Source organism: Ursus americanus, chromosome 33 (assembly GCF_024610735.1).
Source record: "Ursus americanus isolate L20-20 chromosome 33, mUrsAme1.1.p, whole genome shotgun sequence".
In the NCBI taxonomy this organism is placed as follows: Eukaryota; Metazoa; Chordata; class Mammalia; order Carnivora; family Ursidae; genus Ursus; species Ursus americanus.
Genome location: NC_142159.1, coordinates 13,221,108 through 13,362,871, shown reverse-complemented (window position 1 = coordinate 13,362,871; position 141,764 = coordinate 13,221,108). Strand labels below are relative to the sequence as shown.

General features: G+C 44.5%; 4 protein-coding genes and 4 long non-coding RNA genes across 21 annotated transcripts; 3 read left to right on the top strand and 5 right to left on the bottom strand.

The window, feature by feature from the left end:
• Positions 1-3,184: 3,184 nt before the first annotated feature.
• FUCA1 (alpha-L-fucosidase 1) lies at positions 3,185-15,620 on the bottom strand. Of its 2 annotated transcripts, XM_045782399.2 has the most exons (8): positions 15,176-15,619; positions 13,249-13,383; positions 11,245-11,382; positions 8,522-8,627; positions 6,901-7,101; positions 5,397-5,587; positions 4,168-4,267; positions 3,185-3,941 (listed from the first exon to the last, which is right to left on the bottom strand). In XM_045782399.2, exons 1-8 carry the CDS (start codon positions 15,559-15,561, stop codon positions 3,801-3,803), a joined length of 1,398 nt encoding a protein of 465 aa, XP_045638355.1. In that variant the 5' UTR covers positions 15,562-15,619; the 3' UTR covers positions 3,185-3,800. The 2 variants fall into 2 exon arrangements, with proteins under 2 accessions (XP_045638355.1, XP_045638356.1); XM_045782400.2 differs by lacking the exon at positions 11,245-11,382 and having other exon boundaries at positions 15,176-15,620.
• A 2,210-nt stretch (positions 15,621-17,830) lies between these two features.
• On the bottom strand, positions 17,831-41,667 carry CNR2 (cannabinoid receptor 2). Of its 2 annotated transcripts, XM_087858381.1 has the most exons (3): positions 41,584-41,667; positions 27,431-27,635; positions 17,831-21,588 (listed from the first exon to the last, which is right to left on the bottom strand). In XM_087858381.1, the coding sequence occupies exon 3, from the start codon at positions 21,541-21,543 to the stop codon at positions 20,458-20,460; it is 1,086 nt and encodes a 361-aa protein (XP_087714507.1). In that variant the 5' UTR covers positions 21,544-21,588; positions 27,431-27,635; positions 41,584-41,667; the 3' UTR covers positions 17,831-20,457. The 2 variants fall into 2 exon arrangements, with proteins under 2 accessions (XP_087714507.1, XP_045638294.1); XM_045782338.2 differs by lacking the exon at positions 41,584-41,667 and having other exon boundaries at positions 27,431-27,694.
• Positions 41,668-43,434: 1,767 nt separating this feature from the next.
• LOC148107224 (uncharacterized) lies at positions 43,435-46,762 on the top strand. Its single transcript, XR_015722689.1, has 3 exons — positions 43,435-43,588; positions 44,237-44,393; positions 45,041-46,762. It is a non-coding gene; the product is annotated as an uncharacterized LOC148107224 (long non-coding RNA).
• A 2,073-nt stretch (positions 46,763-48,835) lies between these two features.
• Positions 48,836-51,263, bottom strand: LOC123782405 (uncharacterized). 2 transcript variants are annotated; one of them, XR_015722757.1, is made up of 4 exons: positions 50,894-51,263; positions 50,470-50,594; positions 49,386-49,673; positions 48,836-49,290 (listed from the first exon to the last, which is right to left on the bottom strand). It is a non-coding gene; the product is annotated as an uncharacterized LOC123782405 (long non-coding RNA). The 2 variants fall into 2 exon arrangements; XR_006776971.2 differs by lacking the exon at positions 50,470-50,594 and having other exon boundaries at positions 48,842-49,290; positions 50,894-51,253.
• An 11,939-nt stretch (positions 51,264-63,202) lies between these two features.
• LOC148107223 (uncharacterized) lies at positions 63,203-69,954 on the bottom strand. The gene is made up of 3 exons (XR_015722759.1): positions 69,671-69,954; positions 67,865-68,001; positions 63,203-63,994 (listed from the first exon to the last, which is right to left on the bottom strand). It is a non-coding gene; the product is annotated as an uncharacterized LOC148107223 (long non-coding RNA).
• On the top strand, positions 69,464-73,725 carry PNRC2 (proline rich nuclear receptor coactivator 2). 3 transcript variants are annotated; one of them, XM_045782157.2, is made up of 3 exons: positions 69,464-69,692; positions 71,173-71,378; positions 71,656-73,725. In XM_045782157.2, exon 3 carries the CDS (start codon positions 71,674-71,676, stop codon positions 72,091-72,093), a length of 420 nt encoding a protein of 139 aa, XP_045638113.1. In that variant the 5' UTR covers positions 69,464-69,692; positions 71,173-71,378; positions 71,656-71,673; the 3' UTR covers positions 72,094-73,725. The 3 variants fall into 3 exon arrangements, with proteins under 3 accessions (XP_045638113.1, XP_045638112.1, XP_087714633.1); XM_045782156.2 differs by lacking the exon at positions 69,464-69,692 and adding an exon at positions 70,092-70,282; XM_087858507.1 differs by lacking the exon at positions 69,464-69,692 and adding an exon at positions 70,338-70,420.
• A 1,254-nt stretch (positions 73,726-74,979) lies between these two features.
• Positions 74,980-87,954, bottom strand: SRSF10 (serine and arginine rich splicing factor 10). 6 transcript variants are annotated; one of them, XM_045782155.2, is made up of 7 exons: positions 87,767-87,953; positions 86,198-86,302; positions 82,572-82,675; positions 81,215-81,377; positions 80,927-80,980; positions 80,692-80,793; positions 74,980-77,376 (listed from the first exon to the last, which is right to left on the bottom strand). In XM_045782155.2, the coding sequence occupies exons 1-7, from the start codon at positions 87,829-87,831 to the stop codon at positions 77,316-77,318; spliced, it is 654 nt and encodes a 217-aa protein (XP_045638111.1). In that variant the 5' UTR covers positions 87,832-87,953; the 3' UTR covers positions 74,980-77,315. The 6 variants fall into 6 exon arrangements, with proteins under 6 accessions (XP_045638111.1, XP_045638109.1, XP_045638108.1 ...); XM_045782153.2 differs by lacking the exon at positions 80,692-80,793 and having other exon boundaries at positions 80,927-80,977; positions 87,767-87,952; XM_045782152.2 differs by lacking the exon at positions 80,692-80,793 and having other exon boundaries at positions 87,767-87,950.
• A 3,564-nt stretch (positions 87,955-91,518) lies between these two features.
• Positions 91,519-139,835, top strand: LOC123782218 (uncharacterized). 4 transcript variants are annotated; one of them, XR_015722770.1, is made up of 5 exons: positions 91,519-91,893; positions 97,286-97,382; positions 106,453-111,819; positions 121,543-121,742; positions 135,618-139,835. It is a non-coding gene; the product is annotated as an uncharacterized LOC123782218 (long non-coding RNA). The 4 variants fall into 4 exon arrangements; XR_015722768.1 differs by lacking the exon at positions 135,618-139,835 and having other exon boundaries at positions 121,543-122,291; XR_015722769.1 differs by lacking the exons at positions 121,543-121,742; positions 135,618-139,835 and having other exon boundaries at positions 91,532-91,893; positions 106,453-107,294; positions 111,745-115,427.
• Positions 139,836-141,764: the final 1,929 nt, after the last annotated feature.

Below are 141,764 nucleotides of genomic sequence, written 5' to 3'. Positions count from 1 at the left end.
AGCTGAAGGCAGACGCTCAACCGAGCCACCCAGCTACCCAGGCACCCTTTTCAAAAATAATTTGACCACATGTGTGTGTATTTATTTTGGGTCTCTGTATTCTGTTCCATTGGTCTACTTTATGTCTGCTTTCTGCCAGTACCATGATGGTTGGTTACTTAGTCACTACCAGTTTTGTGTGTGGAATTCTTAGGGTTTTCTACATGTCAGATCATATCATCTGCAATCAGGTTATTTTATTTCTTGTTAATTTGGATGCCTTTTCTTTCTTTTTCGTGACTAGTTGCTCTGGCCAGGACTTCCAAACAGAAGAGCAGGAATCCCTGTCTTGCTGCTGAGCCTCAGAAGAAAAGCTTTCAGTCTTTCACTACTGAGTATGATAATTTGCTGTAGGATTTTCATACAGATTTTATTATTTTGAGGTAGTTTTCTTCTATTTCTAGTTTATTTTTTAATTTTTTAAAAAAACATTAAAAAAGATTTTGCCAGAGAGAGACAGGGAGACAGAGAGACAGAGAGCACAAGCTGGGGGAGCAGCAGGCTCCCCACTGAGCAAGGAGCCCAATGTGGGACTCAATCCCAGAACCCTGGGATCACGACCCAAGCTGAAGGCAGATATTTAACCGACTGAGCCACCCAGGCCTCCCTAAAAAAGATTAAGTAATCTCTACACCCAATGTGGGGCTGGAACTTATGGCCCTGAGATCAAGAGTCTCATGCTCCTCTGACTGAGCCAGCCAGGTGCCTCTCTATTCTCAGTTTCTTGAGTGTATTTATCACAAAAAGGTGTTGAATTTTGTCAAATGCTTTTCCCCCTCAATTGAGATGATCTTGTTTTTCCCCCTTTGTTTTGTTAATGTGGTTTATTACAGTGATTGATTTCTGTATCTCAAACCATCCTTGCATCCCTTCAATAAATCCCACTTAGTGATGGCATGTAATACTTTGAGTATGTTGCTGATTTGGGTTTGCTAGTATTTTGTTGAAGAGTTTTGCATCAATGATTATAAGGGATGTTGGTCGGTAGTCTTCTGGTAGTGTCTTTGTCTGGATTTGATATCAGTTTAATGCTGGCCTCATAGAGTAAGTTAGGAAGTTTTCTCTCCTCTTTACTTTTCTGGAAAAGTTAGTTCTTTAAATGTCACTAAAGAAGCTATTGGGTGCAGGGCTTTTGTCAGATCTTAAAATTACTGATTGAGTCTCCTTACTAGTTATATATCTATTCAGGTTTTCTATTTCTTCGTGATTTAGTCTTGGTAGGTTTCATGCTTTTAGGAAATTTCCCACTTCACCGAGTACAATTGCTCATTAGTTCTCTCTTATAATCCTTTTTATTTCTGTAGAATTAGTAATAATGTCCCCATTTTCATTTTCATTTTAGTAATTTGAATCTTTTCTTTTTCCTTAGTCCATCCTAGCTACAGGTTTGTCATTTTGCTGATATTTCGAAAAACCAACTTTGTTTCATTTATCTTCTCTGTTGTGTTTCTCTATTTTGTTTATCTCTGCTCTAACCTATGGTCTTTTCTTTCTTCAATCTTTCTTTTTTCAATTGCTCAGACTCAGGAATTTACATTGTCCTATCTTCAAGTGCAGTATTCTTTCTTCTGCCTACTCAAATCTGCCTTTGAATCCTTTGGTGGATTTCTCATTTCGGTTGTACTTTTCAGCTCCAGAATTGTGTATGTGTGCGGTTTCTTCTTAGGTTATCTAGCTATCTATTGACATATCCTTTTCATTCATACATCATTTTCTTGACTTCCCCCATAGCTTCCTTTAGTTTTTTGAGCATCTTGAAGGCAGTTGTTTAAAGGTCTGTCTAGTTTACCAGCCACCAGGTCTTTTTCAGGGGCTTGTTTCAGTTTCTGTTGATTTACTTTTTTTTTTGTTGAAATCTGGACATTGGAATCTAATAATGTGGTAACTCTGGAAATCAGATTCCCCCTCTGCCCCACTCCCAGGGCTTGTTTTTTTGTTTTTTTTTTGGTTGTTGTTATTTTTGCATTTTGATTGTTGTAGGCTGTCTCTGTGCTGCTGATGAGCCAGAGGTGGGCATGCGTGGTCACTTTCGAATTTTCCTCATACATGCAGTTGTTTTTGAATGTCCTAGTTTTTAATGTCCGGCTCCCAAAAGGGGGAATATTTGAAGGGGGGGGTCATCAATCCTTTAAATCCACTGGAAGTCACTTCAGCCAGAGGAGGGCCTTGTAGCAGGGGGGAGGTGCAACAATGGCTGCCCACCTCTTTCCCTCTACCTCTGTGATCAGAAGCAGCAATCAGAGATCAGAACTCAAATCCCAGATATTTGGAGGACAGGGTCCTTTTTGCCCACATTGGCACCCACGAGCCGTGTAAAAGTTGCTCCAGGAGCACGTTCATAGCTGCCCGCTACATGGCTGTGGCTGGGGGATAGGTAGGTGAATTGACCAAGACCACAATTTACCATTTGAATCTTCCTCTGGAAGCTGGAGCCTTGGTAGACTCCAGACTTCTACAATAGTTCCACCAAACTCTGCCAGTGTAATTGTTGTCTAGGGCAGGAGACAGATTCCTGGTGCCTCCTCTCTGTCATCTTCCCAGAATCCTCTCTAAAGACTTCATTCCATCTCACAAAGTTCAGTGCATAGTGGTCTCATTATTATTCTAAGTATTTTCTAATTCCTTGTGGTGTCTTCTTTGATCACTGAATTATTTTGAAGTGTGTTTTAAAATTTCCAAATATATAGGTTTTTTTCCAAATATATGTTTTAAAATTTCCAAATATATAGGTTTTTTTTCCGCCAAGTTTTTATTTTCTTATGTTCCTTTAATTATGCTGTAGACATACAAGTCTGTATGATAGTGCTCCTTTGATATTTACATTTGTAAATATTCCACGTGCTTGAGAAAACTAATATTCCTCAAATGTTGGGTAAAGATTTATAAATGTATCTATTAAATAAAAAACAAACAGAAAATCTGATTAGATCTATAATAATTGAAGGGGCTGAACTGGTTGCCAACTCAAAAGAATGGTACTAGAAGTGAGAAGCAGAAAAACCAAGGGAATTATGTTCTTTGTTTGGCATTAAGGAGACTCGGCAAGTCCTTTTTTTTTTTTTTTTTAACAGAAACAAAGCTTTTCATAAGCAGTCCATAAGAAACTGGGAGAAGAAAACTACAACATGCTTTTCGGTAGAAACGATTTCACATAAAAATTTATTTATTTGATCATATTTTAAAAAGCAGGGCAGAATCACATTCGTTTTCTTCATATACTACTGTGAACAGACTGAATTTCTGAGCCCCTAGTTTGCTTTGGAAACTTCCACAGGGCGGACCACTAGCAGCCCTAGCAAGCCTTTTCCTTCTCTTCCAGTCTCTCCTCCTCCCCGAGGGGTGCTGTGACAACGGATGTTAAATACACAGCCTATGGCTGAGCTTGCCAAATCCTTTTCACCTCCTCGCATAGGCAGTAGGGTGACTTGGTTCCTTCTTTACCTGAAGTCATTGATTAAGGAGACAGGTTTCAAACATAGAGAATGGAGGGAAGTTTCCAGAGCCACTTCCCAGGTTAGGAATAGAAGGATGAATTCAGAGCTTAACCGGTTAGTGCCTCCTGCTGATCAGAGAGAGGTATGCTAGCAATGGATCTCAGGTCTCTGATCCACTGAGACATCAGTATAACGCACTCAGTTCCTTTGATTAAAATGTGTTGGAAAAGCCATCTCTGAGTAGAGAAGTAGTTTATTACAACGATGGTGCTTTAAGAGGAAAACCAAAGCAGCATATAGGAGGCGGTTCTGCCTGAACTCCAAGGATCAGTGCACTCCTGTCAGCTTTATAGTCCAACCAAACTCAACTGGCAGAGTGAAGAGTGGTAACTGGGGCAGATAAACAAGTAGACCCTCTTCTGGATCTGTGGACCACTTCAGATCTTTCTGGATCCCCAGCATTGTTATCTGCAGAAAGCAAAAGGGAATGGAGAAAAAAAACATCAGCGTGCTGAGTACAGAATATGGCTTGAACGTGATGGGAGACGGCCGTGCTGGGCCAGGGCAGGGCAGATAGTCTAGAAGGAGGGTGGTCAATATGGGGGAGACCTGGGGCAGAAAGGAAGAAGTAGAGAAGACCTCCAATTCCTTGAGGAAAGGTACCTCCCAGAGCAGACTCACTGAGGCTCCTCACCTGTGTGGTCGAGGTAGTGACGGGGGATGCAAGGTATAAGACTCCATTATCTGGCCAGCGTAGGAAAATGGCATAAACAGCTGTTCCTCTTGAGGTATACCTGAGAGAAGGAGAGAAGAAACGTCCGTGTCAGAAATATCCAGCTTGGGACCCTGACACATAGCCTCCTATAACCCCTTTCAATTATCTACCGACCCCAACACCTTGAGTCTGTCAGTGCTGCCAGGAAGGGCTACGAACTCAAACCTATTAAGGTCTGTGGGAAGAAGGCAGCCCTGTGAGACTCTTCCTGGGGCTCGCTTCCATTTTTCCCTCTCTACTGGGGTGTAAGTTTTCTTTAAACATGTTTAACTCTAACACCAGTTATTTCACACTGTAGCCATTTGCCTTTTTATTCAAATCTTTTTTCAACTCCAAATCCGTGGGAAACCGCAGCGGATCCATAAGACATGCAGTGAGGCTGGGTTGGTTCTGAGAGTTCACCGTGCTTAGAGAAGAGGGTGAAAATCACTACCCAGGCCTTCACCCCAGGCAGAAGGATGAACGTGCTTCCGCCGATGCAGAGGGCTATGTCCGATGGCATCACACGCACAGGGGCCTCTCACCGAACACCTGGCACATGCGCCCGGTGCCCTGCTGGGCGCTTTCCACGAATTCACACACTTTACCTCCACAACCACCACGGCAAGCTAAGTATCATCACCCCATCTCACACTTGAAAAACACAGGCCCAAGGTCAAATAACAGATTCACAAATCCCAGTTTGAATCACGACTTCTCCAGGAGTTAGCTTTGTGATCCTAGGCAAGGTAGAGAGCTGCCCTGGGTCCCCTGGTCACTTGTAACGTGGGGATAATAACAGTAACCACTCGGTGGGATTGTTGAGGGGATTCCGCGAGTGGAAAGAATCTGGATTGGAGCCCTAAACATGGGTGGTGCTGTGCCAGCATGGGCTATTACTATTTTTAGGAGGCAGGGTAACAAGGTCAAGTATAGTCACAGACGCTTCGTAGCTCCTCCTTTCACCGAGCCCACCATACCTCTCGCTACTCAAAGATACCCTGCTGGCTTAAGATATAAATTGGGGTAAATATTTAATAGCAAAAGCGCAGCTTCGGGGTTTCCTCAAGACAGCTCTGACCCTGGCTTGTAACACTGAGGACCTAAGGCGACGCCAGCCGGGCAGGGGCTGCCGTCCTGTTCCCGCAAGCGACAGAGGACAAGCTCACCACACAGACGTCGTGTTCTTTTCCAGTTGCACCCTCCATGGTTTCGAGGCATAGATGGCCTCCCCGTTGGTGCTCAGCCACTTCCCAACAGCAAGGAGCCTTTCTTGGAAGATGGGAACGATCAGCCCATCTTTAGTTGGTCCGATGTTGAGAAGGTAGTTGCCCCCCAGGCTCACGGTCTGCACCAGTTCCTGGCGAGAGCAGAGACAGCGACGTCCTAGCGACGGGTGCCCAGACCGGCATAGCGCTCAGAGCGCACAGGTATCAGGAGAAGAAAAAGAATCCAGGGCACATTCTCTCCTTGGTGAATATCCTTTACCCTTTTGAAAAGGCTCTCTATTTTTTGCCATCATAAAAGCAGGACGGGCTTATATGAGAAAACTGACAAATCCTGCTACAAGCTGGAGAAGTATATTCACTCGAATTCCACGGAGTGATCACGGGCCTGCGCTTCCCCCCGGTGCGGCGGGCGGCGGGGAGGGCCGTGTGTCAGCAGCACAGAGTATGGTGGGGAGCCGAGAACAAAGCACTTGGCTGTGATCCCAGGGAGCCGTGCGGACAGAGTACGGGGATCAGAGGAGAGGGGTTCTGAGTGGGTGCCAGGAGACTTGGGGGACACGGAAGAGGGATGCAGAATGTGGGACACTGTATGAAATGGGCGACATACATGTATATACTCTCCCTTCGGGAAAACATGCTGTAAAGGGACATACTCTTCAAGGCTCCTGGAGTGGTGTGGAGTGCATGGTGCGTGCGTGTGTGCACGTGTGTGCGTGTGTGTTTACTGTGACTTCAAACAGGTACGCTCCAAGTGGACCCAGAAAAAGGACATTCAGAAAATTTAAAGAAGAATGTGTTATAGTACCCCAAAGACACCACACCATTGACTTCCGATATTCCCTTCTGATCTTTGCCCTGCGCAGTGGAAATATGTTTTATATAGTTGTGATAATCTGTAACTTATTTGTCACTCAAACCCTAGGCATTGACCAATATTACATTTATAAACATTTTAATGGTTAAGGAAAATCCCCAAATCTACTTAAATATCCCGTTATGGCCGCAAGAAATTAAAACAACCCACATATCCAACTGCAAATAATTCTGGGAAGAACATCTCCATATGAAGACTTTCTTCCGTAATTACAATTATTTCCTTAAGACAGGTTTTGTTTTTTGTTTTTTTTTAAGATTTATTTATTTATTTGAGGGGTGTGGAGGGGCAGAAGGAGAGGGAGAGAGAATCCCAAGCAGACTCCATGCTGAGCACGGAGCCTGATGTGGGGCTCAATCTTACAACTCCAAGATCACGATCTGAGTTGAAACCAAAAGCTGGAACCAACTAAGCCACCCACATGCCCCAGGACAGGTTTCAATGGGTCTGTTCAATGACCCAGGGGGTTCCAGCGACCTGCACTTCCATCCAGAGTGCTCCCACCACGCTTAGTTAGAAGGCTACCTTGAGACCGTAGTTAACAAATAACCAACTCACAGGTGCTCTTACCGAAATGATTTCACATTCACTTGCGACGTCCCCCATCACCATGTTACGACGAAAGCCCCAGGAGACCCTGTCTATGGAGGTACACATTTCCCACTTGTGCTCTGGCAAGCTCTCTGGCTTGAATTTATCTTGACAGTTGTAGTATCCTCCATGGTGACAGGAAGTGTTCTGACCCCACCGGTCATTCACCACTACTTGATCCTACAAGAGGAGAGTACTGGGTCATCTGGTGTAAAACCACTTCGTTTCCTTACATAATGCAGTTTGGCAACTTGTGTATTTGGACATAAGGAACAGACTTGGTCTAGAACGGTTCTCAACTGGGGGCTATTTTGTTCAAGAGACATTTTTGGTTGCCACCGTTGGGGGGGGTGCTACTGCCATCTAGTGTGTAGAGGCCAGGCATGCTGTTAAATGTCTTAGGACAAACAAGACAGCCCCCTCAAAACAAAATATCCAGCCCCAGAGGTCAATAGTGCTAAGGCTGAGAAACCCTGGTCAAGCCACATGTAATGTCAGAGCTGGGAGAACCTGTTTTAAAGATCATCTGGTAAACTACTACTTCTCTTAAAGGAGAAATGGGGAGAAGACGTGCCTGAGGTCACACCCCTGGGCAGAGTCGCAGGACGCTGGGACTGTGAATCAGGCATGTGAACCCAGGCCAGGATGCTTTCCACTACATGGCCCTGACTTTCTTTTCCTAGGTAAAGAAAAGTCAGCAAATATTTTCTTTCCTTCAAATCTTTGCTTAACTATGAGAAATCATTACCCAGGATATCTTTTTTTAAAAAAGATTTTTAAAAATTAATTTGAGAGAGAGAGAGCACAAGCAGGGGGAGTGGCAGGCAGAGGGAGAGGGAGAAGCCAGCTCCTCGTGGAGCAGGGAGCTGGATGTGGGACTCAATCGCAGGACCCTGGGATCATGACCTGAGCCGAAGGCAGACACTTAACAACTGAGCCACCCAGGCGCCCCGCGGAATATCTCAATATTAATGATTAACCCTACTATGATTCTTGTACTGGGGTATCCAAGGTGAATACAACAGTTCTTGCCCTTAGAGATCCAGCAGAGACTGGCTGAGTAGACAGATATGTGGACAATATGATATCACATCAGAGTTATTTCTCTCACTTAAATGGGGCACACAGATCTGGGTGGGTAGGATCCAGATGTGACCTCACCTAATCCATGTGGATATAAGAGAAATGAAATTCCCTCTTGAGATTTAAACTGCATAACCAGCACAGATGAGATGAGGTCATAAATATTTGCATCTTATTCCCATAATTTCGTATATTAATTTGTATATTAATTTTTGGGTGTTTTTCTCATTTATAATGTTCGCATGCTTAACAGTTTATTTTACTTTCTCTAAGTCTCTGGGACTTCTATGATACTCCTACTACTTAAACTTAACAAGCTTTAAACCTCTGTTGTCGAAATCAAGAATTAAAGGAGAAACCGTTAACATCCATGAAGTCCCCTGGTCCCTACCACCTCCATGTCACTACTAGTATTTAGTATTGTTGCTGCTGTCACTCTTATTACTCCAGATCTTGGCTCCTTACTCTTTCTTTTCTCATAACAGATAAATAAGAGAGAAGTCATACAATCACATGCCTTGACTGGGCTATCATTGTAGAGCCAAGAAAGAAACTCTGTAGAGTTCCAGTAAGTATCAGGACATTCCCACTCTCCATCAGACCAAATCAAGTCAGGTTCATACCTGGAAGACACGCGATGAGGACAAAGTTTGTTATCTGAATCTATTCACAGTAAAGTCTTACGGATCTATTTTGTAACAAATATTTTAAGATTTGCTCCCGTTTTGAAAGTACCATATAATTCCCATGGTGCAGACAACGTGGAAAACTAAAGAGACAAAACAACAACCATAACTCTGTTGAGGTCCCTCACATAACCGCTGTTTGATACACAGTACTTTGGTACATTTCCTCCTAATCTTTTTTCAATGTCTTCTGAAGAAATAGGGTTGTAAACAGTATATAAACAATTTGGTTTCCTTGCAGCAACTAACTCCAACGAAAAGAGTGGTGTTCCAAAACTACAGAGCTAAGGTTTCTGCTTTTACGATGTATGAACAACTCGGGAAACAACCGCTGTTGGCGAGGATGTGGAGAAAGGGACCCCTCTTACACTGTTGGTGGGAATGCAGGCTGGTGCAGCCACTCTGGACAACAGTATGGAGGTTCCTCAAAAAGTTAAAAACAGAGCTACCCTACAACGCAGCAATTGTACTACTAGGTATTTATCCGAAGGATACAAACAGAGTGATTTGAAGGGGCATGTGCACCCCAATGTTTATAGCAGCAATGTCCACAACTGCCAAAATATGGGAAATGAAGATGTGGCATACACACACACACACACACACACACACACACACACACAGAGGAATATTACTCAGCCATCAAAAAGAACGAAATCTTGCCATTTGCCAAGATGTGGATGGAACTAGAGGGTATTATGCTAAGTGAAATAAGTCACTCAGAAAAAGACAAATACCATATGATTTCACTCATAGGTAGAATTTAAGAAACAAAACACATGAACAACGGGGAAAGGAAGCAAAAATAAAATGAGATAAAAACAGAGAGAGAGGCAAACCATAAGAAACAACTCTAGGGAACATACAGGGTCGCTGGAGGGGAGGTGGGTGGGGGATGGGGTAACTGGGGGATGGGCACGAGGCAGGGCACATGATGTGATGAGCACTGGATGTTCTGTGCAACCAATGAATCACTAAACTCTACCCTGAACCTAATAATACACTATGTATTATCTAACGTGAATTTAAATTTAAAAATTATCTGTGTTTTTAATTAAAAAAAATGTACCAAGAGCTTGAACTAGTCCAAGAAATGCATTGTTTTGGACAACTACCCAAAGCTTCAACTATAAAGGATCTATAGAGTCCACCCGAGCCGCAGCCGCACCCTTCACACACGCCACTTTGAGCTCTGTGTGGCATGAGTGTGTGTGTGTGCGTGTGTGTGCGCGAGCACGTGTGTGCATGCATATATACCTATAAGGTAAGCACGATTATTTCCATTTAGAGAGCAAGAATCAGATGCTCAGCAGGGCGATTTGTTTTAGGTGATAAAACGTACAGGTAAGAGGAGTTGGAACTCAAATGCACGTCTGCTGATGCCTGATCCTACGCGGTCCTCCGTAATCAGGACAGCAAGCAGACTCCAGGGAAAAGACTGCCTAAGAGGCAAGCATAATGCTGGTGGTCTGTGTTTACTGTGAACGAGAAACCGTACGAGGCACTTCGTACTCATTGCCTCATTAGTTTTCACAACAACCCTGTGGCGTATAGTATCCCCATTTCACAGATAAAGAAGCCGAGATCTAGAAAGACTCAGGAGTTTATTCGAGGCCACACAGCCAGCAAGAAAAAACTGGATTTCAGATCCCGTTCTGTCTGACTCCAAGCCTCTGCTGGTCTCTTACAACCTACTGTTTCCTTAGGGGGGTCATCTGGATGCAAGGGATTTGGTTTTGGTTTTGGTCTAAAATGAGAGTCCAGGCGGAGATGGCCGCCCCTGGAGCTTCAAAGGTCCACCATCCTCTATGAGCCAGCCCCCAGGTGCCAGAAGGGCAAACTAGAAATAAAGCATGGTGAACTAATGAAGCATCGAGCCTTACATCGGAAACCGGGGATGTACTGTATGGTGACTAACATAATATAATAAAAAATCATTAAAAAAAAAAAAGAAATAAAGCATGGTGAAGACTAGTGCTGAATCCCAATGTGAAAGTGATCATTTTAAGAAAAAGAATGATAACATCACCCTTATTCTGCACCAGGCAAGGTGACAGATACTTTTCACACGTTATTCTCAGCCCTGTATCGAAGGCATTATTTCCCTACTTTACAGAGTGAGAATCTGAGGCTCAGAAGGGTGGTCCTTTAAGGCTTGTGAGTAACAAGAGCCAGGACTTAAATGCAATCTGCCAGATGCCAAATCCTGTGCAGGGTCCTTGGGGGCCATGTTGCCCCTCTCCAAGGTCCTGACAAAGAAACCAGCACGCAAGGAGGGACTGAAGTCTTGACTTTAAAACTTAATAACCCCCATCCTCGGTTTGTTTGTTTCAATCTATAAAAGCAATACAACCACGTTATGGGAGTTTTGAACAGTAGGAGGAAAAAATATATTCTGTATTAATGCAAACCACTATTTTCATTTTGATTTTCTTATAGGTTTTTTCCACATTCCTTCCTTTCCCCTTTTCCCCCAACTTAACAGTATCCTATAAGAAACTCTGATTTCACTGATAAAAGTCATAAGGACAAAAAACTTTTTTTTTTTTTTTACCTGTTAACAAGGTCATATAGTTCTGGCATTGTTTTTGCACGGACAAAATACTGTGTTTTGAAGCCATTTTTCTTATCAAGTATGTAGAGTGGGTGGAACCATTCTAAAAGTGAGTGATAGAGTCCATAACGTATGTTCCTTAAACAGAAAAACAGAACAGCAAATGTCCATTAAACAAAGAAAAAAAATGTAGTTTAAGAAAAATCTGTGGCAGCATTTTTACGTCTCAGTGAAACTCACCAGTAAGGGCATGCAGGGGCAAGTGGGATCGCAAACCATTTCCTTAAATTATCTCGTATCGTTAACTTAAACAAAATAACTGGGTTTTTGAACACACACAGGACTACTTTTTATACATAAATACCTTAACATCAAACGTCATTTTTTAAAAGATTTTGTTTATTTGACCGAGAGAGAGAGGGAGAGAGCACAGCAGGTGGGGAGGGACAAAGGGGGAAGCAGACTCCCCGCTGAGCAAGAAGCCCAATGTGGCACTCGATCCCAGGACCCCGGGATCATAACCTGAGCCAAAGGCAGACGCCTACCTGACTGAGCCACCCAGGTGCCCCTCAGATGGCATTTAAACCATCTTTTCTTTATGTCAGTTATCTCAGTAATGACACACAGTCCTTTTTAAAAACGGTTTTCTCTGTCAGTCGTAAGAATATATATTGTAGAGATAATGGAAAACAGAAAAAAGTGTAAAGAATAAAACATCCCAAATCTTGTCACTAGGAAATAATCATTAGTAACATTTTCTACATAGTTGAAATTAACGAACATGGGTTTACGGTTTCATTTATTTAAGATTTACCAATAGTTCTTAACATAAAAATGTTAAGAATTCTCAATCAAAATGAAAGAGAGTCAAAGTGACCTATTTTCATACACAATAAAACTTGTTTTGAGTTATGAATGGTGAGTGTCACAGAAACGCTGTCCTGCAGTGAGAAGTAAGGATAATATTGCAACAGCACAGATAAGACAGAAAGAATTAGAGTTAGATACTTCATCATATGACTTGGGGACTAAACAGATACAAAGAAGGTAAAAATCAAGGATCACAAAGTCTAGTCTAATCAACATCTGACTTTTATAGCAGGACTGTTTTGCTTTGCAGGACTTTGCGTGCAGCACTGGGAAACTGAATATTGACCAGGTCCCCAGAGTCAGCAAACGCTTTCTTTATGGGCTACATAGCATTTTAGGCTTTGCAGGCCTTGCAGTCTCTATTCCAACTCTGAAATTGTAACTTGAAAGCAGCCACAGATACAACACATAGATGAGTGGGTGTAACTGTGTACCAACCAAACTTTATACAAACAGGTGGCTGGCCTACTCCTTCAACAGGGCATCAAATTTACCAAATCACAATAGAGCTGAGATGGGGTATGGTACAAATACCACATTTCCTCTCTATAGGCAATCAGACCCAGAATTGTAGGGTCCAAAATCAGATAACTGGGTTCAAATCCCACCTTTGCCACTTCCAAGATATTTGATCTTGGGAAGTTACTTCTTATTAAGTGGCAAATATTAGGGAGCATTAATTAGAATCAACCAAGCGGCTCCTTACCTCATTTTCTGGTTCCTTTAACTGCCACCCTTGTCAGTTCCCTCTTGACCTAGCATTCTTCCAAACTTTCTCTGAATGCCCACAAAGCTGCATGCTGACAGCTAAGGGGGACACAAAGATGAGAGCCAGTCCTTCATTAGACACTGGAAAAGGCCCTGGGTTGGAAGGCCTTCCAGAAAGAATCCTTTGCAGAATGGAAATGAGGCACTGTGGTCTACATGGGGTATCCCTCACCTAAACAGGGCCGTGAACTTCTCTGATGATATCACCTTTGGTCACATGAAAAATGCCAAGAACCAAACACCGCTAATTCACAGGCCAGAGCCCGTCAGGTTTACTCACTACACGCAAACTTAGAAAACACACAAGAGCAGAGAGGAATGACAGATCAGAAGAGAGGACAACAGTAACCATCTGTAGATACTTACCTCTTCCGGAGGGCTTTTCCCAACTCACCAACCAAATCACGATGGGGACCCACATCCTTAGAGTTCCAATTCCAAGACACAGGGCTCGGCCAGTTTGTGAAGCCTTCGTGGTGCTTTGTGGTCAGGACTACATACCTGTGGACAGCAAGACTACATGAGCAAAGGAAGCAGGTGGTGGGCCACAAGCATGAGCTTACCCAGGATGCCTGAGGCTTTTTAAAAAGGTTGGGAGAACTTGACCACAGGAAATGTACTTGCATGAGTGACTGTGTGCTGCAGTCACATCTCCCCGTGGATACTGCTCCAGGAATGGAAGCAAACTTACGGAAGCCAGAGTCCTTCGTCCCCAGCCAAGGAGAAGGCCCAGCGGGAAGAAAGGAGTAGGTGAGGGAAAAGAAGCGCACCTTAGCTCTCTCGTTCTGGAGATAACAGGAAAGTAAAAGAAAAGGCTATAGGAACTGCCTCTCATTTATAGAGGTGACAAAAGACCAAAAGAGCTGGGGAGAAAAGTGTAATGTTGAAATAACACTCAACATTTCATTTGCTTGTACGGCAGAAAAACCGACGATGCCTGCACGTGATAATTTAATCACTGGCTGGTGTGAGGAGCTCCAAGACTTGAAGGGCCACATAGTATTTCAGGCTTTGCGGGCTCCTTTCCTTTTTCTTCTTTAACCCTTTTAAAATGTAAAAATCATTCTCATCTCATGCAATTTACAGAAACAGGCAGAGGACCTATCTCTCGGGCCACAGTTTGCAGACCCCTGGTATGGTGAAAAGAACCTTTGCTTTGGAGTCATGAGATCTGGACGTAGGACATTAGTTCCCTTCCTCTTTCTGGGCTTGTCACCTGGGCCACAAAATAAGGGGTCTGGACAAAGGTCTCCCAGATTTCAATTTTTTTATTTGTAAATTAGGGATCTCTAAGGCTCCTATTAGACAGTGACCACCACCTGTGTTTATTAGAGCCTTACATTTCCATACATTTACCGGCAAATACTAAATGTCAGCTATAAATTTTCTTTAGTACAAGAAAACTTGTCGGAGGGAAACTAAAACCCCGGAGGTGACTGAGGAGATAAGGTAAGGGTGGAAGACGGCTCTAAGCCAGGAGCTGGACAACCTCCCTGCCTCCGTTCTTACCCTCCTCCAACCCGTTCCCTCCTGGCCGCCAAGCTAACTCTTCTAGAAGCTGAGGGCAACCATTCTCTGATTTCACACCTGGCAACACAACTGCCCTCGAGGATTAGTCCTTCCGGATTGGCCCCAGCCTTCAACAGCCTCTCCCTTTCTCCACTTCACGCCACACTTTCACTTCCCTGAACCTTCCGCACAGAAGCTCCGACAGCTCTCAAAATAGTTCAAACATCTCTTGAGCACCCTCTGTGTGCAGACGAGTGAGAATCGGTCTTGTTGTCCAAATATACTGCGCACCAGTACTCTCTTTCCCTCCCGTTTCCTCTGGGAGATGTTAAAGCTAAAAAGAACTAATACGACCCCTTCTATCACCACGGAAGGAGGCTGCAGGGAGGGGACAAAACGCCAGACCACTGGATGAAAATTCTGGAATCCTGATTGTCTTGTTGACCTGTAAGGGACACTAAGTATCACATGGCTCGATCGTCTCGATATACAGAAGTAGACACCGAGGGCTTTCCAGCCCACCACCTCCCTGAAAACCTTTACTTTCTTCTAACCCCCAAGCAGACGCGCCTCCTCCGCGTGATCGGGCGTGCCACATTCAGTTCTGCATCCTTCAGGAGGCAAATCACGGGACCCGGGGGCACCCGAAGTCAGATCGGCAGCTGAGCGACCCCGGGCGAGCCGGCTCGACTCCCCCCCCCCCACCCCCCGCTCGGTTCCCACCTGCCTAACGTCAGCCCGAGCCGGGCAGGGGGGCTCCGCCGGTCCCCACGGCGACACTCACTTGGCCCCGGCCGCCTGGAAGAGGTCGGTCCAGGTTTCCGGGTGGAAGAAGCGCGCCGTGAACTGCGGCCCGAAGTCGGCGTAGCTGAAGCCGGGCGGGTAGTTGTCGCTCATGAACTGCTCGTACTGCGGCAGCCCCTCGCCCTTCCAGTGCCACCAGAACCACTCGCTGCCCCAGGCCGGCACCGAGAACACGCCCCAGTGCACGAACACCCCGAACTTGGCCTTGTCGAACCAGTCCGGCAGCGGCCGGGAGTCCAGACTCTGCCAGTCCGGGGTGTAGCGGCGCGGACGCTCGACCCCGCGCACGTACGCCGCCCACAGCACGAGCAGCAGCAGCGGCAGGAGCAGCAGCCGCGGCCCCGGGCCCACCGCCCTCGACTTCATGTCGGAAGTCCGCGTCGCGGCCTCCAAGCCTCCGCCGCCGCCTCTTAACGCGCAGGTACTGGCCGCGCGGTTCCGCCCACTCTCACTAATGATTGGCTCGGAAGGGAAAAGGGGCGTGTCAACCCGGCTGCTTGGCGACTGTCTTCCCCTCCCGGTCGGCCGTTCCTGCAGCGCCCTCTGGCGTTCAAAGGGAGAAAAACGCAAAGCGTCGTTTGACCGCGCTCCGCGGATGGACGAATGAACACTGGGGAAGGGACTTGACAGCGGGGTGAAATCGTGGGGGCATGGAAGGCCCAGTGCATGCCGAGAGCTGGGAGTAGTCCATTTTGCCATTGGCAGCCATAGGGGGCTTCTTGAACTGTAGTATAGAAGAGCAAGCCTGGAGGGAGAAAGGCATTATGACAACCCTGGCAGAAACGCGGGATGGAGGGATGGGGGGAAGAAGTATTACCAGAGGAGAGGAGGGAGAAAGCTGGACATTGAATGAGGAAGAGCCTCTGTGATCACTTTGCCTGTCTAATATTTATTGAGCTTGCTTTCGGAATTTTTTTTTTTAAGATTTTATTTATTTGAGAGAGAATGAGAGTGACAGCATGAGCAGGGAAGAGGGGCGGAGGGAGAGGGAGAAGCAGACTTCCCGCCGAGCAGGGGGCCCGATGTGGGGCTTGATCGGAGGACCCCGGGATCATGACCCAAACCAAAGGCAGGCACTCAACCTACTGAACCACCTGGGCGCCCCTGAGGCAATACAAAGGGCTTAATGTCTAACTGGAAAAATAAGACCCATGCACAGACTGCGACGAAGGAACATTTTTAGAGTAGCACGGTGAGAAAATTAAGAGCCCCAGGCCAAAAGAGTGCCCGTGTCAACCTTCTCTGGCAGGGAGGTCACGGGTTCTTCTACAATTTGTACAAGATGTGTGCTCAAACGGGGTGAGGTCATCAGGTGGGGAGGGTCTAACGACCCCATGTGGCACAGCCATTCCCCACCTATCAGTGAGAGGAACTGCAGCCTATCAGAGTTTGAAGGGTCTTTGGAGATCCTTGAAACTATCCCCTTCCCTACTCTTCCCAGGAGGAAACTGAGACCCAGAGAGGGGATTGGAGTGGCCCAAGATCACAGTGCTAGTGTGAGCAGGGGTGGGGCCAGAATCCAAGTCTCCCAGTGTGGAATCTGTGCGCCCCTCTCCCCCCCTTCTCTCTTACACCCTGAGAGGGGTTGGGGCCTGTGTTGACAGAACCAAGCACTTCCTCATTCTAAGAGTGATAAGGAAACAGAGTAGCTGTTGCTGATTGAACAGCTATCTTATCTTGGGTGTTTCTCTGCGAGGTTGTGTTGAAATGGTGCCCAGAACAGTGAGCACAGACACCTCAAACCAAACCAATACAAAACCCATTTTGTTTGCACGCATCTTCTAGTGATCAGAGTGACTAATGGTCTTTGATGTTAGAGAATTCATCATGGGGAAGATAAAATGGGACACCGTGACCTTCACTTCTCCTTATCCTTGTAACCAACAAGTAAATCTGCAGGGACAGGTGAGAGACAGGACCACAGAGAGGGCAAAGCTGGAAGTTGGGAAACCCGCATTTCTAGCACTGGATACCACCTTGTTGGGGCTTCTTGGGCAAGTCTTGTCCACTGTCTGGGCCCATTCCCTCATCTAAACTATGAGGGCGGAGCTCTGTCACATCCAGGGTCCCCTTGCTCTGCTTGCTCTCCTCCTCCATATACTAGTTCTTTACATAGGGCAGAAATTGAGCGTGAATGTGAAAAGAGAGAGGTAGAAAGTGTGGAAGTGCATTTAATTCAATGATTTTTAAACTCTAGTTTTATTCATTAAACATAAAATATTTACTGAGTATCGATTTATGCCAGGCACTTGTGCATTTTCTTTGCTAAAAGAAAAGACCCCACCAATAAATAAAGAAAGGTATGTCCAGACTTCAAGGAATCACAAATTTACCTCAAAAACTAATGCCATGTCTTTGCCTTACAAAAAGATAGGTATCAGGATTAAAATAAAATTTGATGTTCCAGAATGCTTTTCAGGAGCAGTTTGGTTCCACAGATATTGACCAGCCCTCTTAAGACTCTATGCTGTTGGACACCTGGGTGACTCAGTCAGTTAAGCATCTGCCTTGGGCTCAGGTCATGATCCTGGAGTCCTCGGATTGAGTCCTCCATCTGGCTCCCTGCACAGTGGGGAGTCTGCTTCTCCCTCTGCCCCTCCCCACCCCTTTTGCCCCCCACCCCCACCTCGCTCGTTCTCTCTCTCTCACAAAAATAAATAGATAATATCTTTTTAAAAAAAGACTCTATGCTGTTATCAACAATAGCCAAATTATGGAAAGAGCCCAAGTGTCCATTGACTGAGGAATGGATAAAGATGTGGTATATATATGAAATACAGTATGATTTCACTCATATGTGGAATTAGGAAACAAAACAGATGAACACAGGGGAAGGGAAAAAAAAGTGAGAGGGAAGCAAACTGTAAGAGACTCTTAACAAAAGAGAACAAAATGAGGGTTGATGGAGGGAAGGGGGTGGGGGATGGGCTAAATGGGTGATGGGTATTAAGGAGGGCAATCGTCATGTTGAATACTGGGTGTTATATGTAAATGATGAATCACTAAATTCTACTCCCAAAAAACGATATTACACTATATGCTAACTAACTAGAATTTAAATAAAAATTTGGGAGAAAAAAAAGTCTCTATGCTGGATTGTCAGGGACCCCTGGGGACCAAGAGGTGAACGTGGAGCTCATCTCATGGGAGAAGACTAGCCAGTGCCTGCCACTTAACACAGTCCATGATATGGGCTGTAATTGAGGGGTTGACTTTGTCCTTCAGGAGCTGTACTGGGTTCAATAATGTCCCTCCAAATTTCATGTACACTCAGAACCAGTCAATGTTTCCTTATTTGGAAATAGTCTTTGTAGATGTAATTTGTTAAATTAGGATGGGGTCATATTGGATTAGAATGTGCCTTAATCCAATGTTTGACATCCTTAAAAGAAGACGCCAAGAGATAAAGTGGGGGAGAGGAGGGCCATATGAAGATGGAGGCAGAGATTGGTGTTATGTTGCCACAAGCCAAAGAACTTTAGGAGCGGCCAAAAGTTGGAAGAAGCAAGGAAGGATACTCTCCTTGAAACTTTGGAGGGAGCATGGCCTTGGCGATGCCTTGATTTTGGACTTCTAGCTTCCAGAAGCTTCCATGAAAGAATAAGTTTCTGTTCTTTTAAGCCACTTGGTGGAAAAAAATTTTTTGTAAAGATTTTTATTTTGAAGTAATCTCTCCACCCAACATGGGGCTCGAACTCACAACCCCAAGATCAAGAGTGGCATGTTCCACTAACTGAGCCAGCCAGGCACCCCAGTTTGTGGAAAATTAGTATAGGAAATTAATACAGGACAGAAAATGAAGTATATTGGCATAAAATGAAGAAATAATGTTGAGTTAAGATCGCAGCAATCTGATGTTATAGGAATCAAGTATTATTCCTAATCAAGCAGAATTTGACTGAACTAGGCCAAGAGGTTAGTGGTAAAGGGGGCAGGCTTTGGAAACTCCAGCTTTGGGTACATATCAGCAGTGTGATCACAGGCAAGTGATTTTGCTCTTAAATGTTTCCTTATCAAAAAAATGAGGGTACCAAGACCGTCTTGAGGTCAGGTTATTGTGAAGACTAAGCAAAATACTTCATTTGAAAGCACTTATCCCAGTGTGTGGCACATAGTAAAGACTATAAAAGCCAGCTGGCATTTATGACCAGAGCACATAGTAGGTCTAGCTTACCTAAAGTTGCCTCAATTAATCCCTATCACATGACCTTAATGATTTCCTTCATTGTATCACCAGTAATTATCTTCTTTAGTGGCTGTCTTCCCACCAAAATGTAGCATGTAAGCCACATTAGACAGGGCCAGTCTCATTTATGGCTGCACAACCAGGACCTAGCATAAGGCCTGGCACGCATTTGTGAGATGGGTGCATGAGCAAATGAAGAGTGGACACCTTGTCTTGTAAATAGACAAAGGAGCTGAACTGAGGGGCAACGGGGAACAATTTGGGGGTTTAGGAAATCTTAGTGAATGTCTTCCTTTTTCTTGGAGTTAGGCTGGGCCATTGCCTGCTCCCAGTGGAAGGACTTCAGAGGGATCACAAAATTCTCTGAAAATTCTGTGTCAACCAGTCCCAGCCTCCCCTGTATTCCCCGGGGACCTAGGAGGTCACAGTGGCTGTGAGTGGAGATTATCAGGGTGTCAACTGGGGCCACTGCCCTAATAACAAGATTCCCTGAACTAGAGGCTTGTCAATTACCTATGAAAGAGGTGGATCAATACCCTTGATCCTCATTGTATCAAAATTTTTGGTCCTCAGTAGGAAAGGGTGACCAGAAAGTGGGGTCTTTCATAGCCTTAGAACCAAGGAGGTCCCAACAATCAAGCAAGAATGGGGTTGGCCAGCCATCCCATCTGACATCTTGAGATCCCAGGAAAATAATCCATTTGTCTTCTCAGATTTCCTCTGAGTCCCTCATTGCTGAGCCTGAAGGCTCCATCTGGCTCCTGTGGTCTCTGGAGGATGCAATCACTAAGCCATCTTGTTGGGGAGGTTCTCCTAACCTGAAAGTGCACTGAGCCTTCTCAGGCCTCTCGCCCACCTTGCCGTTCCTCACATGGCCTAGCTATCCAACAGTCTGCGTTGGATAGGCATGGCCAGGCTACCTGCCAGGGTCAGTGCCATTAGTCATCAGCAAAAAGGGGTAAGGGTCCAAGCCCCTAGGGCCTGGCTCAAGTAAGACAACAGGGTCAAGGCTGCTCTCTCCCCTCCAGGGAGTGAAATGATTCTGACTCAGCTTGTTTAAAACTGTGCAAGAGGACTCATCGGTATTCAGAGCAGTTTAGTCCTCTGGAATCTGGCCATGGGGTGATTTTCACATCAGCCTCTGTCTCAGTGACTGAGGACCTCGGGACTTCTTTGTTTCCTTCCAGCCTGAGTCTCCTCAGATGTTTCCTCCAGCGGCCCAGCCAGTGGTGGGCAGAGGAGCGGATCTCCCCACTCCGCAAGGCATAGATGATGGGGTTGACCATGGAGTTGACAAGGCAGAGCAAGGAGAAGAAGGCGAAGACCTTCTTGACCTGGTCACTTAGGGTGGTGGTCAGGCTGTAGACCATAAGGGCCAGTACCGGGAGCCAGCATATGAAAAGCACAGCCAGCACCACCCCCAGGGTCTTGGCCAACCTTACATCGAGCCTCATTCGTGCCATTCCTGGCACCTGCCTGTCCCGGTGTTCAGCCAAGCTGGCTACATGCTGATGGGCCTTCCAGAGGACATGGCCATAAGTGTAGATGATGCCAGAGAAGAGGAAGGCAATGAACAGGAGCCAGCCCAGCAGATAGTCATTGGGGATCAGGGGGAAAAGCTCAGAGCAGGGACTGGGACAGCAAGTCCATCCCATAAGGGGCAGGTAGGAGACCAATGCCGAGAGGACCCACATGATGCCCAGGGTTGCCAGTGCCCTCCCACGGGTGAGTAGGGCTTTGTATGTAGGTGGGTAGCACAGACAGAGGTAGCGGTCAATGGCAGTCAGCAGCAGACTGCCTACAGAGGCTGTGAAGGTCATGGTCACGCTTCCAATCTTCAGCAGGAAGACAGCCTTGGAATCCACGCCATGAAAGACGTGGAAATTCACAAAGTTGCAAGCGAAAATCACACTGGCCAGGAAGTCAGCCACAGCCAAGCTGCTAATGAACAGGTATGAGGGCTTCCTGCGGAGCCGGTGGGAGGACAGGATCAGGTAGAGTACAGCCAGGTTCTCCAGGGCACTTAGCAGGGCGAGGGCGGTGCACAACACCGCAATAGCTATCCTTTGGGAGCTGTTCAGGACCATGTACTCTTTCATGGGGTTGAAATCCAAGCCATCCTTACAGCCATTGGCTGCCCCCATCACCCAGCGTCTCTCCATGGGGTGGGTCCCTTGGCTCCTGCTGGGCTTGCCAAGAAGCCTTTGCTGTAGTACAATGAGAAGAAGAAAGGAGTCTTTTTCAATTAGCGCAATAATGACTTCACACAATCAACAGCTGAGACAAACCCTTTACCTGTGTGGCTGAATTGTATGTTGAAATAGCAATTTATATTTTGTTCTTTTATATTTTGCCCCCTCCGCATTCTAGTGGGTCACTAGGCCTGTACTGGTCGCCTTAGGAGAGGTATGTGGGAATTCAAGAAGCAGAGGTGGCCTGCGAGGTTTTTAGTCTTTTGTTTCCAAAAAGACTAATCCTGAGACGTCCCTTTGAAAGTAAGAGAAATATCCAAGGGCCAAAAATCAAGAGGAAATCAAAACCAAGAAAAAATAGAATCCAGAATGCTGAGATGGAGGGGATTTTTCCCATTGGTATTCTGTTCTGTTTTGTTTTGTTTGCCCGTTTGGTAAGATGCTTAGGTTTTAACAACGAAGATGAGACTTTGGCTTCACACCAGGAGTGTTGCCAGATAAAATATAAGAATCCAGGTAAATCTGAATGTCAGATTTTTTTTTTTTTGGTATAAGTATGTTCTAAATATTGAGAAACACCAAACCAGAACATCCAAATATTGTATGGGACATCATTAGACACTATTAGAAAGCAAAACTGAAATTTCTCCAGAGGAATATACTTTCTAGCCAGGTCACACAAGTTTCCCACAGGAAGGGGCCCATGGAATTTGAGCTCCCAACGCAAAATAACAAAATGTATAAGGACATGTGAACAAGAGTTTGTAGAAATGTCAGACAGTAGAATGAGGCTTTCAAGGGCTTCATGTCATTCTTGGGAATATGTTTAATATAATTAAGCAATAAGGAATCAAAACCATGAGTACATAATGGGAGACTCTCTAGGCATATTTGAAAAAGAATGAAGTAGGGGCACCTGGGTGGCACAGCGGTTAAGCGTCTGCCTTCGGCTCAGGGCGTGATCCCAGTGTTCTGGGATCGAGCCCCACATCAGGCTCCTCCGCTGGGAGCCTGCTTCTTCCTCTCCCACTCCCCCTGCTTGTGTTCCCTCTCTCGCTGGCTGTCTCTGTCTCTGTCGAATAAATAAATAAAATCTTAAAAAAAAAAAAGAGAAAAGAATGAAGTAGAATTTCTGGCAGTGAAAAATAAAGTCTTTGAAAAAAGAACCCTTAATGGTAGGTGAAAGAACAGAACAGATTAGCTGGAAAGCACTGATCCAGAAGGTAGATCGAAGAGATTTATCAAAATGCAGCACGAAAAAGACAAAGAGATGGGACAGATAAAAGAGAGGTTAAGGATTGAATGAAAAGTCCTAAAATATATCTAACTGGAATTTCAGAAGGGAAAAATAGAAGTGGGGGTGGGCACTGGGGAGGCCACTAGAGGGTGGGCTGAGAGTGGAGAATTGTCCAGAATTCTCCTTAGATTCAGAAATCACAGTGAACTACAAGCAGAATTTTATTTTATTTTTTTAAAGATTTTATTTCTTTACTTGAGAGAGAGAGAACATAAACAGGGGAGAGGGACAGAGAGAGAGAGAGGCAGGCTCCCCGCTGAGCAGGGAGCTTGACGCAGGGCTTGATCCCATGACCCCAGGATCATGATCTGGGTTAAAGGCAGATGCTTAACCAACTGAGCCACCCAGGCACCCCTACAAGCAGAATTTTAAAAACAAACTAATTCCACGTTCACATATATCATAATAAAACTTCAGAACACCAAAGACAAAGAGAAAAAAATTAGAAGCAATCAGAGGGAAAGGACACAATACCAGCAAATGAATCATAATGAAACTTCAAAGCAGGTTTTCCAACAGCAACAACAGAAGCCAGAAGAAGGGGGGGGGGACTAAACTATAACTCAAACTAAAGAAATACAAGTAGAGTTGTCGACGAACAGATCTTTCCTGAAGGAATATCTAAAGGGTATGTCATCAGCAGAAGGAAATTCTTCATGGAAGAACAGAAAGGCAAGAAGGAATTGTGAACAAGCAAGTTTCTAAATGTATGAGTAAGTAAAAATAATTGTCTGTATAAAGCAATAATAATAAGGCTAATGACTGATTTGGAGGGTATAGAAACAAAATGGAAGTAAAATTGTGAATGACAGTAACATAAGCCAAGAAAGAGGTGGAGTTGAGGCTTTATTTAGACCATCTTAGGCTTTTAAAAATCAAGCACCGTCTCTTACCTGGTTGACTTTGATAGCTTACTAACTGAGCTCCCTGCTTTTAACCAGACCCATCTTTAGTCTAATTACAACACAACAGTTAGAGGATCTCTTTAAAATACGTCAGATCATGCTACTCCTTTGTCCAAAACCCTGTGTAGGGCCCACTCCGTTCAATGTAAAAGCCAAACAAATACTTACAGTGGCCTAGAAGGCTTTATGTGTTCTGGCCCTATTACCTCTCTGATCTGCCTAATTATCATGCTTTCCTTGGTCAACCAGCTTTAGCCACATTGGCTGCCTGATGGGTCCAACCCCCTTGTCACAGGGCCTTTGCACTGGCTGTTCCGTCTGCCCGAGCACTCTTTCCCTAATATATGCTTGACTCAGGCTCTCACTTTTTCAAGTCTTGGCTCAAGTTTTACCTTTTCAATGACATCTTTCCTACTCTCTAATACAGTAATTCACCCCACCCTCCTGCTTTTCTGATCTCCCTCATTCTCTACGTTTCCCCACCCACATATCACTTATCACCTTCTAACATGTACTTTACCCTACATAACTTACCTATTTATTATATTTTATTGTTCGTTGTCTGTCTGTTCCACTAGAATTTACGTTCCATGAGGTCAAGGAACTATTTTGTCCTCTTATATAAGGTTTTAGAATATTATCTGATACATAACAGGTACTCAATAAATATTTTTGGACTTGAAGTGAAATGAAATTGCATAGTGAATGATTCTAGCATTTTTTTTCTCAGAAGCTGATAATTTAAGCAGACAACGTACTAATTAATAGAATGTATAAGATTTGAACATGCAATGAACAACCTGGGTTAAATAGTCATATGTGGAACTCAGCACCCAATAATTGGAGAATACACATTGTTTTCAAGCAAATGTGGACATTTATCAAAACTGACTAAGTCTTGGGTAAAAAGTAGATTTCAACAGATTTAAAATAATCCGTAACATACAAACCTTGTTCTCTGACCACAGTGCAGTTTGTTAAAAAAATCAAGAACTTAAACAGTGTAACTAACAAACTTCGTAAGTACGAAGCTTTAAAAACCCACTCTGGAATAATTCTTGGGTCAAAGAATCCGAAAAAGAATTAGGAAATACTTAGAATTGTAACATTAAAATCTGTGGGAAGTGTCCAAGCAGCACCGAAAAGGAAATGTATAGCCCTTCGTGCTCATATTAGAAAAGAAAAAAGACCAACGTGCTCAACATCACAAAATTAGAAAAAGAACAACAGCATAAATACAAAGGAGGCAGAAGACAGAAATAATAAGATCAGGAATTAATGACATAGGAAAGCAATGGAGACTAGAAAGAACTGGAAAGACTGAAGCCAGCGTTTTGAAAAGATAATAAAACAGGCAAACCTCGCCTTAGATTTCTGAAGAAAAAAGAGAACCCACACAGAAGAACGATAACGGCATGAAAGAGAAATGGTCGATGATCCTTTGAAAGGATATCTAACCTTAGTAGCAACCACAGAAATGCAAGCTCCACTTCCATCAGATTGGTGAAAAATGCAACCTGATGGTAGAGCGTTGGAGAAGGCGTGGACCAACGAGGATCGGTCAGCACCGCCAGGGGAGGGGGGTAAATGGGCACAACCATTTGGGAGAGCAGTTCAGCAAAATCTGGTGTGGTCCACGTGCCGCCGCCCTTGGATGCAGCAGCTCCGCTCCTGGGAATGTGCTCCCGAGGGATCCTGACACGCGTGACTGAAGACAGCTACAGCAGTGTTCATTTCATTCTCTTGTTCCTTCTTATTCATTCATTCATTCATTCATTCATTCATTCATTCATTCATTCATTTTTAACGTGGCAACTAGAACTGTAAATGACAGGTATCTCCCGTTGTGTTCACGGGGACAGCGCTAGCCCACACCAACGCAGTGTACTGCCCCCGGACAGCCAGGCCCAGGCATACTGCTCAGCTCAGCAGCCTCTGCCGGAAGCCCCGCCCAGCTCCCTTGCTCCACCAGATGCCCCGCCATTTCCCAGATAGTTCTACTTTCTTGCACCTTTTCCCGCACTTTCGCCCCAGGGTTCTTTTCTCGGGCTGACCTTCCTTCTGGACTCATCTTTCAGCCAGTGAAGACTTCCCTGATGCCCCGTCACACAGGAAGCTCCCAGCCCTACTCTGCTTAGATTGTAACCAGTGCCACACTAGGCTTTTCTCCAACCAGATTAATAATGGAACTAACCACCATTTGTATGGACTTTAAATTCTATAAAATGATTTCCAGAGCCACTATCTAATGTAATCCATATAACTTCATACTATAAAAATTATAAGTATTGGGGCGCCTGGCTGGCTCAGTCAGTACAGAGCTCAGTACAGAGCTCACTTAAATAAAATAAGGGGCACCTGGATGGTTCTGTGGGTTGAGCCACTGACTTTCAATTTCAGCTCAGGTCATGATCTTGGAGTCCTGGATGGAGCCCCGGATTGGGCTTCACGCTCAGTGGGGAGTCTGCTTGGGATTCTCTCTCTCCCTCTCTCTCTCTGACCTACCCCCCCCAACTTGTGCTCACTCTCTCTCTCTAAATAAATAAAATCTAAAAATAAATAAATAAATAAATAAATAAATAAATAAATAAATAAAATAAAAATTGTGAGTATTATTATTTCATAGATAAAGCAGGCTCAGAGTTATTAAAGCTCTGGTCAAGATCAGAGACTGAGACTTCATTATTTCTGGGTCATCAGTGCCTTGCACAATGCCTACACACAGTAGGTGCTCAATAACTCCCTAATGAATGAACCCCATTTGCATGGAAAGGGGCTGCCTCAGATGGAGTGGACTCCCAGTAACAGTGTGAGGGGGGAGGGCAACACATCCCGTATCTTGAAATTCCAGCCAGGGGCCTTGTTCAAGATACCCAATGCCTTGGGTTTCCCATTTCTCCTCTGTAAGATGGGTTTTGCAAGGATTTAAGTAAATTAATATAATACCTGGAAGTTATTATTATTATTATTATTATTATTATGAGCATCCTCAAATGGGGATAATTCACCTACTCCGTGAGGTTGTTAAGAATAATATGCCTGGCACATCCCGAGAGCTCGATCAATGGCAGCCCTTATTCTAATCCAGGGTTTTAAAAAATTTTTAAGAAGGCAGAACGATTTTTACAATCGGTGGTACCCCTATTCTTAAGTCAGGTAAAATCTGAGTTCATATCACCTATGCCCTCTCTTCAAGGCCGTCCAAAGAACAGATTGAAAACCTTTCATCTAATCCAGCTCCATCGTTTTAGCATCAAGAAAACAGTCCAAGATGTAATCTCCTGAGCTCACCCAACAAAACAGCAGCGGAGCTGGAACTAGAGTTCACACCCCCCAAATCACAAGACGGGACCCTTGTTCTGTAGGCACAGAGATGACCCTGCCCACAGAAGCTGAGGAGGGGTGTTTGCCTGAGACAGAGAGCAATTGCTGAATGTTGCCAAAGTCACACCTGAGCTGAGACCGGAAATGGGGCACCTTCATTCTCGGCCCTGGTCACGAATGAGTGACAGACAGTGCAAGGCTTTCTCAGTTCCCATGTCCCCACCCTGCCACTACTGGAAGCTTCCTCCCTGCACCCCGCTGTCCCAGCCAAACTCCCCCCTCCCCATATTTCCCTTAGAAAACAGCCCCCTCCCATCCAAGAATGGCTTACCCCGTGCAGAGTCCAGCCTAGAAGAGGGATGCCAGCGTGGGGGCTGCCGACATGTTGAGTTTCACCCAGGTCTGGGGTGGCCACCGACCTGCGGTATTGTCCAAATTAGGTGAGGGCAGGAAATGCAGGCCTTTGGATGGGGGGCCTAACGAGACAACATCCGACAGCAACAGGATGCACAGAGCAACAGGAAACCCTGGTTTCCCTGTGGGAAGATAGAAATACCTTCTGGAATCAGCGTGTCTGACTCCTAGACGGACGGGCCTCCTTCCAGGGCCAGGACATGTCTGAGTGCCCAGCATGGAGGGAGGCTCTGCAGGGCCACTAGTTCCCACCCTCTGCCATGGCTGGTCATGTGACTCTGGGCAAGCCCCTTCGACTTTCTGAGCCCCTTTTCTCACATGCGAAATGACAATGACAATACCTGTCCCATTCTCCTCGGAAAAACCGATTGGTGGCTGCCTCTACTGTGGCTTTTTCACTGGGTCAGCTGGGATGGGGTCTCAGTCCTTCCCAGGTGTGCGTAAGACTTGACGTCTGTGCCTTTGGCAGGGGAAAGGGTTCATATTTTTTATCCCTGCGTCAGGGGAGTTCCAAACAGAACCATTGCGGGACCTGACTCTGTACAAAAGGACGATTAAAAGAGAACCAAACCGCCAACCGAGTGCCATCCCCCCTAAGAACAATGCCAGAGCCCCAGAACTACCTGACACGCTTTGCTCAGACAGCATCTCCGAGGGGAAGAGGCTCCCGCAGCCTGCGGCCTGATGCTGAGTGCGTGGGAAGGGAACCCGCAAGTGAGGGGGTGGGGGGGAGGGGGAAGGGGGTTGCCCCTGGGGGGGGGGTTTCCTACCTGAACTGAAAGTGTGAAGTGAAAATGAATGCCCTAGTAACAGCTGCCCCTGCATTCCCGTGTTTAAAGCCAGGGACAAACTGTGAGGTGAAAAGAACGCTCTCTGCGGCCACTACACCTGCAGTGAAAAGCTGAGATTAGAGGCCAAGAGCCATCATTTTTTTCTGAGGAATTGGGGGGGGGGTGGATTCCAGTTCCTGTTCTGCTACTGAGTGTCTTTGGGCAGCTCCCTTCTCCTTTCTGGGTCTGTCTTTTCTCATTTATTTATTTATTTTTAAGATTTTATTTATTTATTTGACAGAGAGAGAGAGTGAGAGAGCACAAGTAGGGGGAGCAGCAGAGGGAGAGGGAGAAGCAGGCTCCCCGCTGAGCAGGGAGCCTGATGCAGGGCTCGATCCGGGACCCCGGGTTCATGACCTGACCTGAAGGCAGACGCTTAACTGACTGAGCCACCCAGGCACCCCTCTTTCCTCATCTTCAAAGCAGGTGGGTAGACTGGGTGATTTCTTAGTTCTCCTGGGTATTCACCACGTTGAATCCCAGTGTTGCAGGTTTTGCAACCGGATCTCTCTGGATTTGAATCCAGCTCTCTACTTTATGGGCTGTGTGACGTTGGGCAAATTACTTCACCTCTCTGGGCCTCTGTTTCATTCATCTGTAAACTGGGAGAAATACCACCATATCACATTGTTGTGCAGATTAAGTAACAGATGTTTACTAAATTCGTGGCACTGTGCCTGGCTCCCAGCACACGCCCAGTGAAAGGCAGGAAGTGACTCAGTTAAGTGAATTTATAGGATTTTACAGGATTCTGTGCTTGAGTCTTGTCTGACCTTCACCCGAGAGCTGAGGCAGATAGAAAGCTCTCCATTTATTCTCAGCTGACACTTTACCACCATGAAGGCCAAGCCATCACATTTTTAAAAAACCTGTTTGGAGGCTCCTGGCTGGTTCAGTCAGAGCAGCGTTTGACTCTTGATCTCGGGGTGGTGAGTTTGAGCCCCACATCGGGTGTAGAGATTACTTAAATAAATAAAACTTAAAAAAATAAAGAAAAATAAAAACCTGTTTGGGGCGCCTGGGTGGCACAGCGGTTAAGCGTCTGCCTTCGGCTCAGGGCGTGATCCCGGCATTATGGGATCGAGCCCCACATCAGGCTCCTCCGCTAGGAGCCTGCTTCTTCCTCTCCCACTCCCCTGCTTGTGTTCCCTCTCTCTCTGGCTGTCTCTATCTCTGTCGAATAAATAAATAAAATCTTTAAAAATAAAAAATAAAAACCTGTTTGACCTCAATGAACTTCTTGACCTGCTTCCCAGCAGGCTGGGCTCTTGGCGCTGTGTCCCGCTGTAGGAAGGGAATCATGAGGACTTCCTTCCACATTTCTTCTCCCAGTTCCCCTCCGTGCTTGATAGCACTTGGCTACAAGTTGCAAGGAAGTTCTCTAGAGTTTTGGACTGTAAGCTATTGTCCTTTGCCCAAATCTTATCTATTTTTTTCACGTCCTATATCAAGGCCACCTTCTTCAGGAAGCCTTCTCTGATTTCCCCCAACCCCTCCAGGTGGATGAAACTCACTGAGTTCTGCTGCATGGATCACTGTCTACCTTCTCTTCTTTGTGTCAATAATATGTGTCTCCTCTTGCTTCCTGGACTGTGAGCTTCTAGTTTTGAGAGTAGAATCTGGGTCACGGATGGATGACATCTTTGTATTCTAGTCTCCCTCTCACTGAAACAAAGTTCTTTTAATGAGGGGTTCCAAGCTAAGCTAAGCAGCCCTTATGGAGGTGGCAGTCAGCCCCGAGAAGCCAGACAATTAGTTGGTCCCCGAGCCACCACTCCCTGTTCCCAAGCCATGACGGACATTGGCCATTGGTCCCAGTCCCTCTCAACCTGAGCCTCACCACGAGCTTCTCACCATAGCACTGCTTACCCAGGAGCCAGAATTCTGGAAAGAGATGAGAATCACGAACAGCAGGTCTAAAGCAGAAAGTAAACTAAAGGGTTGGCAACGTCCAGGCTCTTGACCTTGAAAACAGACAACTATGGACTATGGTCGTCACCCGAGGGGAGGGGGGACAGCATGTGGGCGGAGGAAATTAAATCTCTCCTGTGGTGTAAGTCCCAGAAGTTTACTGATGCAAGTTAAAATATGGAAATTATCCTAGGGGAGAGATGCAAAGGGATGCCCAGACTGATTTCTTCCTTCCTTCCTTTCTCCCTCTCTCCCTCCTTCCCTCCCTCCCTCCTTCCCTTCCTCCTTTCTTCCTTCCTTTCTTCTCTTCTCTTTCTTTCTTTCTTTCTTTCTTTCTTTCTTTCTTTCTTTCTTTCTTTCTTTTTCTTCTTTCTTTCTTTTTCTTCTTCTTTTCTTTCTCTTTCTTTCTTCTTTCCTTCCTCCTTTCCTCTCCTTCCTTCCTTCCCTCCCTCCCTTCTTTCCTTTCTTTCTTTTTAAAAGATTTTTTAGAAATGCATTTATTTGACAGAGAGAGAGAGTGAGCACAAGCAGGGGGAGCGGCAGAGGGAGAAGCAGACCCCCCTCTGAGTAGGGAGCCCAACCCGGGGCTTGATCTCAGGGTCCTGGGACCATGACCTGAGCCGAAGGCAGACGCTTAACCAACTGAGCCCCCCAGGCGCCCCCCAAGACTGATTTCTTTAATACATTTCTCCTGGGATTTCCAGCACTTGAGCCCAGGGCCTGGCATAAAGTAAGCACATAGATATTTTAAAATCAACTTATTGAATAAATGAATAAATGAATGAATGGACATTTCCCAAATGTCCATTTGGGAAAAAAGCAGGCTTCTTCAGAGAGACTCTGTGTTTTCTTTTCCCTCAGCTGCCAGGAAGCTCAGAACTAAATCCGATACAAGCCTGTTGTCCTGGGTCATTCAAGGTTGGTTCCTGATTCATTTCTTCTTCTTCTTCTTCTTTTTTTTTTTTGGTGGTTTCTAATGCGTTGCTTTTATTTCCACTGCCCTAATTCATAATACAGGCCACCTCCAGTCCTTTAAGGAAAGAATTTGTAATTTATAGAATTGGCACAAAGGATCGTCATTAAGGCCATTCTCAAACGTCTAGTGGTTGGCAAAGAAACTCACTCCCCGTGAGTCTGTCCTGTGGGGCTGGAAGACTCCGTCCCAAGTCTGCAGTCCACTCACCGTTCATCGCTCCCACCCAGGAGTCTGTGGGGCCACTGCCTGCTGTCTGGAAAGTCATCCTCCCTGGACCTTCCTTCCTCATCTGTCTGTATCATCTCCAGCCTCCCTCCTGGGAGGCATTAAGCTAAACGGTGCCTGAGGCCTCTTTCCCCCGTAGCAAAGCTTAAGGGCCAAGGCTTTGGAACGAAACCTTGCAGGTTTCACATCCCAGCCCTGCCTTGGGTGGGCTGTGTGACCTGAGGGCAAGTTCTCAAACTCTCTGAGTCTCAGTTTCTTCATCGGTGCCTGGGGAGACTATTATTATCCCCATTCTTGATGTGCAGATTAAATAATGATTTAAAACAACGAAGCAGTAGGGTGCGAGCCTACGTGAACTGTGGTGTGTTTGTGTATGACGTGGTGGAAAGAAAAGGGTCCCAAGCTAGGAATCGGATGCTCAGGGTTGGAGCCTGGCTCTGCCACCAGTTGGTTCTATGGAGAAGACCCTTTCTCTCTTTCTCCCCAGTACTGCCACCCGAAAAGATGATCGGAGGGTAATGATGATGGGGCTTGGCATTGGACCAGCGCTCTCCACACATCATCTCATTTAAACCTCAAAACAACCCTGCAAACCTGGTATAATTATTTTCCATATTTTACACATGAGGAAGTCGTGGTCCAGAGATTTAAGAACCTTGCTGGGGGCCCCAGGAACCTGCACTCTTGTTCACTCCTTTGAAGGCCGAGGGTCCACCCTGTCATTCTACATTCTTTAATTCTCGGTAATCAACTAACGAATCTGAAATCTCCCCACAGCACCGTTTTGTTGAGTCTTTTCAAATATCTTCTTCCTTTTTTCAGCTACCTTGTACTCCAGCAACTTCCCTTTCAGAGAATGAACTAATAATGCCCATATCGTATTTGACAGTTTGCACAGTGGGGGAGGCCTCATGACTGGTATCGGAGGCAGGTAGCTTTTCTTTCTTTTTTTTTTTTTTTTAAGATTTCATTTATTTATTTGACAGAGATAGAGACAGCCAGCGAGAGAGGGAACACAAGCAGGGGGAGTGGGAGAGGAAGAAGCAGGCTCATAGCAGAGGAGCCTGATGTGGGGCTCGATCCCATAACGCCAGGATCACGCACTGAGCCGAAGGCAGACGCTTAACCGCTGTGCCACCCAGGCACCCCGGCAGGTAGCTTTTCTTGAGCAAACAGGTTTGGGGAAGGCACATCACCCAAAATTCGCAGCAAGTGACAGGCAAAGCTAGGACTTGAGCCCTTGTGCTATGACAAAGTCACATTGGTAAAGGGACATGACTGAAGGCATGACATAACCCAGGGCGATTGCCCTAATGACAGACGCAGGCAATCTTAACCCCAGGGCCAAATCACACCAATTCTCTTTCTGGCTTTTTCCTCTTCTGACCAGTTTCACTCAGTAATGCCTCCTGTGCCACAGTGGGGGGTCTAGATTATAGTCTTATCCCCACCAACCTGGTGAAGTCCTGATCTCCTCACCCCCAAGGATTTGCCAGTCAGGCTCTTGGGCTTTGGAGTCGGACAGACCTGACTTCCAGTCCTGGCATAGCCAAGTGTTAGCTCTGTGCCCTCAGATGGAGTCACTACTTTATTCACTTGTTTTCCTCAGTTTCCTCATCTGTAAAATGGGAATAATGAATAGTACATCCTTCATCGGTGGTGGTGAGGCGCAAGGATTCATTGAGATAGCATCCTGCTTAATACAGTGTCTGGCCCACCGTGAGCCCTCCATTGATGGCAGAAGACATATATCTGTTATATACACTATAGAGACAATGCGTATAAAATATGCATGCATCTTACAGCTTTCTCCTCACTTCCCCAAGTTCTTTGCTAATTGGCACCGAATGAGGGTGACAATGTCCTCTCTGTCATGCCCCTGGGCTGGTGGTGGGGGGTCAAGGAGAAAGGTCGAGAGGCAGGAGGTGGGGGTGGGTCAGTGTTAGGAGAGCAGAGGGAGAAGGTCCTGTTTCCATTCAGGATGTTTGCAGGTGAGTGAACAGGAAGCTGAGAATGTGCTGGGGAGTCTGATGGATTATTAACCAGGCCGGGCTGAAGAAATTGGCACCTGTCAGCCTGCAGTGTGGACAAGAGCCCTGGGCCAAGGAGACAGGATTCTGGTTCCAGTCCGGGGTGGAACCGATGGCTGGGTAACCTCAGGCAAAGCTGTCCTCTTCTCGGTGTGCTCGTCTGCACCACCAGTGGGTTTCTGATGACACCTCGAGGGTCCTTCCAACAGGGGGTGTTGTTAGGTTGCAGACGAGCTGGCGTGAGAAAGCCCGCTCCGAAAGCCTGGAGCAGCAGTTTTCAAACTGTGTGCTGTCAGCACCCCTTCACCCTCCTAAAAGTTACCCAGACCCTAAAGGGCTCTCATTGACGTAGATTACATCTTTTACTATTTACTGTATTAGAAAATAAAACTGAAAATTAAAAAGTATGTTGAATGAACCTATTACATGTAAATAGAAATAACATATTTTTAATGAGAATTTCTTTGGTGGGAACCTCTTCATTGTCTGACAGCTGGATTCTCATCTCTGCTTCTGCATTCAGCCTGTTGCCATATGTCATTGTGCTTAAAGTAGGTGAAGAAAATGAATTTGTCACTGTCCTTTGGTACTTCCTTTGTGGCAGGCGCTGGAAGAGGCTTTTTACCTGTATTGTCTCCTTTATCCCGTACATTGCACTTGTGGATAGATTGTCTTATTCCCCCCCACTGCTTTTTTTTTTGAGAGGGAGAGGTGGGGGAGGGGGCAGAGGGAGAGAGAGAGTCTTAAGCAAGCTCCATGGCCAGCACAGAGCCTGATGTGGGGCTCCATCTCACGACCCAGAGATCATGATCTGAGCCAAAATCAGGAGTCAGATGCTTAATCAATTGAGCCACCCAGGGATCCCTTTCCCTGTTTTAGGATGAGGAAGTCGAGGCTCAGCTAGACGGATTTGCCCAAGGTCACACAGCCTGCAGGCGGCAGAGGCAGACCTCGGACCTAGGCTTCTAGGCTGGTGAGAGACCCTGTGCTCCGAAGGCAGGCTCACCTGGAGGGAGGGGCATCTTTCCCAGGCTTTGGGCAACAATCTCTCTGCTCTCCTTTTCTCTTTTCCTCCCTGGACTGTTTGCTCCAAACAGGGCGTCCAGCACCACGCGAGAGCTGCCAAGGGCAGTGGAATCTCAGCCCAAGAGAGCAGGTGCTCATCGTCCGTCTCATCCTCCGCCGTCTCTCAAGTGCCTGGAACACTGCCTGGCACATTGTGGCTTCTCAATAAATATTTGCCGAAAGAATTGGTGGAAGGACTTCTTTCTGATACTTGTGAAAATCCTTAAGGAGGGTGACCTTCTTCAAGATTTTCAAAGGGGACACAACGGATCTTTTTATAGAGGGAAGGAAGGCCCATGGAGTGCATACCAGCAAGCAGGGCACGCCTGGCTTAGCATTTCAGAAGTGATTCACAAAGGATCTATGGCAAGAGAACTCAGGACAAGCCTTTCAGAGCCTCACTGCCCCGCTGTAAATGTGAGGATGAGGGTGGGATCGTGGGAGACTGAACCTTAACCCCGACAGCTTGCTGTGCCAAGCATGACTTTGCAGGCGAAGTCAGCTAACCTTCACGGTAAGCGAGGGAGGGCGGTACTGTCATCATTGCCTCTGTTTTGCAGACAAGGAGACAGACGCACGTAGAGTTGAAGTGTCTTGCCTGAGCTCATACAAAAGGGCAGAGCCCAACTCAAATCCAGGCTCTGGTCCATAATCATCAGACCTTCTGCTCCCGGTTGCTCAGCTCACTCCTACAGCTTCCGCCTGGGGACCTCTATCCTTGCTGGGGGGCTCTTTGAAATTCTGTAAGTAGTGTAAGGTCCCGTTTCCCGCTTTGCCAGAGCCCAGGATTCAGGGTCTCAGGCGGTCCGATGACATGTGTCTTACTTCTGTCCCAACAGGGAGCTCCCCTGTGATTCAGGGCATGTCACTCCGACTCTCTGTTTATAATAGGAATTAAAAGGCCTCTGGGGCGCCTGGGTGGCGCAGTCGTTAAGCGTCTGCCTTCGGCTCAGGGCGTGATCCCGGCTTTCTGGGATCCAGGCCCACATCAGACTCCTCTGCTGGGAGCCTGCTTCTTCCTCTCCCACTCCCCCTGCTTGTGTTCCCTCTCTCGCTGGCTGTCTCTCTCTGTCAAATAAATAAATAAAATCTTAAAAAAAATAAAGGCCTCTACCTCTCTTTCAAAGAAAACCTGCTACAGAAAATTTTGAAGACGCAGTCACAGTAAAGTCTAAATGGCTGATCACAGCGCATGGATCTCCCTGACCCTGAGGGTAGCTTCCTACAGGTGAGAGCTTGGTCATTGGTCGTTGGGAAGGTGTGTGTGTGTGTGTGTTGGGTGGGGGAGGTGGGAGTGGGAGGGCGTTTTAGGGAGCATTTTTTTTAAAGATTTTATTTATTTCAGAGAGAGAGAAAGAGGGCACAAGTGGGGGTAAGGAGGGGCAGAGGGACAAGCAGACTCCTGTTGAGCAGGGAGTCAGATGCGCGGCCCGATCTCTGGGATCAGGACCTGAGCCGAAGGCAGACGCTTAACCCACTCAGCGACCCAGGCGTCCCAGTTAGGGGACATTGTTAGAATCACACCTGGAAGTGGCTGGTCACCCCTTCTGAACGTGGAGTGCTCTCTGTAGGGCAAACAAGGCCTTATAACCGGGGACAGAGAGGTATTTGAATCATGACGAGGACTTCTCAGCCTGGTTCTCCCAGCAACAGTCGGAGTGGTGGGGTGACAGAGCTGTGCAGGCCAGTTCTTGAAACACAGTGGTGAGCATGACAATAATAGGAAGTAACATTGAATGAGCGCTTGTTGTATACTGTATGCCGCACACCATTCCGTGCACTTGACATATTAACTCATATATTCTGCATGACAAGCCAACCAGGACACTGGTAGCACCCCCATTTTATAATTGAGTAAACTGGGACCAGCGAAGGGGCTGATTCACAGGCTCGAGGGCACTCACGTCTGTGTGGTGACAAAGTGGCTAGAGGTCACAGGGACAGCGGGATGCGGGCTGATGAAGGAATTAAACCTGGTGTGGGCCGTCAGGCCACGGAGAGATGAGGAAAAGTCAGAGATGGGCCAGACATCTGGGGAAGTGGCGCTCACGCACGCTCCGCCTCCTGCTCTGTGACAGGGCGAATGAACACGCCCTTCTGCCTGTTTGCTTTGGGGCCCGGGGCAGTGAAGGGCAAAGCACATGACCATTTCTGGCCTGGGGTTTGGGATCAGACCCAGTGTACTGATTCCCTTGGTGAACTACTTTGCAAGGAGACCTGGCTTTCCATCTCCTGCTTCTGTAAAGAGAGGTGATAAACAGATAAGGATCAACTGAGACTAAAAAGGAAACTTACAGGGGCGCCTGGGTGGCTCAGTTGGTTAAGTGTCTGACTTCTCAGGTCGTGATCTCAGGGTCCTGGGATCAAAGCCACTGTCCGGCTCCAAGCTCAGCGAGGAGTTGGCTTGTCCCTGTCCCCGGCCCCTCCCTTGCTCATTCTCTCTCTCTCAAATAAAAAAATAAAATCTAAAAAATAAAAAAATTAAAAAAAAAGGAATTTACAGACAGAGGTTTAAGAGGCAGCCCCAAGTCACAGTCGTGAGTTCCAATCTTGCCTCTTATAAGATCCACGGTCTTTGGGGTCCCTGAGCCTCAGTGTCTTCATCTGTAAAATGGGGATAATGAAAGTACCTCCACTTAGGGCTGTTGTGAGGAGTAAATGGGGAAGGTGGCATGTAATAGTGCCTGGCTGGCACTTAATTTACTCTCAATAAATGTTAACCATCATGTTTATTGTCTACGTGCCAGGCTCTCTGAGGATCGTGCCCCAAATGGAAAGAGTAAAATAAAATATAATGAGGGGGTCGGACTGGAATGTCTCCAATCTCTTCTGACTCAGGAAGTGTTTCACAGTAATATATCATGTTAGAAGCCCCAGTGGGAATCAGTTGAGCCATTTCATGATTTTGTATGGCCCGTGAAGAAGGAAGTGATTTTAAGTCAAGTGCGCTATTTTCAATAAGCACATCAGTTCGAAACTTTCCCTTACGCTTATTTTAAACCATTTAAATTATATGCATGATACGTAAAGATAAATTCTGACTTCTCCTCACTTTCCCAGTGGCCCCTGAGCTTGATTTACTTTATATTCAGGACAGAAGAGCGTGCCTGGTCGGTTGGTGAGCATGTTTTATTGCGGGACCAAATGGACATTAAAATAGGGCTGAGATGTCACAAGAGAAGGGAAATCACTTTCAGGACCGGAGGGTTTAAATTCTGGCATTTGATGCTTAAAAAGCCAATTTGAAGACTTTTCACGTTTGTCGTGTGCAAGAGAAAATAGATCTCAGGTCCCTGTTGGCAAGCATCTCTCTGCATGGGCCCTGCAGGTGTAGACCACCTTTATGCCCGACATAGGCGAAGAAAAGAGCACATACTATGTTCTCTTTTTAACACTCCTTGAAATTTGGGGAAGTGCAAGAATTTCCCTGATAAGCTATGGAAGAAATATGATCAGATAAACAGGATTTATGAATCTCGAGGCAAATTTGCAGGGGAGGTATCTTTCTTTTCCTTATTTCCTTGTGTTTCTGACATCAGAGTTCCTTTTGCATCCTGCCTTTAATCACTGGCTCATTAAGGGTATAAATTAAATAATAAACGATGAAAAATAAGACCAACGTAAAACTAAATATCAGCGAAAGCCACTCCAGTGGCCAAATGATAAACATCTGGTTTGGGAGGAATTAGATCATCATTTGTTTGAGCACCACTAACTTCTGCTTTTGATTCTTCTGTTTATCCTAAGAAGCTCTCACCCTGAGAAAAATATCTTTTAAATAGCAAAATAATTATTCACTACTTTTTTAAAAACATGGAACCAAGCTCCAAGATCCTCTAATGGTGTGAACCTTCTGGAACACCTCCCTTCCTGTTGGGCAAAGCTGGTGGAAAGTAGTGAAAACACAGACCTGGGCTTGAGTCTTGTCTCTGCCATTTACCTGCTGTGACTGAGCCTTGGTGATCTCATCTGCCAGCGGGTACTATTAAGATAGGACTCATGTGAGCTCTTGGAGAAGGTCTGAGAAATACCTAGCACCCCCCTCTTGGTTCTCAGCAGGCTCCCATCCCCTGCTTTCAGCTCTGTCAGATCCCCCCAGGACCCAGACAGATCCACGGAGACACACAGAGGACGGATTCACTGTCCAGCAGAGGCAACACCATGAACGCAGCTGTGGTTCTCAGAGGAACTTTAGGGTGGCCCCAACCCCCCAGGGAGAGAAGGGCAGAGGGGAGGGGGGAGCTGTGGTGGGAAGGGCTGCCTCTGATTCACCATGTGAGCAGAAGATTGGGGCCTCCTCTGCAGGGGTAAGAGCAGGTGGGGGAGAAGAGAAGCAGCAAAGCCTATAGGACACCCAACCCGACCCATTTCTACCCAGAGGTCTCGCCAACATTCTCCAGATTTGTATGAGATCCCAGCAGCCTTCCCTCCCTCGCTTGGCTTTAATGACCGGGGGGGGGGGCTCCTCCCATTCTGGTCTACTCCACTGGTCTGTCCTTTTCTTTCCTTGGCATTTGGGGTCTTCACTGTATGGGGGTGGGGCAAGATACACCCCATGCTCTGTAGACCCTATCTCTCCAGAGGAGATGGAGGGAAGAGGGAGTAACGGTCTTAAATTCTTTTCTGAGCTCAGCTGGAAGAGAGCCGATGCTTCCTCGAGCCTGCGTTGCACCAGAGCACTTTGGAGGAGCTCTCCACGCCCGTGTTCCCAGAGGGTTCTCACCGAAGCACAGGCGGCTTTGCCTTCAGACAGCACTGGGTTTGACTCTTGGCTTTGCCATTTATCTCCAGCTATGTGACCTTGGGCAAGGTCTTAATCCCGTGTGAGCTTCAGTTTCTCACCTTTCAGATGTGGGTGGTGACAGTGTGTCTCTGTCAGGGCTGTTGTGAGCACCAGACGAGAGAAGGCAGCAGTGCTAACGGAGCTCGGGCACGTAACGAATGCTCCATAAACGTGAACTTAAGAAAACAAATGAGCTTCCCTTTGAGGCAGATTGCTCATGTTTTGCTTCATTTTTGGAGTTGGAGAAACTGCGGGTTAGAAGAGTGATGTGAGGGGCGCCTGGGTGGCTCAGTCGGTTAAGCGTCTGCCTTCAGCTCAGGTCATGATCCCAGGGTCCTGGGATCGAGTCCTGCATTGGGCTTCCTGCTCAGCGGGGAGTTTGCTTCTCGCTCTGCCCCTCATCCTGCTGTGCTCTCTCCCTCTTTCTCTCAAGTAAATAAATAAAATCTAAAAGAAAAAGAAAGGTGATGGGACCCATCCAAGGCCACCTGACGCTTTGGTGAGGGGGCTTGGGTTTTCCACAGGATCCCGTGATTGATAGCACAAGTTTTGGAGTCCACAGAGCTGGACTGGACACTGGCTGCACTCTTCCTTGGCCGGGTGACCTTGAATGAGTCACCACTGCCCCTGAGCCTTGATTTTTCCTTCTTTGTAAGATATGGCTCCTGTCTCCCTTCAAAGAGCAGCCTTGGTGTCTCCTGGCCCAGGGACGTTTTGCAGGGGTGGAGTAGAAAGGAGAAACTGTCTGAAGACAGCCCTTTTTTTCTGTTCTTTGTGAAAACCTGAGTGCAGTGAGAAGGTGAAGCCGGGATCCCAGGTGGGTGGGGAGAAGAGCCTACATCTGTCATCCAAAGCCAATGACACAGGACAGATGGCCCCAGGGTCACGGGTCCCTTGAGTGTTGACATCCTGGGTTCTGCTGCCTTGGGGAGATGGTGGGAGCCTCTGGGTGAAGTTACCAGGTAGTAAACCAACCCTGAGGTTACACCCAAGGCACAGTGGTTTCAAATCTTGGCAAAAAAATCTGGACTCCAGGAGTGCAAGGGAAGTGGACAGGGCTGGACTTCAGGGAATCAAACCCCTTTGGACGATGGGCATCCATCATAGGAGGAGCCAGGGTGGCATGAAGGCCAGGTGCCCTCCCTTGGTCTGTGTTCTCTGTGAGCCCCTAGGATTCGATGTGCCGTGCAGGGAAGTGAGAAAGCTCACTACACTGAGACCCCATTTCTCACCAGCCCAGTAGTGCGAGAGCTTTGAGTCCTCCTGAACGTGCTTTAATAAGAATGAATAAAAGAACATTCTGTGTACATCTGAGAGCACAGGGTAAGAGTAACAGGAGCAACAAGATGAGGAGGGAAGAGAGGAGATGCCCTGGAGGGCTCTGCTCAGCTGAGCCATGCTACCATTTTGCTCACCTTAACCACCTGGTCTTAACCTGCCAAAAGGTAAAGGATGTGGTTCACTGGTCGAAATTGATGCTGGGGCCAGGGTCGTTGGGGTGCTGCCTCCCAGGGCCTATCTAAATTCCTCTCGAGCCCCTCCTCTGCCTCAGTCCTGACCTCTGTGTCCTCGAGGTGTCTATCTACCTCCCATTCAAGGGAACAGCAGCCTGCAGCCTCATCGTCCTCATCTCCACTCCACAGCAGCGGCAGACGGTGTGACGGTCAGAGGTCCGCCGTAGGCATCTGCTGAGCCCAGGTACCCATCTGGCGCCAGCATCACCCAGCCAGCCCTCCCCACAGGCCCATGCGTGCTGGTCTTGGGCCCAAAGTTCTCAGAAGAGGGAGCTGAATGGGAAGGACGGGGGCTGATTTTCCTAAGGCCATGGAGTCACCAGTGCTGAGAGTCACCTGGGTGCTTGCGCAGGGCACACCCGTAAACACCACTGGCCTGCTGAGTGGAACCTCCACGGAGCCGACCCCTGGCCTCCTGGGTCTAGTGTGGGGCTAACACTACTGAGCCGCCCCGGTCAGGCTGTCTGCATGTTGGCGACGGTCTCCTTCTGTGAGTGCTGACTCGTGGTCCTGTCCAAGGGTGAGGCCCGCACCAGCCCCGAGTCCTCCGGTGAGTGGTCCTCACACACCTTAGGAGTCCTCCTCCTATGGTATCAGTTTCCTGGCCCCAGACAGGCCCCCCAGCTTCTTATATCCCCGGGGGGAAGGGGTAAGTAGGAGCACAGGTTTCACACAACACAGGTTTTCTGAAATGCGGAAGGGGCCCCAAATAAAGCAACAACAGAAAGCTACTCACGGTGGTCTGTGGCTGAGCTCCCTGACCCAGCTGGGTGCTGGGGTCCTGGTGGCTGTGGGTCCAGGAGCTGGCCCTGGGTCCCAGTCAGAGCTCCTGTTCAACAGCCACCCCAAATCAGCTTTCTCTCGCTTTTACTCTTTCTCACAGATGAGTGAGCATGAGGAGGTCTGGCCTTCCGTCCCTGTCACCACTTCCCCTCTGGGTCCCCAGTGCCACAGCCTGCTTGCTTGTCCCTGTAATTGAGCTATTTCTCACAGGGAACTCTGGCCAGGGCAGGGCACAGGTATAGGCCCTGGAGTCAAGGGACTTGGGTTCTACTCCATCGTAGCTGTTATGACCTTGAGCAATTCACTTAATCTTCCTAAACCTTAGTTTCTTCATCTGCAAAATGGAGGTACTGTATCAGCCTTACACAGGTCACCTAAAAGGACATTCCAGTCCAATCCCTCTGGCCTATCGATCAGAGCTTTGAAATCCAATGCCTATAGGCGCCTGCCAGATAACAGAAATGGGGGAAGGGAGCTGGTATGGGCCACAGAGAGTGGTGGGGACTGTGGGGGGACGGGGACACATGACCAGGTCAAAGGCGGCTGGCACCTCTCAGCGACAGCCAGGCCTTGCTGCATGGGAATGCAGACCCAAGTGCCAGCTGTCCCACGCATTTGGAACATGTGCCCCATTTTCCAAGAGAATAGAAATCCTGACTTTTATGTAATGGCTTCCAATTTTAGAATGTTGACCACAAAGTGAAATCTTTTAAAAATGCCAATTGGGTCAAAACCAACCCCATTTTTCATTTATACTTGCTAGACCACGGGCTCCCTGAAGGCAGAGACTGTGTCCCTAATGCCCAGTCTTGGGTTTAGTAAACACACAGGTACCTGGTACAGATAAAAGTGTTTTCAGACCTGTTATCAGATAGAATAAATATTTATTTATTGTTTCAAGTTTTTACTTAAATTCCAGTTAGTAAACATACAGTGTAATGTTAGTTTCAGATGTAGGATTTAGTGATCCACCACTTACAACACCCAGTGCTCATCAGGACAAGTGCCCTCCTGACTACCCATCGCCCATTTAAACCCCCCTTCCCTCCAGCAACCCTCAGTACAGCCCTCCGTAGTTAGGAGTCTGTTTTAAGGCTTATCAGATAGACAAAATGAGACTCTACTTCTTCCTAGGGGTACAGAGATGAGTATGATAAAGTTCCCGCCCTCCCTGGTGAATGGCATTTGATTATTCCGTCAGATCTCTTTACTTCCTGCCCCCTCATCCCAGACCCCAAGGGTCGGATCTGGGCCCGTGGTTCTCCGGAAGGGAGATTTGGCCCCCGAGATAGAGCTGCCAGATTCATCAAGTAAAACTACGGTATGACAATATCTGACATACACAAGCTAAACAATTATTCGTTATTTCTCCGAAATTGAAATTTAACTGGGCATTCTAGATTTTCCCTGGCAACCTTACACAGACCGGACATCCGGCAACGACTGATGACGGCACAGCTGGGATGGTTCTACTGACATCCGGGGAGTGGAGGCGGAAAATGCCGGAAAACGTGCCGCCGTGTGCAGCCCAGGGTCCCCAGCGCTGAGCGGCCGAGGCTCCGCCGTCGCTCGCGGTGGGCCGTGCAGGCTGAACGCATGACCGATGCACGAATGAACGAATGAATGAAGAGCACAAAGTCGCTTCTTAAAGACTAAGGGGGAAGAAACCCCAGGCATCCAGGCAGTCGGCCACTGCCTGGCTGTGTGACGTCACTTCCGTTGTCTAGCCTGTACTTCCCCATTCCTAAAATGAGGAAGTTGGAGTTAATTGGTGTTTCTATAACTTACGCGTGCATCGGAATCACCCCGAGGGCTTGTGAAAACACACACTCCTGCCCCTCCCACCCTAGGTTCCTGGCTGAAGGAGTCTCCGGGAGGCCTGAGACTCTGCATTCCTAACAAGTTCCCAGGGGATGTTGTTGGTCCTTGGACACACCTTGGGTAGCCCGGACGAGACGGTGGGTCAGGGCCCTTCTTGCCTGGTCGGTCCAGGATCTCCAGCTTCCCCGGGTACCCTCGGCAGGGCTGATGGGACCCGCACGGGAAGTCTGTTTTCTTTTTCCCCAGAGAGGGCTGGGTGCATCTCAAGGGGAGGGCCCAGGAGCCGATTTTCTCCCTCCGGTTTTTCCCGCGACCGCCGGTCTCCCCAGCCCGTGTCCTGTGAGACTCCGCCATCTACCGGTTGCATCTAGCCCGAGCTGGGCCTCGAGCAGTGCTCTATTTAGTGCCTGCTGGAGGGAAGAACATTCGGGGTGGCGTCTCTCCCAGCTGGCCTCCGGGGAAGCAGCCTTTGGTAACATCTGGGCCGTCTGACCCCTTCAGATGACTCGGCTTCCCGTTGGTGCCTGAATGAACGTAGGAGCATGAAAACAACACGCGCTTGCAAGCTTGTGGGCTAAGTTTTCACCAAACTGTTACTTTTTAGCTTTTAAAAACCCAATGTCCAGTTATTTTAATTTACTAAACACAAATGTTGGCGGTGATGTTTACATGGAAAAGGATTGTGTATCTTTACAAAGTTTTACTACGGGTACTCTTTTAGGTGGTTGCATAAGGCATGTTTATTTTATTTTTAAAAATATTTTATTTATTTATTTGACACACAGAAAAAGCACAAGCAGGGGGAACAGCAGAGGGAGAAGCAGACTCTCCGCTGAGCAGGGAGCCTGAGGAGGGGCTCGATCCCAGGACCCCCAGAACCCCCAGGACCCCGGGATCATGACCCGAGCCAAAGGCAGATGCTTAACTGACTGAGCCACCCAGGTGACCCCACATAAGGCATGTTTAAAGTGTGGTGATTCACTTAACAAACTAAGAAAAAAAAACTAAACCAATAGCACTGTCGGCAAGCATGTGCTGAGACAGACTCGCTTGCACACTTAGTGGGAGTGTGACCAGAAATTAAGCCAACACCGGCTTTACAGTGCAGGGTGGGGGTTGGAGTGCAGTCTCTGGAACTGGTCTAGACCTTGGTTTCATTGCTGACCCCGGGGAGAACCTATGTTACATGAGTCAAAGCACTTTCTTTTTCTGGTCTTAATTTTTCCAGCTGGAAATGAAGAACTCGAAGACGGTGGATGTTTCTCAAACTTTATTTTTTTTATTTAATTTTTATTCTTTTAAAGATTTTTATTTATTTGAGCGCATGAGAGAGTGAGAGCATGCGCATGAGTGGGGGGAGGAGTGGAGGGAGAGGGAGAAGCAGACCCAGGCGCCGGATGTTTCTTAAATTTGAACTTCATCGGAATCAGCAGGAGGGCTAGAAGATCTCAAAGTACAGAGATGCTGCTTTGATAGGTCTAAGTACACCTCACAGTCCACATTTCTTTCCTTTTTTCTTTTCTTTTCTTTTCTTTTCTTTTCTTTTCTTTTCTTTTCTTTTTACAAGATTTTATTTATTCATTTGACAGAGAGAGAGAGACAGCCAGCGAGAGAAGGAACACAAGCAGGGGGAGTGGGAGAGGAAGAAGCCGGTTCCCAGTGGAGGAGCCTGATGTGGGGCTCGATCCCAGGACTCTGGGATCACACCCTGAGCTGAGGCAGTTGCTCAATGACTGAGCCACCCAGGCGCCCCTCACAGTCCACATTTCTTAACCAGCTCCCTTGTCAACTATGTGACACCTTGGTCATGTGCCCCTCCAAGCCTTAGCTTCCTCACCTGGGAGTCTTCAAAGGGGGATTGCAGGTATTACAGGAGACAGGGCTGCACAAAGCTGTAGTTGCTCTCATGAATCTTAAACATGCTCATAGCATTTGAAATAGTAATTAACTTGTAGAAATCGATTTTAAGAAATTAACCATATGATCAAAGATGGTTACATTGGTATTATTTATGATTGTGAGAATCAAGAGGCATTCCAAGCATCCAAGTAGAGGAATTATTTAATAAATTATGGTACATCGTGTGCTGAAATGTAATGCAGCTACCGGAAATTGTTTAAAAAATCACAATCACTTTGGAAAATGCTCACAATATAATATTAAGAGAAAAGAGCAAAAGGCTTGGACATTATGAGATGATATCCACATGTTAAATATGTGAAGGTGTGCTCAACAGGGGCAGGGGTGGGAGGTAGGGATTTGGGGTAGGGGGTTAGGCCCTTTCCCCTCTCCCCGCTATATTTGAGCCACTGGGGGCCTGGGGCCTTATTTCAGTTTCTCGAAGATGCCCCACTTTCTCCATCCTCAGGGCCTTTTACTGTTCTCTCGACTAGAAATCGCTTCCCTCCTAATTCATCATTCAGGTGTCAGCGGCAATGCCATTGCCTCCCCTGGGAAGCCCTCCCTGACTACCCAGGCAAGGTTAAGCCCCACTGTTATAAGCACTTCTTCCACTATAATTCTTGTCCTTCCCTTTCACATGACTGTCAGCCCCATCACAGCACAGGTCTCCCTGTCGTAGTCCCTGCTGTACCCTCTGCTGTAGGATACGGGCCATAGTGCCTGGCACCCAGTACGCGCTCAATAAAATATTGCCACCAGGTAGACTTCGGTGACGTCACTCAAGTTTTATTTGGGAGGCAAATTAGAATCAGGAGGAGACTTGGTGAGCATCATGTCAATCCTTAGGCCATGCTGTCCTTACGCTCTGCAGACCTCGGGCAAATCCTTTCCCCTCCCTGGGTCTTAGTGTCCTCTAAAGAGGAGACAATTGGGTTTCCAGGAGCGGCAGATAGATTGTAGCTTCAGGGCCGCGTCTGGGATGTGGGTGGCTGTTACCCGACCACGGTGCCGAGAAGGATTCTGAAGCTGAATACAAGGTCAGTAGGAAAATTGAGTAACGGGGTCTGCGGTGGTGGAAGAGGGGCTGTAGTAGCCCGCCGGCCAGGCTTCGGCATCCTTGGAATGGAATTCCTAAGGTGTTGGGGGGGGGTCAGGGTTTAAACTCTTACGAAGTTTAAGGATCTGATAAAAATTAAGGCCAGTATTGCAAGCGCAGCTTCGTGCAGGGGCGGGTGGAGAGCTGCTCGTAACTTGAGAGCAGAGGCCGGTCGCTGCCCCGCGGGCCCTGGCCTGTCTCAGCTCTGCTGATGGGTCCTTCTGGGAATGGACTCGAGCGGCCAATAGGATTTCGCAAAAGAAGTGGAATTCCTTGATTTTGTAATCGAACACAGTGAGGAACAAACGACACCCGTCCGTCTGTCCGTCTGTGGGGCTGGATCTGTCCTGCAGGCCTCCCGTCGGCAAACTTCACCCAACGGCCCTGCTGGCTCTGGCATTTCCCGTGGGGCCCATTTTCTCCCCTCCCGTCCCTCCCAGTGAGGATAGCTGGAAACTTCTAGATGAATACACATACATCCCTTCCCCAGGGCTACCTCCTCTTTTCCAAGGCATCGCCTTTGTGTTTCAGAAGAAGGAAACATGTGACTTCACATCCCTTCACAGCTGCCCCTGAAATCCCCCAGACTCAACCTTGGTTAGTTGTGAGGCCTTTTTTGGCTGGTTGTGGAAGTAAACAGCAGTAACTGATCATGTCCATAGGTGTCAAGTTACAAAAGAGAGGACACAGAATAAGAGAGGTAGGACAGTACTGTTTTTGTACATCAGAAAACACCTGCTGGTACAAAGGATAGTTCACCCTATCAGCATCGCTTACAAGGATACATTTATTATTTTTTTTTAAAGATTTTATTTATTTAGTTGACAGAGATAGAGACAGCTAGCGAGAGAGGGAACACAAGCAGGGGGAGTGGGAGAGGAAGAAGCAGGCTCCCAGCAGAGGAGCCTGATGCGGGGCTCGATCCCAGAACGCCGGGATCACGCCCTGAGCCGAAGGCAGATGCTTAACCGCTGTGCCACCCAGGCGCCCCTACAAGGATACATTTAAAGTCAGGGAGACTTAGGGACCCCAGAGGTAACGCAGAGGGGTTACCTGTGGTGGGGGAGGGAGGAAAGGAGAGCAAAGAAACTCAGTACATCAGTAAATGGATGTAGGAGAGGGGCCCCGCGCAGAGTGCAGTGATGGTGAGCTACAGACCAAAGGGGTCTGCTTAAGACAGTGAACTCACCCAAGTGTCCCCCAGAACAAGTAACAATTTTCAAAGCAGACGTTTTTGAAATTTAGAAAAATATAACGAAGAAGACAAAAATGCCCCCAGAACCTGCCACAGGGGAGGACATGGCCACCACTACCTTTTTGCTGTGTTTCTCTCTAAGCTACCACACATCCAGGCCAGAGGTGTTGAGGGACTCAGCATGCCCATGAGGGCCCTGGGAACAGAGGAGAGAGGACAGCTGAAGAGATACCTTACAGGGGTGATCAACAGAACTGGACTTGGGAGCTAAACTTTGGGCTCGGTGCCCAGCCACCCCCCCCCCCCCCCGCAGGGGATATTTCAGTCTGTTCCTTGCCCTTGCCGCCAGCCCCAGCAGTAAACAACCCATGCTATAAATAACAGCGTGGGCTGGGGTGAGTGCAGATCTGAGCCTCAGTATTCAGTAGCAGCCTGGGCTCTCATCAGGGGCTCAGACAGGGGTGCAAGCACAGGCGGGAAGCAGCCCAGCACCTCCGGGAGCAGAACACGGGGCTTGGATTTTTGAGAAGCAGGATAGCACACTGGTTAAGCATCTGGGTTCTAAACACAGATGGACCTGGGCCGCTATTCCCAGTTCTGCCAGCGAACAGCGGTGTGGCCTTGGTCAAGGGACTTCATTTCCTTAAATCTCAGTTTTCCCACCTACTAACACGACCTAGCATTTACATGCAAAAATCGCAAAGCACCATATAAATATCAGGGACAAGTGGAAACACAAGATATATAAGACAGAGAGAGATGTTGTCACTGACAAAGACTCTGTTGGAACTGTACTTGGGCTCCTCTGAGTCCTTTTTTCAAGTTGGCCTTGATTTTGGCCCCTGTCCTGTCTTAGGTCTGCCTAGCCAGGTCTTAGCAAAGAATCCTGCTAAATCATCTCCCCACCCCTGATACCTCTTTAAGTTCCTCATCGCTCATCTTTGATGTCAAGTCCTTGGCCTGCCTTCATCAAGAACCCTGTTAGGTGGGTTTAGCGTGCCCCTACGCTGGGGGTCTACTGTGAGTGACTTTCTGTCCACCAACCCCTCCCCTTGCTCCTTGGCTGTGAAACCCCAGCTGTCTGTGCTGTGTTGGGAGAAGAGGCCCATCTCTCTCCCCTATTGCAGGATTCTTCAATAAAGTCTCCCCTACCGTTGATTTTTTATTTTTTAAAAAAATTTTATTTATGTTTGAGTCAGAGAGCATGAGCAAGAGAGAGCAGGAGGTGGGGAGGGGCAGAGGGAGAGGGAGAAGCAGACTCCCCGCTGATCAGGGAGCCCTTTGGGGGCTCAAGCCCAGGACCCTGGGATCATGACCTGAGCCAAAGGCAGATGCTTAATGGACTGAGCCACCGAGGCATCCTTTATTTATTTATTTATTTATTTATTTATTTATTTATTTATTTATTTATAAAGATTTTATTTATTCGACAGAGATAGAGACAGCCAGCGAGAGAGGGAACACAAGCAGGGGGAGTGGGAGAGGAAGAAGCAGGCTCCCAGCAGAAGAGCCTGATGTGGGGTTCGATCCCATAACGCCAGGATCACCCCCTGAGCTGAAGGCAGATGCTTAACCGCTGTGCCACCCAGGCGCCCCACTGAGGCATCCTTTAAACAAGCGTCAAAATACTTTTTAACATCCCCAATCTGAAACAAAAAAATGTAAAAGTTAACCCAGGAGAAAACTGGTATCAGGCAGTAAATCGTACACTTGCATTGTAAACTCCATATTATCCCAGTACCTGGCACAAAGGCCCGACCCAGGGTAGGCCCTCAGCAGGGATTCATCCAATGAATAAAAGCGAAGTGTCCTTCATGAAAAGCTGTTCAACATCACGGATCATCAGGGACATGCAGATTACAACTACAGCGGCATATCACCTCCCACCAGTCAGAATGGCTAACGTCAACAGCACGAGAAACAACAGGTGCTGGCGAGGATGTGGAGAAAGGGGAGCCCTCTTGCACTGTTGGTGGGAACGCAAGGAACGCAAGCTGGTACAGCCACTCTGGAGAACAGTATGGAGGGTCTGCAAAAAGTTGAAAATCGAACTGCCACGTGATCCAGCAATTGCCCAGAGGCTTACCCAAGAACACAAAAATACCGATTCAGAGGGATACATGCACCCAGATGTTTATAGCAGCATCGTCTACGGTGGCCAAACTATGGGAACGGTGCAGGGTGTGACTGACGACTGGATAAAGAAGATGCGGTGCAGACAAATACAATGGGCCATTCCTCAGCCACAAAAGAGAAGGAACTCGTGCCATGTGCAGCGTGATGTGGCTGGAGCTAGAGTATTATGCTAAGCGAAATAAGTCAGTCAGAGAAAGACAAATGCCATTTCACTCATATGAGGAAATTAAGAAACAAAACGAAAAAGCAGAGGTAAAAAGAGGGAGAGAGAGAGAGAGAGAGAGAGAGAGGCAAACTAAGAAAGAGACTCTTCACTCTAGAGAACAGACTGATGGGTACCAGAGGGGAGGTGGGTGGGGGATGGGGGGAATAGGTGATGGGGATTAAGGAGTGCACTTGTGGTGAGCGCAGGGTGACGTAGGGAAGTGCGGAATCACTACATGGTACACCTGAAACTAATATTATGCTGAATGGTAAATACAGTAATAAATAAAAAATAAAAACTTAAAAAAAAAAGTGGAGTGTCCTTGGGATGGTAAGACTAATAGGGGCCAGAGTGTTAAGAGCCGAGTTCCTTCTGCTCCGTCAGCCGGGGAAGGTGGGACAGTGTGTAGAGAAGGAGCCCCAGGAGGTCCCTGCCCAGGCCCCAGTTCTGCCCGAGCTGCCTCTCTGAGCCCCAGTCTCCTCACCTGTAAAATGAACGGGAGGTGGTAAGAGGTTGTTGTTGTTTTTTTTAAATTCTTTTTAAGTGTGATCCATGACAAATTCACTTTACATCATGACCCCGTCCACTTCTGTTACTTACATGTTGCATCTAAAATTGCAATGTCAATTTCAGGAAACGGTAAGAATCCTTACGATGCGGGATACCCTCTGACATTGTCATTTCTATCTCACCTGCTTCTACTCTACTCTATTTCACTTTTAAAAAATGCTCTTTGTAGCCAAAGAAATAATTTTGATCACCCACCGAGGGGTCACGATCTGAAATTTGCCATGCACGCCTTAGAGGGTCTCCTGTCTCCACCTGAATTTGAGGCTGCCCACGTCCTCCTGCCTCCGCGCCTGGGTTCCGCTGTTCTGCCAGCCTGCAGGCCCATCCCTCCTGCTTACCTATCTGATCTTGGCTCTTCCAGGCCTAACCCAGGTCCTTCCTCCCACAGGGAGTCTTCTTTGCCACAGCCCGAGTCCCACTTCCGCCTGTGCTTGGGACAGTGGAGGAGTGAAAAAGGCCAAATACACATTCAGGGTCCAGGTGAGTCAGAGTGAGCAAGACTCAGCGAATAGGGACCGTGAGAAGGCAGCTTATGAGGGGGTGGGTGGCAATCTCCTGGAGGAGGGGGGAGGAGCCCTTTTTTCACTCCCCAACTGCACCCCTGCCTGAAAGAATTCAGGGGAGTGGAGGAAGGGGAGACAGAGGGTTGGGGACAAAATGAGCCGCTCGGCTGGGGGAGGAGCAGGAAGGACTGTCCCCTGAACAAAGAGGGGTCTGCATCCAAGGTCCCAGTGCAGTGGTCAAGGGAAATGGGTCAGAGGGAGGCGCTTCCTGTCGCCTGGCTGGCTGGGCCCCTGGTGATTAAGCAACCCTGGGGTCAGCAGCTGCCGTTTCCACTCTGAACAGAGGCCAAAGTGTCCAGTTGGCTGGATACTGCTGACCCAGAGTTGGCTCGAGAGTATGGATCGGTTTATCCTGAGCCTTCCAGGAAAAGAAAGTTATTTCATAGTATTAAATCATCAGCTGAATAGTGACAGACACTCTCCCCTTGACCAAACTCTATTCAAGCTCCCCTGAACTTTCGGATTTCTGTGCTCGTTTCTGCATTGTCCGGTTGCAGCAAGAATCTCATTAGGTCAGATTAACCAGAATCCCTCCTTACTCCTGCTGTTTCTTCTCTGTCATTTCTTATCCATGAACCCCCACCCTGCTGCCCCTTCTCACCTTCCGTAAGTGTTGTGAATAATTTTCTTTAACAATAGCTTGCAAGTGGCCATAGGAAACAGTCAACAAGCAGGGGGTGTGGGGCATCCTCGGCTGGATGAGGAAGCAACAGTGCAGGGATGAGCGACCGAGTTCTAGTTCTGGCCTCATTGTGGCCTTGTGATTTTGAATGTGTCTAGGCCTTAGCTCCCTCTTCTGTAAAATTAGAGAACGGGATGGACTATTCAGTTCTGACTTTCTGTCGGTACTTAAAAGTGCCTGGAGTGTGTGAGAGGAAAAGTATAGTTATCTCTGCATGGTGAGCTGTGTACCAGGCACAGAGCTAGACTCATCACAGGTGTTCTCTCATCTCATCCTCCCAACACTTAGCAGTCAGGATTTTTTAAATGCATGTGATGTTATATATGGAAACATAGCATAGTACTTCCCAGGAAGGAGGTAGGACGAGCTCCAGGTGCTTTGGGTAAGTCCTTTGTGCCTTGGACTCTCACCTTCACATGGTCCTGAGGCCAGGAGGTAAAGCTCTTCCCACCTCACCCCAGAATTCCCCATCTCCTGGTCTTTCCAGAGCACTTATCCTCTGCAACCCACCATATATTTCACTTGTTAGTGCATTTGTCTGTTTCTCCTCCTTGAAATAGAAACTCCCCCAGGGCGGGGATCCGTGTCTATTCTGGTCACTTCTGCATCCCTGGTGCCGAGAACAGTGTTTGGTACATATTAGGTGTTCAGCTAATATTTACCGAATGAAGAGATGAATGAATGAAATAGCTGAGCCGGAGGGAGGTTAAATAATTTACCCAATGTCATCCAGCCAGCAAGGGGCAGCACTGAAATTCAAACCCAGAACTGGGACGCCCTTAGACTCAGCCCACTTAAGTTCTATCCCGTAAGCGCCTCATTCATTCCGAGAATGTTTACTGAGATCCTAATTCCTGCTGGGCACTGTTTTAGATGCTGGGAATACAGCAGTGACCAAAATAGACGAAAATCATTGCCCCGCTCACATCCAGGTATCCTCCCAGGTGGAAAGAGGTGTGACTTGAGGTTGGGAAGGGGCATGCAAGGCCCGAGGCTCCTAGTAACATGTATGGTAGACAGGACTCGTTGATCAAGCTCTGGATACTACTGTCGAAGCTCCTTAAAGGCAAGACCCATGTCTTAATTTGTCTCTGCCCCTGCACGGCATCTAACCCAGCTCCAGGGACCGAACCGGGCCTCTGGGATAAAAATGGGGACAGCGTGGATTCCCCTTTTGAGCTGAAGCACGACGGCAATTAATTACACCTGCTCCTAAAAACATAATGAAAACAAGAACACCTTTTAAAAACAAGTTTAAAAAACATTCTCAACACCTCCGAAACACTTTTAACCCAAGCTTCTATCCTGGGCTTTAAAACACAACCCAATTGTTTTCCTTCTGAGAGTTTGCAGATGTGGTCCCATCTGCGACGAGAAGCAGGGAGAACGAGAAGCAGAGAGTCTTTGTGACTCTTGGTCAGACACTCCCTGACACATTCCTCAGGCTGGGAAGGAGGCCTTCCATGTCGGGAGTGGCAGAATCTGACTTGGAGCGGGGGAGGGGGGTAGGGGGGTATTTGAAAGCGGACTTCTCTCAGGCCAAGAAGTTCTGTGGAAACTTGTTTTCACAGAGTTCTCTTGTGTGTGGCCTGACCCAGAAATTCTGGGGAAGTTCAAGAGAAATTTGATGTTTTGAAGCGGCGGCCCATGAAATCAGGTCCAGAAGCTACCCTCAAGCTGAGGTCCTGCTTCTAGAAGCCTGGAGAATCTAAATAGTTTCCAGGGTAGCAAGAGGGGAAATTCTTCGGCATGTTTGTGTTAGCGAGTTCGTCCTCCTTTTTCCACAGTGGGTAGCACATTTCCATAACACGCTGACACTGAACCAAAATAGAAGAATTTCTCAAATTCATTTGACTAGTGCTAAATACAGCTAAAAGAGCTCATTCTACTCATGAGCAGTCATCTGAGATTTAGCCAATCGTAAATGTAAGCTCTAAGTTATAACTAATAACATTTGACATTCATCTGAAACATTGAGGCTGGCAAGTGTCCGTGGATAGTAAGTACAACACTTCAAAGCATAGCTTTGGATTTGGACAGGTTGGGTCTGAATCCCAACTCCATCATTCGTAGCCGTGGGGACACAGGTACAATAATCTCATCTTTTTATTTATTTATTTATTTATTTATTTATTTATTTATTTATTTAAATATTTTATTTATTTATGTGACAGAGAGACAGCCAGCAAGAGAGGGAACACAAGCAGGGGGAGTGGAAGAGGAAGAAGCAGGCTCCTAGCGGAGGAGCCTGATGTGGGGCTCGATCCCAGAACGCTGGGATCACGCCCTGAGCCGAAGGCAGACGCTTAACTGCTGTGCCACCCAGGCGCCCCAATAATCTCATCTTTTTAAACCTCAATTCTTTCTAGTAAAGATTAGGTAAAATAAGAATTCCGGATTCCCAAGGTTATTGTGAGGATGAAATGAGTGTATATACATATTGCTTGAATATTAAGTCCTCGATACATGTTAGCTATTGTGGTAGGCAGCCTCTAAAATGGCTCCCAGTAATCCTTGCCTCCTGATTCCCAACCTCTGTGTAATGTCCTCCTCTTGACTGAGGGCCAGACTCGGTGACTAGCTTCTAACAGAATATAGCGAAAGTGATGAGGTGTTAGGGACTGGGAAGAGCCAAGACAAACTTGCAAACGGAAGAACAGAGTCTGAGGTCTCACACTTCCTGATTTCAACACTTACTGCAAATCTACAGGATTCAAAACAATATGACACCAGCATAAAGGCAGGTCTGCAGATCAACGGACTAGAATCCAGAGCCCAGAAATCAATCCTCATGTGTAAGGTCAAGTGATTTTCAGCAAGGGTGCTGCCGAGATCATTCAGCAGGCGACAGGCGATCTTTTCCACACACGGTGCTGGGAAAACTGGAGATCCCCATGCAGGAGAATGAAGTTGGACTCTCGTCTTATATGATAGACAAAAAATAACCCCAAATGGATAAAGACCTAAACATAAGAGCGGAAACTCTTTGGAAGACTTGGAATCAGAGCTTCACCACGTTAGATTTGGCAATGGGTTGTTGGATTGTGACACCGAAGGCCCAGACAACAAAAGAAAAAATAGGCGAATTGGAATTCATGAAAACGAAAAACGTCTGTGCATCAAATGACACAATCGACAGAGTGAAAAGGCAACCCAAGGCCTTTGGGTGCCTGCTGCCAGCTCCAGGGCCCTTCTGATGGACGTAGCGGCCACAGGACTATGGGATATCCCAGTAGATCTCGACTGCATTTCTACTAGATTTTAGGGGTAGGTAAGCAGATATACCACCTCCTGTTTCACTCAAGAGAGGCCCTTGCTCTGGGCCCCACAATTTAGAAGGCCCCTTATCACAACCACACATAAGATGAATTTATGGAAAATTAAGAGGTAAAACTGAAATACCAAAATCAGATTTTTTTAAAGATTTTATTTATTATTTGACAGAGATAGAGACAGCCAGCGAGAGAGGGGACACAAGCAGGGGGAGCGGGAGAGGAAGAAGCAGGCTCATAGCAGAGGAGCCCGATGTGGGGCTCAATCCCATAATGCCGGGACCACGCCCTAAGCCGAAGGCAGATGCTTAACCGCTGTGCCACCCAGGCGCCCCTAAAATCAGATTTTTAAAAAAGATTTTATTTATTTATTTGAGAGAGAGAGCAGGAGAGAGCATGAGCTGAGGGCAGGGAGCGAGAGAAGCAGCTTCCCCGCTGAGCAGGGAGCCCAGGGCGGGGCTCGATCCCAGGATCCTGGGATCGTGACCTGAGCCAAAAGGAGTCGCTTAACTGACTGAGCCACCCAGGCTCCCCTCAAAGTCAAATTACAAAAAATAATTGTTAACAATGAAGTACACAAGCAGGTCATTATCACCCTTTCTAGAAATGAACAGAGGAATGCAAACTAGAGAGTCCGAGCAAACCTCATTCTGTCCGCCAGGGGTTGAATGGCTCTGTGGCCACGTGGGTTGCTCCGCAAGACACCAGCACGTGGGCAGATCTGGTCCTCGGGCCGGCACGACACCGCCCTCAGCACCCACTCTTCTGCTCAGCACTGCGCAGGACCCAGGGAAATGCTTCTCCACATCCCCACAACCTTGGAACCAAAGGCAACGTCACCCCGATGATAGGAAGGTTTGAGGTTGATTTTGTTGTTATGAATGTCCATTTGACAAAATAGGAATAGAGAACAACTTTAATTTCGCTTGTCCCATTTAAATATTTAGACAGATGATATGTGGGTTTCCATTTGTACCTTTACCTCAGACCCCATCTATGTCAAGCACGTGTCATGGTGTGTTTAGAAAGAAGATCCGCGGTATAAGGGAGTATTGGGGCGCCTGGCTGGCGCAGTCGGTGGAACACGTGACTCTTGATCTCTGGGTCGTGAGTTTGAGTCCCACCTTGGGGGCAGAGATTACTTAAATTAATAAAACTTAAAAAAAATAAAGAGGTATCTTTATTTTACTTTTTTTTGCAAATTTTTTCATTGTGGTAAAATACATATAGCATGAAGTTTACCAGCGTAACCATTTTTAGGTGTGCAGTTCAGTGATTAAGAACTTTATTTATTTTATTTCAAAGTAGGCTCCACACGCAGCCTGGAGCCCAATGTGGGCTTCGACCCCACAACCCCGAGATCAAGACTGGAGTCGAGATCAAGAGTCAGATGCTTAACCGACTGAGCCACCCAAGCGACCTGATTAAGTACATTTTTATTGTTGTACAACTATCAGCACCGCCCACCTCCAGAACTTTTTCATCTGGTAAAATTGAAACTCTATACCCATTAAACAATAACTTCCCATTCCTGCCCCTCCCCCACGCCCCCCTGCAGCCCCTGAGGCTCTGGTAACTACCCTTCTATTTTCTCTCTCTGATGTCGACTACTCATGGAACTTCCCGTAAGTGGAATCAAACAGTGTTTATCTTTTGGTGGTTGGTTTATTCCACTTGGCATCAAGTCCTCAAGTTTTCTCCATGTTGTAGCATATATCAAAACGTCCTGCCTTTTTAAGGCTGAATAATATTACATTGTATGTATATACCACATTCTGCTTATCCATTCATTTGTCAACGTATACTTGGTTGCTTCCACGAATAAGCTGTTGTGAATAATGCTGTTGCGAACAAATATCTGTTCAAGACCTCACTTTCAATTCGTTTGGGTCTATACCCAACAGCGGCATTGACGGTTCATGTGGTAATTCTATTTTTAATTTTTTCTGGAACCACTGTATTGTTTTCTGCAGTGACCATAGCAATTTACTTTCCCACCAACAATGCACAAAGATTCCAATGTCACCATATCCTTGCCAAAACTTGTTATTTTCTGCTTTTTGTTTTTATAATAGTCATCCTAATGGTTGTCAAGTGGTATCTCATTGTGCTTTGATGTGTATTTCCCTAATGATCAGTTATAAGGAGCATCTTTCCAAGTCTTTATCGACCATCTGTATTCTTTGGAGAAATATCCATTCAAGCCCTTTGTCCATTTTTGAACTGGGTTGTTCTGTTGTTGACTTTCAGGAGTTCTTTATATATTCTGGATCTGAAGCCCTTATCAGATATATGATTTGCAAATATTTTCTCCTGTTCCATAGGTTGCCTTTTTACTCTATTGAGAGTGTCCTTTGATGCACAGAAGTTTTTAGTTTTCATGAAGTCCAATTTGCCTATTTTTTCTTTTGTTATCTGTGCCTTTTTTCTCAAGATTTTATTTATTTAGAGAGAGTGAGTGGGGGAGGGGCAGAGGGAGAGAGAGAATCTCAAGCAGATTCTGCGCTGAGCTTGGAGCCCCACCTGGGGCTCAATCCCATGATTCAGAGATCATGACCTCAGCCGAGATCAAGAGTCAGAAGCTCAACCAACTGAGCCTTTGACGTCAGAGTCCAACAAATCATTGTCAAATCTAACGTGGTGAAGCTTTTATTCCACGTTTTCCCAAGATTTTTAGCTCTTTTGTTGAACTCTACCTATCTATGGGGTTATTTCTTGTCTATCATATTAGATGAGAGTCCAACTTCATTCTCCTGCATGTGGACTGCCAGTTTTCCCAGCACCATGTGTGGAAAAGATCGTCCTTTCCCTGCTGAGTGGTCTTGGTGCCCTTGTTGAAAATCATTTGACCATATATGTTACGGTTGATTTCCGGGCTCTCTATTCTAGTTCATTGACCTGCAGATCTGTCTTTATGCTGGTGTCATATTCTTTTGAATCCTGTAGATTTATAGTAAGTTTTGAAATCAGAAAATGTGAGACCTCCAACTTTGTTCTTCTGCTTTTCTTGAAAGATTGTTTTAGCTATTCAGAGTATTTTGAAATCCCATATAAGTTTTAGGATGGATTTTTCTATTTCTGAAAAAAAAAAAGCCATTGGGAGTTTGATAACAATTGCATTGAATCCATAGGTCACATTGAACAGTATTAACATCTTAACAATATTAAATCTTTCAATCTACGAACATTGATATCTTTCCATTTATTTATGTCTTCCTTAGTTTCCTCTAGCAATGGTTTGTAGTTTTCATTATACAAGTCTTTCACTTCCTTGGTTAACTTAATTACTAAGTATTTCCTTCTTTTTAATGCTATTGTAAATGGAGTTGTTTTCTTAATTTCCTTTTCATATTTTCATTGTTAATGTATAAAAATGCAATTGATTTTTGAGTGTTCACTTTGTATTCTGCTACTGAATTTATTTATTAGTTCAAATAGTCTTTCAGTGGAAAACTTAGGGTTTTCTACATATGGGATCATATCATCTATGAGCAGAGGTAATTTTACTCCTCTTCAATTTAGATGCCTTTTATTTATTTTATTTTATTTTTGCCTAATTGCTCTGTCTAGGACTCCCAGGATTATGTTTAATAGAAATGGTGAAAGTGAACATCCTTGCCTTGTCCTGCTCTTAGAGGAAAAGTTTTCAGTCTTTCACATTTGAGTATGATGTTTGCTGTGGGTTTTTCATATATGACTTTTATTATGTTAAAAACAGTTTACTTCTATTCCTAGTGGGTTGAGTGTTTTTATCATGAAAAAGTGTTGAATTTTGTCAAATGCTTTTTCTGCATCAATGAAGATGATCATGTGTTTTTCCTTCATTCTGTTCCTGTGGTGTACTACACTGATTGATTTTTGTATGCTGAACCATCCTTGCATTCCAGGAATAAATTCCACGTGGTCATGGTGTATAATTGCTTCACTATGCTATTGAATTCAGTTTGATAGTATTTTGTCGAGGGCTTTTATAGAAATGTTCATAAGGGAAATGGGTCTGCAGTTTTCCTTTCCTGCAGTGTCTTTGTCTGGATTTGATAACAGGATATTAAAGAATGAGTTATGATTTTTTCCCTCCTCTTCAATTTTTTTTTTTTTTGGAAAAGTTTGAGAATGATTGGTGTTAGTTCTTGAATATTGGTAGAATTTACCAGTGAAGCCATTAGGTGGAGGGCTTTTCTTTCTCAGGAGAGTCAATCTCCTGATTAAATCTCCTTTCTTGTTATAGGTCTAATCAGATTTTCTATTTCTTCATGATTTAGTCCTGGTAGGTTTTCTGTTTCTACGAATGTTTCCATTTCATCAAAGTAATACAATTTCTTTTTTTTTTTTTTTTTTAAGATTTTATGTATTTATTTGGCAGAGGTAGAGACAGCCAGCGAGAGAGGGAACACAAGCAGGGGGAGTGGGAGAGGAAGAAGCAGGCTCATAGTGTAAGAGCCTGATGTGGGGCTCGATCCCATAATGCCGGGATCACGCCCTGAGCCGAAGGCAGACGCTTAACCACTGTGCCACCCAGGCGCCCCCAAAGTAATACAATTTCTTAGAGTACAAGTGTTCATAGTTCTCTCATAATTTTTTTATTTTTGTAAAATTGGTAATGAGGTCCCCACTTTCATTACTGATTTTAGTAATTTGAGTATTTTTTAAGTCAATCTAGTTAGAGTTTTGTCGATTTTATTGATTTTTCCCCAAAGAAACAACTTTTGGTTTCATTGATTTTCTCTCTCTTTTTTTAAAATTCTCGATTTCAGCTATCTCTGCTCTAATCTCTATTATTTCCTTTCTTCTGCTAGGTGTGGGTTTAGTTTGTTCTTCTTTATTTCCTTAAGTTGCAAAGTTAGATGGTTGGTTTGAGATCTGTCTTGTTTTTTTAACATGTTTGTATCTAAACATTTCCCCCTTAGCCCTGCTTTCACTGAGTCCCCAAAGTTTTGGTAGGTTGTACTTTCATATTCATTCGACTTTCAGTATTTTTAAATTTCTCTTGTGATATATTCTTTGACTCATTGGTTGTTTAAGAGTGTGCTGTGTATCTGTCATGGCCATGTGTACAGTTAGTGTTGTAGTGAGAGGGTGAAGACCCTGAACCAGAAGGTGCGTGCAAACCATCTCCAAGCCTTTTGCAGGGGGCCTACATGGGGTTAACGCTGAATTTAAACTTGCCATAGTATATAAGCTATATTAATTATGTGTTTTGCATAAAATTGCCAAAACACAGTAATGGTATATAGTGGCATAAGACCTTGTAAACAATGTATATATTGCACTTTTCCTCTGTGAATGGGCGAGCCATTTTTAGTGGGTGACTGCCGTGTGAAGACTCAGTTGGACGTATGTATACCTGAATCTTTCATGTGTCTGTTGGCCATTTGTATGTCTTCTTTGAAGAAATGTCTGTTCACGTCTTCTGCTTATTTCTTGACCGGATTAGTTGTTTTTTGGGTGTTGACGTTGGTAAGTTCTTTATAGATTTTGGATATGTCACTTTAAATTTTATTTTTTATTTTATTATTTTTTAAAAGATTTTATTTATTTATTTGAGAGAGAGAAAGCGAGAGACAAAGCATGCATGAAGGGGGAGGGGCAGAGGGAGACGGAGAAGCAGACTCCCCACTGAGCAGGGAGCCCATGCGGGACTCGATCCCAGAACCCTGGGATCGCGAGCTGAGCCGAAGGCAAACGCTTCACTAAGCCACCCAGGCGCCCCACGTCACTTTAAATTTTAAACTCAATTTTGATTCAGTGATTAAAATTGGTCAGCCCAGGTAAGAATCAGAACTCTAAACTTGACTGACAGTTGAATGCTCTGCTCTCCCTTATTCTGCCTTCCGCAGACTATAGTTTTTGACTATACTAGAGTTTCTGACATCTCTGGGATTGCCAGTCAGGCAAGAAAGTTCTACCTGGACCAAAAATCTTGTTAGATGGCTTCGTGTTTTCCTAGCTTGATGGATACCTAAAGCTGCCTCTGTCTACCATGGGCACTTCTGGGGGTTCTTCAGCGGCTCCTCCTCACGCGTTCACCTGGTTGCACTTTCTTGGTGATGGGCACTGTTCCCCCTTAGGCTCACTGCTGCCGAAGCTCCTTCAGCTTCTGCCTCTTTGCAGTATCTTTCGTGGCGGGATGTACCCTCGTGGGCAGGATGCACCTTCACGGGCAGGATGCCTTTGAAAATAACCCCATATATGGAGGAATATAAATGCTCTGGTTTTTCTTTGCTTTTTTTTTTCTTCCCTAAAAGGCATTAAGAATATATATGCAAGTTTATTGGGCTGCTGATAGCCTGGACTCAGAAAGGCTCCCATCCCACAGCAAGCTGTATCTTGAGCCCTTCCTGGGAATATGGGTCCTGGAGACTATGGCAGTGCAGTACAGGGGCCACGAGCAGAGGTTTCGGTATCACACTCACCCCGGTTTGAGTTCTCTGTGTGTGGCTTTGGGCAAATCACTTAACCTATTTCTCTGAGCCTTGGTTTTCTCATCTGTTAAATGGGGAGAGAGCTACTACTGACCTCAGTAGTGTTATGGTAAGAATTTAATAAGATAATGCATGTAAATTGCTTAGCACAGTGTCTTGCTCATAGCAAAGTGCTCAATACTTCATACTATTATCTCAGGAGGGTGCATTTAGCATATGCCAAAGATCACATCTTTGAATCCTACAAGGGAACAGTTATAACAACATAAAATAAAGATATATCAGCTAAAGGCAAGGAGATGACATAAAAATTCAGCCGCGCTGAACTGGAGTCAAGAGATCAGACTGTCCTTGGGCAGGCTGCTTCTCCCCGTCCCTTAGAAGCCATGGGTTTAACGGAGACACCCTTGGTGTCTGCTGTTCTCACGAGTGGGAGTCACTCCGTGGAGTCAACTAGGCCAAGCACTTTTAATCATCTATTAAAACTACGTCAATCTGTACATTTTTTCCTGTCGTGGCAAAACCCAGTCTCTTGTGCCACCGAAGCTTAACTCACAGTCTCTTCCTAAACCCGAGCAGTCAGCCAGAGGACAAACATTGGCCTGCGGGAGTCAGTGGAAAAGTCCAGCCATTTGTCAAGTGGACAGCTATGGAGGTTGTCAGCCATGAGGAATAAGCAGTTTGTACTGGCCTCAAGCTTCCCTGAAGAAAGAGCTGCCCCACAGGCGTATTTCTTAAGACTGGGGGCAATACCTAACTTGTGGCCCATAAAACAAAACTTTTCAAATTGACTTTTTGCCTAATTCTTTTCTACGTTAATCCACCCATTCCTCGGACAGATCCAATGTCCGAGAAGCAGTTGTAAAGAACCAGGAGGGAGACTAGTATCTTTACAGCCAGAAGCCCGAGACATGACTTTTATGCCCTGATGGTGGGGGTGTAAGTCAAAAGTCTTACCTATATATTTACCATAGTAGTTTTACTCTAGGAATTTATATAAGGGAAATTTATTTAAGAAACATGCTCACAACATATTGAGTTTAAAACATGGAAAATAAGAGCCAGGTAATAAAAGAATATGTACCATTTATTACCATAACCATTTTTATATATATATAAAAAAGCAATAACCCAAAAGCTCAGTAATAGAGGGCTTTCTAAGTCCTTGTTCTAAGTACTTCAGAGACGCTGATTTGTTTAATCCTTACGCTGTTAGGTGCCGTTATTATCCCCATTTTACAGATGAAGAAACTAACGCGCAGAGAGGTTGGAAAGCCTGCTGATATCATATGCTAGCGAGCTGTGGAGCTGAGACTGGGCAGGCTCTGAGGTCTGTGCTCTTCCCACTGCACACTGCCTCTCAGTATGGAAAAAAGACTGGAAGGACATTCCCTCAACACCTTAACAGTGGTTATCTCTGGGAGGTAAGACGCGGAGTGATTTTTTGTTGTTGGGGTTGTTGTTGACCTGCCTTTTCTACAGTTAATACATGTCACGTACGTAACAAGACAAACGCCAATAAAAATGTTTCAGATAGATCTTTGTTGCATGGGGCGCTTGGGTGGCTCAGTCATTAAGCGTCTGCCTTCGGCTCAGGGCGTGATCCCGGCGTTATGGGATCGAGCCCCACATCAGGCTCCTCTGCTGGGAGCCTGCTTCTTCCTCTCCCACTCCCCCTGCTTGTGTTCCCTCTCTCGCTGGCTGTCTCTATCTCTGTCAACTAAATAAATAAAATTTAAAAAAAAAAGATCTTTGTTGCAGACCCCAAACAAGTCTCTCTGAGCCTCAGTTTCTTCCCCTATAGAAGGGTAATAATGCCTGTCCTGTAGCGCTAATGCCAAGATTGAGTGAGATAACGGATGGGAAAAAACTCTGCTATTGTAGATGGGGAATATGTTAAAAATGTGAGGTGCTACAATAGAAGGCAGCTGAAGAGAAAAATATCTACAGGAATTCAGTGATTGTCAAGCTGAGAAAACATGGTGGGAGCTTGAGTGGCTTTGTATCTCATTGGATTCTCTTTTCTTTTTTGAAGATTTTATTTATTTATTTGACAGAGAGACACAGCCAGCGAGAGAGGGAACACAAGCAGGGGGAGTGGGAGAGGGAGAAGCAGGCTCCCAGTGGGGAAGCCTGATGTGGGGCTCGATCCCAGATCGCCGGGATCACGCCCTGAGCCGAAGGCAGACGCTTAACGACTGAGCCACCCAGGCGTGCCTCACTGGATTCTCTTTAGAGCCTTCCACGATACCTAAAGATAGTGTGTCTCTTCTTCGTGCCATGGGTGTGAATAGTTGGGAGACAGCGCTAGTCATGGTCTTACAAAGGAGTAGATGGCTCCCATGGTCCACTCTTCTTTTCAGTGAGTATTGGGTGTTCCAGATTTCCTTTCCTTCTCAGTCGGGCTGCCAGCCAGAGGCTGTCTGGGTTGTTCTTCTCAAGGTGGCTGCCCATCTTTCTGTTCACACAGCTTCTGGCCTGAAGTACTGAGAGCTCAGACCTTGGAGCGGGCCAAGAAATGGAGAGCTTGGATCAACAGACTAGTAAGGAAACTGAAGGGAGACCCCAGCAGTCCACCTGCCTGATGAACACTTTATTTTTTTTTTAAAGATTTTATTTATTTATTCAACAGAGATAGAGACAGCCAGCGAGAGAGGGAACACAAGCAGGGGGAGTGGGAGAGGAAGAAGCAGGCTCCCAGCGGAGGAGCCTGATGTGGGGCTTGATCCCAGAACGCCGGGATCACGCCCTGAGCCGAAGACAGACGCTTAACCGCTGTGCCACCCAGGCGCCCCCTGATGAACACTTTAAAAAGCTGATCTAAAGTAACCCTGGGTGCTCTTTTTTTTTTTTTTTCCTTTTTTCTTTTTGGTGGTTGTTTGGTATAATCACCACCTTGAGGATTACAGAGGACAAGGGGGTCCCTGTCATACACACACTCCCACATCAGGGGACTCCTCTTAGAAGAACTCAGAGCAATAGTTTGAAACCAGAGTAAGACTTTGGAGCCAGCTGCGTGAGTGAAGCAAAACCTTATTTCTACCTTCTTAGGGTCTCTGGCCTGAGAATTAAACTGACAGAAGACATTAACAGGAGAAAAGCACATGGATTTATTTCATATAAATTTTAAGTGATAAGGACATGAAGACCCAAAGATGTGGCAAAGCCTAACTGCTGTTATAAGAGGTTGAACAAGAGATACAATTGTGGAAAAGTAACTGAAATATATGGAGAGTCTAAAGGAAGGTAGAGTTATTTTGACCAGGTCTGTTTGTACAGAATTCTCTTGGCCTCCGCCCCCTTCTCTGGTGATAAGAAAGTTTCTCTTCTCCTGGTGTAGGAGGACATCTTTCACATGGGAATGTTCTTTTTTGTTTTCAGGAAGAAAAAGGGAGGAGAGGTCAGAGTGACCTTCTGCACCTGCTGTTTTTCAAGTGCCTTTAGTTAAAAATAATCCTTACACCCCAGTGGCAGAATCCACCCTTAAGCCGGCATTGGGGCACCCAAGCAGCCATCCTCAAAGATTCTGATTCCAGGGTGGGAGTCCATGCATCAGAATGCTTTCAAGGTCCCAGAGGTTGAGAAGCCCTAGGTCAGAGTCACAGGAAGTGTGGGAATTTAGCATCGACTTCCTGTACCCCATTTAGTGATTATCCTGGATTGGCTGTAATGGCTGAGAACTGGTTTGCAACGGCTCGGGAACGTGTGAGCAACTGGGGAAGGCCAGCAGATGCTTCCCCAGGAAACACATTCACGGGGTGTGGAGGGGTGTGTGTTTTGATACCAGTCTGGCAACAAGATTCCAGCCCGAGGGCACATCAAAACATCAGACAGGTGTTCCACTTTGCTTCCTTGGCGAGTTCCAAGAACTTGCTTCTCCTAACTGAAATTAGCCACCAACTGATGGGCCTGCAAGCAAAGTTGTACTCGGAATTCACATATGAGCCCGAGGAACACAAATAACCAAACCAGCTTGTTTTGAGTTAGACAAACTGGGAGGTACATGATGCAGCCTGAAAGCCAGCGGGTCCGACTAGAGACGTGTTTGAAAGGTGTGGCAAACCTGCGTGATTGCCTCACCGCCTTGCCACTCCTGGGGTTTCAAATACAACCAGTATCAGCCTGCAACTTGCCAATCCTGCAAAGCCAGACTTTCTGATTCACCTTTTTGCCCCACGTGTACTTACAGATTAGGTAGGTAAACTCTACGTAAGAGAGTCTGTTGATTTAGGCTCCCACTGGTATGTAATCCAAAATGCATCCTCCTGGGAAAGGATTTCAGCGAGTGTGCAGATCCCCTTCCTTTCCCCTCCATGCCAGGGAGCTCGGGTTCAACGTAACCCGCACCCTGTAGCAACGCTAGCAGGTTCGTTTTTGCGTTTACAATTGGCATTGTCTGTCCTTGACTCTCAGGGGGGAGAACTGAGGAAATGAATCTCCCCAGACACCCAGCTTTCTTCTCTGATAAACTGTCAAGGGAAGAGCCTTTGAGTCTTTTACGGCTGGGATGGAGCCTCGTTCACTGTTGTATCCCCAGGGCTTGGCAGAGTGCCTGCCTCGAAGAAGGCACCAGATAAATCTTGGTTAAATAAATGTTTTGTATTAAACACCCACGTATTTATTATGCATTTGGCTCCCAGCACTGGTGGCTGATTGACACTCTGAGAGCTGTTTCTTTCTAGCACCGTTTTCCCATTTGAACTGACAGCCACTAATTGGATTGTGTTGGTGGCACCAACTTTAAAGACTGGCAAGGGATAGGCAGAGGCTGCATCAGACGTCCTGAACAGGGGATGTTTTTGGCTCCCGCTCTCCAGTTCAGAGCTGTTACCAGCACTCGGTAAATATTAATGAAAGATGAGGCTGGAGCTATACCGAGAGGCTGCTGGGAGTCTGGGCCATGGTAAAGGCTTTAACTGTGCTCTCCTGAGAGCAGCCTGCCTCGGACCCGGCAGAAATGGAGGCTTCCTGCCTTAGCAGCCCCGGCAGTCCCGTCAACAGCCACTCAGTGTCTGCTCTGGGCACAGTGCATTTCAAGCACTGGGGAAGACAGAGGTGACTCAGATACGAATGCTGCAGGGGACACAGAGCCTGGGCTCTGGAGTCTTAGCACGTGGCTCTCAGCTTTAAATTTTATGGGCCTCGTATTTTTCGTCTGTACAGTAGAGATCAAAATAGCACCTACCCCATAATTTGTGCAGATAAGCAAAAAAAATGTAGCACAGGGAAGGGGAAGGCAGAGAAAGTATCCAATACATTGTGTGTGTTTATAAGTGTTCAATATACTACCTCTGTGTTTACACAGGTAAGGGTCAGAGAGAAGGCCAACTGAATTCTGTAATACAATTTGGAGCCAATGAAGTGTTTTTTTTGTTTTGTTTTGTTTTTAAAGTAGCACAGTCAGGGGTGCCTGGGTGGCTCAGTCGGTTCAGTGTCAGTCTCCTGATTTTGGCTCAGATCATGATCTCAGGGTCGTGAGATTGAGTCCTGCATGGGGCTCACACTGGGTGTGGAGGCTGCTTAAGATTCTCTCTTTCTCCTTCTCCCTCTGCCCCTCCACCTCCCCCCAAATATAAATAAATAAATAAATAAATAAATAAATAAATAAATAGTAACACAATCAAATTGGTGGAGAGTAGAGAGAAAGGAGGATGGGGTGGGAGTGTTCTGGGGATGAATTTGAAAGACATTTGAATGATATGAATAAAAAAGAATTAGACCTACTGAATGGGAGGAGATATTTGCAAATGACATACCAGATAAAGGGCTAGTGTCCAAGATCTATAAAGAACTTATCAAACTCAACACCCAAAAAAACAAATAATCCAGTCAAGAAATAGGCAGAAGACACGAACAGACATTTCTTCAAAGAAGATATACAAATGGCCAACAGACACATGAAAGAATGCTCAACATCACTCAGCACCAGGGAAATACAAATCAAAACCACAATGAGATACCACCTCACACCGGTCAGAATGGCTAAAACGAACAAGCCAGGAAACAAAAAATGTTGACAAGGATGTGGAGAAAGGGGAACCCTTTTACACTGCTGGTGGGAATGCAAGCAGTACAGCCACTCTGGAAAACAGTATGGAGGTTCCCAAAGAAGTTAAAAATAGAGGTACCCCATGACCCAGCAATTGCACTGCTAGGTATTTACCCCAAAGATACAAATGTAGTGATCCGAAGGGGCACCTGCACCCCAATGTTTATAGCAGCAATGTCCACAATAGCCAAACTATGGAAAAAGCCCAGATAGCCATTGACAGATGAATGGATAAGAAGATGTGGTATATGTGTATAGACACACACAAACACACACACACACTGAAATATTACTCAGCCATCAAAAAGGATGAAATCTTACCATTTACATCGATGTGGATGGAACTGGAGGCTATTATGCTGAGCGAAATAAGTCAATCAGAGACAATTTCATATGGCTTCACTCATATGTGGAATATAAGAAACAGCACAGAGGATCACTGGCAAAGGGAGGGAGAACTGAATGGGAAGCAATCAGAGAGGGAGACAAACCATGAGACACTCTTAACTATGGGAAACAAGCTGAGAGTTGCTGGAGGGGCAGTGGGTGGGGGATGGGGTAACTGGGTGATGGGCATGAAGGAGGGCATGTGATGTGATGAGCACTGGATGTTATATACAGCTGATGAATAACTGAACTCTACATCTGAAACTAATGACGTACTATATGTTGGCTAATTGAATCAAAATTAAAAAGAACACACTTAGAGATATAAAATACACTTTCATGTAAGTATTCAGTGAGACAGAATATGTAACATGCAGTGATAAGCACTTAGCATTTCATAAATCTTTGCTATTAAAAAAAGAATTAGAGGGGCGCCTGGGTGGCACAGCGGTTGGGCGTCTGCCTTAGGCTCAGGGCGTGATCCCGGCGTTACGGGATCGAGCCCCACATCAGGCTCTTCCACTATGAGCCTGCTTCTTCCTCTCCCACTCCCCCTGCTTGTGTTCCCTCTCTCACTGGCTGTCTCTATCTCTGTTGAATAAATAAATAAAATCTAAAAAAAAAAAAAAAGAATTAGAAAAAGAAAGTGCTGAGACTGAAACCAGACTGTTCACTTTACAAACCATTATATTAAAAAAATTCATAGTAAGGGTCTTTTCTGAAGTTAAAGTCTTGAACTCATTATATACAGCCTGGTTATTACCTGGCCAGATGTCTAAGCCAGCTTCTTGAATTTTTAGGAAACAGACTTTCAGTAAGCTAGCAGGTGCTTATTATACACATCTTATTTGACTATAATATGATTAGCACCAGAAAGCCCCATGCTCAAAAATATCTCTTCTATATATTTTACCAAATTAATTTGATTAACAAACTTCTCTTTTAAAATGCAGTAGCTTAAGGAAGTTTTCTTAAGAAAACATAAGGTCCATGGCTAGAAAGACATGGGGGTGGGTGACGGTAGCAAAAAACTGAAGATTAAAAAACGAATTATGTGGGACCTCTACAAAGTATATATGAATCCTGCCATGAACGTGTTCAAATGTTCATAGAATTTGGCGTTCTCTTTTAAAACACTCATTTCAGGCCGCTTACCCATTCACCCCGAAGGAGTTGCCCTTTCCCTCTTCCCTGCACCTCGCTGGCATAACCAACGAACTACAGCTTTACTCCCCCTTTCCACTTAAAACTGGGCAGAAAGGGGAGGGAGTAAGGGAGCCCAGTTCTCTCAACAAACTTTTCTTGCGCACTTACAATGTACGAGATACTGTGTTCAGAAAAATAAAACCCGGCCTCGCCCCTCGAGGGTGTGGTGGTGGTGGGGAAGGGGTGTGTGTGTGACAGGTACGGACACCAGCAGTTACCAGGCGGGACGATGAAGGGCTCTAACTGAAGTTAAGGACCAGTGGGAACACAAAGGGAGAACTGACCGACTTGATCCGCGCATGTGTGGGAAACGCCTTCATAGGGGAGCCCACTTCGGAAAGTTTCGAGGCTGGGGTGCGGGACACAAGCGGAAACCGCAGGGGAACCACAAGCTTTGGGGGCTGCAAAGTTCTTGTGACCAAGGAGAATGGGAGGAGCGTCAGGCGCAAAGTGTGCAGGAATCAGGCCTCGAGAGGCAACTTTGTTGAGGATCTTCCCGCTGTAAAAACTGGTCACGCGGCCCAGCGAACCCACCTCGGGAACCCAGGCCGCTCCGGTAATGCCCCCAGGGGGCTGGGGACCAGTCGGGGTCTCAGGGCCCGCGCGCCGGGCGCCCAGGCTGAAGCTGGTCACCGGAAGGCGGCTGTCGCCCCTTCCCGAGCGGCGAGCGCGCGCCGGCAAGACGGGCCCCGGGGGTCGCGGGCGCCGCCGTATCCCGCGGGGTTGGGGACAGCGGGGCGGGCGCGTCCCCGGACCGGCGGGCGGCCGCTGGGGCCGCAGCAGTTGTTCCCGACATGCTCCTCTCGGGGAGGATTTCAAACCCTGGGCCACAAGCTCGCCTCCCTCACCCCGGCCGGCCCCAGCAACAGGCGGTGGCGCGCGTATCATTGGCCGGGCGGCGCGTCGGCGTGTGTTGATTGGCCGCCGTGCCTCCCGGCCCCGCTTCGGCGCTCGTCGCCACCTCCATTTTGTTGGTAGAGGCGGAAGGAGGAGGTCGAGTCGGGACGCTGAGGTGGTCAGCAGCTAGTTCATCGGTGCCCGTGGGCTTTGTTCTTTCCGTGCCTCGTCTCTCCCTGGAAGGGGAGGGGGGCTTCGACGCCGAACAGGACCCGCCGCCGCCGCCGCCGCCGTCCGAGCTTGAAGTCGGTGAGTGGCGGCGGCGCCGCGGGCGCGGCCATATTGGCGGCCGCACTCCCCATTGTTGGGGGAAGGAGGCGAGATCCGGAAACCGGGTCGGGCGCGGGCGGCCAGGGAACATCGGGCCCCGGGCCGGGCTCGAGAACGGTGAGCCGCTCGGAAGCAGGCCCCGTGGGAAGACCCGAACTTTCTGGGCTCGCGCGGTGGATGACTCAAGGGCTGTTAAAATAAGTCTGCAAGGCCCTTACCCTTCCGAAAAGCAGAGGGCTTGTTTGTTTGGTAAACGGGTTTCTTGGGATAGTAAATGAAGCCTGGAATGTTTAATGCTCCCTCTAAGGAGGCATTTTCTGGTATATTTTAGACGGAAAATCGGCTTAGATTATGGCCTGTGAAAACTTCAAAATGGGGAGGAGTCGAGAGTTCATAACTAAAGGAGACACTTTTCATGACGTAGACGTGTTGGGAGAGGAGGCTTTTTGAAAAACGATACGTGATGTGTCGCAAGATTGGAAGATTTAAAAAATGTGGTTTCTTCAGGAAACTAATTTTAAGCCAGCTTCTTGGCATGGCTGTAAAAGCTAATGGTTCCCTGTTTGAACATTTTGGTGACAAAATCCGTGTGAGAGTCTGAAAACGTCCCTCGGGAAAATAACATAACTCGTTGTGGTTCCCTCGGGAAAATAACATAACTCGTTGTGGCACTTGCAAACCCCCGTCCCCAAATTCCCCAGTTCCCGGATCGCAAGGCTGAGAAGTTCTGAAATGATGACAGTTACAAGATTATTTTCTATCTTAGTTCAGGAAGCAGTCATTCTTAACTGTATTTCTGTAGTAAATATAAACTCCCTTTTCCCCGTGTTTTTTGAATTGAAGTAATGAAGTAATCTTTACTTTTCTAGCTAGGACTTCTCTCAAACTTGTGTGCTGAGGAGACTCAGATGTTGGCCTCAGCTCCTAGGCTGAACTCAGCAGATCGGCCCATGAAAACTTCTGTATTGAGACAAAGTAAAGGATCCGGCAGAAAGCAACATCTATTATCCTGGGCTTGGCAGCAAGGAAGGGGACAGGTAGTGGAAATCCTGCAATCCGAAAAGCAGACTGAAAGGTATGAAATTAATGTTACGGGGCAAACATCCTAAACCAGTTGTCTTTATTTTGAAAGTGATTATTCCAATTTGCAGATAAGCTTTTTTAAGAAGGTCATAAAGGCTGTGCATATAATGAAGTGTGAACATACAGTGAAGTTTTAAAGCAGTTGAATAAGCAGTTTTGAGTCTTTTCAAAATGATTTCTGGAGTTGCAAGTTGGGGCTACAGAACCTTAAAGTTTTGAGCTTTTCTTACTGGGATTTTGCTCAGTATTTTATTTCCATTTACTTGTAGGTGACAAAGAAGCTGAAGATGGGTGGCGGAGAGAGGTATAACATTCCAGCCCCTCAATCAAGAAACGTTAGTAAGAACCAGCAACAGCTTAATAGACAGAAGACCAAGGATCAGAATTCCCAAATGAAGATCGTTCATAAGAAAAAAGAAAGAGGACATACTTACACGTCATCAGCAGCTGCACGGCAGGCCATGCAAAATGGGGGGAAGAACAAAAATTTTCCAAATAATCAAAACTGGAACTCTAGCTTATCAAGTCCTAGCTTACTTTTTAAGTCTCAGACTAATCAGAACTACGCTGGAGCCAAGTTTAGTGAGCCACCATCACCAAGTGTTCTTCCTAAACCACCAAGCCACTGGGTTCCAGTTTCCTTTAATCCTTCTGATAAGGAAATAATGACATTTCAGCTTAAAACCTTACTTAAAGTACAGGTATAAAGTAAAATACTGTTTAAATTTACTTATATTTAAGGGTAGCTGTCAGTTGTTTCAGACCAAATTCACTAGGGAATTAATCTATTTGTAAAACTGCTAATTAATGTAGAAAATATAATTAGACTTCATCTTACCTGTTTTACATGTTGTGTGCACTGTGATGTAATGGTAGTATCAGTGCAACTTAAAATTAACTAAATTATTGATAATTGTACTTGATAGTGTGTTCTCGATTGAGTAACTCTTAAATGAAACCTGTCAGATTTAGATTTGGGGAATGGTAATCAGCTTTACCTATTGTTTGTTGGGCAAAAATACTAATTTAAGACTATCATTCATGGATCAGATTTACTTTTTGAAAGCTAGTCCATCTGATTATAAGCATCCAGTTAAAAGACATAGAAGGATTGAAAAGTAGTTAATATTTGACAGTTGCAAGTCCTAGAAACACCCAAACCAGTAATATGCCAACAACCTGATGCACTGCCAAAAAGAAAATGTGAATTTTTCTTAGAGAATAGTTGCATTTTAGTAAACTGTATGCTGATGAACGTGGAAAGGGCACTAGAGGCTATCTAATTTAGAATGAGACCCTATACCGCAATGGCCGTTCCTTTCATGCAGTGGGTGTCTGCCAACTAATGCACCAAAACCATTTTTTTACAGAAACAGTATTTGGTGGTCACTGAGTAGCTTTCAAAATACATTTTTGTATTATAGCACTGCATAAGCTATTCTGACAGTGATCTGGTCTCAAATCATTCCCCATAAAGCTTAAAAAATGGGGGGAGCTGTATAATGTGAAAGTTTTAAGTACCTAAGGAAGAGCCATGTAAATATATGTAATAAACTTGTAGCATATGTAAAGCTTTGTTGGCATTTATCCTACAAAATAGAATATTTTAGTATGAATTTGCTGAATGTAAGACCATGGACTCTGTTTTTATACTATGGCCTGATTTTAAAGGTCCAAAATAATTTGTTTTTAAAGTTTGCCCTTGTGCTAAAGTGCCAGTGTATGTATAATTGATCTGGTTGTAAACTATATTTCAAAGTAAATCCTAGTGTAATAAGTTTTATATAACTGTAAAGGTTTTAAGCTGCTAAAACACTTCCTATTTTTAAGAGATGTGAAATGCAGTATGGGACTGTTTTAATTTTTCTTCCTTAAGCCCAAAGATTAACTATTAAAGGGTCCCTCCAACCTTAAGATTCATTTTGGCTTTCAATAACTTTTGTAATCTATAACGAATATAGTTTAGTGTATGTCAGTATATAAATTTTTTGTTACTAGTCCTGTGCAACCCAGGGACCATTTATGCAAAAAATGTAATTTCTTGCATAGTACCTTGATAACATGTTTTACCTAAATACAACAGCTAACCCAACAGTAAATTACAAATGTGTGTGGGAGAGTCAATTTAAAATTTGATTTTAAGTGCCCTATTCTAATTTGGCAGCTTTTTGGCATTTTAAAGCAGAATGGCCAAGTTGTATTTCTCCAAGTAAATGTAGATGAGGTAATATTGCTCAAGTCAAATAATGCTATTCCAAATTCAAGTTTGCATAGTACTTAATGTACATATGTGAATTTCAAGCATGAAATTAAAAAATAAAATTGCTTCTTCCCCCCCAGTGGCTTATTTGTATTTTTATAAAAAATTGTTATGATTATCTTTAATATTTATTCTTAGAATGCACATAATTAACCCAACTGATAAATGGAAGGACTGTTGGTTTTTAAGAGGCAACCAATGTGCTGACTGATGAACACATATTACGATCCCCCCACACGCAGCAGGTTTATCAGGAAAAGGCCACAGAATACTTTGGAAAAAACTAAACTTCTGATTCACTATCAAGTCAAATAAAGCAGGTTTAATTACCTGCCTCTCTCTCCTTTCTCTACATTCTAAGGTGATCGAGGTTTATAGAAAAAAGAATTCCTCAAATTGACAAGAACCCTTGTGTTTGTATGTTATATATAAAAGCATAATTTCCACCAGGGGGCTTGGGGGAGCACTTGCTAAGAGGTTCCAAGTGAGAGGGTTAGCTTCAACTAGTTCAACAGGTGGTGAACCCCTGGGCCAGGCTGTTACTTGACCATGCAAACCACAGGAAATAACTGGAGAAAATCAAAACCCGAGTCTTCATTTTCTCCTGTTCTATTCCCAGTGTAAGGTCTATAAACAATGCCAAGGACTGTCTTTTCTGTAACTGCACTGGAATTTCACTGGATTTACAATTCGCAGCCCAGGTGTGTTAGTTTTGGACTTACACAGTATGTATTAGGTTTCTGGTTTGGGATTGCCTCAAGTGGTCAAAGTGTTCAGACTTGAGGATGGGAGTACAAAAGGCTTTTAACCATAAAGTTTTCAATAGGTAGGGATAACTTAAAAGATTAACGACCAGATCAACATCTCATTCCTCAGAGAGGTTACTAACAGTTTTGGCTAGCCTACAGAAATTTCCCAAACTATTGTACTTGTGAGAACCAAAGTTACTAAAGAGAACCAACCTATCCTCTAAGGCTGAAGTAAGCCATAGTGTGAGCCTTCAGTCAGTGTTAGAATTTTAATTTTTTAAAAAAATTTGCCATTATCTTTTTGATGGCAGTGTATACACGAATGTGGGTCCATGACCTATCCTTACATTTAATTTCTGGTTAAGTTCTATTCTTCCCAGAAGCAAGCACAAGGTGGGAAAAAAAACCTGAAGGGTTTTGGGTGTTTTCTAGTTTCTTTAATTGCATTCTCATTGGCAATTACTCTGTAAAACAGGAGGGAGAGTACATCTCTGAAGCTTCTTACGCAAATGACGAAAGCCTACCCAGTCACAAACGTGGAAGGCAGAGCTAAACCTAAGGAAAACAAAACAAAAAAACCCCCAAATTTTTTGGCTCCTAGACCAGTTTATTTCACTCTAGCATTCAAAGAGATGGGATCTACAAAAAACTAAACACAAAGGCCTTTTCTTCTTTACAAACTACTCTGTCAGTTATCAACGAAAGGAATTTACATGCCTTGCTTTTTATTCCAAATAAAGAGTCCGGATTTCAGTAGGGTGAAACAACTGTTAGGAATACACAGAAACACAATGCAATCAACGTAACCAACACTGTTGGAGGAGGGGGACAGAGGAAAAAAACCCAAGAGAAGGAAACTTTTCTATAGCAACTATCAACGTCTTATAGATGCCAATAGTTAAATGAAAATAGGCTGCTTACATCATTTATCAATGAGAACAATTTACTCCTAAAAAGCTCCGACCTCCTGGTAGAAATGCCATTCCTGGTAGAAATGCCATTAAGTTTATTCCTCGGCTATCAAGCTGTGCTGTTTTAAGTCACAGGCTCCCTTTTCCAAAGTATCTCAGGATTTTGTAAACAAGAATATGGTCAAAAAGCAACACAAGGAGGTTGAAATTTGGAAAGCCAGGATGGAGAGCCTGAATCACAATAGCTGTGAGATCTTGTGTTATATTTAACCTCTCTTTCATCCAGAAAGAGTACAAACAAAATACTTTTTGATATTAAATTTTTTTCATAAATCTATTAATCTTCCTTCTATGTGAACTTTATATTCCATTATATTACTTTTATTGTTATAAAAAATTTCCCATTTGATTAAAAAAAAAGGGCACAAAACAGTGAAGAGGAACCAAATGAAAAAAACCATGAACTCTAACCTGGGATCTGCCACTTATTTGCTGTGTGATCTTAGGCAAGTTTGAAAAAAAATTTTTAATCAAATGGGGGTAAAAATACCTCCATTTCGTATCTCCCACAGTTACGTGTATTCTGCAATATTTTCAAAAATTTTTATAAATTAAAGGCTTAAACACTTTCATATTTCTAGATGAATAACTGTACATGAAAAGCTTAAAGTATGTGGCAGAAATATGACAAAAATCAAATATGAGTGATGGAGAGTCAATGTATAGATAAACAAACTTCATATCCTAATAAGGAACTAAGGAATCCAAAACATTTTTGTGATACTATAAAAGTTATTTATTCACTATACACAGAACATGTCCCCTATAAAATGTACATGTAAATCACTAAAAAGTATAATCTGGTGAACATTTTCTCAATTACAGAACATACTAAATCAGTTGGGATAACAGCTCTCTGTCTGCCTCAAAATAATCTAATTATAGCACCCAGAGTCTCCTTTATATCTAATGCAAAGTTAAATACTTATTTTGGGGATTATTTCCTAATATGTGTTTGAGGAGGCAGAGTTAACAATTTAATATAACTCTAGTATATTACAGTCACTGCACAATAAATCAGTTTATTACAGATTAAAACATTTCTTCATTATTTGTATTAATGGGATGCAAACAAATACTGGATACTTTTAAATGGCAGATAACCACAAAATTATCTTTGATAGTATTCTGGGTTTTATAATTACATTAAGATATGAATGGTGTAAAATAGTTACGAATACACCTCAAAACAATGAGGCCATACTGTAATGATTCACTAGATTGTGCTCAGTAGACATTTATTAAATAAGTGAATTTTCTCCCCAATTACCCAGTACAATTTTTGCCCACAGGAAGGGCAGTAAATAAATGTTTGCTGAATATACTGACTTAGGACAGAGGTGAGAAGAGATGGACCCTCTTAGCTAGATGTCAAGTATTATAATTGGAATTTACCTGGGGAAGAGTGTAAGGAAGATGTAAACTGTACATGGCACACAAGTAAATAAACTTAGATGCCAACAAATAAATCATTAAGCAGAAAAACACTGGCACTGGAATAAACAAAGGCAAGATTTGCCAACAGCAAATATGGAACTGACTTTAAGAGATAACCAAGAAAAAGTTTATATTGGACCATACCTTTTCTCACCCAATTCAGTTTGAGACAGACCAATAGAGGCACTGTAAGAGACTATGGCTGTCTTCCTTGATATTCAGACATCCTAGTTTCCAATCATTTATTATGGACCTGTTATCCACGAATCAATATAAACCTATTCAGATTTAGGGATTAGTTTCCACAAGTACAAAGTTGAATTTCCTTTTATTTGTCCTAAAATGCTTACTTTCAAACTTGAAGGGACTTCAATTATTCCATGTAGTTTCGATAACATTCTTTTATCTTTTCAGACCAGAGTCAAAATATTCGTACAGTATTCATACTGCAGCACCTTCCACCCACCCTTTGGTCGCTTGAACTGCCCTTCTTTGGTTCTTTTTCCGCTTTCTCAGATCTTTCTTGAAGTGTAGTAAGCAGAACTGTACTGGGTATTCCAGCTGCAGTTTGGTCTTAAATAAAAGAAGGATGTTTGTCAGTTTGGTTTTCTGTATTCTTCTCTGTGGTATACAGGATTTTGTTAGTTGAACTGGATGTAGCAGCTTACTGGGCCAAATTTTCAAGAGAATAGTACAATAATTCCCAGGTCTTTTCCCTGGGTTGTAAACTTAACAGCTCATACTCTATGTAGCACCTTTCCTTTCTCACTGAAGCATTATCTGTCATTTTTCTTCTTGCTTACTTGGCTTCAAAACAAAACAAAACAAAACGCAGAGATCTTAAGTAAAAAGAGATGTGAAGTGTCAGTCCTCCCTTGAGTCTTCATATGATCTACTCTAATAATTGACAACAGTGCCAGACACACAGTAGATACTCCGTAATTGTGAACTATGAAGCCCAAAATTAGAGCACTGTGTAAGGATCCTCATCAAGTATGAGCAGGATCCTAACTAACACGGGTTCAACTATCATTTAGTCCTTTTGAAACTGTTAGGTATGTCACTTTAGAAGTAACATAAAGTTCTCAAGGAAATAGGGTGAGTCAAATTAAGTGACATAAATAAAAAATGAAAATGGAATCATCAGGCCTTCTGTTTCTACACAAAGACTGAGAACAGTTTCAATGGGCTATCGCCTCAATCTACTTTCTTCAAATTATAGACCATTACAAACAAAAATCAATAAGGACCAGGCCTGGACTCAAATCTTAGATCTGCCTTTTACAGCCTTTTGTGTCTCAATTTCCTTATCTGTGATATGGGGTAAACCAAAGTATCTTTCTCCTAGGGTTTTGTGAAAAGTGAGTTAACACATCAAATTTTAGGACTGTGTCTGGCACATCATAAATACTAAGTATCAGCTATAACTGTTGTCATTATAAAGTAGCTAGAATTCAAACCATAAAATACCTAAACCGGTTCCCCAAAGTGGTTATTACTTAATATTAACTGCTCACTGACATTCAATGCAAAAGTATTTTAAAAATCAAGCCATAAATACAAGGCCCAATGCATCTTGTTTAGGACGGGAAGAGAATTATTGGTCCATCCAATAATCAAAATATAAATTTACAATTAGCTGACTCAAATTTCATTTTAATACTTAATACTACCAATAATTTCTATGTTATTTAACCCAAGGGGCTTAATAAGCAATCATGAAACAACTTTGACATTACATAAGGAATTTTTAAGTAGTATATAAAAGATGTACCTTTCTGGCAAGTTCTATCATTTCCAAAGAAAAGTTAGCTGTGCCTAGTGCAACACTGATTAAAAATACTCCTAAATCTACAAAGAATTGTTTCCATTGTTATTTTAGAATCTCATCCAAAACTATAATAATTCCAGTTAATCATTATTTCCTTCATTTTGTTTTTATTATAGCATGTTTGCTTAATTTACAGCAAGCAGAAAATAAGCTGGGTCTTGTTTTGATCCAAACATTGATGTTTTAAAGGTTGTACACAATATTTGTTAAAAAGAACATATAAAAATACCTTTTTAGAAGCTTCTATAAGAAAGAAAATACAAAGTTTAACCCCACAACTTTCCTCTTTGCTAGAACTGCAAACTACTGCTACAGTTTTAAATAGACTTTTTGTTGTTTAAACTATACATCCAGGAAAATCTAAAAAATTAAAGAAACGTGCATATAAATGATTGCATAGCAGAACATGAACATTAACTGCAAACAGTAAAGAAATGAAAGTTAGAAATACTATCAAATATACAAAGGTTCTAGAATCAATCCTTTAAACACATTCCACAAACAGTATTTAAAAACCATCTTTTGTTCTTTACAGGCAAGGCCTATATTACTAAAACCAAAATTGAAAAAAAGTAATCCTCTAAAAGGAATCGTTTCCCCACAATATTTCTTTCTTATACCTGCAAGCAAGCAATCTAAAATTTTTAAAGATGCTAGCTTTTATTCTGAAATGAGATAGGACATGTCCCTTTTATTGCCCCCCAAACGATCTCTCAGAGAAATGCTAGATATTATAAATGGTTAGGGTCTTTTCTTTTTTAGTCAGGTACTGCCAGGAACTACATTGATAATCAATCAAACTCAGAGCTGTGACTCTTAATTCTTCTTCCAAAATATTTTAAATTTCATGGCACCATAGAATCACCTAGAATGAGAGTGTTCTCTCTCAACTTGCCTCACATGAAATAAACTGAGGTGTGAAGAACAAGCCTCCTTCATAAAGCGGTAGGCAAATTTTGATACAAATGCACAGACTGAGTGCTATAAGCATCAAAACTCAGTTCTTTTGCACTATGCATATGCATAAACAAAATCTACTTTGAAACAATTTACTTGCTGCTTTTTAACAGCAGTAAGAAAACTAAGCAATATGTCCAACAATGCTCCTTCAAGTTTAGAGTAACTACATGAGAGCATTTTTTTCCCTTAAAATTATTTCTGCCATCATTGACCTGCTCAAATTTTAAGGTGAGTTCTTCTGATGTTTATATGTTCCAAATCCTCACAGAAACCAGAAAAAAAACAGTGAAGGCTCCATGTTTCAGTCAAAAACTCAATCTTCCCCCAGATCCTACTTAAACCAGTTGGCATCATTCCCCAAGACAGTGGGGTTAACAAAAGAACTATTCCACGCTCGGTCATAAATTAACTATTATCACGGGCCTAGACATCTTAACAAGACAAAAAGGTCCACCCTGAACCTAAATGTGTCTGATCAGTCAGTGTTGTACTGTGGCTACAACTTCACTTTTGTATCATTCTATCTTATTAGCAAGCTACATTTCTAGGTTAACAGTTCTACCAAATATGGATATGAAAGTTTATTTTTAATAAGACAATGTTGCAAATTATGGTCAACCAACATCTTTTCACCAATACTTCAAGCATAAAAAATGAGAATCTTTACAAAAATATACAGAGACACCACAAATTGGTAGCTGCCCATAACATTAAACAAACTGGACTCTTAAGAGTGGCTTCTCAACAGCATATCATTTTAATTATAACCATTTGCCTGGTACAGGGAAAACTGACAAGTGTTTTTTAAGCATCATTGCAACATTGTATTCCTGATAATTTAAGTAAACCAAACTATGAGTAAATGAATGATACATGCCTAAAAATATCAAGGTTTATACTATCAGTGGCCACTGGACTTAGGACTAGTCCAAGACCTTGATCTAGATTTTGACCTAGACCTAGATTGTGATCTTGACTGAGATTTGGATCTAGGTGGTTCTTTTTTCCTTGATTCCTTTTCATATCTTGAGCCAGACTTATAATGTGTTTTGGAATCTGTTTTAGAGGTGCCTCTAGTTTTGGTGTGAGATGCAGACCTAGAACGTGATTTAGCCTTCATTTCTTTCTTGGGCTGGGACTTGGACCGTGATCTTGAATTGGATTTAGATCTTGAAAAAGATCGATTTCGGTGTTTGAATCTTTCAAAACAGAGGAGAGATACAATTAGAGTAAAAATTAGATTCTATATTAATCAAATTTGTTATTTTTAGAGCAAAAGTTCACTCTGAAATTGAAAAACATATGAGTCTTTTTCAAAGCAAAGTTATTTACCTATCGTTGTCGGAATGGCTTCTGCTACGCCGTGGTCTTCCAGCCGGTCTACTGCTAAAAAGTACATCAGAAAGAGCAAACAGTGACAAACGTCTATTTACAGTCTTTTAAAGTTTCTAATTAAAAAAAGTGAGCCATAAAACTTTTTAAATGAAGTACTAAAATATTTTTAGTTTCAATGAAGCATACAATGTATATAATTAAAGTGTACAAAAAGATAAAAAAAAATTAAAAGCTAACAAATATAAATCTTTTCTGACAGATTACTGTACTACACATCACACTTACTTTCTAGGACTATAAGATCTCCTATAGTTGTAATCAAAGGACCGGCTTCTTGATCTTCTTCTTTCATAACTCCGGCTTCTAGAACGTCTGTATCTGTCATAATCATCATAGCGTGAAGAACTGTACACATTTCTCCCTTCCTTGGCTTTCATCTGATTTGGAGCTAATGAAATACACAGAACAGAAATATTTAAGAACATTAAAACCTAGTATTTCTAGTCTTCAAATTATAGGAAAAATTTCCGTTTTCTCTTCCCTTATGCCCCCAAGTCGTGTCAAGGTTAATAATGACTACTAATCTTGGAAAAGGTATTTGTTTTTGAGGACGTCTATCAGAATACTGTTTTATATTAAAAATGACACTCTCAATCTTCCCAACTACTTTTTCAGAGACCTTTTCACCATCTAGCTTGTTGTCCAAAAATATGCCAACTACTTCAACATTAAGAAAATCCACCACATTTTAAAAATTTCCAAATTAAAATATGAATGACTGAACCATCTGCCAATCTGGAATTATTCTACATGGTTTTCATTTATTAGGAGCACAATTAGCAACGACAAAATACTTATTGGTAGCCTACGAACAATGTTTTAGTAACAAAATGCAGTGATACATGGTTATACGGTTCTGAGAGATCCCAACAAAGGTGGAGAAGAGCACTTATTGCATGCCTTAGACATACCCGCATCCCTGGACAGTATTCAATTTCTGTTATCTCATTCAATTCTATGAAGCAGATACTGGAAGTGTGTGTTTATATAAATACCACAGCAAATACCCAAGAACCACAGAATTACCGGCTGCATGCCTACCTCTGCGCTCCTCTCTTCAGCAGCTATTTTCATCTCTTTCAGTATCTTGCCCACAGTAACAAAATGGTTCAGCCCAAATTCAAACCTAGGTCTATCTGACTCCAGAGCCTGTCCTCCTGCCTCATTAGCATGCGGCAAACACCTGGTGCTTGCCTGCATGATAAAAACCACAGACTAATATAAAACCGATTCTAGGTTTCACCTGTAATCCTTCTCAATTTTATCTGTCCATTTCCACAGCCAAGCACCCAAATACCCAATTATACCTTGAAGACCTTTATGAAGACGAACGGCTGAAAAGACCCAATACTTTCCAAATTATTTCCCTTTTAATTCCATCCCCAAGTCCAAACACATTTCAGGCATTTTAATCTTCACATTCTACCTTTTTGCAAAGTATGTGAGATACTCTATCTTTTCAAAAACTCTTTTTAGATTTTGAACATAGACAAATTGCAAATACTTCCAAAAAGAGATATCAAAGCACTGTTTAAAAATGAAGTATTATATATATACATATATCAAGCATAAGGATACTTACTTTTCCGATCCCCCTGTGCAAACTGTATTTCAATTTGGCGTCCACAAATCCATTTTCTGTCCAAATTATGTAAAGCGTCTTCGGCATCGCGGACATCTTCAAATGTGCTAAATGTTAAGGGGCTTGGGAAGTTTTACATATTTTGATAATGAATGAACGTTCAGTTGGTAAGCCTGGAACAATCCACAATCTCTCAATATTATTTTAGAAAATCATCCAGACCTCACTTAGGGTTGGTTGATTCAGCTATAGACACTTCACAGCATAAAAGCACTTGTGACTTCCTACAGCATACATTTGAAAACACACAGGATTACATATTATAAAGTTATTAAATAAGATGTTATAGCTGAACTACCAAGTAATCCTATCAAAAATTTTTCCTGAGTTTTAAGTTTTACAAAACAAAAAAGAAAAATGTCAGTTCTATGTTGCATACTAAAACAAAAATTTCTTAAAATAAAACCAAAACTGCTTTTCATATTTTTGTTTCAAAGGAAAAAAAGAAAATGCCAATAGTTCTTGTGTAAGCAAGCAGAATATACCTTACAAGAGATAAAGCATTAACTTCAAATTTATTTTGCTGTTTTTCTCTGATATATCTAACATTATTATTTCATGTAATTGTCTTTCTTATACCATACAGGGAAGACTGGTATGCTATCCACTTGTGGATATCAAGACAGAATCAAGCAATAAATACTGAAGATATCACTATAGCAAAAGTGTACTATATCCATGCACAGACTGTAAAAGCATGCGGTCAAGAAGTAACAGACCACTTCTAAAGACTCCTGGACTGGAAAGCCCTAACTATAATACTAAACATATAGCTCCCCGCAAAGAAGGGGGTCTGGGACTGGTTTTCACCTTGAGAATGTCAAGATAACATTTATGAACCTGACACAGGAACGGCTGGTACCGGTTTTTGATGGGGGAGGCTGCTGCCTTGCCTGACCTCTTCCCTCACTGTCAGCAATACTATGAGAACTCTTGGCATTACAAAGTTATTCTGCCCAAATTTAGCTACTTTCCTAAAACCACCATTTGGATGGAATCCAAGCAAATATTCAGAGCAGTGTTTGATATAAAAGCTTTGGAAAGGGAACTGGGTTAAGTTTGGGTGTAGATTTTCATTCTATCCTAAAAATCACTCTTCTAACTTGGCCATTTATAGTTCTCAAATTTGAGAGACAAAAGTGCAGATCTTGAGCTGATTAAAACACACCCTTGAAGAGACACACTCCCTTCAAGACTGATACTACTGTTTATTCCAGATATTAAAAAGGTCTGCCTCACCAGATTTCCTATTTTTTGTTTTGAGAGGAATTAAGGACCACAGCAAGTTCCCAGCTCCCTCTTCCTCAAGCTATCATGTGCATGTTAATGAAAGACAGGTTTCCCCAAGTCCTAAAATCATGGGGCTTTCACCATGAAAAGGCAAAGGCTGATAGGTAGTTTAGAACCTTGAGTGCTATAAACTGAATACCCCTCAAGGTTAATGCAGTTGGGCTCTAAAGTATTAAAAAAGTTCACTTAATGGGTATACTACTTACTATGCCAGGAAGCAGAATATAATTTACTTTTTGGAGGATTAAAATGTGTAAAAATTATTGAGATTAACTCATTCTCCGGATCTATCCTCAAAAACAGAATCCTGGGCTGGATGAACCACGGCAAAGTTCTACTATACATGTTAAGAGAAGGCTTATTGAGAACAGGATCAGATATCACTCAGATGCTAGTTACGGAGAAATTTGTACTCGGGATCTTTGCAAAATCCTGAGACCTACTTCTTTTTAACTATTTTAAGACCACAGAAAGACTGTGTATAAGAAGTATATGATTCTCCTTTAGACAATGACTGTCTTCTGGCCCAACTATCACATACTCTCTTGAGTCAAACTACTGTTGATCTTGATTCCCAGGCCATCCCAAACTAGGTAAAATCAGGTCAACACCGAAAGCCAGAAAGCATCGCTTTTTTTTTTTTTAAACCAAGCCAAATATAGCTCTTATCCTCTCTGTAGCAGAGCTTTGCAACCAATTCCCCCAACTGTCCTTGATCACTAGCTTTGCTGAAATAGCAGCTTTCAACATTTCCCCTGCTAAGTTTCAAGAGACCCACTGAATTTAAGCACGTGTAACAAGTTTTCCTAGCCCGATGCCCACAGCCCAAACCTTTGCTGTCTCACTGAAGGAAGTAATGTCAGCTAAAACTCTGGGTCAGGGAATGACTTCCCGTAGGTCCTGATTAGGTACCCATACAAGGGATAAGGCCTTCTGCAATCCTCTCAGGGCTAACTGACGGTATGTGCTAAAGCAGCGCAGGACCAGCAGCCTTCACAGAACTAAGTTTAGAAGTCTGGAGTATGCGTGTGCCCCCGCCCCCCCGCCACTTTAAGATCTATAAACTGGTCGTATCTCCAGTGGATTTGACCTTACAAGACCAGAGTTGTTTCTAAGTAGTTCCCAGTGCTAGCACCTGTCTCCCCTTTAAGCACAGCTCTATGGAGTCGGCTTGACCCCAGAACCTCATGCTACTCCAAAGAGCACTGCCTACTACCCTATGGGATCTACCATCTGGTCCAAAACAGAAATAGGCTGAGTTTAAGCTTAACAACATTATATCCTGGTACACTTTAACTTGACAAGCTAAGAGAGAGTGCATTTATACAAGACCACAATCACAACATCAAAGGCCCACATAAATCAAGTTACAGGTTTTGTCACTAGACCAAACCAGAATAGTTTTGAAAATTAACTGCTTACAAAACATTAAAAAAAAAAAAAAGGAAAATAGTTATTCTGTAGGATACATCAGGTATGACTCCTTTAATCTTGGCCATCATTCAACTTCATCTTGACCTTTAACTCTTTAAGTGCTTGTCAGAAGGACTTGTCATGAGATGCTTGGCCAAATATGACAGATGGCTTTATCTTTAACTTTGAAAAACAACCTTTTCCCCCTTTTGTAGATAAAGCGAGGCTTTGTCTCCCATTAGGCTTGTCCTTCTTCCAGCTTTTCTTTATTTTTTCTTTTCCCAAACTCTCCCTTCTCTTCAAGCCTGATCCTTAAGAGGTCTTTGGCTTGTCTACTTGCCTTAAGTGTTGAACTCTACTCTAAAGGTTCTTTCATGCTTTCTCTTTGGGGTCGCCATAACTGTACAGCTTTACATTCTCTGAGGTAACAACAGAGGACAGCAAATTAGGGGACAATATTAAAGAAGTTTACCTCATTGTTATACAATTTGTTTTTGATCAAGTGATTCAAATTAACAGACAATACCAAACTTTAATTGCTAAGCACAAGAACATATTAACTTTTAATTTGACTTACATTAAAGGTGGTAGCAACCAAAATGTATTCAAATTTAAATCACATTTTATAATCACTGATTTGAGTTTCAGCAGCACGAATGGGAATTTAAATATTTTTACTATTTTTGGATTAACTTTAAGAAATAGTTAAGAGCAATGTGTGAGTCAGAATTAATTTTCACAAATTTGAAGACATTAAACATTAGAGGACAAAAGTAAACTACTTTTTAGATGTTACCTCTTACATAAACTTGAATTTCAAACTTCAACACCCCTCACTAATCAGCCATCTGAAGAAAGGATATTGAACATAAGCAAATCCTCTTGGACGGCGTGTGTAGAAATCAAGTGGAACATACACATCAACTATAGGACCATAACGACCAAATTCTCGTCGTAAATCTTCAGACCTAAAACATCATAAAAAGACCCCCGATTTTTATGTTCACTTCTTTAAAAGAATTTCTTTGTAAGAAATAGGTATCTTTCTGTAATCGGTCAATTAATGAAAGGGACTGTGCTGTATCCCTGGGTGACCTGAAACAGACAAGCTTTCTAAATCTCAACATCAAGAGCCAACTTTAAGAACATAACGAAAAATACGCAGGCAATCTATCTTTCTGAAAAAGGAATGCTAAGATCCAAGATTTTTGGAAGATAGTGCAGTTTGTAATAAAATCTTCTACTATTTTACATTAACAGGAAAAGACCTCTAATAAACTTGGTCACAAATTTATCTATTGTTTCTAACCACACCATTAATTTTTCATAAAAGGCACAATAGAACTAAGTTGCATATAAGTATTACTAATGTTTTTTTTTGGTAGTATCAAACATACATTAGTACTATGAAAAATACCAAGTACTTTCATCCTAAAATTTTAGCGACAGGGTTAGACACTTAGTAGGAGGTAGATAAAGGTTTGAAAAATAGAAGTCACAAATCTATATAACTCCTTAAATAATGAAAGGTCAAAACGAAGGAAAAATTTTTCTAGATGCTATAACACTGTCTACTTTCCTACTTAAAGTTAGGACGGAAAAACGTAAATCACACAAGCTACCAAAATAAATTTCACTTTTGGGGGGTTAGAGTGATTGGGAAACGTAACGTCTCTTCTAGTGATGTGATCTTTTCCAAAAAATTCTGACGGCAACTTCAAGCAATTAAGGCAATTGGTGAGAACAAAGGCACGGTCTGGATTAATCCAATTTAGCTTATCAACATCCAAATGGTAGACTTCCTAAACCTCACTTCTCAAAGGGTGACCAGTTATTTCCGGGAAATGGGAAGAACTAGTTCGCACTGTCTAACTGGAATAATTTTATCTTTCAATTTTCGACATTCCCTCTTTCCAAACATCTCCAACATTTTAAAAATCAGAACTATAACACAACAAAAAAAGGGTTGCGAATGCTTCGCCATACACGCCCCTCCCCCGATCCCGTTATTTCCCTGCTGCAATTTTTTTAACTACCAAAACCGAAAAAATATCTCTGGGCCGAGGGGGCGTGTACCCCAAAGAACGTGAACTTCAAATCAATGGGGAGCTGATGTCCGCCGCAGCGGGGCTGGACGTGCCGAGAGGAAGCCGGGAGGAAGGGGCTCCGAAGTGCGGAGGGGGAGGGGAGCCGAAACCCCGCCACGCGGCCCGCGTTCCCCGCGGCGGCCTGGGAGGACCAGGGGAGCCGCCCTCGCTCCCACGCGGCGGTTGAGCCGGCGGCGCGGCCTAGCTGGGGCCCGAAAGCCCGCGCGGGACCCGCCATCTTCGCCTTCCCCTCCCCCGGCCCAGCGCGCCGCCGCCGCCGCACGGGTCCTCCCCAAGCGCCTGCGGCCTTCCCGGTTAGGCCCGGAGTCCCTCCTCTGTACACACCTGGTGTCGTCGGCCACGTTCCTTACGAAGAGAGACGTGTTGGGGGGGCGCAGGTAGCGGGACATGACGGCGACGTGAGTCTGGCGGGGGCACTAACGGGCTCAGTAAACCGTCCGCGGATCCGGCGGCGGATCCTCAGACACTCTCAGCCAGAGGGCTCCGCTACGAAACCGCCTCTTCTCGCGAGACTTCACTCCCGCCTCCACCCCCTCCTACCTGGGCTCAACGCCGGGACCCGCAACGGTTCTTTCCCGCGAGATCACCGGGCGTGCGCCTGCGCAGGCGGGCGACGGCGCTACGTGCCGCAGCCTCTGTCTCATTCATTGGCTTCTTGAGCGGCCTCTTCCCCCTCCCCCAAGCCCGCTCTTTCTTTCTTTAGTGCTTTATTTTCCCGCCTTTTTCTGCCTTGTACTGGTTTTCCCCTTCCTCCCATCTAAGACAGGAAGCAGACGTTTTAACCTCTACGCCAAACTTTACAGTTATTGCTAACCAGAGTTTTAAACATTAGAAATCAGAGAGACCGCCATACGACTTCCTGTCTTGGTCAAGTTATGCCCTGGCTTTTATTAGATCGCTGACCAGCAAGGGAAGAATTTACAGCCTCTAGTATTGAATGTGAAAGGGAAGGAGGCCTGTGTCCTTGCGGAGAGGTGGGCCTGCCTCGCCAGGGAGCACTCTCTGAGAACCTGTGTCGGGGCTGCCCGCGCTCACACCCTTCTCGCGGTCATTTTCTCCACCTGTCCATCCTATTTCCTCCTGATTAAAGGCCGCTCTCAACCTTTTGATTGGAACCCACCCAGACCTCACATCTTAGTCTCCATAGTCATCCATAGCTATTCTTTGTTGCCAACGGCCTATGTTGCAATGGTCCTTCCAGCATTTGGGTCTCAGAACCTCTTAACGCTCTTAAAAATTATGAAAGACGCCAAAAAGTTCTGCCTATGTGGGTTATAGCTGTTAATATTTACTGAACTGGATTTAACGTGGAAAAAGGTTTAGGTCATAATAACACACAAGCACACATTCCACTATCCTTCATCACACATCATGTAGCTTCTGGGAAGCTCCACTCTATATTTGTGAGAGACTGCGCACGAAAAAGGAAAATAATTTACTCTACTTTTTACCCCCTGAAAGGGTCCTAGGGACCCTTACCAGACCACAAATTGAGAATAATCCCCTGCTCTATCAGATTCAACTTTTGGAGATGAGGGATCACCTATTAAAATGCCTCTGGCATATAGCACAATGCCAAGCAGATAGCAGGGACTCAACTACTGTTTAATGAAGTGGGCTTTTATTTTGCAAAAGGTCATAAAAGCATTACTTTTGCATCAATCAGCATCCAAAGCAATTACATGACGTGACATGGGTGGCGATGTCTGTTGTGCTATTGTTTTTCTGCGTTTATGTTTTCCCAGAAGCCTTGGACAAAATGTATTAAAACATTTATTAATTACCCATTATGTGTCAGACATTGTGCTAGATGCTGGAAATTCAGTGATGAAAAACATGGAACTTAGGTTTTCATAGAAAATAAGCAAATAACAACTGAAGTAATTGCAGATTTGTGATATGAGGCAGTAGTGTAAAAGTTAAAAAAAAATTTTTTTTTTTTTAAACAGAAGGTTGTGTAGGTTGTGTAGGAAGGTCTTGCTGAGCACTCCCCACTCTTGAGTTAGACATTTTTTAGTGGCAGGAAAATAGCCTTCTGTAGATTACCTTAAGAGATGGAGGAAATTTACACAGTAGGTGGTACTCCAGCCGCTCAGTTTAATATGTGTAAAGGTTTATAAACAGTCTGCCCTCTAAATGGTAATAGGATTGGCTACATAATCTCTGGCGCCCAGTGCAAAATGAAAATTTTCAAAAATTACGAAGATGACAGTAGCAGAGCACTAAGCCAAGTGCAAGGTTGTTTGGAGTGTGGTACCCAGTGTAACCTGCACAGGTGGCATGCTCATGAAGTCTGTTCTGAATGTTAGCAATTACTGTTATTACTCATCATGATGGAGAAATGAAAGGAACAAGTGAGGCACAAATATTTACTAACTGGAATTGCTTTCTGCTTCACATACCAAATGCCCCTTTGATCTTTTGTGCTCTAGGATCCCAGAGCCTTGAAAAAGATGATAGTGGGAAAAACAGAAACCATGAGCATCTTTTAGCCAGCTGGAGCTCGAGATGGGCAATTTACCAAACTATAGATGCGCTGCAGGTGGGGGAGAAGAAAGATCCACCAAGCAACTGTGGAAGTACAGCACTCCCTCATCAAAGGGCTGCCCGGTGTGGTTAAGAGCGCCCCATTTCACTCTGAGCACAATACCAGGGCTGGTAATTTTCCCCAAGGCCAAATGTTAATCTCTGAAAATGGTCTGTTGGTACTGCACCTCTTCTTGAAGAAATTATGTTTCATTGGCATTTATTTTTTTTTTAAAGATTTTATTTATTTATTCGACAGAGAGAGAGACAGCCAGCGAGAGAGGGAACACAAGCAGGGGGAGTGGGAGAGGAAGAAGCAGGCTCATAGAAGAAGAGCCTGACGTGGGGCTCGATCCCAGAACTCCGGGATCACGCCCTGAGCCGAAGGCAGACGCTTAACCGCTGTGCCACCCAGGCGCCCCTTCATTGGCATTTATGTCAGAAAACCACTTTCCTTGGATAGTATTCTCAGAACCATACAAATTAGACCAAAATGTAAAATATACAACTGTGAATTTCCTTGATCCTGAAACAGCTTTTTTTTTTTTTTTTAATTTATGTGCCGTAGCACAGATATCGTGACTGAGTGAGCTGTGCTACTTGCTAAAGGGAGATTCACTGGTGCAAATTCTGTGTGTTAAAACCTTGGAATTCTGAGCCTGTCTCTATAAGCAGAACCAAAACCTTGGAGCCATATATCAAGATTAATTTTACTGGTACAACCGTTTAATTCAGGCAATTGTCACAGACAGTGCTCAGCCCTGGGTCTCTGTCTCCATGGGCAAACAATCAATTAGGACCATGCTTTTAAAATCTATTTAATAACTCATGCCTGATGTTTCCTATAAGGCTTTTCACTAATGAGTAGGCAGCAGGCCAAGTTCCCTGGACTAGGGAGGACTTAGCTTAGACATTCCTTACTTGTGGGTTGGAAACTTTGCCGCACAAACATAATATACACATTATCAATTTACTTGTGTTCAGCTTCTTCTTTTAACCTCTGGCTCTCACTAGTTCTGCTCTGTGGGTGAATTCATGCTGAATGCACACATTTGTTCATTATATTCCTTAGAGGGTCTATTCGCACATAGACTGCTGCCTTGAATTTGCTTAAGGTAAAATCACTTGTTCTATCTTAGCCTCATTTTAATGTCTTAGAATAACATTTTCCTTAGTTATAAATGTCCAGTGTTTATTTTTAAAATTTCGGAAATAAAACTATAAAGAAAACAAATATCACCTGTGATCCTACCACTCAGAATTAATTACTATTAAACCTTTATGCATTTCTATGCATTTATGTAATTGTGAAAATTGGAGTCATACTATATATACAGTTTTGTAATGCCTTTTTTTCCCACCAAATATTTTATAAAGTATATCTTCCCTGGCCATTAAATAGTTTGATAAATATAATTTTTTAAAAGATTTATTTGAGAGAGAGAGAGAGAGCGCGTGAGCAAGCAAGGGGGAGGGGCAGAAGGAAGGGGGAGGGAGAGGGAGAGACTCTCAAGGAGACTCCGTACTGAGATCACTGAGTATCACTGAGCTGTAGTCAGGCACTGTTTGAAAAACGCAAAGCAAGCAAACACAGTCAACTTGACTGGGCCATGGGATGCCAGACATTTGGTCAAACATTACTCTGGGTGCATCAGTGAAAGTGTTTTTGGACGATCTCATCCAACATTTGAATTGGTGGACTTCGTAAAGCAGATTATCCTCCGTAATGTGGGTGAGCTTTCATCCACTCAGTGGAAGACTGAAATAGAACAAAAAGTTGGATAAGAGGGAATTTTGCCTGCCTGTCTGATTGAGCTAGGACATTGGTCTTCTCCTGTTCTTAGATTGGAACTTACACCATTGGCTTTCATAGGTCTCCAGTTCACTAACTGCAGATTTTGCAACTTCTCAGCTTCCACAACTAGGTGAGTCAATTCTTTATGATACATCTCTTTATATGAATGAATAAATGAATGAATGGATAAATACACATACACATGTCCTATTGGTTCTATTTCTCTGGAGTACCCTAACACACACAGCTGTACTCTAATTTGTTTATCCATTCACCTGTTGCTGGACATTTGGGTTGTTTCTGGTTTGGGGCCATTATGAATGGAACTTCCATGAACATTTGTGCACAAGTCTTTTTTCGTATATATGTTTTCAGTTCTCATGAGTAAATATCTAGAAAGGCAATTGCTAGGTTATATGTTATGTCCTCCAGGAAGCAGATACCAAGATGGGGTAAGAAATGCAAGAGATTTCTTGGGGCTGATGCCTGTGAAATAAAAAGGGGAAAGGGAGCCGGAGAGGGCAGGGAAGGTCTTCAGACCAGTTTTGACCCTGTGAAAAGAAAGGGGGAAGGAAGAGAGATGGCTAGGAAGAACCTCATACTGAAGTACAGCTCAGAGAAAGCTTTACCAACTCATCACCCATTGAGGAATCTTTTCTTGGACAGAAATGGCCAGGCCCTAGGTTCCCCACTGTGCTCAGTCTTTGGTTGGGTCTGCCTGGGAAGAGCGCAGCCTCGGATCAAATGGTGCAGTGGATCCTGAAGGCACTATGGCTGAGACTGCCAACTAACTACACCCTTTGGGTAGGGTCACCCCTGATGGGAGATCTGAGCGGCACACTTCCGTGGTGGCCAGAGTTCAAGCCTTAGGCAGATCCCCTTCTCCATACATTACTGAGTAGCAGCTCCTTCATAGGTCCCAGGGGTGTCTCTTACTAAGGGGAAAACTTAGAAGAGGGAGGCTATTGGGATGAACCACAGCCCCTGTAGCCACAGCTGGTACTCATTCTCTCCCTCCTCCTCTATCCCTATCCTCACTAGCGTGTCTTCAAATCCTGATGGCTTACCCAGTGGTGGTCTGAGCCCCTGGTCACCATGCGCTTCTCAGGCTAGGGTTACAGCACTTGCCCCTTCACAGTACAACTGTCAAGGGATATCCAGAGGGATCTAATTGGATCATCTGGGTTCCATACATATTCCTCCCAACCCCCATGGTGGAACAGTAACCCTACCTCTTCCTACTGATAGGGTTGATTGTAGCCAACTGGGAGGAGTCATATCAGGGCAGCTTTGATCTTTGTACCTGGCAGGTTGGCAGCAGCCCAATCAGCCTTGGTATGTGGGAATCTGTGCCAGGGGTCAGAAAACCATAGCACCTTGGGCCAAATTGGGCTTGCAGCCTGTTTTTGTGTGACCTGCATACTAAGAATGGGTTTGACATTTTTAAATCAAATTTAAATCAAATTTTTAAATAAAAATCAAAAGAAGATTAATATTTATTTACTTGTTTATTCCCTGACTCCTTAGGCCAAATGTCAGTTTCTTAAAAGAAGGGACTTTGTTTTATTCATGCCAGGATGGTCTTGCACTGCAAAACTGCATACTAAAATTTTAATCTATGGAATCCTTTAATCTATGGAATCCTATGGAATCTATGAAAACGGTGCAGCCACTGTGGAAAACAGTATGGAAATTTCTCAATCCATTAAACATAGAATTACCATATGACCCAGTAATTCCAGTCCTGGGTATTTTAGCCTCAAAGCACCGAAAACAGGTGTTCAACCAAAAAGTTGGACGTGAATGTTCATAGTGGCACTATTTGCAGTACCCCAAAGTGGAAATACCCCAAATGTCCATCAACTGGTGAATGGATATATAAAATATGGTATATTCATACAATGGGATATTATTCAGCCATAAAAAGAAGTGTAGTACCAATCCATGCTTTAACATTGGTGAACCTTGAAAACGTAATGCTCAGTGAAAGAAGCGAGAAACAAAAGACTACATGTTGTATGATCCCATTTCCATGAAATATCCAGAATAGTTGAATCTATACAGAAAGGAGATAGTGGTTGCCGGGGGGTGGGGAGGGGGAAATGGGGAGTGACTACTCAACAGGTCCAAGATTTTTGGGGGTGATAAAAATATTCTGAAACTAAATAGTGGTGATGGTTACACATTGTGAATGTGCTAAATGTCACTGAATTGTACACTTTAAAATGGTTAAAATGATAAGTTGTTATATTATGTATATTTTACCACAGTTAAAAATAAACAGACTATAAAGATAGAAAAAAATTTAATCCATTCCTGAATGCTGGACATTTGCATTTTCCCAAATTTTCATTATTTTAAAAGATTTTATTTATTTATTTGACAGAGAGAGACAGCCAGCGAGAGAGGGAACACAAGCAGGGGGAGTGGGAGAGGAAGAAGCAGGCTCATAGCGGAGGAGCCTGATGTGGGGCTCGATCCCAGGATCACGCCCTGAGCCGAAGGCAGACGCTTAACCACTGTGCCACCCAGGCGCCCCCCAAATTTTCATTTTTAAAACTCACCCTGAGAGGAACATCATTGTATATACAACTTTCCGTACATTTTGGTTAGGACACATACCTAAGTGTTGAATTGGTGAGTCAAAGAATATGAATTTTAAGGACTTAATATATTTGATCAAAATACCCTTCGGAAAGCTTGTACCAGTTCCCCTCCTTATTCATTCAATAAACATACAATGAATATGTGTGGGGTTTATACTCTGTGCCACCGAAAGAAACTGAAGAATAAGCCACAGTTCTCAGGGGTTTGAACTCTAACTGGGTGATGCAGTCATGTAAACAGTCGGTAATAAGAAGGCGTAACAGATGTAAATTTAGGGTGACGTGGAAGTGTGAGCAGGAGAATTCAGTCTTGGTTGGGAAGAGAGGTGGTATCTGGGAGACCCAGGAGTTTTCTCAGCCTAGGCCAGTCACCCTCCCCAGTTCTGGATAGAACCTTAAAAAGGAAGTTGCCATTTTTATAAATTAAAACTTTTACTTCTTTTTTTTAATATTAAAAAAAGGTTTAATGGGGCACCTGGGTGGCTCAGTCAGTTAAGCGTCTGCCTTCAGCTCAGGTCATGATTCCGGGGTCTTGGGATTGAGTCCCGTGCCCACTCCCTGCTCAGCAGGGAGCCTGCTTCTCCCTCTCCCTCTGCCCCTCCCCACTACTCATGCTTTCTCTCTCTCCAATAAATAAATAAAATATTTTTTAAAAGTTTATTTACTTATTTAAGTAATCTCTTCACCCAACGTGGGGCTTGAACTCACAGTCCTGAGATCAAGAATAACATGCTCTTCCCACTGAGCCAGCCAATTGTCCCCCAATTTTTATTTCTTAAAACCATGTTTATTTGAGGGGTGCTTGGGTGGCTCAGCCGGTTAAGCATCCAACTGGTGATTTCGGCTCAGGTCATGATCTCACGAGTCCTGGAATCAGGCCCCATATGGGGCCTCGCATCTGGCTGGCACTCAGCGAGGAGTTGGCTTGAAATTCTCTCCTTCTGCCCCTCCCCCCACTCACACTTGCACTCTCGTGCTCTCTCTCTCTGTCTAAAATAAATAAATCTTTTTAAAAAAAATGTTTATTTGATTGCTAGAGAATATGGTTTTTCACATATTTATTGATCATTTGTATTTCTTTTTTGGCCCATTTCCCCACTGGGATGTAAAGGGTTTTTTCTTAGTATTTTGAGGGGTTCTTTTTTTTTTTTTTAAGGATTTTATTTATTTATTTGACAGAGAGAGAGAGCGCGCGAGAGCATGAGAGCATACAAGTAGGGGGAGCTCCTTGCTGAGCGGAGAGCCTGATGCGGGGCTCGATCCCAGGACCACAGGCTCAAGACCCGAGCTGAAGGCAGGCACTTAACCAACTGAGCCACCTGGGCACCCCTGAGGGGTTTATTATTGTAAGGATGCCTCTATTCCAGTTATTTTTGTGGCAAATACATTCAGCTAGTTTGTAGTTTGCTTTCAAATCTTGTGCAGGGTGGTTTTTAAAAACAGCTTTATTGAGGTTTAATTTGCATACTATAAAATAATGCCCATGATAAATATACAATTCAGTGATTTAAAATAAAATGTATAGTTCGTATGTACATATGCATGCATGTGTATATGTGTGCACATGTATTTATGTATGTGTACATGTATGCATATGTGATATAGAGTTTGTATATATTTACATATATTCTCACTATGGTGTATAAATACACGGCAGCAGAGAATTGTGCAGAGTTTTTTTTTTTTTTAAAGATTTTATTTATTTATTTGACAGAGAGAGAGACAGCCAGCAAGAGAGGGAACACAAGCAGGGGGAGTGGGAGAGGAAGAAGCAGGCTTCCCGTGGAGGAGCCTGATGTGGGGCTCGATCCCAGAACACCAGGATCATGCCCTGAGCCGAAGGCAGACGCTTAACCGCTATGCCACCCAGGCGCCCCAAGATTTTATTTATTTATTGACAGAGAGAGACAGCCAGCGGGAGAGGGAACACAAGCTGGGGGAGTGGGAGAGGAAGAAGCAGGCTCCCAGCAGAGGAGCCTGATGTGGGGCTCGATCCCATAACGCCGGGATCACGCCCTGAGCCGAAGGCAGGCGCTTAACGACTGCGCCACCCAGGCGCCCCCAGAGTTTTTTTTTTTAAGTACACACACACATATATACACTCATTGGATGTAATCATAGTTTTCTTGTTATTTTTAGGCTCAAACTATGGTAGAGATTAAAAAAAATACCAGTAAACCAGTTTGTTAACATTCTTTTTGGAACCATAGTTCATAATTAATTGTTATTTATGTTCGTGCCTGAACACGAAAGGAGGCACACAGTTATGGGGGAAAATCGCATTAGGTGTTCTTTTTTTTTTTTTCCGACATGGAGAGAGTTTAGGCATGAAAAGCAAAGACACGAGATTTAATTATTTACTCTCACTGTACTCACAGCGCCGTGACTTGGTGAGTGCACAGCCTGCTGGCATGTGGGGCGATCAGGTGATCGGGAGCCCTTGGGGAGAAGTTGAAGGTGTTACCCGGTTCTGATTTAGGGCAAGATGACCTCTGCCCCATCTTTGGGCTTTCCCCTCTGTCCTGGCTCCTATGCACAGTGTGTCCCACTTTAAAGCTTCTTTCTCTTTCTCTTTTTCCTTTCTTTAAGTCTGACTCTTTCTAGAATCCTCTTTGCTCACTGATAACTGTTGGAAAGGAATGACTTTTGGACCATTCCCACTTGTATTTATCTAAAAAAATTTTTGGGGGGTGGGCGCCTGGATGGCAGTTGGTGGGGCATCTGCCTTCGGCTTAGGTCATGATCCCTGGGTCCTGGGATTGAGCCCCAAGTCAAGTCAGGCTCCCTGCTCAGCAGGGAGTCTGTTTCTCCCTCTCCCTCTGCCCCTCCCTCCTGCTCGTGTTTTCTCTTTTTCACTCTCTCTCTTAAATAAATTTTAAAAAAGTCTTTAAAAAAATCTTTTTTTTTTTTAAGTAGGCTCTACTCCCAGCGTCGGGTTTGTAGGAGGATTCTGGAGCATATGGCAGGTGAAATGGATAGTGGAGTTGAAAGAGGATGAACTTTGGAGTCAGAGGTGGGTTTGAATCCTTGTTCCCACCCCTTTGTAACTATGGTTATGAACCTTGGGCAGTTTACTGAATCTCCCTTACTTAATCCCAGGATAAAGATGGTAATTTACACTTCATAGGATTTCATAAGGGTTAAACATGTGTATGTAGTAATACATGTAACGTGTTTTGCACATGGTAGGTGATCAATAAACAGAGTGTATTCGCGTTATTATCCTCAGTTCCTGTCCATAAGTAAGAGTTAATCCATAAGGGAATACTTTGCTCAGTACCAGATATTAATGTAGTTTTATCTCTGCTGGTAGGAACACATGGCTGGGAAACAATGGGTATTAAGAAAATAAAAAGTGAAGCATTAAATATTTACAAGATTGAAGAGCATAATCAAGGTTGTGATGTATGGATTTTTATGTTGTGCACCACCCAACACAAGGGTATAGTTTACATGGACTATAATGTGAATGGTGACCTCTGGACTTGTTCAGTGTACAACCTGAACAGTCATATGTGGTGGTCCTGAGGATAACATATGATTAATGGCTTTCAATGAATAATTGGATGTTTTGTAATAAGGAGAGCAGAAAGCAGTTAAAGGATTTTATGGTCGGAAGGTCCCTTGGAGATGATATGGTTCAACTTCCTCATTTTTCAGGTGGGGAAACTGAGATCCAGAGAGGGAAAGGGACGGGCATCATCCAGGGCAGAATTGGGACAAGAATCATGTCTCCAGGTTCTTTACTAATTGCCCTTTGTGTTTATCAATAATTTTCTTTGTTGATAGGAGTTAGCACGCTGAACCATATCTTAAAACTCCCATAGAGAAAGAGGGTTTAGAGCTGCTTTGCTTCTTCTAAACTTTGTCAGGAACAGACTCAGGATGGCTAAGCAGGGATTTATTTAGTTCTGGGTCTTTGCACTTTAGTGTCTTGGAAGTTTTCTCAGGAAACAATCCCTGCTGAGCAACGGCCCCTGAAAGCATCTTGCTTGCTTCTGTTTTTGACTTGATATTAGCTGACAAGCTAAGTAGTTTACCAGTACACCCAACTAGGTTGTTAGCTTGATATTAATCTGAGAACGGTGGCTCTGAAGGCCAACTGATCTCCTTTGAAGGTTGCTGTGCAGAATTGATAAACTGTTTCAAATTATAGTTCAGAATCCAATAGGCAGAAACTTAGTGGGGCCTATGGGAGGCAGCTGGAAGCTGATACTGGGCAGTAAGTGCCTTGGGCTTCCAGTTAATGGCCAGCTATGCATTGCCAATTCATTTCCCCTTTCCTCTGCAGGCAGGTATCAGCCAGGAAATGGATATGTGGGAAGCAATATGGCACTCGGTGCTGTGGGGATGCCAGGAAGGCTAGTTGGTCTCTGTCAGTGGCATAGGCTAGTGGAGTTCTGAGAATAGAAAGAATCACAAGGCTGGTTGAGGCTGGTGCCTTTAGGAGAGGGCTAGTGGAGGAATTGAACCTGAGCCATGACTTGAAAATTAGGTAGGCTCGCAGCAGAGGAGGGAGTGAAGAAGAGATGGAGAATGTATTTGGGGTGGGAGGAATCACAAGCTTCAAAGTCTCGGAGGGAGAAATATACAAGATGCGTTTGGGAAATAAAATATGGATTGATCCAAATGGAGTATTGTGAAATCATGAAAGGAAGTTTGGTCTAGCTTGGCAGGTCCTTAAACTCTAAACTGTGGGGTTTTGACTGCTTCTCTGGAAGGTTTCTCTGCAGCTCTCTTGAAAGGATGGTCCTCATTGCCCACTTCTCCAACACCGGTGGGCAGGAAGTGGGGTAAGAGACCTCCTTCCTTCCCAGTGCTACTTCTTCTTTTTTTTTTTTTTTAAAGATTTTATTTATTTATTTGACAGAGATAGAGACAGCCAGCGAGAGAGGGAACACAAGCAAGGGGAGTGGGAGAAGAAGAGGCAGGCTCCCAGCGGAGAAGCCTAATGTGGGGCTCGATCCCAGAACGCTGGGATCACGCCCTGAGCCGAAGGCAGACGCTTAACGACTGGGCCACCCAGGCGCCCCCCCAGTGCCACTTCTGAACCGTTTCTAGCACGAAGGCCTTGTTCTTACAACTATTATATCACCCAGTACACCCATCTCTGCCCCATCCTCTCCCCACTTCCTGGTTATCTCCTCTCACTCACTGGAGATTTTTTTTGGAGCTGGTATCATCAAGACTGTAGGCTTTAGGAGTCACGGACTCCTGGGCCCCAGGCTCAGCTGTGCCACCATGTAGCTATGTGATCTTGGGCCACTTACTTAATATCTGTGCTTCAATTTTCTTAGGTGCACAGTGGGATAGGAATAGTAACCACCTGGTAGAGTGGTATTGGCACCCAACACTCATTCAGCTGGAAAGTAACAGCCTAAAATAATTATAAATTGATGTATATTCTGTGAAGGGCTTGAGGTAGAGAATAAAGAGGGGCTACGTTGGGGGGAGGGCCCGGGAGGGAGGTGGCACTTAAGCGGAGACCCCAAGGAAGAGAAGAAAGATTATATGGGCTACAGATATGTGGGGGCACTCAGCACAGCACTGGCCCATGGTGAGCACTCAGTAAATGTTAGTGATTATTCGTACGGTTAGTGTTGCTGTATTCCACACCTGGCTCTCAGCCTTCCTCCGGGTCTTCAGTGTCCATGCAAATGACTCATTCCACATCCACCCTGTTAGTTCCTCTTTCTTTCTTTTTAAGATTTATTTATTTTAGAGAGAGCATGTGAGAATGAGAGCTGGGGGAGGGGCAGAGGGAGAGGGAGACTTTGGGGCTTGACCCAGGACCCTGAGATCATGACCGGAGCCAAAGTCAAAGAGTCAGTTGCTTAACCAACTGAGCCACCCAGGTGCCCCCGTTCCTTTTTCTTTTCCCTGCTTTCCTGAACTTTATTAAAGAAAAAGCAATGATGGTGAATCACTAGAACACCTCAATCTTCTGGATCCCTCCCTCAAAAATGTGGCATTTGATTTCCAGACACATGCCAGAGCGTTTGTGTTTCCCAGTTGTACGAAGTTGGTGAGAAGCTGAAATCCTACAATGTTCATCCTCCAACTTTCCCCAGTCTCCCCAGTCTGGGTCTGTCCTTCTCGCCCGGCCCCCACCCTTGGTGTGTCTTTGGATCAGCAAGAAACACCTGAGCAGCTGCTAGGGCTTCATGCATCCCGTGCGTAGCTCTCTGCTCCTCTGTGCGCGGCAATAGCAGAATCGGAGCCGCTTCACTAAGAACTGCATCTCTGCTCTGAGCTATTCTTGACTAAGGCACCAGGCAAAGCCCTCTTCTGTTGGATTTGCTTTGGCAACTGCATCTGCCCCCGGGAGCTCTGGGACAAAAACACAAATGGCCTCAAGCATTACCGGGTCCTCACCGTGACTTCCGAAGAAGGTTAGCCAAAACCATCCCATCAGCCTTAAAACCAGGGTTATTTCATCCAGACTGATGGATGGCTCCGCATTTTCAGTTGCACTGTCAATATTTCTTGCATGATCCGGTACCAAGTCCTTGCAGTGTTCAGCGTTATCTCCATATTCAAGTCTAACAGTGAAACCAAGAAGACAGTCTGCTGCTTCTTGGTGATCTTGAATCTTGGAGGGACAGTTAACACCTCTGGGATACTTTTCAAAGAAACTGGGCACATCATTGCTGTGGATGTTTCTTAAATTACTTCTGTCTTCAGTCTTGTAGAGTCTGATTTCCTAGGAGCTAAATAATAAAGCGAAATAATCAAGTCTTTGAGCTAAATCATAAAGTTTCTAAATTACATGTCATCTTTGCTGCAGTTGAAGCTGACATGCTCCTGGCTTCTCGCTGTGGTCTCCCGGGCTGCGGGGGGAGGAGAGGTGAGGAGGAGTGGGCGGCTAGGGCGGCCAGCACCTGTTAGTTCTTTGACCTCCTCAACTCCAGTGACCTTCACCTCTGCTCCATCTATGTACTGCCCTGGCCACACCCTGGGCCTCTCATCACCCAGGACTCTCTCCTTTCGTAACTCTTAAATACACACATCTCCCCCTGGCCACGCCCTCTCACCCTTCCCCATTTTCCCACCCAGTTGTTCCCATTAGCCCTGTTCTTCAAATTTGTTAAAACTGTCAGCCACCTGGCCCCTCTGTTGTCTCTATTTGCTTTTTCTGTTCCAAGTTCCTCTTTTCCCCATCATCCCGTCACACCTGCTTGCTGTTGGTGTTTGGTGTTGTAACAAGGTCATAGTCTCTCAGCTGGGTGTTCAGTGTTGCCTGGTGATCTTTCTGTGGTTTGCTGATCAGCTTTCTCTTTTATACTTTAAACCTCCTTCATTATATAGAACAGAAGGGGATCTAGAAACTTTCGTGTGTGAATCTCTTAATGGTCTCCCAATCCATATCTGTGTAGCCTTGGATTCTTTCACCGTCTGGGGGCACACCAACTCCCCCCTGTACTGTCACTGCCCAGCCAGCACCTCCGTCTCTGCCTGAGGACTGCCCTCGGGCTGCCCGCCGCCCTTTGCTGCAGAGAACCAGAAGTGGCCGGGTATTTAACTCCACGCCCAGTTCCAAAGGGCATCTCTTATCCTCTGAGTGGTGGCTGGGGAGTACAGCTACCCCAGCAACCTTACCCTCAGACTGGGACAACGCTAAGCTGAAGAGCTCTCCTGTGGGGTGAGCCCACATCAGGTTGCTGTTCAGGACCCTTGGCTGTCATTGCATTCTTGCTCCCCGCCTTTCCTTCCTGCTCCTTCTTCCCACTTCCCTACAGGTTATTCCTGGGAATGCTCCCTCCTAAGTCCCTGCGCAGGCATCCTCATCCCAGGGGCGGCTTCTGAGGAATCCAGTCTCAGACAATGCACGCTCTGCTTTTCCTCCTGTTATCACAAAGGAAGAAATGGCTTCTTGTCACTATGTCCCCCAGATATCGGTCCTCCCTTGCCTTCCCTGGTCTGCGCTTTTGCATCGTTAAACCTGTATTAGTTTCCGAGGGCTGCTGTAACAAAACACCAGACGGGGTGGCTCAAACAACAGAAACTTGTCGTCTCATATTCTAGACGCTCGAAGTCTAAGATCAAGGGGTTGGTTCCTTCTGAGGGCTGTGAGGAAAAAATCTGTTCTATCCTTCTCTCCTAGCTTCTGGTGATTTGCTGGCAATCTTTGCTGCTCCTTGGCTTATAGATGTCTGCCTCCATTTTATATGGCTTTCTTCCGGGGTTGAAGTTTCCCCTTTTTATAAGGACACCAGTCATATTAGATTAGGGCCACCCTAATCTAATGATCTCATTTTAACTTGGTTACTGCTGGAAAGACCCTATCTTCAAATAAGGGCACATTTGGAAGGAGGTACTAGAGGTTAGGACATCAACATATGAATATGGGGGCAGGGGATGCAACTGTACCCGTAACACCATCCCTACGCTCCCTCGCTCTCCTGAACTATAGGTGTGCGTGTTTATCATCTATGGGATTGCTCCCCTTGAGTGCCCCACATAAACCTTGTATTAGACACTTTGTTTTCTGGCTTCTCAGCACTTTTCACTGTTTGGGGGAATTTCCAGCCCCATGAGTCCCATTTCCCCAAGGAGTGGAACCCAGAAAGGTATTTCCCAGTGTCTTTCGTGGTCAGTCTTCAGGCCTGTAAACTATTTTGTGCCAATGAGACCCAGCCACACGAGACTTTGATTCAGGAGGGAGCAATCTGAGGAAGGAGGCTTGGAGTGGATGCCATTTTCCTGGCAAGGGTGGTGGCAGAGGTGAATGGATTTCAGGGATGTGGTAGTTGCAAGTTGACTTGAGTTCTTGATGCAGAAGGGACAGCATTACTGGCACAGTAGTGGTTGTAGTCAAGTGGAGATGCCGGCCATAGCACCAACAATGGCGCAAGGGCATCATGGCGGCTGCAGAAGCAGCCGTTTCTTCCTGAGGCCAGGGTTTCGGTTTTAGGTATTTTTCTTGGAAGCTTAATCTTGAACCAACCTTTTTTTTCTTCTTCTTTTTTTTTTAGTTTCGCACAGATTCTGTGGGCTCTTGATGTCATTTTAATGCTCTTATTTTCTGCATAATCAGCCAGAGTCAGTTTCTGTTGCATACAGTAGGGAATCCCTAGTTTTTAGTATTTTAAGGTGGTTTCTGGAAATTCCAGACTCTGAGTTCTGGAACTGACTGACTTGGAGGAGGCAGGGTGGTGGTTAATGAGGTCCTAATCACTGCTGACAGGAAAGTTGGAGACCCTCATTAGTGGCATTTAGTCAAACGATTTTCTGCTATACCTTGGGACGTACTCGTACCAATCCAAAGTAGAGGAAATGGTAAAAAAAATTAGAAAGTTTCTGTGTACTGGTGATTTCTTGCTCCTTTCAGCAAAGTCCTTCAAAAGAGGGTCAGGCCTTTCAAGAGAACTTTCCGTAAGAATTACCTGCTGGTTCAAGGGAGTAAGTCTATCAGCAAGGAGGGCATTAAGGACGTTTCCTTCCCTACTGCAGCCCTCCCCCACCTATTATTTTGCATTATTTCAAGACAGAGACCTTTAAATTGAGAAGAGGATTGGCAGAATACAGAGATAAAAATCAGTGGTGCCTCTGGCTGACTCTGGGGATGTAGCATCTCACTCTTGATCTCAGGGTCGTGTTTGAGCCCCACATTGGGTGTGGAACCTACTTAAAAAATAAATAAATAAAATAAAAATCAGGTCTGGAGCCCTAAAGGCTCTGTAGGGGAGACAAAGCTTTACTCCATTCTATTTGGGTTTCTGAGAATTAAATGGACCAAGACAGATGAACAAGAAAAGCACACGGTGTTTACGTGGACACGGAGTCCCCAGGAGACAGTGAAGACCCCCAAACCAGAAAGGCCTGTATTGGAAAAACCTGAGGGTCTTCTCCTTTGTTTTCATAGACAACACTTTTGACCTCTGGTCAAGAATGCGTGGGGTTTTTTTCAACACCAAGCAATTCTGTGACGCATGCTGGGTATCCTACAATTTAACTCACTCTTGATATTATCTACCTAGAGATAGTGTCAGATCCCACAGGTTAAGAGTTCAGTCCCAAGAGACTACCCCCCCACTTCAAATGCCACTCACAAACATAGGTCCCCAAGTTACCCACATTTTTTGTCCGACTTGGCTATGAATTGAAAGTTTCCATGACTTCTTCCCCCTTGGATTTGATTATGTGCTAGAACAGCTCACAGAATTTAAGGAAACACTTACCAGTTTATTAAGGGATATGATAAAGGATAGAGATGAACAGCCAGATGACAAGATACACTGGGTGGGGTCTGGGCGGGTCCTGAGCCCAGGAGCTTCTGTCCCTGCAGAGGTGGGGAGTGTCACCCCCCTCCCCCATATGTGGATGTGTTCACCCACCTGGAAGCTCTCCAAACCCTGTGCTATTGGGGTCTTATGGAGGCTTGCTCACATGGGCATGGTCAATTATTAACTCCATGTCCAGCCCCTCTCCCCTATCTGGAGAAGTGGGGGTGGGGGTGGGTGCCTGGAAATTCTAAGCTTTGAATGATGGCTTGCTCTTTTTATTTATTTATTTATTTATTTATTTATTTATTTATTTATTTATTCATTCATTTATTCATTCATTTATTTAATTTTAATTTTTATTTTTTAAAAGATTTTATTTATTTATTTGACAGAGAGAGAGAAAGACAGCCAGCGAGAGAGGGAACACAACCAGGGGGAGTGGGAGAGGAAGAAGCAGATTCCCAGTGGAGGAGCCTGATGTGGGGCTCGATCCCAGAATTCTGGGATCACGCCCTGAGCCGAAGGCAGATGCTTATGACTGAGCCACCCAGGTGCCCGGGCTTGCTCTTTTTAGTGAGCAGCCCCTACCCAGAACCATCGGGAGCCCACTTAGAGTCCCTTCAATAAGACAAAAGATGCTCCTTGTGCTCTTCTCACTTAGGAATTTATAAGGGTTTCGGAAACCCTGTGTCAGGGATTGGGGACAAAGACCAAATACGAATTTCTTATTATAAATCACAGTCTCTCGAGGCCCTAATCCATTCACTCTCTGCCTCGGGTCATCAGACTCTCATTTGCTGCAAGAGCCACTGAACTGGTCTCCCAGCTTCCAATGTGGCTTCCTTTCCATTCAGTCTCCATATAACAGCTTGAATGAGCTTTCTAAGGCTCAAGTTACTGCCCTTAAAGATAAGTTCTGAACTCTTCTACCTGATACCAAAGGGCCTACATAATGTTCTGGGATTAATTTACACCATGCGTTCCAGATATCTTGATGACTTGCAACTCCCCACTGTTCCTATGGTGTTTGACCTCTGGACCTAATTCCCATTAGATGTTCCTTCTCCCAAGCCATGCTCAGCTCCCCAACTTGGATAGTGCCCCGGCTGTATGCCTGGTTCCTACCTCATCAGAGCCCAGATCCCGTTTATTATGATGCATGCCTGCTTGTCTGTCTGCCTCCCTCCCCGGTAAGCTCTCAGGGAGGGGAGGGCAGACTGGGTCTTCTCCAGCGTGATAGCGTCTCTGTCTAGCAGTGACTGCCCCATTTCAGTGCTCGGCACATGGGGCTAAAGGCAACAAAGGGTGACTGCTTTAATTGGCCTTCCCCCAGGTTTCAGATTTTGAGAGATTTTCACCACTTAGACACAATTTATTTATTACGTTAACTTGTTTGGGCTCCTCAGGGGATTAATGAATGTTTTCTTTCTTTCTTTTTTTTTTTAATATGGAAAATTGCTTGACAAATTGCCAAGCTGTTTTCTTTTTGGGGAAGAACTCAGCACCTAGCAGTCCTGGTTTTTTTCATCTACTCAATCTCCCCACATTTAATTGATAGAGAAATGGAGGTCAAGAGAAGTGAAATGACTTCGTAAGGTTTACAGTGAGTAATAACATGAAGCTAAAACTCAAGTTTTCTGACTCCTTTTACAACAGCTGAACCAGTCGTGTTTTGGTGCTGTGTTTCACGACTGGCTCTCTAGATGGGGGAGAAACCTTGATTTGCAGCATTTGTCAGTTTCTGCGTTGTAAAGACTTTCACCTAGGCTAACTTCAAGCTACCTACGTGAAATTGTTGAACATGGAGAGTTGGTGCCAGCAGGCTTCAGATTCTACGCTTTCTGCTTTTTCTTACAGGTTTGTAGTGCGGGAGGCTCTAACCCCTCAGAAAGCAGCTGTTGCCAGAACATGCTAAATGCTGGCAATGAAATGATGCACAAGGCTATAAATAAAAATAAAGGACCTCAAAGGAATGACCTGCTGAAAATACGACAAGATGGAAACCTTGTATGAAGACAGAGTGCTGTTCATTGTCATATGTTGGAACCCAAAGCCAGTGATAGCCCCCACAAAGAGGAGTTAATGAACCAGAAATACAAGTCCCCTGCAGCTCCTCTCTGTAGCTTTTCTGATGTATCGCAGGCAAAAATAATTCTTCCCTTCCTAGGAGTTCCTGTACATCTCTACTCAGTAGCTTTTTTATTTTTAGAATTGTCTACAAAATATATCCAAACTCCCCAGCTTGGCAGAGTGACCTTTTACCAAGTGAAGTTTCAAAGAAGGTGGGGTAGGTTGTAGGAAGACTCAGGCTTTGGGGCTGGAGCAACTCCGACTTCAACTCCTGCCCCACCGCTTAGTGCTGTGAGGTCTCAGGCTGGTGTCACAGCCTCTCAGCCTTCATTTCTTCATTCTTGGATACCTTCCTGGTAAGGCTGACACAAGGGTAAAACAACATAAGACATGTTAGGTGCCTAACTCGCTATCTGGCACATGTTACGAATACAAGAAATACCTGTTCTCTTCTTTTACAGGTGACACATTGTCTGCCTGTTCAAATCGTCTTTACGTTTCTAAGAGCTTGCTTTCCTAGGAATGGATTAGTTCATTTACTCAGTCTCCTAACAAATATTTGGAGACAGAACCCAGTCTCTGGTTCCATTGTCTTTACCAACAAGTGGTTTTGCAGAACTAGGACCCAGGTAAGCTCTTGGGCTCAGGGTTTGGGGAGGCAGGGTAAGATCCATGAAGGTCTTCTTAAAAAAGGACCGAAGTGCTAAGGGGTGATAATGAGACACCTGTTCATGATTACATCTCACCGAAGGAAAGCTGTAACTGTGAATCACACTGGTGCCCCCACTAAGGGCTGGGTACTTGACCTACGGCCTTAAACCCTTTAACCTCCACATGAACCCCATGGGAGTAGAATTATCCCCGTTTTGCCGATGAGAAAACTCATCTCCAGAGAAGGCCGCACATTCACTCTATAACACTCCGTGTGCACCTACCATGGGCCAGGCTCTGTTCTAGGCATTGGAGATGCCACAGGCAAAGCAGACAAAAATCCCCACCATCACGGAGCTGACATTAACAAGGCAACAAACCGGATAACTAAGTAAACCATGGTATGTCAGGTGGTGCTTAGTGACATGGAGAAAAAGAAAGCAGAGCAGGAGTTGGGGGTGGAGGGGAGGCTGCAATTTGATTTAAGGTGATCACGGAAGGTCTCATGGAGTAGGTGAGACGAGGAGGAGTGGGGGAGGGAGTGGGCCATGTGGGTAACTAGTTCAGAGCCTCGCTGAGATTACCAGGAAGTGACCTAGGCCACCAGGATCACTGTTGGCAGGTTCAGAAGCCAGTGGTTTTATTTATCAGCTCTCTTTTTCAAAAACAATACTGCTGTCCTCCAAGCAGGGTATGTGTTGATGTGTGTGTGTATGTACGAATGTATTACATTCCCTCGGGCTGATCCTATTGGGACCCGATTCCCTACTGACACCTTCTAGAAGCTGTGGCCTCCCACAGTTGATTTTCTTGGAAACTTGGCAACTTCCTAGTTGCCCTGCCCCAGCCCTGCACCACATTCCTATGGCTTTATTTGTGTGTCTTGGAGCCCTGCCAGGGCTGGGCCTGGGACAGGTTGCCATGGCGATCTCCCACTCTTTCCAGATAGAACCTCTCAGGGATGTTGCTCTTGGGCCTGAAATAGTTCAGGCTTGCTCTCAGCCCACAGCAGGATGAACTTTGGCATGGTGAACCCAGTTAGGAAACTGGACCCTGAGTGACAAAGCCTTCTGGGAAGCGTGCTGCAGGGCCCCCCAGATTTAGAATCGGGGATGGCTTTCCTTAGGTTAGGAACAGCCCCTTCTTCCAGTTGTTACGTTCCAGTTGTTATATTCGGAGCCTGCCACTGAGAGCCCTGCTGAAACAGAACCTTTTTTTAAGAGCTCAACCTCACTGAGTACGGTATGCACGTGACAAAATGCATCCATTTCAAGCAGAGAGTTTAATGAGTTTTGACAATGTATACACTCGGGGAATGACCACTACGATCAAGATATGAAACTTTTCCATCAACCCCCAAAGTTTCTTCCTGCTGCTTTGCAGTTACTCCCCTACCCCCACCCCCACCTCTGGTCCCTGGTCACTACTGCTCCATCGTCTGTCACTACAGATTAGTTTTACCTTTTCTAGAAGTTCATATAAATGGACTCATCGAGCGTGTACCCTTTGCTGGTGGCCTTCTTTTCTCTGCATGATGTTTTGATATTCACCTGAGTGGCTTCTTGGACTGGCCCTTCATTCCTTTCCATTGCTGGTTCCATTGCGTGGAGTGACTGTAGTCTGTCCCTTCTCTTGTTGACAGGCATTCAGGTGGTTCTCAGATTTTGGTTACTACAAGTCAAGTTGCTTGGTACATTTGTGTATAAGTCTTTGTGTGAACATATCCTCTCATTTCTCTTGGGTAATACTCCGAGTGGAATGGCTGGGTCACATGGAGGCAGATGCATGCTTCACTTTATAAAAAGTTGCCAAACAGCATGTTTGGAGGAAGACCTGGGGGCAGTGGGTTTTTGCTCCCAGGGACTGGAATAATCAATGGCTCCTGAGTAGAATGTAGAGGGGATTCCAAGGCAGCAAGGAGGGAGAGTGGGTCCCTTATCAGTAACTTACCTGCTTACTTAGGGAAGTCCATGAACACCTACTGGTAGGTAGCTGAGAACAGGGTAAGAGCCAGGTAGGGAAGTGGCCCCAAGAAGTAATGTCTGAAGACAACAGGATGACTCGGTGAAGGGGGATTGTGAGGACTTTAGAAAGATGTGGTAGAAGGAGGGGGGCTCAAGGTCATGTACACCAAAATCTCAGCACAAAGTCTGGTTTTCAGTGATCAACAGTTCTCTTTAGGGCAGCTTGCTTTACTGTCCCATTTTCCACTTCGATCTATCAGTTACTGTCCAGGAGAAAGGAAGGCAAAAAGCGCAGCATGCATTTGCCACGCTGTACTGGGTGCTTGACATACTTATTTCATTTAATCCTCTCAATGACTTGGTGGGGTCTGTGTCCTTCCTCTAGTTTTTGAGACCAGAAGTATTTCAACAGTTAGTTATAGAGAATCCTCCAAGGAGGGTGCCAGGGGGAGTCACTTCTATGCAGAGCAAAGGGATAGCTGGACCTGGGGGGTAAGGCTTGAGGGGTATCAGTGGCTGAGAGGATGGAGAGAGGCTGGGAGATGAGACAGAGAGATAGAGAGAGAGACAGAGAGACAGAGAGACAGAGAAAGACAGAGATGGAGGGAAGAAAAACTGTGGCCACTGTCAAGGAGGAGAAATTTGAGGAAAGGGCTGAAGGCCAGCACAACATGCTACCACAATAAATGACTGTGAGAGTTCAGGACCTGCCACCCCAAATATGCTGCTTTGGCATATTGACTATTTTGAACAATAGGCACTTGAAAAACAGCAAATGCAGGGAGAGGCTCTCTCTGAACTCCCCTTATCTGCCTAAAAATTAGTCTTCCAAAAGGAACTCAATTGTCATGAATCCCTTCCCTGGGAGCTTCATCAGCCAGAGAAGCTGAACTGGACTCTTATCACAGGAGAGGTGACTGAAGTGACACCACACCTGGAAATCACATCTCCCTGTATTCCTCTAAGGGCCCATTCAGCTTTCTTGAAAATCACTCATTCTCCCCTTAGAGGCCTACATCCCCTCTCCCCTTTCCCTATTAAGATGGTATTTAATCCTGAAGTCTAAAGCTAACTCTTTGGTGGCTTTTTTCTCTTGTTAATCTTTCATTCAGGGATCTCAGCCAAGAACTCAGAAGTGTAAAGGGAAAATTATTTTTCTTCCCCTACAGAGCCAAGATTTTTGGGAAGTTTTCTATGTGATACGCGCTGTGATTCCCTCCTCCAAACTTTAAGGAAAAACACACATTACTCATCTTTGCCTTTGCAGTTGTATGTGTGTGTGTGTGTGTTTGTGTGTGTGCGCGCGTGCACATATTTTAATGTGATTATGTGTGAGATTGACTTTAAGTCTTGGGTGGGTCCAAGGAGGCTTAGTTACATTTGAGTTACATATAAATGGAGAAACAGAGAATAATTGATTTGAGAGAGAATAATTTGCCCAAGATCACACATCTGATCCAGATTTAAAAAATTTTTTAATTTATTTTTTATTTTTAATTTATTTTATTTTTTTTAGAGAAAGAGTGAGTGAGAGCAGAGGGGAGGGTGGCAGAGGAAGAGGGAGAGAAACTCAAGCAGATTCTCTGCTGAGCATTGAGCGCAACACAGGGCTCAATCTCATGACCCTGAGACCATGACCTGAACCGAAATCTAAAGTTGGACACTTAACTGACTGAGCCACCCAGGTGCCCTGAGGATATTTTTAAAAAAGATTTTATTTTAAAAAAATTTTGTAAGTAAATTTTATGCCCAATGTGGGGTTCAAACTTATGACCCTGAGATCAAGAGTCACATGTTCAACTGACTGAGCCAGCCAGGTGCCCCTGGATACAGATTTGAACTCAGTTTTCCGAATTCAGAGTTTTTTCCCATTTCGTTGCTCCATCCTACTGAAGTTCTAGGAACCTGCCTTGGCTGCCAGGTTAAGACATCATCTTTTGTTTCATAATTTCCAACTTTTTCAATGATTTCATCTGCAGATGGATACCTGGTCCACACAACTTGTGAAGGACACCAGAATATGTCATCCTAAAATATGCCTCTTTAACTTAAGAATTATTTTGAGCTGAAGGCAATTAAGAAAATGAGAGCACAGGAAAAGGTCTCTATACATTCCCCCTTTCTGCCTGAAGACAGGATATAAGTCTTTCTTTACTTTGGTTTCATCAGCCCAGAGATGGCACCTGAGGAATCTTAAAACAAACTTTACTCCATTAATTTCCCTCATTTATTTATCTTCACACAGTTTGCTACCTTTGGAAGCCTGAAACCACTTTTCTGTGTCCTGCCATTTCTCTAGAAATGTATTGTTCTTTGTTGAAGATGCTACAAAAGCCTGAGTTCTAAGCGACTTCTTTGAGTTACTCAGCCCTGAGTTTCTCCCATGTACACCTGAGATATGCATGTTAATAAAGTTCTGTAAGTTCTGTTTGTTTTTCTCTTGTTAATCTGTTTTTTGTTACAGAGCCCTAGCTGAGAACTTGAGATGGCTGAGGGAAAACGTTTCCTGAACTATACCTGACATCTGAAATCCACACAGGTAGCATCTGAATCACAAAATAGTATTTGCCTGCAGAAGTCTGTTGAAGAAGCTCACATCCCTGAGGCCTGCTTTCTAGTTCTATCCACATGTTGAGCCCCTGCTAAATATGGTATTAGTTTTGGAATTTGCACTGTATAAGGAGCATGCCACCTGAGCAGAGAGAGAGAAGGTGAAGGTCTAGAGCTTTAGCCTGATTCCCTCATTTGGACTGAAGATCTAAAGTCCAGAGAGGAAAGTGCCACCCCCGCCCCCTGCCCTGACTCTCAGCGCCTCTCTGAATTTGCTCAACCAGCATTTAGCCATTTTTTAGCCTTCCCTGTGAACTTTTTCAATCTGTTCAGATGTGCTGATTTCCTGCCCTGCCACATGGCATTGGTCATTTGCTTCTTTTGCCTGCCCTCCCACCCCCCCCCCCCAATCACTGTCATAGTGTCTGCATGGCTCCACTGGTCTGTTTGTATGTTTCCACACTCAGGTTGGGAACTTCCTGAGGGCAGGGACAATGTCTAGCTCCTTTTTGGACCCTAATGCCTAACACAGTGTCTGGTACATAGCCAAGAACTCAGTGAATTTCCTTTTATTTAAATGTAATGCACGTTTGTAAACACCCAAACCTATGGAAAGTGTCCTCTCTTCTCCCACAGCCCTCTTTTCCAATCACTGGTCAGTCTCTTGTATGATCTTCCAGACGTTTTCTCTGCATATACTCAGAATACATAGGTATACACATCTTTAAAATGGAAAGCTCATGCTATAGAAATGATTATGTTATTTATTTCTTTTTGTCAATACGTGTTTTGTCCAAATTCAATTTATCAGCTACCTATTGCTATGCAATAAACCATTCTCAAGCTTTGTGGTTTATAACAACCATCATTTTATTTGCTCAGGCTTCTATGGGTTGGCTATGTGGGCTGGGTGGGGCGGTTCTTCTGCTGGTCTTGGCTGGGATCGCTCTACAACAGCAGTCAGCTGGTGGGTTGCTTGGGGCCTCAGTGAGGATGAGTCATTGTTCCTTGTAGTTTCATCTTCAAATAGGCTGCCTGAGTTTCTTCGCATGGCAGGCTCAGGTCCTCCTAGGCCTGCTGCTTTCCTTGGCCCTGCCCAGAAGTGAGGCACAGGGTCCTTCAGGGGCAGATCCTGGAGCTTATGCAGTACTGGGGGACCTCTCAAGAAAATAAAATATTACTATTATAAAATCAGGTGTAGGGCCTTGGAAGTCAGGGGCCCAGAGCTTGAGCTTCCTGAGCCCCCTAGGGCAGCCACTTCTGGTCTTCTCTGCTCTTGCACCCTCAGTGAGCCTTTACGGGATTCTATTGTTATTCCCATTCTTGGGAAGGGACCAGGGACTGAGGGTGGCAGGGAGAAGGGCCCCTTCTCAGCGCCACACCAACACTAAGCTTACGTGTTCTCCTCGCAGTCCTGGGGCTGGAAAAACTGCTCTTACTTTATTGCACATTCTTCTGAATTTATTGAGACATAAATTTTATGTGCTGAATCTTTCATGACTTAGATTTAAAAAGTCAACATCCTCCTTCCCTTGCCTTCCTCCCCCTGTTTTTCCTCCCCTCAAATATGGCCTTGGCCATGAATTTCAAGGTCTGTTTTGAAACTCAAAAGCTAAGAATGGACTCTTTGTTCTGCTATATCCTCTATCACTTCCCAGAGGGAGAGGTTCAAATGCCCTAGCTTTGTCTTGATGAGGGGAAGGATTCAAAAATAAAATCCACGACAGATTACATTGTAAAATGGAAAAAAAAAATAGTACCCGCTGTGTGGTTAGAGCTGTTTATCTACATAAACCTGGGAGCACTGGGGAAATAATTTGAACTTTGCTCTCACTTGGGATAGAATTTATTTGAGCATTTTTGGTGGGGGTGGCCTGGGGTGGAGTGGTGGTGGGTGGATGGATCCTCATAATCCCCACTCTAGGTGGATTATGTTTCAGGGAGAGAGGTGTCAATGGGGAAGAAGGAATCCGGCCCCCTCTGAGCTCAGACATGGCACCTTGGGTGCGATGTGAGCAGTGGCCCTCTGCCCAGGGTGAGGCTGTAGCTGGAACCCATTGGTGGTGGCTCCTGGTTACACTGGGCAAGGAGAGTGCTCTGGGTGGAAAAGTTGAGAGAGTCGTAGCAACAGGAGCCCAAGCAACAGAGAAAGTGGAGTTCCTCCCCCGCCAGCAGCGGACAGGCAATAGCAGAGACAGATACATAAGTGGCAGTTGGCGGTGGTGTTGGCAGCTTGAGGGCAGGCAGAGGTTGGAGGCAGGTAGGCAAGTAGCAAACGCAAGGTCAGTAGCTTAAGGGGGAGGATCAGAGTGATGGGTGGTGAGAATTGCAAGAAGTTTGACACATGACGACTCTGTCCAAACCCCCACACTAAGAGAACTGACCAACCCTAGCAGGGCTTCTAGAAGCCTAAGGAGGAGTCTCTGGGTTGACTCAGCCCCCTTTTGAGGTCCTGCCTGGAAAAACTCAGGGCTGTCAAAAGAACTTACTGTGTTCTAGCCAGAACCTGGCATAGGCTCTGACCTCTCTTTCTTAGACCATTTACTAAAAAGGGCTTAGAACTCCTTCTTCTGTCCTTTTGAGAAGTAGAACTATCTCCTAGAAGTCAGGAGTGGCTTGCCTAAGATCCTAAGAGCCATTCCTTTGAAGAATAATTGTCAGGAAGGATAATCCCCCAGTCTCTTCCCTCCCTCCTCCCTCATCTTTCCTTTAAAACGCCCAGTTACCTCTGCAGAAATTGGAACAGAGCTCAGCACTTTTCCCAACTGTCAGTAGTTACTGAACATAATCTGTTTTTGCACTTTAACTCATGTCCAGCTTTGTTTGACAGTTGCTAAGGAGGTGGCAACGGCTTCTGGGAACTCAAAGCTGCAGACCAGAGTGGGGCAATCAGAGCTGAGCTGGGTGTCCAAGTCAGTGTGATGCTGGTGGCACCAGAGAGGTGCCCACTGGGATTGGTGCCTTAGGGCAGAAATGGTTTGGGCAGTGTTGGCAGATACATTAGAGGCCACTCCATGGCACACAGGGGCTTTGGTCCAAGAGGGGCCACAAGATGTGTAGTCGGAGTAAGTCAGTGTGGGCAGAGGACATGGGAGACACCCCCTGGCAGCCCCTGGAGAGATCCAGTAGGGGGCCAGGAGCCCCAGAGAGGAGGCAGTTGGCATCCTGCCCTTCCACCCGTGTTAGCTGGTGATATCTGTTGATGGGACTTCATCTGTGCACAAAAAACACAGAAGCACCCCCCTCCCCCCCGCCCCGCATATCACTGTGGCAATTCTGGGACATTCCTGTTCACCTGTGAATCTCTTTGTTGGGTATCATTCTGAGGGTCATGGTCACTGACCTTTTGACAGAAAGATTTTTTTTCCCCTTTTTTTCAGCAGGAGAGAAAAGTTCCTTTCGAGGAGAAAAAAAATGGTGACAGAAAATTCTAGTAAATGGAAAATGATTTGGAAGGCTTTGCCTGCACTTGGCAAATATAAGGGAGCTCTCAGGGTGAGGTCAGACTTTTGGGAAATTAAGCAAGCTCCATAGGAGGGGGGGTGAAGAGAGAGGGAAGCAGGGTATGAAGCCGAGAACCCAGGACAATGCGGGGGCTCATCTGGGTTGGGGGGCCACGAAATGTGGGGCGCTTGAATCAGGTGGAGGCGGGCACCACGAGCAGTGAAGAATTAACCCCGGGCGGAACCAAATATATAGAAGTTTATTGAAAACACCACCAGGGAGTGGCGGGCAGGAAGGCAAAGGAGAGACTGTCCACCCCGAGGCGGTGGTGAGGGGCCGTAGTTAATAGGGTTCAGGGAGGGAGTATGGGGATGCATGGAATGTTCCCTTTTTTGATAATCTTAGGACCTGTGCTTGGTTGTAATTGGTCACTTAGGGCCTATGACTATTTTGAAGGGGGTGACTTAATAAGTGTGTTTGCATTTGGCTCTGTGGTCGCTGTGGGCCCCTGCCTTGTGGGGACCAAGAGTGATGATTTCTTTTTCTTTTCTTTTCTTTTTTTTTTTTAAGATTTATTTATTTTAGAGAGGTGAGGGGGAGGGGCAGCGGGAGAGGGAGAGAGAGAATCCCGAGCAGACTCTCTCCTGAGTGGGAAGCCCAATTGGCGGCTTAATCTCATGACCCTGATATCATGACCTGAGTCAAAATCAAGAGTCAGAAGCTTAACCAACTGAGCCACCCAATTGCCCCAAGAGTGATAATTTCAAACCTGGGTTTCAAGTAATGTTCAATATTTCTATGTGGACTTAATGTTTGTGACATTATATGCAGTCAACTATGTTTCCTTCTATATTTTTGTGTTAAGATGAACTGTTGTTTCAGATTTTTTTTCCCAGATAAGTGGAGCCAGGCAGATGCTATGGAAAGTGGGGTACCCCAAAGTAAATGGTACTTAGCTGACACAAGCGCTTCTGCCAGATGAATTTAGCCGCCCTCCCAACCTATATTCAAAGTAAACTTTTTTTTTTTTTAGATTTAAAAATATATTTAGGGTTGCCTGAAAGAAGCAAGATACATGTAATATTGCCCTTGACATGAAGTTCATGAGCAGGTAGAAACTAATATTTGGCCGTAAAAATCAGAACAGGGTCACCTCTGAAGGGACTCGACCGGCAAAGTTTCTTGAAGGTACATGGTTGATAAAAAGGTCCTACTGTTACCCAAACCTGGGTTCACCTCTTGGTGGTTGTTGAGCCAAAGACATAACTGAGCCAAAGAATAGGAAAAGGAAGGGTTTTACTTGCAATGAGTAAAGGAGAACAACAGTGATATTTCCCAAAGCAGTGTCTTCTCCAGCAACAAAGCTGGGGACGTTGGAAGCCAAGGGTGCACACAGATTCACAGAGGGGCTTGCACGATGGGGAAGGCAGCCTGGCGTTGGGGCAAAAGTCATCTTCACGTGACATAGTCCAGGTCTTAGTAGATCGAAGACAAGATCGGCACCATCAATTCCCTGGCTTTTGTTGGTCGGATATCTGAGTCCTTAAAGGGGTTTAAATCTGGCAAAGATAACTCAAGAATGTGTATCAGGTCAATCTTTACTCTTGAATCAGCACTGGGAGTTTTACCACTGATTTATTGTCCTTGATATGATTAGGTTATCTCCTGGCCTGATAGTGACTGTTCTTATATTCTTTTGTTCCCTTAAAATCACTGACTACTGGGGTCGATTCTTTCGCAATCTCAACATACCCCAGGAACTTCTGCAAGAAATGTGCTTTGGGCAAGTAGTGCAGGTTAGGCATAGATCGTGCAAGATGTCCAGGAGCCTAATATGACTTAGGTCAAGAAAGCTATGTTTCATCTTTCTTTTTCTGGAGACCTTAACTCTTTTACCTTGTTTTAGGTATCGGTATTAGTGTTTTCTATATTTGTCAAAACTCATCAAACTGTATGCTTAAGAACTGTACATTTTTCTGTGTGCAAATTATACTTCAACAATATTTTTTAAAAAACCTTAAGACACTTTGAACTCCCAAGTTTTAAACGATAAGCTAGTTTGGATTGCTAGTTCACATCTGCGTGTGCCAGCCATGCAGCAAAGCTCATGGCAGAGATGTTGGGGGTGCAGCAAGGAAAAAGTTTATTTGAAAGGCTGAAAAAGGAGAGGAGATGGGGGAGGGAGACACAAGCCCCAAATCCTTCTCTTTGAAGGGGAGAGTCAGAGATTTTGTAAGGGCAAGTGGAAAAGGGTCTGGGTGAAGGAGAGAGGATCTACTCGATTGAAAACCAGATAAAAGAAGTCACTAAGTAAAGGAGGATTCATCTCCTTTTGTTGAGCTCAAAGAGGAGGTCACTGGTCCTGACTGGTTCAGTTCAGTCTGGCCAGTCTGGCTTTTCCTTCCTTCCTTCCTTCCTTCCTTCCTTCCTTCCTTCCTTCCTTCCTTCCTTCCTTCCTTCCTTTCTTTCTTTCTTTCTTTCTTTCTTTCTTTCTTTCTTTCTTTCTTTTTCTTTCTTTCTCTCTCTCTTTCTCTTTCTTTCTTTCTTTCTTTCTTTCTTTCTTTCTTTCTTTCTTTCTTTCTTTGTTTCTTTCAAAGTAAGCTCTACCCATGGGATGGGGCTTGGAACTCACCACCCTGAAATTAAGAGTCACACGCTCTACCTACTGAGCCATCCAGGTGGCCCCTGGTGCGGCTTCTGGATGAAACCTTGATTTCCTGCAAAACAATTAAATTAACATTTGGTTGTCATGGCATCAGGCAAGAATATTATAGGGGCGTGGTGGCAGATGGCATTCCAAGAAGAGGCAGAAATGGGAAAAAGCTGGTTTCGCTTCTCTGCCCTGGTCACTCCTTGGTGACCAGTTTCATTAGCTCCCTTCCTTAAAATCAACCCTAGAGAAACTATGCAAGCCAAAGGGAAATAGATTCTAGAACCTATGGAAAACAACAAGGCCACCCTTCCCCTTGGCCATCCCTGGACCAAGGCTGCCTTGAACCTGTGTGTGGGAGGGTGGAGGCATGTGTGTGTGTGGGGGGGTCCTGGAGGAAAACGATTTTGCTACCTTTTTCGGGACTTACTTGGATGACTGCCTTTGTGACCAGGACTTGTTTGGTTTGGTTTACGGGTTCGCCTCACCTGTCCCTTGAGTGTCTTGGGACAAATCTTCACGTTCCTCCCGCACAGGTACCTGGGAGGTGATGTTGGCAATACAAAAGCCCTGCCAGGGTTAGCACGCAAGTGGGAGCATCCTTTACTCTTCCCTCTTCCTCCAACCTCCAGGGCTGGGAGTCAATCCCCCCTCCCACTGTTTATCTCTAAGGAGTGGAAGCACATGGAACCTCGAGCAGTGGAACAGCTTGGTGGGCTGGTGGGTATCCAGAGGATCCAGTTACCTGTGGCTCCTGGTCCTGGGGCTCTTCCCCTTCCCTCTCCTTTAATTCTTCAAGGCTGACTTAAATTGGGGTCTTTCACCCTTCCCATTGCTTACTTCCAGACAAATTAGCAGAGAGCTATCAGATTTGATTCTGATGATTTAGCCACAGATGAAAACATTTTTCTGTCCACCAGTTTCACTTTCCATTTTTGCCTCTGCTCATCTTTGATGGAATGGACACAGGTCTTTCCCTATACGGCATGTAAAACCGTTCCCCAGGGCGCCTGGCTGGCTCAGTCGGTAGAGCACGCGACTCTTGATCTCGGGGGCATGAGCTCAAGCCCCACATTGGGTGTGGAGCCTACTTTAAGAAAAGGAAAAGAAAATAAAAACTGTTCTCACTTTGACAGTTCCTTCCAGAAGCACATGTACCGTTACGCTCCTCACTTTCTCACCACTTTCGAAGTAAATGCTATTTCTACATATGTTTCTTTTGTAATGGCTTGTCTCTTATTAGCACTTTGAAGATGCAATGGCTTTATGCTTATTGGTTATCATGGGGTCAATGACGTGCGAGTGATTCATCGGTCACAAGAACAGCGACCAGGACTGTGTTGTTCACAGTGGCAAGTCTAAATTAACCTTTCCCTATAGCCAATGGCATCTGTCGGTGGAGGGAAGAACCAACATGCTTTTTTTCTGGAGTTTGTACTTCTGTGAAACTGTACACACTGAAATTTAAGTGGAAAAGCTTCTCTATACATATTATCCTGTGGCTTTAAAAATATGTATAACGGACACCTTTCCTTGTCAGGGCCGTAGATGTACGTCACTCTTTTTGCAACTGCGTAGTATTCTGTAGTTATTCGTACACCAGAACTTACAGTCATTTCCCTGTTGATGGACATTTAGGTTTTTCCTAGATTTTTTTTTTTACTACAGATAATTCTGTAAAACACATATCTTTAGGTTTAAACATATGTTTCTTTGATTTTCAATGAAACTGAGCATCTTTTTAAATGTTTATTGGCCATGTGAATAGGTAGGCTTGTACTTTGTGATTTTTTTTTTTCTGAAGACCTCATGATTTTTAAGTGCTCTATGATATTACAAGGTATGGCTATATTGCATCTTACCTGGGTAACCCCTAATGTGGCACATTGCATTGTTTCTTTTAAAATCAAATGCCGAACTATCTGGACTATCTGAACATGGGGAGATTTGCACGGTTGACCAGCCATCTGAAAAATGTCTTGCAGTTAATGAACCAGCTTTGGTCATCAACGTGCTTAGGTGGCTTTGGATATTTATATTTTACTGGGGAGACAGAGAAGCATAGTTTTGAAATGTTTGCCCAAACACTGAGTGGCGGCCAGACCTCCACATTCTTCTCCATTATTCCAAAGAATAATTGTCAAATTATAGTTGGATAAGCATTGTATCAGAACCGTTTCCACCCCCCCTTTCTAGATTTATGTGTATATTTTGTTAACTGCTTTTTTTGATTAGGAGCAGTTTTATTTGTCTATAGGAAGATTTAGGGCACCTCTATTTGTCATTAAAGAGGAAACACAGACATAAAACTAAGAGGACCGTTTTTAGTACTCTAAGGATTTTTCTTAGTGTCCCTCAGTGGCAACTGTCCAGTTTGTGTGGCTCCCTCGAATAACCTTTAGAGGTTTTACAGCAGTTTGAAATTTCTCTTTGTCATTGGTTTTCATGTGGTTATCATGCGTCCATCGGGATTTATGAAGCCACATCACAGTTGATAGATTTAAGCACGTACCCCTCTTTGAGCAGTCAGCAGATGATTATAGACTCTTTGATTTCTTACCATGCCTCCTAAGAAGGATGCCATCCTTCCTCCCTTCCTCTCTGTTTTCTGTTTGCTGCTGAGGAATAGCATACAGATGACAAAGTTCATAGCCTGTCCCAACCCTAAGTGCTTAGTGGATTTTTACATGTGGACACATCCATGTGACCAGGACCCAGATGAAGATGGAGAAGGTTTCCAGCAACCCACTCAGCTTCCTGTGTTCTTTCCCAGCCCCCTGCTGGAGGCAGCTACAGTTCTGACTTCTGTCCTCTGTGTTGCCTGTTCTTGTGTATATAGTATGTGCTCTTGTGTGTGGCTCCTTGTGCTTAATATTCTATGTTTTTGAGATTCATCCAAGTTACTGCGTGTGCACATGGCTGTTTGTTGTAGTGTCCACCACGTGACTACACCAGTTTGTTACCCATTCAAGTCTCCATGCCTTTGAATTGTTTCCAGTCATTGGCTAGTACATTCAGGCTGCTAGGAACATTCTTTGCATGTCTTTCTGTGGAGTCATTTCCCTTGGGTGTATACTTAGGGTGAGAATTGCAAAATGTGAAGGTAGGCATGTATTTAGCTCTAGAAGAATCTGCTAAACAGGTTCCCAAGGAGATTGTAGCATTTTATATTCCTACCAGCAAGATGTGAGCATTCTGGTTGCTCTAGGTCCTTGCTAACACTTGTCATTGTCAATCTTTTTAATTTAGCCATTCTGATGGGTATGTTGTGGTATATCCTTGTGGTTTTCATTTGTAGTTCAAGGATATTTGATTCTGTGGGTCACCGTACTCAAGGTTTTACTCTTTATCTGGCAAGCCCTTACATTTTGTATAGTGGAATATGCCAATTGTTTAAGATGGTTTCTGAGATGATTAGATTGCTTTTACCAATTTGATTATTCCCAGCCTTGACATCGGTGTTCTCATAGCCTGAAGAGTGTGTGTGTGTGTGTGTGTGTATACCTTGTAGGTCTCTGTTTCTGAGAACAAGCTTTCTTTAGAATGTTCTTGGCATATGGAGTCATGTCAGGTGATTTCACCTGTAATAAACTCGATCGGATATCTTTTCCGTTTCAGGAAAGGACTTTGTAAGCTCACATCCCACACTCAGTCCAGAGCCTGTTATATAGGATGGAGAAAGGACAAGTGAGAAATTGGAGCAGCTCTGATTGAAATATAAATCTAGTTAAGAAAAACCTGAAGGATGAATTTCACTGGGTCCCGACAGTTACTGGCCGTGCGGCAGCCACCTTGAGGACATCGCTGTTCGATTAGTGGTAAATCTCAGTACTCTAAATTACACTTCAAACATCACCTTCTCAATGAGGCCCACCCTGATTACCCTTTTTAAAATGCGACACGTCCCCCTCCCCACATTCCTGATCCTTTTTACCTTACTCTATTTTCCCCCATAACGCTTCCCATCTGGTAACAGAATTTATCCCTATATTATTGTGCCTAACCCAGCTTCCCTTATTCTTTCCAGGGCTGGTGCTGGCACTCTGAATTAGGACCTTTCCGCTTTGCCAGCTGGTCCCGGTTAGGCTCTAAGGAAGCTGGAGGGAGGGGGCAGCGAAGGAGGAGGGGGAAGGGACTTGCTACTTCCGGTTTGCTTTGTGCTCCCCTGAGCTTCTCCCCTGCAACATATCATCACCCAGCGTGGCAGGTCCTTCCTGGGGCAGGCTTTGCAGGGTTTGTAACCCTTCCAGAAGTAGCTTTGCTGCACCCCCTCCGAGACCCCAGCACCAGCCAGGAGGCACCTCTCCTCAGAGGTCTGAGTTTTAGTTCTGCTGGGACCATCTAGTGTGATGGTCCTCAGCCGCCCCCCCCCCCCCCCCCGCCTTGAAATTCTCTTAGCATTTTAACCCTTTGCTTACCTGGCGAACAGCTTTATACCTAGTTAACAATTCTTTATATTAAGTTCTCTCTTCAAATCTGTGGTGTGGTTTCTGTTTCTTGAAACAATCCGGTATATTGCTTATTGTCCACACCCCCTTTCCCCACTATAACAGCAGCTTCATAAAGGGCAGGGATTTTGTCTTTTTGTTCTCTGAGCTATTCCGAGTCCCTAATAAACTGCCTGACACTTTGTAAGTGCTCAATGAATGTTAATGGGCTGCATGAAAACGGGTGGGTGGATGGGTGTTGGTTTACGATTTTATTTGAATTATTTGTTGGACAGGGTTTTCTATTTCGGTCTTTGTTAGCTCTGAGCCAGGATTAACTGTAAAATGAGGTTTAAATAAGAGTGGCATGTTCTTTTTGGAGATAGAAGCAGTCCCCAGAACCTGGGTATTTCGACCTAGCTTTCGTCTAGTGAAGTTTTGGAGAGCCCCCTGGATTGGGAGATAGAAAAGCAGGGTAAGGCTGCGAACAACAGGGACGGCGGAATATTACTCTGATCAGTGGTCCACTCAGGACATCAATACATTTTTTTTAAAAGATTTTATTTATTTGACAGAGATAGAGACAGCCAGCGAGAGAGGGAACACAAGCAGGGGGAGTGGGAGAGGAAGAAGCAGGCTCATAGCGGAGGAGCCTGATGTGGGGCTGTAATGCCGGGATCACGCCCTGAGCCGAAGGCAGCCGCCTAACTGCTGTGCCACCCAGGCGCCCCAGGACATCAATACATTTAACAAAATATTTTTGAGGCACACTTTGGATAAACTAGTGTTTTACAGTCAGGGCAAGACCACTGTTGGAAGCCTCAGGGATGGAGACAGGAATAAAGAACAATCTCTCCAGCAAGAAACCCCCAGACCGCATGAGGTCATGGTGGCACTGAGTCCAATCAGCAGAATGACTGCAGTGGTCTTCCGCGGGATCAGAGGACAAGTGAGTGCTTGGGATCTGAAGGTGTCTTGCAAGGACACTCAGAAAGTCACTCTTTATTGAAATAATTTTTTCCCTAGTCTTTTTGCTAGTCTCAGATAAGAGTCTGAGTTTTGGTTTGGACCTCCAAAAATTCTTTTTAAGATTTTACTGTCTACTTTTACATTGTTTTTTTTTTTTTTAAGATTTTATTTATTTATTTGACACAGAGAGACAGCCAGCGAGAGAGGGAACACAAGCAGGGGGAGTGGGAGAGGAAGAAGCAGGCTCCCAGAGAAGGCAGACGCTTAAGGACTGCGCCACCCAGGCGCGCCTACTTTTACATCGTAAACACTATCACGGGCCTCAGGAAAGGTTCAGTCGGAAAATGAATTCCTTACCAGCAGCACAGATCACAGAGTCACTTCCTTAAGTTTCGGCTTCCCAGGGAAACATGGGATTATTGAGTAAATTTGGGTCAGGTTTTTTTGGGGGGTGAAGTTTTAACTTATAGGGAGATCACACAGATACATGTGTGGTGCACTGTCTGTTATCATTAGTGTGATTATGTCCATTAAATGCTTTAAGAAAAGAGTCTAGTCCTCTGAGTCTTTGCCATGGGGTAGGTATCTTTTTATAGAGTGATATATATAGCTGTGCCATAAAGCCCTGGTGCCTGACGGCAGTTTATGGGCTCAAGAAAAAAAGGTGAGGTCTCTTCCAGCATGAATCTAAAGAAGTTTTCCTTTGGTAGTCTTGAAAATGGATCTATCAACCAGGGTATAAACTGATGGCAGAAGTAGGGAAGGATATGTGAATCGTTTTGTGGTGATGTGAATAATATTTCACAAAACCCATAAGAACTTGGCAGGAGCTCACAATTACGAGTGCTTTTGAAGTCCTTTGTCTCCTTCCTTCCTCCCTCCCTCCCTCCCTCCCTCCCTCCCTCCCTCCCTCCCTTCTTCCTTTCTTTCTTTCTTTCTTTCTTTCTTTCTTTCTTTCTTTCTTTCTTTCTTTCTTTCTTTCTTTCTTTCTTTCTTTCATCTAATAGTAGGGGTAAACCAGGATTATTTTGTACGTGTCTTCTGACAAGATGGCATGAACTCAGATTAATTTACATGTTGAAGTTTCTGCAATGTTTATTAGCCAAAGGGGAATGACTTAGGCCACTTAATATTTGTTGTGGCACGTATTTTAGCTAAACTTGTGTTTTAGGAAAAAATTTTTGATTTCCTCTGAACTCTGAGGCAGACAGGGACAATATAAACTATGTGGAATCAGGAAGAATTTTGAGATTTTTGAAAACAATCTTTCAAGTGAAATGAGCACCTCCATTGCTTGAAATGGAGAGGGTTGGTCTCCAGTAGGGATTAAGATCATAAAAAAGTTTCTTAGCAACAAAGACAGAGACAATATTTGTGCATTGGAGGGAGAAAAAAAAACCCACCTCATTTAATTATGAAAGAGATTGATATGAATCAACCTTAGGAAATTGAATAAATGAGAGGTGCAGAAAGGGACCAAGAGGCACCATCTCTATGGGCTTACCCTCATTGTGGGTTTGGCAGATGGGGCAATAAAAAGTCCAGTCCAATCTGATATAAAAACTGCAGACTCTTGTTCAATTTAAAGTTTCTCGTTCCAGGGCGCCTGGGTGGTTCCGTTGGTTAAGTGTCCAATTCTTAATTTTGGCTCAGGTCATGGTCTCAAGGTTGTAAGATTGAGCCCCGAGTCAGGCTCCGTGCTGGGTGTGGAACCTGCTTGAGATTCTCTCTTTCCTTCTCCCTCTGCCTGCCATCCCCCAGCCTGCTCGGGAACCTGCTCGCTCATGTGCACGTGCACGCACCCTTGCTCTCTCTTTCTCTCTGGGGCAAAAAAAAGTTTCTCTTTTCCCAGGCTTGGAGTGTTGCAGGTGGGCAGGATGTCTGGTAGGCATCTTCTCTTTTCTTCTTCCACTTCCTCCCCCCTCACCAGCTGCAGGTTTGCGTCCCTTGAAGGTGGGAGTAGGGGGAGGGGAAAGGTTTTCTTGGTGATTTCGACACTAATCTGGTGTTGGTGCCTCTGGGTAGAAGTCCAAGGATGACTGTCTTGTGAGGTGATTTTATGGATTTTTTTTGAGGTCCTCTCACATTTTTTTGAGGACCTCCGCCTACAGTTCCATAGAGAGGAGAATGCCTTTTCTGGCTAGCCACCCCAGCTTGGCTTCCGTGTTTGATGGTCCAATAGCCAGCCTCTTTCTGCTGATGGCACCTGGCTTCTGGCAGGAAACATACTAGGTCAGACTTCCTTTTGGGCATCTCATACCTGGCAGTTCCCTTGGGGTCTGCCCGTGCAAAGCACGCCCCTTGACCCTGCTGTGGGTTCAGTTTCTCTCCCTGGAGATAAATACTTCACCACCTTCTCTTCTACCCTTCTAAGGACAGTCTGTGTTACTGTTTGTGATGCCAGTTAACAATTCATGCTTCTCAGCACTAAACCCATCCTGGAATGCCCTGCTTTGAGTTATCGAAGCTGGAACCTTGCAAGTATTTCTCCTGGGCGGCCGCCATGATGTTAAGCCTTGTGTGTAGAGCGCACTGGAGGGACCCCACTGGAGGAAAGGGGCGCTTCTCTTCCTGATTCCTGTGTTCTTTTCTTGCTCCTGTGATGCGTAGTGACCACTAGCCTGTGGGGTAACCAGGGCTGCAATGCCTAGTGAGTTTCAGAGTCACCCCCGAGGCTGCCCGGTGAGTTTTAGGGGCAGCCTGGGCACATCTTCTTTTTTTTTTTTATTTTTTTATTTTTTAAAGATTTTATTTATTTATTTGACAGAGATAGAGACAGCCAGCGAGAGAGGGAACACAAGCAGGGGGAGTGGGAGAGGAAGAAGCAGGCTCATAGCTGAAGAGCCTGATGTGGGGCTCGATCCCATAACGCCGGGATCACGCCCTGAGCCGAAGGCAGATGCTTAACCGCTGTGCCACCCAGGCGCCCCTTGGGCACATCTTCTTAGGTGAGTTCTCCTGGCACCTAGGGGGCGGCTTCCCAGCTGCTCCTCTCCCATGAGCAGTATCCTTGTGAGTTTGGTTCGTGCCCAAGGGGGCAGTTTTCTGCTTGCCAGCCCTGGCCGCTGTCATCTCCGCGAACTTCTCTGCCATCTAGTGGGCCAACACACACCTTCTGCAATGAGGTCTGAAGCTCTTTCAGACTGGTTCTTTCCGTGGGTGCTGTGCCTCCGTTCTCTGGGAAACGCGGGGGCCAAGGTCAGCTATTGCTCCGTCGTTTCTCGCTCTCTTTACTGCTTAGTAGCTAACCCCCGTTCCTAGCTCGTGAGCTTTCCCTGTTCAAATTACTGTGTGGTTTCTGTCTCCTGACTAGACCCTGACTAATCTATTTGTCTTTTTCCTATTGCTTTTTAGTAATTTTTTGTATATTTTGAATCTTAATACTATGTTATGTATTTGTCACATATCTTTCCCCAGACTCTCACTTATATAAAAAGTACATGTGTAATTTTTTAAAAAATATTTTACTTATTTATTTGGCAGACAGAACGAGCACACAAGCAGGGGGAGGGGCAGAGGGAGAGGGAGAGGGAGAAGCAGACTTCTTGCTGAGCAGGGAGCCCCATGCGGGACTTGATCCCAGGACTCTGGGATCATGACCTGATTTGAAGGCTGATGCTTAACTGACTGAGCCACCTAGATGTCCCTAATTTTTAATGATAAAAACAACGCTTACATATCTAAGTCAAGAAGTACAACATTGTAAGCACCCTGAAATTCCTCAGCATGCCCCTTCCCCATTCACAATTCGATCTTCAGCCCCCTTCTTCCCACTCCAGATGACTACTAGCCTGGCTTTTATAATGACGCTATCCTTGCTTTTTTTTTTTTTTTTTAATAATTTTAGTACACACACTTGCATTGTCAAACAATGTAATTATGTCTGTTTTTAATTCCATATGAATGCAGTCTTACTGCATGTTTTCTTTTATAACTATGTTTGTGAGATTCATACGTCATTGTGTGCAACCTATCTGATTGGTTAGATTGTCGTATAGTATTTCGTTGTGGGAATATATAACGCAGAGTGTCTCCACCTCACAGTTTTTGGTTATAAGAACCATGCAACTATGACTAGTTTTGAACAGGTCTCCAGGTATGACTGGGAAAGCTTTTCTAAAGTACATACTTAGAGGTGGAATTGCTAGGTCAAAGGATTTAGAGATCTTCAACTTCAGAAGAGAATTCCTCACTGTTTCCCACAGTGGTTGCACCACGTGACATTTCCACCCAAAAAGGGATGGCATTCCTCTTGCTCTACTGTCATACCAATACTGGTTATTACCAGATTAAAATTTATTATTATTATTATTATTATTATATTTTTGGCTGATTTGGAGGATTTGTAATGGTATCTCATGATTTCAACTGGCATTCAAAATAAACATATTGATATGTTTATTGGCCATCGGTATTGCCTTTTTTTGTGATGTTGTATTAAAGTTTCTTACCTACTCTTCTCCTGGGGTTGTCTGCCATTTTCATATTGACTTGTAGGAGGTCTTCACTTATGCTATGTCCTATTTGGCTTTGGTGGGTTTTTTGTATTTTAAACACCTTTTTCACTCTGTGGCTTGTCTTCTCACTCTCTATATTATACCATTTGACAAACAGGAGCTTTAAATTTTAGTGTTATCAGATTTATCAATCTTTTTCTTTATGATTATTGTTCTTTATGTGTTGTTTAAAGAAATCCTTCCCTGTCCTGAGGTCACGAAGATATTCTTTCTAAAATCATTTTTTTTTAAAGTAATCTCTATATCTAATGTGGGGCTTGAACTCACAACCCTGAGATCAAGAGTCGCATGCTGTCCTGACTAAGCCCGCTAGGCACCCTCTTTCTAAAATCTTTATACTTTTTATTTCACGTGTTTAGGTTTTTGATGATTGCTGGACGGATAGCCAATTGTGTAGCACCGTATTGAAAGACGGTCCTCTGACTGATGGGTAATGTCACTCCGACATCTATTAAGGGTATATAGAAGTTCGGTATGTTTCCAGGCTCTATAATCTGTTCTGGTGGTGTTTGTCTATTCATGTGGCACCTTTTTGTCAATCTTCATTTTCTTACCTTTTTTTTTCTTTTTAAGTATGCTCACCCCCTACGTGGGGCTTGAACTACAACCCCGAGATTGAGTGTCACATGCTCTACTGAGTGAAACTGTCAGGCACCCCAGATTTTCATTTTCTATTTGTAACTGCACAAAGGAGTAACATGAATATTTTTTTTAAGATTTTATTTATTTATTTGACAGAGAGACAGCCAGCGAGAGAGGGAACACATCAGGGGGAGTGGGAGAGGAAGAAGCAGGCTCATAGCAGAGGAGCCCGATGTGGGGCTCGATCCCGTAATGCCGGGATCACACCCTGAGCCAAAGGCAGACGCCCAACCGCTGTGCCACCCAGGCGCCCCAACATGAATATTTTTGTAAGTATTTTATATCCAGAAGCCTTGCTAAACTTTCTGATTAACTTTAATAGTTTATTGGAAGTCATTTTGAATTTTCTATGTATACAATATGTAGACAACTAGACCAACGGAACAGATTAGAGATCCCAGAAACAGACCTACATTTCTATGGATCCTCGATATGTGACAGAGTGGACAACTTCCAGTCCTTCTCACTCTTGTTCCTCTGTTTTGCCTAATTGGCCTATTACGTCAACTAAGACCTTGAATGTTGAGAGGAAATGGTGATACTGGGCATCTTGGTCTTATTCCTGATCTCCAACATCTCACCATTGCGTATGATGTATCTGTGGGATTATCTACGATCAGATTAAATAATTTGACTTCTATCATGGTGTGCTAAGAATTTTTACTGTGAAAGGATATTGACTTTGACCAAATGCATTTCCTGCATCTATTGCAATGATCATATGATTCCCCCCCCCCGGCAAACTTGTTACTTTTTGTATTTTTAGATACAGAACGGATGCCCAGAAAAATGACTTTTGAATGAAGAAATTAAATACTAGCTGAATAAATTGGGGAACTTGCAACAAGCAAGTAATGGAGCCTTAAGATCTAGGACTTTGGACTTTTAGTCCCAGTATCATTTTTTACAACCCTTACCCCTGTCACCATGATTTGTCCTGAGGCCCCTCATATCAGCCTCCTAGGTGGGGAAAATTTTCTAGGAAACTGCAAAGGCCAGGTGACCTTTTCCTTTCCTTTCCTTTCCTTTCCTTTCCTTTCCTTTCCTTTCCTTTCCTTTCCTTTCCTTTCCTTTCCTTTCCTTTCCTTCTTTTGCTTTCTTTCTTTCTTTCTTTCTTTCTTTCTTTCTTTCTTTCTTCCTTCCTTCCTTCCTTCCTTCCTTTCTTTCCTTCTCCTTCCCTCCCTCCCTCCCTCCCTTCTTTCTTTCTTGGATTTTATTTATTTATTTGAGAGGGAGAGAGAGGGGGAGAGAGAGAGAGAGAACGAGCCCGGGGCAGGGGGGGGGAGGCTAGGGGCAGAGGGAGATGCAGAAGCAGACTCGCTGCTGAGATCATGACCTGAGCACAAGGAAGACGCTTAACTGACTGAGCCACCCAGGCTCCCCAGCCAGGTGACTTTCTAACATGGTCTTAATACTCTACTCAAAAACCAGTCTGGGGGCGCCTGGGTGGCGCAGTTGTTGAGCGTCTGCCTTCGGCTCAGGGCGTGATCCCGGCGTTATGGGATCGAGTCCCACATCAGGCTCTTCCGCTGGGAGACTGCTTCTTCCTCTTCCACTCCCCCTGCTTGTGTTCCCTCTCTCGCTGGCTGTCTCTATCTCTGTCGAATAAATAAATAAAATCTTAAAAAACCCCAAACCGTTCTAGCCTCAGGAATAATGATACTAAGCTTACCGTGAACCTATGGATGATCACAAGGTTTTCTTGCCTATATGGTTGCTGTGTTTCCTTGAAATCCACTGTGGAACTAGAAGGTAGTTGGTAGATGGCAGTTGGTGAAGTCAGGAAGAAACTGTATGTCTTCATAGAGAATTTCAGACTCTCTGTTTACAGAGTGTGGGATTTCATGAGGCACATGGAAAGTTATTAATTAAGGGACAGTTGGTAAGTGAATTTTTGGAAATGGCTAATTACTCATAGTTCAGTGTGTTTTATGGAAAGATCATCTGGGTACTTTTCCATTTGTGTCTTAATGACTGCAGTTTATGGCTATTAGGTTAGACTTTGGATGTAAAGGTGCTGGTAGGTTAAATTACTACACATTCTCAGCATATTTCCTTTAGCACAAGACATGCTCTCACTCAGGGCTCTTCTGTGCTCACAGTACTAGGGCCAGTCAGTTGTCCTAGAACTCGGTTGTAGATACCATGAGTGCCCAGCTCATATTCCCTAGGCCCACCCTGGAGATGACTTGTAGACCATCACTGTATGATGAATGGCTTCCTGTTTCTCCCTGCTGAAGGTGCCCCTAGGCCACAGGAATTTGCTTGGCTTGTGCACAGGAATACTGGAAATGTTGGAGAGGTATAGCCCGAGATGATGGATGCACCGGTTAATAAGGGATGAAATTGGGGATAAATACCCCAGCCTCCTCATCCTTTGGGTGGACAACTCTCTGTTCTACACAGTCTCTCCGAAGATCCCCAGGAGGATTGGGCCCCACCTAGCCAAGCAGTAGGCTGCTCACTAACACACTCTTTCTTGTCTTCCTCCCTTCCCTGTCTCACTTGTCCACTCCCCTACTGGTGCTTCCTGTGATCACCTCTCAAACCACTCATACTCAAATCCTTGTCTTGGGGACTGCCTTTGGGGGAACTCAAACTAAGATGAGCACTGCTTTGGTTTTTTCATTCTGCCACTCAAGAAGCTGCATTGGCTCCTTGCCATCCACTGAGTGGAGTCCAAACTGCTCCCTGGTGTTGGATGCCATTTGTAATTGGCCACCTAATGTTGCTCCCAACACTCCCCCGCCCCATTCTCTAGTTCAGCCACTGATCCCTACCCATGCTGTGCATATGCCCATCTCTGTGCCAGAGCTTTCTCTTATCCTCTGAGGGATGCCTTTTAATCACTTGTCAGTCGCTCTCTTCTCTGTGCTGCTGGACACAGCTCCCCAGAGACTAGCACACAGTAGGTATGAGAAATATTTGTAGGACAAATCCATTAATGATTGAGATGTCATTTTAAACCCATTAGACTACTAAACTATTATAGAGTTTGGTAATAGCAAGGATTGGTTATTGGTGTTGGAATATAGGTACGTCTTGCCCTGCAATGGGGGCATAAATTAGCATAGTCTTACTTGGAGGCAATGTGGCAATATCTATCAAAAATTTAAATATGCCTAACATTCAACAAAGCAGTTCCACTTCTAGTTACTTATCCCACAGAAATACTTTATGTTACAGAAATACTCTATTCCTTAGAAATATGGCACATGAGCCCAATGGTGTGTGAATAAAGGCCACATATAATATCTACTGTCATTGTAACGATGAAAAAACAGGAAATTGGCTAAATGTCTATTGATAGAAGAATGGCTAAACACTGTTTAGTTCAGGGTATAAAATAAAATACTATACATCAGTTGAAAAGGATGAGGAATGGCCATTAAAAATCTTCAACACTTATGTTCAAAAAGGAAGTAGAAGAATATGCATAATATGCTTCTATTTATATAAAAAGAAATATACAGGTGGGCATATTTTTATATATGCATATATGTATATAAATGTATGAAAAAGGGCTGGAAGGATGTACTCCAAGCCGCTAACAGTAGTTACCCCTGGGAAGGGAGGTCTTGAGTGCATGACGCCAGAGAGGAGGATGAAGGGAGAGACTTCTGCTTTTCATTTTAGGTATTTTTGTTCTGTTTGCATTTTTTTTTACAGTGAGAACATAGTTACTTTCCATTTACAGTTATAGCAGCAGGCCTGTAACCTATTCCTTTTTACCAAGGACTCTTGGGGGAACAAAAAAGGATCTCTACTCAGATCCCCTTGCAAATATTCTAGTAACCAGAGCTTCTGGTAAGCAAATAAATGGTATTTGCTAGTAGAAAGATAATAGGCTTTATCTGTAAATTGCATTTATCAGTATATATTTGATCTGCTTAGATTGTTTATTATAAATAAACCCAGAATTTATGGATTTAGGGGGCATTGTTTATTGGGAAATGTTGCACATGCTGTGTACTTAGAAATAGTAGTGTTTGGTCCTGAGTATGGTCTATGATGCATGTGAATCTGATTTACAAATGGAGAGATATAAGTAGGAGGACATCAGCAGCTAAATGCGCCTCAAGGCCATGGAACTTGGGAGAATAATCTGGGCTGAAGGCATGGATAGGAAAGAGAAGATCTTGGACAGGGGCGTAGCCTCCTACCTGGTGTCCTGGACTCAGGGCTCTTGACCTCCCCACAGCTCCTGGTACTCACCCCTTGTTTGCCAATGTCCCTGCTACTCTTGGCTCCTTCAACTGCCAGAGTACCTCTCTCTGCTTTGCCTCTGTCTGCAGGATCCTTCCCCTGAGACACTCTCTACATGGCTGGCACCTCTCATGTTTCAAGTCTCAGTTCAAATGTCACCCTCTCGAGACTTGCCTTGCTATGCAACCTAAAATAGCTCCCTTCTCAGCCCTGGGCTCTTATGGCCTCGCCCTGTTCACACGCTATCTGAAATGGTTTGGTTTTTAACTGATTTTCTTTTATTGTGGTAAAATCTACATAGCGTGAAGTTTACCACTTCCACCACTTTTAAGTGTACAGTTCAGAAGCATTGTACGTTCACAATGTTACATACAACCACCATCGCTATTTCTGGAACTTTTTCATCAACCCAAACAGAAACTCTATGCCCATAAACAATAGCTTCCCATTCCCTCCTCCTCCCATTCTCTGGTAACCTCTATGCTACTTTTTGGTTTTGTGAATTTGCCTGTTCTGGGATGGAATCATACAACACTTGTCCTTCTGTGTCTGGCTGGCAAGATTCATGTCTTATTGCAGGTGTCAGACTGTCATTCCTTTCAAAGGCTCGATAATATTCCATTGAACGGATAGACTACGTTTTGGTTTTCCATTCACCTGTTGATGGGCACTCAGGTTGTTTCTACCTTTCGGCTATTGTGAGTAATGCTGCTGTGGGGTGTACAGGGATCTGTTTGAAGGGCACCTGGGTGGCTAAGTTGGTTAAGCGTCTGCCTTAGGCTCAGGTCATGATCTCAGGGCCCAGGGATGGAGCCATGTGTCAGGGGTCTTTGCTTAGCAGCGAGTCTGCTTCTCCTTCTCCCTTTCCCCCTGTGCTTGTACTCTCTCTCTCTCTCGCTCACTCTCTCTCAAATAAATAAATAAAATCTTTTTAAAAAAGGATCTGTTTGAGTCCTTGGTTTCTCTTGTCTTGGGTACATACTTAGGAATATAATTGTTTATTTATTTGCTTGGTTATCATCTCCCTTCCGCTAGAATACAGACTCCAGTGCCTGCAACAGTGCCTGACCCACTCAATGCATATTTTCGAAAGGTGCACATTTCTCAAGGAAACTGAACAGGGCACCATAATCATCACCTGCCTCATAGGGCTGTTAAAAGAATGAAATGCAACCACTGGCATCCTAGCACAGGGCCCCAGCCTCTCATCACAGTTCCGTTTATGGTGGCTGTCAATGAACACTTCACAGCCCACGTTCCTGACCTTCATAACTGCTCTCTTGGCTTCCAGTTACCTTTCTGTTGCCAGCATAGATTTTTTTTTGACGTTCTCCGGTTTGCCATGAAGGCACCAGACATCAAAATGGTCAAGACCCCACACCTGTCCTCAAGTAGCTCATAATCAAATTAAATTCAGAACACAGTTCTAAAAGCAGACACTAGAGGACAGTTCATGAAGTGAGTTAGCTTGTGTTTTAATTGGAGTCAAATTTGTTTCATAATGGACAATGTAACTCGGGAGTCCTAGTCAAAGTGGGTGAAGAGAAACCGAGCATGAAAAGTCTCCCCCTTGTTCGTATGCTTCTGCCACTTCCGATGATCCGAGGAGGACGTCCAGTGCTGGGCTAGAAGGTGGCACCTGCCCTTCAGCTTTTCCCTCCACCTGCTGCATACCAGGTGGCCAGAAGCTGCTTAAACTGTTGCCAACCTATCTTCTCACTTCACACTTCTTGGAACTGTAATATGTGAATCCTTGGGGGGAAATCCTGGGGAAAGATGGAGAGATAGAGGAAGAAGAAGCAGGAGCTGTTAGTAATAGATTTCAAACCAGTATCCAACCACCAGTGAGTTCTTATTAAGTGCCAGCTGTGTGCTTCTTATGGTACAGTGAGAATAGGGGTGGCGGGAGAGGGGAGTTAGTGTACTGTCATTTTATCCTCACAGAGTTTGTGACCAGGAAAGGGCAGACAGAACCCCTGGCTGAGAAACCCCCACAAGACAGAGATGTAAGTGCTGAGAGATAAGGGGGTTGCTGGTGCAAACGTAGACTGTCAAGACGGAAGGGCTCATTGAAATATGAGCTAGTCTCTCATTTCAGAGGGGGGGGGAATCTGAGGCTCAGAAAGGGTAAGTGGTTTGCTTGAGGCCACACAGCTAGATGCTGTCAAAGATAAGGCTCAAAACTCGGTTCCCCAACTTCTCTACCACAGTTTTTTTTCTGTTAAACCACAGGTATCTCTGTTGATTGAACAGTCTAGCGTGGCTTTGTCCACTTTCTGTAACATGAGTCGTAGGAAGAAGTTAAACATTTCTAGTAGCCACTTAAAAAAAATACAAAGAAACAGGTGAAATTGATTTTAATAACATTTTATTTAACCCAATGTATTTGAAATCTTATTACTTACGCATGTAATCAATATAAAATTATTAAATGAGCTATTTTATAATTTTTTCATTGTACTAAGTCTGAGAGGTTGGTGTATGCTTTATACTTCAGCACATCTTGATTTGGACGGGCCACATGCCCCGTGAACGATAGCCGCATGTTAGTGGCCGTTGCATTGGCCAGCCCCAGCTAGCTATTTGAATTCAATGATTAATGTGTCAGATTTTCCGGGGAAATACTGAAGAATGTGAAAGGTGTTATGTAGACATCATGGTACATAGGCAAAGAGTCTTAAGGCTGGCAGCCTGGGTTTGGATCTTGATTCAACCGTTTAGTAGCTGTGTAGATGGGCAAATCACTGACCTTCCTTGATCTCCCGATCCCTAATTGTTTTATATGTGTCAAAGGGCAATTGTAAAGATCTGCTGCGCAGCTTATATGAAACACACATGTATGTATGCACGTATGTGTAAATCCACGTGTCTGTAGGAACATGATTTGCTTCTATAGCATCTGGTGCTCAGGGTGTTATTTTCATTTCCTTAGAATACAAGTGATTTTGGAATGATGTCCTGCGGTGAGCCCCAGATGGATTATGAAACAACTTTATCAAGCATCTTTAATATCCCATGAAATCAGTACAAAAGCAAATGGGAAGCAACGAAAGATGTCCTAGGATGCTGAGCTGGGAAAGCCAGCTCCTCTGGTCAAAGTTGGGAGATGCAAATCTCTCTGAGCCCCCCAGTCCGTGTGCCTATGGGACCCAACCCCAGCTGACAGCCTGTGGGGTTAGACGGTCAGGGAGATCTGAGCCCTTGGGCCAGCAAGCTGCATGCTTTTATAATCTGCTATGTGAACACATTCACTTAAATTGAGGATTCAGATTTTGATGGAGAGAGCTCTACTGGATGCTGAAGTGCCTCAAAGCCCAGCTGCAAGCCATCCTCGGATAATGGAGAGCACCACAGTTACCCAGGTACCTAGGCATGTTTTCATCACCCCTTGGCCGATGAAAATATTGACTACTGGAAAGACTCAGAGATTAAGCAAAAATAAACGGGCTGAGAGTTGAACCCAGGTAGCCTGACCCTCAGGCTGCTTTAGGGATCAGAGATTAAAGAATTGAGTCTTGAGTACCCAGAGGCAGAGTATTAGAGACATATTCAATAAACTGAGTGCAGTTAGTTGCTCCCTTCCTCAGAAGGCAATCTGGAGGCAGCACTTTAAATGGTTCTGTTTTTAGTTCTTCCAGGGGCGTCCCCTATGGCTCTAAAGATAGGTTTGTGTGGCAATTTCTCAATGTATTAATTTTAGACATTGCTGTTGACTTCTTGTTGTGGCTTATACAACCTCCTTTCCTCTCTTCTTTTTTTGATGTTATGTGCATTCAAGCTGCATAAACCTCTTTCCCTTTCCCTCAGCTTTCTGCAGTTACCTTTGGCTTCCAATAAACTGAATTTACCTATGAGTATGATGTAAATAGAGCCAAGTAATGGGCTGACATGCATTTCCTTCTCTATTCATTTAATGCCTCTAGAGGAGAATGCCCTCAGAGTCAATTTCGAATGGATTCTTGTTTCATACACAAGTTAAAATCATGACATGTTTAATTTTTGGATTATGTCTATCACATATGATTCCTCTCCCCTCGCGTTTCTCAGCCTCTGTTTTCTTGTTGGGAGTGGCTAATAAAAGTTGCTCTTTTCTGAGCAATTGCCACCACATGCTGCGTACATTACTAAGTGCTCTACACATAATAATTTAATCCTCGGAGGTACCCAAAGAAGAAGGTGCAAAAGTAACTGCATTTTACAGATGAGGAAATTGAACCACAAAGAGTTTAAGTGGTGGAGCTGGGATTTAATGCAGACAGTCTGGCTTTACTTGCCTAACCACTGTGTTCTTCCCAAGGGATGTGTGCCGTTGTCAGCATATCCCCAATCCATTCTCATCCCTGCCCATTCTGTGTATCGCTTCCTTGTTCTAATTTAGATTGGTTTCTTTGCATTTAGACCATGCCTTTCTCATCCAACTATTACAATTTATTTTAAATGGACATCTCTGGGAGTCCATTATTCTGCTTTCTACACCTGTGGGAGAGGTCCATGCAGATCCTGTAAGTGAGTTTGGAGTCTATGGGTCAGGGAATTCTGGTTTCTGGGTACTGGGTGCATAGTTTATAAAGGGGGGATGTTGTAAACTCTGTGTTGCCTTGGCTACTTGGCTACATGGACTCCTTGACCCATAGAGAGGGGTGTGGCCAGCAGAGGGTCAGAGTACCCACTAAAAGCATGGGACCCAGGGAAGAAGACCCTCTTGCCTGAGTCTAAGGCCAATACTCTTTTCTCCAAGAGGTTTTTAACAGCTTTTGAAAATAAACCCATCCTCAAAGCTCAGTGATTTGCTACCACTCCATCGAAATGATTCAAAAGACTGTACCTTGAGTTCTGACTGTACAGTTGTGGGTGGCCACTTATGGGTCAGACCTGCTAGGTAGTCTCTGCAGTGCCAAGGCAAAGGGTGCTGAACCCTATCCAAAATCTGTGTTATAGACATAAAGACAGATGCCAGAAATCCCTGGGGCATTTCCCAGAAGGAAGGGCTACTCTGAGAGGCTTGTCTCCTTGGCCATGTGGGCTCCTCACCTGGAAGGGGCTATTGAAGATTGAAGCAAGGACACTAAGTCACAATGAGGAGTTGCATGTATGGTATGTCCAAGTAAGCTCTAGCCAGACTGATCCTTCTGCAGACTCTGCACTGCACCCCCCACCCCCAAAATTTTACCCGAAGTACTGGAGAATAAACAAAAGCAGGCAGATCCTGGAAAGAAGTTAACACTTGGAAGAAAAGAATGGCACAGGATGAGTTTCTAATATTTTATGGCTTTCAGCACACTGCAGTCAGTACCATTTGAAGGTGTCTAACATCACAATAGAAAACCTGCAGTATTTTTGGCCTGAAACCCAGAGGGCAGAGTTGAGGACATCCATAGCCCCTGGAAAGGAAAGTGAGGGAGAAATCCTGGAAAGGTAAGAGAGAGAAGAGGAGCCCAAGTTCTTTATAAACTCTTTTTAAATCTCTGGCTGTAAATCACACATATATAGGAAAGACTACAAGCAGATCAGCTAAGGATACAAGAAGTAAACTGATATTTGATCTGCTTTTCCAAAGACAATATGCTTTGAACCCAACCAAGTTAATTACCTGGCAAAACAACAATCACAAAAATCAGCACTCTTTAGAGGAATATAACAGAATCCAAAGTGTCCATTACATAACATTCACAGTGCAATCCAAAACTATTTGACATGAAAAGAAGAAAATGAGGGGCGCCTGGATGGCACAGTCATTAAGCGTCTGCCTTCGGCTCAGGGCATGATCCCAGCATTCTGGGATCGAGCCCCACATCAGGTTCCTCTGCTAAGAGCCTGCTTCTTCCTCTCCCACTCCCCCTGCTTGTGTTCCCTCTCTCGCTGGCTGTCTTTCTCTGTCAAGTAAATAAATAAAATCTTAAAAAAAAAAAGAAGAAGAAGAAAATGAGATCCATTTTCAAGAGAAAGGATAATCAACCAAGATAGACCCTGAATGAACACAGAGACTAAGGAGAGGCTAGTTTGGCAGAGATGGGGCAGATATCTGTGGTAGCCTTTAAAACATTCAAAAGTCTTATTTCTTTTTTCTGTTTAAAATATAACTCAAGTTTATTGTAGAGATTTTGAAAATACAGATAAGAAAAGAAAACAAACATCTATTGTAATTGCACTGCCCAGATAATTCACTGTTAACATTTTGATGTTTATTCTTCTAGTCTTCTAAAATATATATCATCTTTATTTTAATCAAATAAGTTCACACTGTATATACTATTTGAAATCTGCCTTTTGATGTTAAAGCCTATCCTGGACATCTTTCCATGCCTCAAAATGTTTTCTTGCAACATCAAGTTTGATGATATGACTGGATTGTAATTATATATTAAGTATATTAGTGTTATATTTTCCATATCAATTACAAATAATTTTCTCAGTAGGTTTTTGCTTTTTATACAAATTATGGTGTGCCTATGCTTTCCTCAGTTGGCAATAGTCCAATAAAAATCAGCTACCGGGTGGCACAGTTGGTTAAGCGTCTGATTCTTGGTTTCAGCTCAAGTGGTGTTTTCTGGGTTGTGAGATCGAGCCTCACATTGGGCTCTGCACTCAATGCAGAGTCTGCTTGAGATTCTCTCTCCTTCTCCCTCTGTCCCTCTGACTCGTGCTTTCTCTCCCTCTCTCAAATAATAAATAAATAAATCTTTTAAAAAATCAGCTACCGTCTCTCTGGGTAGCCATGTGTTAAACGGCATTTCCCATGTGGGCAGGGTCCATGTCTGGTTTGTTCATCTCTGTATTGCCAGCACCTAGCATATTGCCTGGAGTGAAATAGCTACTCAATAAAAATATGTGTTGGCTGATCAACTAACTTGTAACTCGTGCCCCTGAGGGGAAGGCCCAAGGTACCATCACTGTTTGCTGGCTTCCATTCTTGCCATGTCGTTAGTCTGCTTTTGATCTAATAATTCACGCTCTTTGACCAAGCAATTCCTCTTCTTGAATCTATCTGAACTTTTTCAGAGATGTAAGGGTGCCTGGGTGGCTCAGTCGTTAAGCATCTGCCTTCGGCTCAGGGCCTGATCCCAGGGTCCTGGGATCGAGTCCCGAATCAGGCTCCCTGCTCCACTGGGAGCCTGCTTCTTCCTCTGCCACTCCCCCTGCTTGTGTTCCCTCTCTTGCTGGCTGTCTATCTCTGTCAAATAAATAAATAAAATCTTAAAAAAAAAAGAGATGTAGGCAAAGCTTTATATACAAGGATGTCCATTTGAGTTTTATTTATAATAGGGAAAAATTGGAAACTATTTCTAGGAATATAGAAATGATACATAATTACATGATAGACAAATACAGATCTGGGGTTTTAGAATGCTTTTTGGTAATGTGAAAAATTCTTATGATTTAACGGCATATGAAAAGTCCAGAATGTAAAATTGTAAGATTTCCCAACTCTGTTAAGATTAGCAGGAAATATGCCAAAAAATATTAACAAGTGATGTGTGAATTGGGAATGCTTTCAGCTCTAAGGAACTGAAAATCTGACTTACGGTGGCTTAAATACAGAGGGGCTTATTTTTCTCTTACAAGTAGTCTAGAGGTTTGAGGGAGTGCCATCGGCAGCTTGCTGATGTTAGGTATGGCATCTCCCAATTCTGTTTCTTTGTGGTCCCAAGATGGCTGCCCCAGCTCCAGGCATCATGTCCACATTTAAGACAGGAAGGAGGAAGGTGACTAGCATGGTGCCTGAAGCATCTATCCCTTTTATCAGGTACATTTAGAGCCTACCAAGGTGCCCCAGCAGATTTTTGCTTAGGTCTCTTTGACCAGAATTGGGTCCTGTGGCAGTCTCCATCTACAAGGGAGCCTGGAGAAGTGAATATTTAGCTTCCCAGTCTCCAGAGTGGAGGCTGCAGTGGGGAAGGGGTAGGAATATCTGTTTGTTCATTAATAAACAGTGTCTTCTATTCTGCTTATTTCTGGTTGGTGGGCTTATGGACATTTTTACCGCTCCTCTTGGTTCTTTTCTGCTTTGTCCAATTTTTCTACAACCCACCTCTATAATTTCTATAATTGAAAAAAAAAATACAACAGGTGCTACTTTTGAAATTCCTTGGTTGTGGGCTTCCGTCTCTGGAAGCATCTGTATTGTCATCAGCCACAATGTGCAGAAGCAACTGCTGAATTCTGTGGGAGCTGGATTGACCCATCCATCATCCCCCCTCCCCCCGGTTAGACACTGTGCTGGTTACTCGGCCAACATCCCTTCACCTAATTCTCACAGCAGCCACATTTTCCAGAAGAGATGCAGGATGGTTACATAATTAAGTCACACACAGAATGAAGCAAAGCCAAGTCTCAGATGATGGCACCAAGCTTTAATTTTGTATATTCCTGCCACACAGCAAGCTCAGTAAAGATGGTGTTGAATGAATGCGGAGTAGATGAATCATTCGGATGTGCAAATTTTTTTTTACGTAATGGATTTCATAAAAATTTCTAAAAATTATGCTCCTCAAAGGCTACTGCCGAGTAAATGAATACCCAAGCTACAGACTGGAAAATATATTTGCAAAACATCATACAGATGGATATGCAATTTTTTTAAACTACAGCTATTAGTTGATAATTATTTCTTATAGTGTATCTATGTTGCCACTAATTTTAGTTAGTGTGATCGAAAAATAACAGACTGTTCTAGATGGCCTGCAAGAGAAGAACTCTGCTCTCTTGCTTGTGTCTAATATCCTTGACTAATATCTGGATAAAAAACATAATATGACACCAGATGAAAAGACAGCTGAGGACTTGTTTCTCATGGAGTCTTGTGGGTTTTTTTTTTTAAAGATTTTATTTATTTATCAGAGAGAGAGAGAGCGCGTGAACACAAGCAGGGGGAGCGGCAGGCAGAGGGAGAAACAGGCTCTTCGCTGAGCAAGGAGCCCAATGCAGGACTTGATCCCAGGACCCTGGGATCATGACCTGAGCCGAAGGCAGGCACTTAACCGACTGAGCCACCCAGGCGTCCCTCTCATGGAGTCTTTAAAACCTTTTATTATGAAAAATTTCAAACATATACAAAAGTAGAGAGAATGGTAGTAGAACT

Excerpts from the sequence above, each read along its gene's own strand:
- PNRC2 (XM_045782157.2), top strand. The coding sequence starts at position 71,674 with ATGGGTGGCGGAGAGAGGTATAACATTCCAGCCCCTCAATCAAGAAAC.
- SRSF10 (XM_045782149.2), bottom strand. The coding sequence starts at position 87,831 with ATGTCCCGCTACCTGCGCCCCCCCAACACGTCTCTCTTCGTAAGGAAC. Across the intron at positions 86,303-87,766 it reads AACGTGGCCGACGACACCAG|GTCTGAAGATTTACGACGAG; the intron begins GTGTGTACAGAG and ends ATGATGTTTTAG. Across the intron at positions 81,378-82,571 it reads TGCACAGGGGGATCGGAAAA|CTCCAAATCAGATGAAAGCC; the intron begins GTAAGTATCCTT and ends GTATTTCATTAG.
- CNR2 (XM_087858381.1), bottom strand. The coding sequence starts at position 21,543 with ATGGAGAGACGCTGGGTGATGGGGGCAGCCAATGGCTGTAAGGATGGC.
- FUCA1 (XM_045782399.2), bottom strand. The coding sequence starts at position 15,561 with ATGAAGTCGAGGGCGGTGGGCCCGGGGCCGCGGCTGCTGCTCCTGCCG. Across the intron at positions 11,383-13,248 it reads GGAAAAGCCCTCCGGAAGAG|GAACATACGTTATGGACTCT; the intron begins GTAAGTATCTAC and ends TTTCTGTTTAAG. Across the intron at positions 8,628-11,244 it reads CTATATGACCTTGTTAACAG|GTATGAACCTGACTTGATTT; the intron begins GTAAAAAAAAAA and ends CGTGTCTTCCAG.